At 40.4% G+C, this 108,005-nt stretch overlaps 4 protein-coding genes across 7 annotated transcripts; 2 read left to right on the forward strand and 2 right to left on the reverse strand.

Annotated features, from left to right (window-relative positions):
- Positions 1–229: 229 nt before the first annotated feature.
- Positions 230–32,887, reverse strand: SLC9D1 (solute carrier family 9 member D1). Its single transcript, XM_086770121.1, has 14 exons — positions 32,611–32,887; positions 32,333–32,406; positions 30,217–30,759; positions 25,364–25,543; positions 21,538–21,729; positions 19,956–20,084; positions 18,041–18,133; positions 16,691–16,877; positions 15,641–15,758; positions 14,890–15,085; positions 9,921–10,071; positions 3,682–3,761; positions 3,015–3,164; positions 230–1,404 (listed from the first exon to the last, which is right to left on the reverse strand). The coding sequence occupies exons 3-14, from the start codon at positions 30,661–30,663 to the stop codon at positions 1,291–1,293; spliced, it is 2,037 nt and encodes a 678-aa protein (XP_086626247.1). The 5' UTR covers positions 30,664–30,759; positions 32,333–32,406; positions 32,611–32,887; the 3' UTR covers positions 230–1,290.
- A 209-nt stretch (positions 32,888–33,096) lies between these two features.
- Positions 33,097–61,538, forward strand: DCUN1D2 (defective in cullin neddylation 1 domain containing 2). 4 transcript variants are annotated; one of them, XM_086770130.1, is made up of 7 exons: positions 33,097–33,251; positions 35,774–35,990; positions 38,669–38,837; positions 42,227–42,357; positions 54,856–54,938; positions 57,327–57,423; positions 58,172–61,538. In XM_086770130.1, the coding sequence occupies exons 1-7, from the start codon at positions 33,249–33,251 to the stop codon at positions 58,249–58,251; spliced, it is 780 nt and encodes a 259-aa protein (XP_086626256.1). In that variant the 5' UTR covers positions 33,097–33,248; the 3' UTR covers positions 58,252–61,538. The 4 variants fall into 4 exon arrangements, with proteins under 4 accessions (XP_086626256.1, XP_086626263.1, XP_086626278.1 ...); XM_086770137.1 differs by having other exon boundaries at positions 33,103–33,251; positions 35,622–35,990; XM_086770152.1 differs by lacking the exon at positions 33,097–33,251 and adding an exon at positions 33,654–33,798.
- Positions 61,539–65,700: 4,162 nt separating this feature from the next.
- On the reverse strand, positions 65,701–69,398 carry LOC147602317 (uncharacterized). Its single transcript, XM_086770164.1, has 3 exons — positions 69,198–69,398; positions 66,776–66,946; positions 65,701–65,905 (listed from the first exon to the last, which is right to left on the reverse strand). The coding sequence occupies exons 1-3, from the start codon at positions 69,322–69,324 to the stop codon at positions 65,805–65,807; spliced, it is 399 nt and encodes a 132-aa protein (XP_086626290.1). The 5' UTR covers positions 69,325–69,398; the 3' UTR covers positions 65,701–65,804.
- ADPRHL1 (ADP-ribosylhydrolase like 1) lies at positions 66,875–98,445 on the forward strand. Its single transcript, XM_086770177.1, has 9 exons — positions 66,875–67,325; positions 70,973–71,137; positions 76,537–76,662; positions 79,297–79,437; positions 82,430–82,557; positions 85,853–85,985; positions 86,804–86,957; positions 92,969–96,433; positions 96,869–98,445. The coding sequence occupies exons 1-9, from the start codon at positions 67,112–67,114 to the stop codon at positions 98,169–98,171; spliced, it is 5,829 nt and encodes a 1,942-aa protein (XP_086626303.1). The 5' UTR covers positions 66,875–67,111; the 3' UTR covers positions 98,172–98,445.
- Positions 98,446–108,005: the final 9,560 nt, after the last annotated feature.

Raw genomic sequence — 108,005 nt, forward strand, 5'->3', positions numbered from 1 at the left:
TAATACTGACCTAAAGTGTTAATATATCTTTAATAGTATTGTTTTTAGCAGATAAACCTCAAGATTATTTTTAAGTTGTTTGTCAGAGTAGACTACAGTCTATGAATAAGTTTTCTCTATGACACTTAAAGAATGGGCTTTTACAGGCTTATCTCACTACATACAATTTTTTTTAAAGAACATAACACTTACATTTAAGATCACATCCAAAACAGTTTTTAAAAATATGATATTTTAAAGAGACTAACAATTTATTCAATGTCAATGCAACGTATAAAATAATGGAGTTCCAAATACACATCCAGTCTGCCATTTCCAGTTTTGTGCAAATTAATTTACTTAAAATAATTCAGATCTAGCATAGTGTCAAATACCATCCAACCTCCCAGAACTGATGTTTTTCACATCTGCTTGAAATTAGACTTCCCAGTTTTCCTAATTTTTTTATTTATAACAAAGAAAAAAAACCCTGTAAACAATTACTGTAAGAGCATTTAGCAACAAGAATGGGTAACAACTGTCAGTCTTCAAATATGACTTAAGTTATGCCCTTTCTTACTGTCAACTTTTAGTCAAATGTGTAAATAAATACAAGAACTAACACAAATCAAAGTTATCACTTTAAGAAAATACATTATATGCTGCAGTTTGGAATAAAATATCATACTCTATTGTGTGCATCATTTCGAATATGTATTTGACTTCTTAAAACAGTTTGATGCTGAACAGTTAAACCTTTTCTTTGTGTAGAGGACTACACTTTTACTCACCGTTAGAAATGTGTTTTGTGATTAATTTTATACTAGTATATTAAACTCCTAAATGTTAAAATGACTCAAGTCATTTAGTGAAATAAGATACCATAGGCACCATAATATATCTATTTTTTTTCTGTGTAAAAAAAATCTGGTGATGAACCAGCAGTAACAAAATAGGATGAAAATTAAAAGGCACATTCAGGCAAAAAATAATTAACACAGTTTGCATGATGCTATATTTAAAAAAATAATTTATGCTCTAAATAACTGATTGGATCAGGAACAAATATTCTGGCAGATTCTGATCTGTCAGAAAGAAAGCAAATTTTGTAAAAGGTGTGCAATTCAAATGATATAATTTTTTAATGTTGAATTTTGTTTTGTTTTCAGGTCAGTATAAGGCTTATAACCAAGTGCACGTTAAGAGGACAGACTACTCAAAACCTCTTGTTTTCTGAGTGCATAGAAATACAATGAGCAATGAAGATATTCCTTGCAAGAAGATGTATTCTTGTATGCGTGCAAATCTTAATCAAGTACTCAAGCGTCTTTCAGGTCTCGGAACACATTTCATAATCGCAGCTCTCCACAGGGCAGGGGCAAGTAAAAGGCTTAGAGTAGTCACGCTCAGAATAAGAAGATAGACCTGAAAATTGCAAATAAAAGCCATTACTTCTCTTAGTTACATGGTAAACTAAGAAGTGACTAGAAGTTTGAGGAGATCAGACTCTTCTGGACAGTATTTTCAGGAGACTTCACCTGTCTTCCTAACCAACTATGTGTATTGCTACAAAAGCAAACATGCACACTCAAATAATTGAATTATCCGGTTACCTGGTTTGAAGATACAATTATAAAAACTACATTATGAGCTTACAGAAAAACAATTATTTACATGCATAGTTAAGAGGTCAATTTTGAAAGCTCAATGTTTGCTAAAAGGTCAAAGGCCAAATACCACTTTAATAAAACAAAACAGAAAACAAACAACCCAAACCTATTCTGGTTTAATGATATAATGGCAAAGTTCACTGCTATTTTATACACTAAAAGAGCAAACAAAAATCCCTTTAAGTCATACTACACATCTTCTGAAAAAGATCTTCACTACATAGTCTGAATGAGTCTTATAAAACAGCAGCAGGAAGTAGTTTTGAGGTCTCAAACAGAAGAGTAACTTTCAGAAATTTCAGAGCTATATAAACCTATACAGCAGACAATCACATGAGAGCTGCCACAGAAAAAAATGAAAGCCTAAAGGCCTCCAAGCGCAGTGGGTGGGCCCCTAAACTGGTTCTGTGATCACATATGGATATCTTGAAACTCTACACAAACATACAATATTTATAACTCCTAATTACATGCAGGAGTGAACACGAAAATGAATCACCTTCACCTATACAAGTGAACAGCACTGTGTGTTTTTCACACATGCTTTGTTTGGAATGGGTTCCAGCACTATACAGCCCACTTGCTCACACAATGAAAAGCTCGGAGTGTTAGCAGAGTATTTTTGTGAGCAGAGATACAGATCAGAAAGCAGCTAGCACTAGAAAGCGAGATCACTTGTTGTATCTCTACAGCCATAATTTACTTAATTTCACAAAGCAGACTTCATCTTGAAAAAAAAATAACATTCTCACAGCTTTGATATAAAACTAAGTTTAAGGTTTCTTTCCTAGGGGATTTTTTTCATGACTACTGAAAAAGATGGTTGTTTCTTCCACAGAGGATTTAAAATGAACAAGCCTTGCAGGTAAAGATTACAAGTTTGTTTGCTTGTTTAAATGTTAAGGCAATTTCCACTTCACCATATCCACTTTCCAGTTCTTATTTACTGACATTTCCTTATGCAAATCCTATACTCTCAGTTACCTCTTTCTATAGCTGTATCAAGATTTTAAAAGCAAAGGCTTCTCAGTCTTAGTGACTTGGGTGCTAGCGACAACTCACTGCTCAGTTAATACAGGAGTTCTAAGTGACAGCAGTTAAGGTAAAGCGTTTATAACTAAGCTATTTAAAAGTAAGAGTTGCCATTTAAAATAGTAAAGTACAATATGAAACAGGTAAAAAATGGAACTAAGAACCCTGTCAGGGACATGCACGTCCCCATTTGTATGGGTTGATTCTACCTGTTAACAGTTGAGAGAAGCTACAAAATTGGAGGGTATTGCTATTTCAGATACTGGGATTTTGTATTACAGTGTAAGTTATTCAGGCGCAAAACCCAAAGTTAATAACTATAGAACAGCTTACCTCCCGAGATATGATCCCTGCTCTGCGTGCTCTGCTTCCCAGAACAAAAGAGAATTCGCTGACTTGTGCCAGTCCTGCTGAGACAATCCACTTGATATACTGGCTGGTCTTTGGAAGAATCAGTGAAAGGACAAGCACTGCCAAGACAAACTTTAAAAACGTTTTTTTTTGGGTTGTTGTGGGTTTGTTTTGTTTTTAAAATAAAAGAAGCACAATAAATAAAATAATACAATCTTCGTAAGATACGTAGCATCAAATATGATAATTCTGGACATAAAATAAACTGGTGTACTTCTAAATGTGTCTTCTGTGTTAATGTCAAAAGAGACAGATGTACATTGCACAGTAAGAAGTAGTATCTTGTTTACTATCATAAAAACACTTGTTAACTTTGGCACAAATCTCAAGCAAGATAAATGTATGTTTCTCCATGTGCAACTTACTTTTAACATGAAATACAATCCTTTTGGTTTTTTTTAATATCATAAGAATGTTGTATCAAACTGTATTCTAATCAGTAAATTTCCTCTAAATACAGGCTTACAGTAAAGACGCAATATTCTCTGTTATATCAGATATTCAGTTCTTGCACAGAATTTTCATTAGGGCATGCAGCACAAACACTATTTAGACTATTAAAAGATAAAAAAAGATAAAAAGAACATACCTTCATTATGACCACAGACAATGTAAGGAATAATAAGACTGTGAGTTCATATATTACAAATGTGGGGAAAACGTGAAGTCCTAGGAGGAAAGAAAATAATATTTCAAAGTTTAAGGCCAATATCTTACTATGATAATTTTCTGATTAATGATAGATCTAATTGCAAGACTGTATTCTCAAAAACAAAGAAAAAACCTTAACATATCTATCAACACTACCTACTTGATCACAATCACTAAAGTGCTTCCTGCATTATCCAACCATTTTTCCTTTGGAGGGGTTTAGCATAAACAATATTCCCAATTGACTTAAGTTGTATATGATGCATTAGCATTTTAATTTACAAAATTATCTCTCTTCCACAACAGTCAACAATCCATACTGAAACACACCTCTAATGAAAGCTATAAAAATACTGCATGAAAACAATTCCATTGTTTTGCACAGTGATTGTAACGTAGACTTTGCTAGCCATTTAACATTTTTGTATGACATGGTAACGGACTATCACTGTGGGAGGAACATGATATTCAGTATTTGCATAGACCACAGCTGCAACAGAAAATGAAACTGTTTTGATCCCATGACCTTCCCTTGCAAACACTGCACGTCGCCTGAACTGGAAAAGTCACTCAGACTGGAATCAGGTAAAGTCACAAACCCTTGAGCATGGTCTAACAGTTAAGGAATTACACAAAACCCCACTGCTATGATGTTGGGGTTGGGTTGTTTTGGTTTTTTTTTTGCGGCGAGAGTGTTGGTCTTTTTCTTTTTTGGCAATTTTTTGTCATTTAGATTCAGTAGCTATATGAAGGAAAATAACAAGAACTGCAAAGAGCATAGAAATTTAAAACTAAATCCTGCTAATACTAAGCATAAGATATAGAAGTATTTGCTGGAGAAGTCCTAGAGTCACAGAGGAAGAATCTTACTCACAGCTAAGTTCATTTTTTCCTCCAAGGGTATGAGGAAATTGCATAGGCAAACATAACTGAATCTTTGGAAGCCCAATCCTTTTTCATAAAAGCTCTTAAAGAGAGGAACCAAAATAAAGGTGGTGTTCCTGACAAATCCATAATAATTGTCAGTTCTCCAACCCAATTGCATTTGGTGAAGGACAAGAGTTTGGCTTTATAAACCACAAGACAAGTAAACTGATGCTGTAACTTGTTATTTTAACGCAAGACAAGTTTTCACTAATTTTTCCATAGCGTTGCAGAGCCAGCAGAATTGTAGAGAACTAAGAGTTCCCATGTCTTCCTGAGTGTGCAAGAATATTTTGTCCATATGCACATTCCATTGTGGCTAGAAATGTACTTCAAGTACATCAGATTTTTATACAAGTATTATCCACTCAGCATGCGCACACACCATTTTATTTAATTTCCTTCTAACTACTGAAGCTCAAATGCAAAAGGCCATCAGAATACAGGGAGAGATGGTAGAACAAGAGATGAACACCACACCAAAAGAAAAATCCAAATGTGCGCACACATGCACCTGGCAGGGCAAGTAGCTTGTTTTTTTTATTGTGTATCATGTGTACATTGCTGGTTCACCTTTGGGCTGGTCTCAGAAACATACATGAAAAGCAACTAGAGAAATACAGCCCATTAACAACGTCATGTTTGATAAGAGGGCCAATTCTGCCACATCTGGAACTGAAGATTTCAAAGGGAGGCTATAAATATAGGCTAGTGCTCTCATCACTTCTGGTGGAGCTGCCTTTTCAGTTCTGGAGCAGACAGGCAGTCTGAAGTTCATTTGAACTGCTGCCCAACGTGGAGATGATTACCCTATTCCAAAGAGCTGAGGCACAAACTGTCGCAAATTTCTATACTAATCCCGTGGAGGTAAATGTCTGCAAGGTGAAGCAAGCCTAAACCTGTTACATACACTATTCTGAGTAAACAAATAAAAATCCCAGCACACAGACACATTTTAGGGGAAATAAATCCCGCCATAGTGGATTTAATGATCATTACAGACATTTGTCCCAAACCTAGATGAAAACTTAGGATAAGCCCACAAGTCCTATCAGATTGCTATGTGAGCACATGAAGCCTTCCTGACAACACAAACACCATCAGAAAAATTAACTTCATGGACAGAAGGTGCAAGACTTTGGCCATTTATTTCAATGGTTTTAATCAGACTTTGTGGCTAAACTCGGGAGTCACTATGGACTTGTTCCCTAAAATGGAAGAAACACTTCAATCCAATAATTCAAGAACTTCAGCACCATCACCAGGTAGGATGTGGCATGCTGGCCTGTCACCAACAGCGAGGATATCACTTAGATACATTTTCACAAAGAGGAGCATAAGCCACCAGACTTCAATTCTAAGCAGTGTTCTGGAATAGCTGGAATGGAAGCCTTGGCATGAAGGTGACCTTGCATCAATATCAAGTCAAAAAGCATAGTTCACTCGTGTTCTTCTGTGGACGATTACATGCAAGATTTTGTACATTCTTTTCATAAGGTCTTTTTTTAACTCCCACTGGTCCCTGTTTAAACAGATTCCACCAATCTGCTGGATGGCTGCTAAACAGCACATGAAGATCCAAATGCAGTCATGACCACATCCTGGAAGACCCAGCATCAAGAAGAGGAATCTTGGGAGATCCTTGACGGCAAACATAACTACAGAAACCAGAACTCTGTTTGTCAAACTGGAGTCAGTAGAATTAATTCTGACACATCCTCAAGACAGGACATAACTCAGAAAAATCACATTAGCAATGTGATGCTGTATCTACTAAGAGTCTTAATGAACCTACGATAATAGCTAGCAAATGTAATAAATGATACAACCCTGGCTAGATTAAGTAGCAGAGGGCAAAACCAACATTCATCTTTTTTTTCTGCAAAGGGAAGGTCCTCTTGATTCTAATGTCAGCTCCGAGAGTTTGAAATCTCCAAGTTTCATTGTGTTCCATGTAGGACAACAGAGCAGTAGAGCCCAAGGGATAAGGAGGTGGCGATGTATGTCACCTAATAAATTCCAGTTTGGATCTTTCTTTGATTTCTCTCAAATTGAACAGAAATGTTAAGAGGCTCATCAGAGAAACATTGTGTGTGTGTTTGTTCTGAACAGTGGTAGTGCTGACAGTGTCAGCATCACCCATCTTCTGAAGAAAAAGACTTCACTGTTAAAGGGTTTTCAGTGTTTTGCATTCAAAGTCTAATGCTGACCACAAGATTTACCCAGAAGGGAAACACTGAGCCTGGCGAGTACATCTGTACAGCACACTGAGGACACACAACTTGATCAATCAGTGGAAGTAATCTGCCTCCTTACCAGTGGCAGATAAGGTCTTGATGCCCAATTTCAAACTCCATACACCCTGCAGACTGACAAAAAATGGGATATTGGAGCCTTTAAAAAAAGGCCAGTCTACGTAAAGACTCCTTCCATCTTTCTAAAAAGCAATCAAAACAAAGTCAAATGATGCAGAGGTGGAAAGGGAAGGATCCAAGTACGAGATACCAAAACAGAAATGAGAAAGTTAGTTCTCAAAATGTGGCTCTAAGGGATTCATCCAGATGTTCTCTCAAAAATATTAGCGAGGACAGAGACTAACAGGAACTTTCTAACCCCAGCATAAAGAGAGCCAGAAACCTTGAAGAACACACACAGGCCTAAATGAATGTACAGATGGAGAGCAACTCAAAGTACAGCTGTTAATGCCTAACTGCAAAGGTGTATTATTCCTACAAAGGCACCCATGCGTGAATTTGAAAGCAGTAGCATTACACAGGTCAAGCGAAGGGCAGGACCACTGTTACAGATATTACATGAACAAGCAGTGTTCAGCTCAGCTTTCAGGCACCAGAATCATTTCTGTAGTGCGAACAGAAAAGCAGGCATTTAAGACAAGCAAAATAGGAATGAACTTTTCCAAATGACATATTAACAGTCACTTTTCAATTAAGTCAAATTTTTCTATTTATTCCTTCATTCCAAAAGGAACAGAAATTACATTACTGCAGTGGTGTACCATCCCACCTCAGGATCTCAAAGTGTTTCTGCTCTCTGTAACAGGGTGCTTGCTGCAGATAGCAACAGGCCTTCTCTTTAGGCAGGGGGGAGAATCTTTTCCTGTGCCTTTACATAACTTCACTTAGTAAATATCTATATATTTATAGATACATATCATTTGCATGTGTATGTATGCAAATAGAGAGCAAGCAAGAAGTCTGTCCTTACTAGATTTCTTTTCAAAAAGTTTAAGGAATATTTTTTATCCTACTCAGCTTTTCTTTGCAACATCACTCCTTTCTAACACCTCTCTCCTTGCCACCCCACAGAACTTTGTGTTAACCAGAAAATTTGAAAGTAATTGAAAGTAAAGGGAGAAGGGGGGGATAATGTTTATTTTTGAGGGGGTGAGTTTTTTGTTTGGTTTTTTGCAGGGTTTTGGGGGGGTTGGTTTTGGTGTGTTGTTTTTTGGTTGGTTTTTTTTTTTTTTTTTTTTTTTAAGTAAGCATTGTCACATTTTGTCAGAGGCCTGTAACAGCTCATTCTTCTGATTTTTAGCTAACTTTATTCTGAGGCAGGAATAACACCCATTTTCTTTGTCACGCAATTTTCTTTTCTTTCTGTTCATGCAATTATAATGGTAACAAGAGTTTAAAAGATTTTTTTAAAATTATTATTTCTGTAACAGAACTATCAAAATAATTTCCTTACAGTATAATATAGGCTATAGAGTGCTGTCAGCGTGCCAGCTGAGGTCTTGCCATTTTCTTGTACTGTACCAAAGTCTTATCTCTAGACTTAATTTATGCAGTCACAAGAGTATAAGACAGTATTTTTGTTCAGTCCCTTGTAAACTTAACTTTGGGCTTATAATTACTTGTTATGCTTTGTACCCTGATAACACTATCTGCTCCATCACCATCTTTACTAAAATACAAACAACTTACCTATGAACATTTAGCAATTATCCATCCAGCCTTGTCAGTTAAGGATGCCCAAGAGTTTTACCATAGCTCACTACTTTCCTCTCTTTATTAAAAAAAAAGTTATTCAAATAAACATATCTATTACTAACCAATCTGACTGATCAGCACAAGCTACTATCCTGGGCTGGGTAAAACAAAAATCAAGACTGGCAAGCATAACTATTTCCTTTTTATTTTTCACAACCACCAGAAACACTTTTTAGGTTCTGTTATGAAACAATGGGTATGAAACAGGTATATAAGGAAAGGCATTAGAATTATGGGGATGATGGAACTTCTTTATTATCTAAATATATGTATGGAGATAAAAAGAACAATAGAAAATTTAAAATAAAACCAGAAGAAAAAACAAAGGTGGCCTTGAAAGAAGAAAAACCAAACCCTAAGAATTTCTGAGTAAGCATGGGTTGCAGGAAGTTGGTGCAAAGGGCCACATTCAAACCCTCTATTTTAGACCTTGCAGTGCCCCCAAAACAGGACATGCATTTCCTGTACAATCCACAAGGAGAGGCAAGTGCTTCCAAAGGGCCTGTCTCCTCATTCACTGCACCTAAGCAGTTCAGTAATGTGTTTCTGTTTCCTTTAGAGAAAGCATATTGGGGCATACATGGACAGCTAAAGAATGTAGCAGTTCAAAGTGAAGCTACCGACTGACTGTAAATATTCCCAGAGTTAAGTTGTTCTGGATAAGAAGCATGAGTTCCTCTCCTGGTCTTCACTATTAATTCTGGATTTCAGATGGCATTCAGGTAGCCTCTGAGATACATCTTGTTCAATTATTTTTCCCTGCGTTGAGAACACACCGCTCACATTTTCCTAGCTAAAGAAAAAAGATGCTTAAAAAAAAAAAAATAATAATCTGTTCCATTATCGTATCCTGCTTCTAGAGAAACCAAGCCACAAGAACCTGAAATCTACTCTACCAACTGACTCAAAATAGTAATAAGATGTTAGTATAAATTACAAATATATCCACTGTGAAGACAGAAGAACATTTAAAAAAAAACCAGACACCCAAACATAAACCTTTTGCCCATAAAATTTTTAGTTACATGTTTTAAATAGCATGAATTCAGAATTAGTCATGAAAAACTGACATTACAACACTAAAACTGCTTATGAAAATTAATATTGTGGCCAGTTAGATCTTATTTTGTTAAAATTCTAACCTGTTATCTCCTCCCCCCAATTTGTAGGCACCATTTTTTTTTCTCCTCCCCCACATTTGTAGGTTAACACTAATTTTTAAGTAGGTTTTCTTAGAAGTTACCTATGGATGCAAAGAAAATGATGGCAAGAAAGTCACGTATTGGTTCAATACAGGACATAATCTCCTCAGTAACCATGTGACCCTGAGAAGAGATCAGAGCTCCAGCTAAGAAGCATCCCAGCTCCATTGAAACATCCAACAGCTCTGTGATCTGTTAAGGAAAAAAAGAATATCTGTTGCTGTTCTCTAGCTCTGAGTGACTTTATATACCATTTCACAGTGAAATTGTAAAACTGTACATTATACTGACTGCAGTAAATTACTATGTCTTTCTGCAAGTTCAACTACAAATAGAATTCAGCACATTTATTTCAGTGTCCTGCAGTATTGCATTTATACAAAAGACTCACAAAACCAGTTTCCCCTCCATGTTACCTCTCTCCCCACAAAAACAAAAATAAGTTTCTTAATCTATGTTTGTGTCACTCTTATGGATAGCATCTGATTTCACAAAAATGGAGCAAGACTGTAAAGGCTTCCAGAGTCAGGATTGCATAAGACACCGAGGCTGTGAAATAAAGCAATAAGTACAGCATATTTCCCAGCTGTCAAACAAAGGACAAAAAACTAAAAAAAATCCAAGCTTATAATTTGGGAGAGTAGTCTCAATTTAGCAGAAGTCCCAGGCATAAATTAAGTTTTATTATTGTAAATTGGACTTAATGTGCCTCTGTGCTTTACTGAATAGGGATGCATTTAAACATGTGAAGTAAACTGCTGAAATGAAGCAAAATCTCTCTTTGAAAGAATTCAGACTGCTCTTCATTCTTTTTTATTATTTGACTATGGTACTAGAAGGAAGAGATGAAACACATGTAAAGAGAGTGAACTAAAAACAAAGAAACTGCTTAAGGCAATGCTCGGAACATGAAAAAAAGCAAGCAGCACTTTTAGTCAGTATAAAGTACATCTTAAAAGAATTACTTTGAAACCATGCTGCTGCAGACGATCATCTTACTGAGAAGGGGCAATGTGATTAATATTAATAGAACACTTAAAACAGAAGGCTTATTTCCATACTAATTTAGATTAAGCAACAATACACCATAGTACATTTATGGACAACATTCGTCATATCTTGAACAGTGTTACACTGTAAAGCATGAAGCTAAAACTGAAGTGACTTGAAATTAATGGAGGAGAACAAAAGACACAATAAACAAGTCTCCAAGCTATGCATAAAATACCACCTAAAAATAAATCCCAGACTTTGGTGTATTGAAGTATTAATGTCTGAATGCTCATCACATAACTCCATTTGTGCTAATAGTCTGTAATTTATTGCAAGACATTTAAGAAAACAAATTAGTTCTGTCAACTAATGCAAATAGTTGCTGATCAGGCAAAACCAACAAAATAACATTAGAATGTTACTCTAATTTTAAAACAAAAGGAATTTCTGTGCTTTTTACCACAATTTGAAATTGTAAGAGGGAAGAAGGAAATATATAAAAAAGGCTTTAAAATCATCAAAAGATGAAGACAACAAAGGAAACAGTTATGAAAACATTTAAGTTCTCAATCATACATGTGTTGTTTTAAAAGTCACAACCTCTTGTGCAGGATTAAAATCCAATATAGCCTCTTCAAATAAAGTTGGAGTTTCTTTTACTATTCAGCTGTAATCTCCCCCACACTTAAGCATTACCAGCTATAACAGAGCTCCAGATAAAAGCTTTTATAGCTAATATTGTAAGTATTGCCATGTACATGGTTCAGTTACCACGTAAGAGGGATTTACCAGCGCTTGTATTGGAATTGCGTGATCCTGTGCTGCTAGGAGAATCGCCATTCAAGCAAAGAGCAACTTCAGTGTGAAACAAACATGCTCGTTCAGAAAGCATCAGATGTAACTGGAGCAAACTGTATATCCATCTGGGTTTGCTCCCACCACCTAAAAACGGAATTCCATTCCTTCACTCTATGGCAAGCTAAGTATGAGCTCCAGGGCCTGGTGGATAAAAATGCTAGTTTTGCTATTTCTTGTCTTCTTTCTAGGTACTACACAACTACAGGTCTACAAAATCTACAGGTCAGTCTACACACAGAAAAGCATGAAGTGGATGAAAGGGCAAGAAAAGAACCAAAAATTACATTATTTTCTTAACCCTATCCCCTCTCCTCCAATCTGTTCCTCAGATTTATATCTAGATTTATACAGAGACTCATTTTACTACTCCCATCCTGGTCTCTGGTTGTCCAATAATATTACCAATAAGTGAATATATTTCCTCAACAAAATCTGTAGCATCAGGGTTTATTATATATAATGTATGGGCATGCACGCACACACAGGCATTTCCAGCAAAATTTATTATATAAGCAAAACTTGTAAGTATTTTGCATTTTGTACTCCCTCTGCTTGTATCATCTTTCATGTTTTGTCTTTACTACACAGAGCTCTAAATTACTAATCCCTGGGCTCTGCACTGTCATTTTCTCAACTCCTACATTTCAGAAAGCTTTTTCAGTCAAAATTAAATGAAAAGTTTGTCAATTTACATGTTTTTCCCAGTACAGTTTAGTTTTCAGTTGTTTTCAAAGGTCCCATTTTACTCTAATTCAGAAAGAATTGCTTTGCTTTCACTAGAATATTGGATTTTTATGTTCAAATGTTCTACCAGAGAAATAAATAAAGAAATAAACATCACTGCTATAACATGTTCCAGTTGAACTTCAACCATTTGTTCAGCAGTTGTTTTGCCTATATTCTCTAATAATGTGTACCTTATTGCTACTCTTTAATCATCATACTGGTTTACCATATTAATTAAGCTTCTAAAATTGAAGAAATCCCTGATGGAAATAAATGTATTAGAATTTCAGGCTTTAATAACTTAAATCTGCCCAAGAGTAAAGAGATAAATTATAAGCTTGCCTTTTAAGGAAGTAAAGCTTTAATGGAAATGAAAACAACTTTTAGTGAGCCTTGTAAAAACTCAATCTCAACTGTATTTTATTAAATAATTAACTAGAAAATTTGAGATGACAGTTCTTCCTTAATCTTCTCATTTTAATTGATAGAAAAGAGTTCATAAGCAGGTTATGAGCCATTGAGAAGTACTCCAGGCAAACAAGGAATGACATTCCTAATACACTGCAGGAAAAAAGTATGTACATTTTCATATTGAAAGTACTGCAATAACATAGCTATATTTTCTTTTCATCTTTTTGGTATATAAAGCAAGCTGGCAATTTCCCCTCTGTTTGCTGCCATCATCACAGGTCAGCCATCGTGCAGTCAGTCACTTTTCCACTATGGAAAAAAATCTGTGTTTGCACAGAATTATACAAACTCCATCAATATTTGAAAACCAAGTCTAAAGGAGAAAGACCACAGGAACAGTGACAGTTTAATTGTTTTCCTACCTGGCACCCAAAAACCTTAATTTATCCTTTCCAAACACATGCAACATGTTTTTCAAATTAGATTGCCATCCTCCTTCCTATGTTTTTATTCCTGACATAGTAGGATGTCAATTAAGATTTTTTTTCCAGAAGATTTGTTTGTTGAACTGTTCAAGTGGACAACTAAATATTTTTTGTTTCTTTTTTTTTTTCTTTTTTTCTTAAGTCTTTATGCTCAAACAACAACTTAGAGTATTACTGGATTTAATGTATCAGCATCAGTGAATATTCAAGCATCTCAACTGGTTTACTGAGGTTACGTGCAGCACTCTTTGTACTATTCCCTTTGATACATTATTAATCAACTTGAAAAAAGAAAATTGCTTTCACTTAAGAGTACACAAAAATATTTGCTCCTTCACAAGTGCTTCCCATGCTGAAGAAGCATTCTTTTTTACAGTATGAATCCCACACACTCAAAAATATTCTCCCTCAGGTTTGTATACACATATACATTATGTAAAGTCACATAGACAAGCTCCTTGTACATTTGATATGCTATTTGGGCACAATACACCAAATTCAGTCAGATCAGTCCATGTAAGCCTACATTTATTGAAAGTAAGACTGCTTCCAGATACCATAACATTATATGCAACTTTTGTGGTTTGGTTGTTGTTTTTTATTGAAGTTGTTCTACAAATGTTATGTCTACTCGTTAGAAAGTAAAAAAGGATAAGCTAGTTTTGTTCCTTCTCTTAGTGGATGGCACTCCTGTTAGGAATATGAATAGCTGTTTAGAGGGATGGCATTTTTAACCCATACAACAGAAAACAAACTGTAAAGCTATGCTCTCACTAATGTCTTCCTTGACCTTCTTCCTGAAGGAGGTCAGCTTTCTCTGTTGGACATGTAATAATTAAGCAAATACTCCTAGAAAAAAAAGGTACATGCACAGGAATTTTTTGGGACAACTTCTCTCAGAAATTCTCAGAAGACATAACAATCTACACATCCAGAAAAAGGGAGTTTCAAATCCACAACATTATCAGTGACTGTCACATTCTGTTCTCCAGCAGAATAGTTTTTCAGAGAACTGAAATTTGGGATAGAAACTAATAGAAGGAAGATTTAGAGGAAAATGTACCCAACTCAAAAGGGATATCAAAACCTATGAGCCTCAATGCATTTCCCTACTTTCTCAACTTCTTCCCAAACTGTTTATCGCCCACAGAAAAAGTATTTTATAATAAAAACCATGCTGAGAATTTGCTACTGAAAAGAAACTTGTGAGCAAATGTCACAATCAGCCATTATCAGTATCTCAAAGCCCAACCTAAATTATTTTCAAAGGTATGAAGTAGCCCAAAATTAAAACTGGAATCATGATTCTTTGATTGACTGCATTAAAAGTTACTAGCAGGAGTTCAGGTGTTTGACAATTTTACTCATCTATGCTGTAACGTATGAATACTTTGTGCATTTAGGGTTTGTTTTAAAACCAAATAATTAACTACAGAGGTTCAGGGACATGCAATAACAGTAAGTGTGATGGCTTTTGTGATACTGATGCAGTAAACTACCACATGTATCAAAATGTTTTATTAATTTAAAAGATTACCGTTAACATAAGGAAGATGAATGCAGTTATTCCTAGAATGAGGATTTCTTTATTTCCTTTGCTTTCTGCATGCAACTTGCGATAATATGGTCCTATGAGATAAGTCTTTATAACAAGACATATAAGAAAAACAGCAGCCAGAGAAAACAGAATTTGGCCAATCAGTATCAGTATTCTCAGTATTTCCTTGAAAATGCTGGAAGAGAAGAACAAACAAAACATTTCTTTCAAGTGCTCTCATGCCTCCCAACAGTGCCCCTTAAGTTAAAAGATCTAATTCCACAGATGTTCAAAACTGAGTACCTACAGTAAGATATTTAGATACATTAGTAAAGAAGATGAATACCAAATCTGCGGTGTGCCCAGCAGGCTCTTTTACAGCTTAGAATTTACTTCCATGTTGATTCAAAGATATTTTTGTTGATTCATCTTCAAGGTAAGCCATCGGGCTCAATAATGCTATCACACAGTCTTTGACAAAAATAGGTCTTGAGGGAATAAAGTAACTGAATAAATTAGCTTATTTTTTACAATAACGAACTTTTCACTACAAATTTTAAGTACTGAACAGGACTAAGGCATCTAGAGCAGAAAGAATATCTTCATGCAACATGACCAAGTTCTAACACACAATGGAGTGTGTATTTTTCATGGAAGCAACACTAACTGTGTAACTTTCGTATTCATATTTGGAATCTACAAACTAATAGGAAGGGGATGGGGGAGAAGATACATACAATAATTTTTTTACCTGGAATATGTGCTCACTCCTGCTTGAATAAGCGTAGGCATGATAGCTATAAATAAACCAAGCTGCACATCCTGCATCACCAACATGCCAAGTAGTACGCTGCTGTAGTCAATATCCCCTGTACACCAGCAAAGCAGTCATGGAAACATTCATCAGAATCTGTGAATGCTTGCAATGCTCAGAAATCTAGAAACGTCTTAATCAAATGGAGGCTAAGTATACTTATCAATGGAGTGAGGTCATTCAAAGGATTCTGGGTGGGTTTTTTTTTTCCCCACTAGTAAGTAAATTAATTACATAAAGATAGATTTTAAAAATAAATAAAATATTCTTATGAAGCTTCTGTTACACAAAAATATAGAATTTGCTTAGCAGTTAAGCACTACTCATGCATTTATTGGAAATACTTTACTGAAAACATTCAGTCTTTAGAACAATGGACACCTGTAAGAGCCAGCATGTCTAGAATATACACTCTGAATTTAGGCATTAGAATATTAATATTCCAGGGAGTGGGGAGAGCTTTAATGCAGTATGTATGAGAGAGGCTTAACTGGAAGAAAGCAGGATGGCAAAACTTTTGAAAGGAAACATTTAGAGGTCTTTCAGAAGCACTTGAAGGTACTTATTTGAAGAGCTGTTAGCTACGAAAGAGCTGGTCTTAGTTTGCTGAACGTGAATGTGATTTAAGTTAGCCTTTCTGCCCTGATGACAGACTAATAGTAACAGTCTAACCAGGTAACCTCTTAAAAAGCACAAGGATTCCAGACCCTCAGTGAAGTCAATTCTTAACATAGAGAGTACCGATTGGGCTACACTGTCTTTCTCCAAAGAGGATTGGCTGTGTAAACAGCAGGCACACCTCATAACAAGAATATACACAACACTGGCCAGTGTTAAAGCAGGATGATTGCTTGTAAGTCAGACTTAACAGCAATTTTTGTTTTGGTTTGGTTTTTTACCTAGTTTCTCTCATAATATGAGCAAAGTCAACTTCTTTCAACCTTTATTGTAGATACTACAGTAGTCCATGTTTAAAATCATATTTACCTTCTTTATCTCCTCGAACACTACCTGCAAGAAATCTTGACACCAGTGGTGTGCTTGATAAAGATAAACAAGTGGAAATGAAGACACTTTGTGTAGGTCTAATTTGGAGCAAGTGTCCCCATAGCAGACCAAAGGCAATCATCAGAACCGTCATGTAGCAGGGTCCTTGCAAAGATATTTTCCACACCTTGGGAAGAAAACAAGTTCTTATGATAAAATCTGGTAACACTTTTCTCACTGATAAGTTACAATGATTTTCTGTGCAAATAAGCAGTTAAAGATGCATGATTTGGAGCCACAGAAGTAATAGGCTGTCATCCTATACATCCTAAAACTCTGCAGTTATTATGCCTAATAGATAATATTCTAAGCCAGAAATTAGGTAAATTTCCACAGACAAATTAAGGGCCAAAGATTTGCGTTAGGTTGAAATATATTGAAATCATCAAATGAAAGAACAGTTATTTGAAGTTATTTCAGGGTGGGGAAAAAATGGGAGTGACAAAGACCATCATCAGTACCAGCAGCCTGCTCACTAGTGAGCACGCGATTCTGAAGTAACAATTACACACTAGGGTTTAATAACCCTTGAATTACTGATTTTTATCTCTGACTTTAGATGGACTAGAAACAGCAGGTTAAGCTGAATGCTTATATATTTTAACATATTTTATTTAAATCTTTTGTAGTCTCATGAACTCATAATCATCAGTTTAGGAACAAATCACATGATGCAACTCTTTACATACATACAGCCTTTACAAATTTTGCAGCAGTATTTTTCACTATTAAAATTCTAGACAGTTTATGAGATAACTTTTTTTTTTTAATTAAGACCAAAAGAAACTTGTACCTTTTTGCTGAATCCTGATGGCCACATCATGTAATATTCCAGATTGCGCTAACATACTTGCAGAATCAGTTTAGTACAGCATGTATCATCAATTTAGTATGCAGTACTTAACAAACTGTTTGGTTTGGTTTTTTTTTTTTAATAAACAGGACTGGCAAACATCACTGGACACTCTGTAACAGCAACTGCATGTTACTGCATGTTAAAATAAAGCAGAGATGGATTGCCATAAATTGTGTGAGATTTTTCTAGTAATCAAACTATTTTACTAAAATGAAGAGGAATAGCAAAGTTTTTTTTCAGAGAAACCAAATAAATAATGCATTCTATTCTTTCCAAAGAGTTAAAGAGAAGAAGCAAATGTCATATTTGTCTTTTCAAAAATGTACAAAGTTACACCTGTATGTTACAGGGAGAATATAAAAATCTGAAATATAACTAAAAGCTTGAACATTAGCATTTAAATCCTGTAATGTAGAGGTATTATACAAAAATACCTTTCTTAATCTTTCAGGAGAAAATTCCAGACCAACTAGAAAGAGAGTGAAGAATACACCAAACTCTCCTAATGTCTCCACCTGTACAATAGACTTAAAAAAAAAAAAAAAAAAAAAAAATCAGTGCACAGCAGTCTACTTACAATATAAATTACAAGTCCACTTACAAAACAAATCGTTTCTCACTATGTTTCCATAGGCAGTTCACTTGCTGGTCATATGACATCAGAAGTTCCCTCAGCATCTTTATGGTTCAAGCATTTTTCCCATCACCTTACTGCTACTAGATGATTTGGTTGGATAGTGCTGGGCACCCAAAATGCACATGTGCATTGATCTAGGTAAGCTTGCTGGTTGAAAATAAGCAAGTTATGTTTATGCATAAAGCTATTAAACCTCCAATGCTTGCATTCCAGAAGTTACTTCTGGCTGGTTCTTTTATTGGTATAATTCTGGTAGACTGTAGTTGCTGTTCTGCTCTCCATCCTATAGACTCCATGCATCCATCTCTCAGACCAGTACAACTACCAGCCTTTCCACTTCAGAGAGAAGGGTGCAAGAGCAAGAAAATTGGTTGTCTGCCTTGTCACAACAGAAAAATGTAACATTTATTTTCTATGTATTTACAGTCCAGAGCAGAAAAGGACAAGATCTATCATCAATCATAGAGAAGTGGAGATGGAAGCTATCTTCCCTGCCAGATTAGAATCTGTCTGTCACCTCAGTTCCTCTGACATTCAACTTTTTTATGAAATACAGAAGAAAGAAAAGTAGAGACTATACAAAAGAGACCCAGTCAACATAAACATTATGTAAATTAATAAAGTTTAATCACAGCTCACAAAGAAACTGTCCTAAAAAAACCTCTCCCACCTCTGTTCTGACCACATCATCTTCCTCAGAGTTAAGTCTCTGAAAAATTGTTGTTGAATCTAATGCCAAGCTTTCAAACTTCTTTCTCAGTTTAAGTGGTAAAGCCTTCCAGATCCTCTCAACCCAGAAGTTATGTATGACACAAAGGTTATTATTTAATCTCAAATTTAGAACATGAAAATCTGGAAGTGTAGTATTTGTAGCCTCCTCTTCCAATAGGAGATTGACAAAATCCTACAATTTCTATTTTATTTACTTTTGAGCCCAACAGTAATTTTCAACGTTAGTCCACATAACAGCAGATGTTGCAGAGATAGTAAGTTACAAGCAGTTGTGTGGATACCAATGTAACACACACACATAACTTAACTGGACATTACCACGCAACCTTAACGTGTGTTCTGTTTTCCCTGCTGGCTAAACAATCTGTTAATGCACACCAGACCACTAATCAAAACATGTGCAGTGTCTAGCCACGACAGCCCATGGTTTTGCATGAGCTAGTAATCAGGGTACACGTGATGGAGCTAAAAAGGTTCAAGAGACTTCAGAAATGTGGGCAGGTGACTGGAAAAGAACTAGGGTCAGTAGGATCATTGAAAGAGCTACAGAGATGCAAAATAACTCTCTAGGAAGTCAAGCTATGCTACTCAGGGAACCACTTGTTTTAAACACTTCCTCCACTGTCAACGCTGACTTCTTGCAAGTTTCTGAATATTCAATGTCATTTAAATAATTTGGCTTTCCAATGTGATGCTTTATGATTAAAGAGGAAAAAAAAAAAAAAAAAAGAAAAAAAAACCCCAAACAACAGAACCTCACAACACACAGCCTTCAGCTTATATGTTGATTAGATAGAAAACAAAACTGAAAACAAAGTGATTCAAAGACATAAAATTTTAAGACCTCAAGGTCCAGGTTTGGGGATTTTTTTTATTTTTTTTTTTTTATACATTTGAGGTTGGCAATACCATATTCTTTTAAAACTACTTTTAAAGATTTCAACAAATGAAATCAGTCAAGAAGGAACTGGCACACTTACCTTGATGCTATTTAGTCCTGATGGTCCTAAGAGTACTCCACAGATGACATATCCAAACATGGTGGGCAATCCTATTGTTGTGCACAGCCAGCCACATGGCAAAGACAACATTCCTATTGTCACAATATCCTAAATGTGTAAGATTTACAAATGTATTAATATAAAGGACACACAAATTTGTGACGAATTTAAAGACTATTATCTTTCAAAAGATAAACAGTACTGTAAAATTACATGTAGAATACTGCCTGTGAAAAGAAAACACAACTTCAGTAAACTGACCTGAACATTTTGTTGTAGGTGTAAGCACTGCAGTTTTGCTGATGAGGTACTGACCTTAAGTAACTGGCAGCTTTGGGGACTTTTGATCAACTCATTGAAGACTTTAAATACAGTATAGGAAGTAGACAGTTTCCTGTGGAATTCTTGGGGGGAATGACACTTTGCATTAAAACAAAATGGTGGAATAGATCCATTTTGGTTTTGTTTTTTTTAATTAAAAAAAAAAACAACCCCAATCCAATTATTCTTCATGAAGCACAAATACAATAAAAACCATGTCTATGCATTTTTCAGCATCCCTTTTTTCACCACAAGACACAAACAGATAAATCTCTCTCTACTGACAATATGCAAGTGGCTTGTCAGGCACAGCAGTAACTTCCTTTAACACTGTGCAGAGAGAAAAGATGCTGCCCCAAAGGTGCAACTGAAAGAAGGGATTAATACTAAGGAATCAAGCTCATAAATAGTGATCAATGATTTACTAACCTTGAGAGAAAGAACAGTAGAGTCATAAACTTAACATAACGAGATACTTTCAGGATGCTCTAGCAAGAGCTAAGGTAAGTTAGATGGGAACACCCTTAGGGGGTACAGGCACACTGGCTGAAACCAAGATAAGGGGACTTAAGAAGTTTAGAACCAACTGACAGGGTGGAATAACCAAGGAAATTGGGAACCAGCAAAGATAAGTCATCAAGAAACCACCCTGGCAGCAAGAACAAAGCAGGACAGAGGTCTGAATCCACACAGCTGGACATAGTGATAAGGAGGAGAGAACGACCACCAGAGAGACTGTGACTCCTGAGCACAGACACGAGATGGACGCAGAGACCGGGGAATAACCTGTCCTGGGAGGAAACTTATGATAATGATTTCTCGGAAACCTGATTAATATATAACCAAGTCCGCGGGATGATGCATAAATACTGTACCTGTTGCTTAACATGTTGCACATGTTTGGAGGAGTGATCTCCCGTGCTGCCCAGTGCTGAATAAACATATCTGCTTTATGATCTTACAGATTGTGGAGTCTGTTTTCCGCACATCACAACAAGTTAAATCAAATAAAAACAGAGAGTATTCATGCGGCACCATGATCAGTCTTGTGAAGACTGTATTAGGAGTAGGGAACACATAGGCCCGGTCACCAGTAGACAGGGGAATCATGAATGCTAGGGCAACTTTAGAGGGACAAATGCTGAAGCTATATTCAATCCAATCAAGCAGTACCAGCATGCAAGCTAGCAGGACTACATCTTACCAAGATGAACGACAAGAACGTCTCCAAAATTATTACCTTTATGAAATGATGATCAGCACGAGGAATGGTTGAATCTCTGGGCTTGGTAAGGATATACTGATTGTTCTGGGAATCAATAAGCATACTAAGACCTAAATCATCCTCTACTTCTCTTTTTGAAGCATTGATTTTGGAGTTGGCTTCATCTTCTTCCACCCTTAAAACCGCTTCGAAGTTCACACCTCTTACCTGTAAGAAAAAGAAAGCAAATAAAAAGAAGAAAAAAAAAAAAGGGGGGGCGAGGGTGTCAATAAAGCATACAGTCAAAAGAAAAAGACTATTAGCTGTGCTTGAAGTTGCTCCAGAACATGTTAACATTGACTAGAAATACTGCAGTTTACTGCAGTTTCTTCTTAGAGAAGTCTTTCACGCTCTTTATCAAAGTTTGATGTCCATAACTGAAAAAGCTATAATTTGCTTTACATTTTAAAACTGAGGGGTTTTCCAGACCTCGTTAGCCAAGTTGTTCAATCAAAAAACAGAGAAACAGGGTTTCAAAGCTGTGAAAGTCTAATTAAGTATTTTTAATTGCATCTAATCAGAAATATTTTGTATAAAGGCTTTATCACATTTAGAACACAAAAGGTTGGATTGAAATGTCACATTTTACTCCCTTTAACAAAAACAATTAAAGATTACAAAGTGACATTCAGTTCACAAAAGTCTGAAATAATGACTGGATTCCAAGTCCAGAAAAAGTCACTGTCCTGTAAATTTGAAGGAGAGAGGATACTGCTTCTACCTACCTCTGTCTTCAGTGCCTGTAACTACAAAGTGGAGGACATTACAATGATTTCATTATTCACTATTTTAAATAATGTAAATTTTACCACAATTCAGCAACAGTTAAGGTTGTTTCTTCTTTCAGGCTCTAGTAAAGAGAGTAGGCTGTTGTCATTCCAATGACTGACTACAAAACATTCAGCTTTTCCCGTTGCCTTATTTTGCCCAAGTAACTCCCCAATTTAACAAATAAATGCATTCACATAAGTCACGTATAAAACAGCCTATTTTACTTGGCTGATTTCCCAGTGCATTTCCCTACACTGTTCAGATAAATATTTGTCTTTTCAATACTTAATATTTAACTGGCAATTTTTATCCTTTTCTTCCACTCCTTACATCTCTGTGTGTGTTCGTATAATTAAATAAAACCTTTTATCATAGGAATTACTTCTTCCTCTGTTTTTGTACATCATGCAATATGATGGGCCACTAAAAAACTGGAAGTCACTAAGAGTCAGACAGAGGGGTGGAAAAAAAAAATTTGAAACAAATTATTAAGTCTGTAGAATTATTCAGAAGTATAAAATAGCTACTTCAAACATCAGCATTTTTATCTGTTGGAGGGAGAGGCTGATGACCATTTTCTACTTATGCATTATGAAAGTTGTCTTTTCACCCTTTTCCCCCGCCCCCAGACTTGTGGTTTTGTATATATTTTGCCTTTACATCCCTAAGCTCCCCACTTACCAAGCTATTTTGCATTCCAGAATGAGGGTGTCCATTGCCTAAGAGACCAAACCATGTTTTCATGTTTTCAGCTGATGGGAGAAAGCAGGAGAGCTGCATGCCACGTACATGCAAACTATTCTCACAGTACTGGAGCAAAGAAGAAAGGCTTCCCTATAGTCAGCAACATGAAGAATTGTTTCTAATCAGAATACACAATGAGTGCCCAATCCTACTATTTTTCTGTCATCTTTGCTCCTGACCCCTTCTCCCACACCCTTGTTGCTACTCCAGGGATACCAAAACAGAGCTTAGAGCTTCCTGTTAATTGTTGACTCTGCAATTTAGAACACTTTACACTGACTTTTGTATTGGAAATATTTAACTGCTCAGTGCAGTGTCCCCATCTTGCAGGTGACTATTGCTTTGCCTAAAAACCAAAATGTTAACAAGCCAACATCAGATCTAATATCTTCTTGGAAACTTAATGTTATGACATCAGCAACAGTGTTCATTATCTTAGAAAAATAAATCAGCAGTGAAGCACCTACTTTGAAGCTCTGGAACTCCAAATGCATATAGAATTTATTATATGTTCCTTTGTGCTCAGTAGCTTGTGCGTCTGGAATCTAACCAAACTTGTCTGCATCAAAATTAAAAATGTATCAAAGATCATATAAAAGCAATGCAATTGGATAAATACATTACTCATCTACTGGAGTTCACACCCTAGGTCAGAAACAGTATTAGAAAAAAAGGGAAGATGTTTATAAGATCAAGAGAATTGCAAAAAACAATCCATTTTCTTCTGTGTGATATATATATAAAAATAAGGCATTGTATTGATATTATGGTGCATGTTTACTTTTACAAAAGAAAAGGGAACTGACAAAAGACAGACTGGGTCTGCTGTGTCTACAGCAAGAGTAGATTGCACAGGTTCAGATGAGCTTTTAAATACTAATAAATTGGAGGACATACTGAGAGAGTTATTTTCAGAATTTTACTTCCTAAAACAGCAATTCCTGAAAGTAGGTTGTACATAACAGAATACAATGCACAAATACTCTTGTCTTGCATTAAGTGGGTTAGCTCAGATTCTTTTTTATTTTTTACCTACAACACTTCTCTATTTGATTATATTTTAATAGAAGCTTTTGCATTTTTATCAGATTACTGATGATTCTATTAGAGCTTCTTTGTTCTAATGCTGCAGTATTCTAGCTTAAGAGAAAACATGCTAGATGTTCCTCACAAAGATGGAGATGTAACTAGTGCTGCAGTGCCAATGCATTGGCATTTTCCCAATTAACAGGTGTAGCAGAAACAGACTCATTTCTGGTCTCTTTAAAGCGTGCAGTCATACCCCAGTGGAACAGAAGAGGGCACTCCAGCCGGATCATCCCTTCCCACTGTTGATCCTGCTAGGTAGGATTCCCACTAGGTACAATTTTGTACACAAAATAAAAAGCTGCTTTCACTTTCTCTCAATAGAGTACAATTCCAAAAAATGGCCTGGCTCTCTCTTACAGAGCAACTGTTTTTCCTCCTCAGTAGAAATAACGAGCTACGCTCACCTCGGAAGTTGGCCCGCAAATTAACCAACACTTTTCAAGAGCTAAAGCGAAATAAAATTACAATCCATGTTCATGCAAACAGGACCAATTTAGAGTGTCAGTCTCCGAGGATGGCACAGTGGGACACTAAAATAAACTGATGTCCTCCCAGCACCAAATACACACAGCCTTACCTGAAGGATACTGTCCATCAGGCAGCACAGAAACAATGAATAATGCAAACAGGCCATGATACAAAAAGCAGAGGAAGTCAGAAGTGGAAGAAAGCAACACCACAAACACATTTCAAGTCCTTACCCTGAACAATATCTCTTTTCCCAAACTGTGAAAACTAACTGCAAGGGTTCTTGTTCTCCCATAACTTTCTCAACAAAATGAAAAAGTGGAGACTGCGCCAAACATGGTGACTTTATATTCTGCAAAGTCTAAGTATCACAGTCCCCACCACCACTGAGACAACATAACTCATGAGCTTATCAGTGAGATGGACTACACTTGTCACTGTCAAAGTGGCAGTGGCAGGCAAGACTTCCAAATCAAAACCACAGAAATTACTAGCAAAAAATAATTATTCCTGTCCGCTCACTCCTAACAAGCAATCATTCTACCACTAAATACTTTTCTTCTGTTGAAAGAGAAGGAAAAACAAATGTAGAGCCACAAGATTCTTATTTTGTTAAAATAGTCACTAAAATCCTAACTATTTAACACAAGAGAAACACCCCTACAGTGAAATATCAACTAAAAAAATAAATGCACACAAATAAAAGGACTAAGTGTAAAACATCACTTACGGATTTGTTGTCATCAAAGGCATGCTCTTCTATTTCCTCTTCCAATCTATCAGCTGCCTTCCTGACATCTTCTAGAATTTCATCAAGCATTGAGAGGCTTTTGTTTTGATGCTGCATGTTCTTAAGGGCTTCAACCTGATGTTTTTCTGCCGCTAAGAGTTCAACGTATTCCATTTCTTCCTGTTGAATTTTACAACACACAGATAAAAGTGCTGGCCAGGCCTTTGAGCAGAAAAACATTTGACAGAAATGTATGCTTCTTTTGACACAAAACATCTTATGAGTGGAATTGCAAAAGCAATATAGACTTCATAATGGTATCTGAAGATTGCTTTCTCTTGTGCCAATTTTCACTAAGGAAGTGGGGAAAAAAAAAAAAAAAAAAAATCACCAAACAAAATACCCACCAATCACCTTTTCTAATCCATTAAACAGTAGAGCCATCCCAAGGTTACGATCCAGAAAATACAAAAAAGGAATTACTTCAAGGAAACTCTAGGAAATATTTCAGAGCCAAGTAAAGTTTAGAGTTCAGTGCTTTAGCAGGGAAGCATAAAAACTTGAAAGCATAGCTTTACTAGCTACAAACAAACAGGAAGGAAAACACGATGAGTCTTAATTTCATAAGCCATTTTATAAACATGGAAGGATGTCTGTTTATGGTTTTCAAAAATTACAATACCTGTGAAAACAGCTACAAAAAATAAGAGCAGTTGGGAGAGAGTACAGATGAACATCAGGCACTCTAGCTGAGGTTCCTCTTTATGTTTCCCAAGAAAGAGTCCATCTTTTCAGTTTGAGCCTCTTAAGGAACTTGCACTAATGACTTCTAAAGTTCATTTCTATGCTTCAGAAGTAAGAAAAGAAAAAAATGCTGATGTGGTTTGATATGATGTAAAATATTTCAGTAGCTTCCCTGATAAAGTTATGATGTTTTGTTTCTCTTTGGATGTTTCAGGTTCAAAAAGAGAACAAAAAGATTTATTTACTGATCAAGACTGGACCTAATACTGTGCCTTCTACATGGTTACCAAGACAATAACCAAACATAATACTTTGCGTATTGACAGAGTCTAATTTGAGGTTTTTAGGAAAAAAAAAAAAGATGCTTCACTTTTTACATGCCTACATTCTTTTAAAGATGCACCGGTTGAGAGAGAGAACAACTATGAATGAGCCAACATGCAATGGCAAGCTTCTTCCTTTCAGTTAGATTCAGGACACTGAACTTTTAGATAAGAGAGACTCTACATCTGTTTTTTTAAGAGAGCCAATATTATTACCAAGGGAAAAAACAGACCGGGGAAAAAAAATACAATGCAATCCCTAGGTCAAACTGTACTCCCAGAAAAAAAAAAAACAAAAAAAAAAACCAAAAAAACCAAGTTTCTGTCTCCATTTTAGATGCCCTGCCACAACCAGTGAGAAATTAGATAGAACATAAGTCTCCCTTAGATTGTGTGTTTTATTTGTCTACCCCACATAGATATCTCCGATAATCTGGGCATTTAAAATGGTCCTAAACTCAAGTGTTCAAATAACTGGAGTGTCCCCTCCTCCACAAGTTTGTGGAAGGACATTTTTTCCTCTTGAAACCTACCAGAACATGCATATAATTTAATCAATTCCTTGATGCCAAGACAAGAGTATGTTCAGTACAGCCTGTAACTGTAGCTTAACACTTTTAAAATCCTGACAGTCAGATGAATACTTCTGGTTGTGATGAAACCACAGAAATGCTGTCTGTTGGTGTTTAGAATTACCATAGTTACACCAGCACGATGAAAATTACCCAGTTCCCAAAATAACTGAAGTTGGGAAAAATGTACCTATTAATGTTTTTGGCCCAATGTCAACTGCTTTAGTTCCTATGCAACACGTAAGCAAGAGACGCAGTTGCTCTCATACAGCCTCAAGGAAAAACATTTCCTATCTGCTGTTCTCTGCTAGCAGACATTACTTGAAAGATATCAATAACAGTCCCTCTATGAGCTGCAGATTCTTTCCTCAGTCAGAAATAACATGGAACGTGAGATGGAATTGATAAGGGTTAGATTCTTTCCCCTCAAAAGTGGAACAGGTTTTGGATGGAGGGAGCTGCTCAGTCCTTTCTGTCGGCTGAGACAAACTGGCTGAACAGTCGGAGGTAAACTGCAGAAAAAAGGCTCTAATTTGCAGGAAGCTAACTTTCTCCAAACAGCAAGATAGAATAGCTTTGAAAAAATCTGAGTTTAGCTGTAAGTTCCTTTAATTAACAAACACAAAGGTCTCTGCAGTCTATTAAAGGGGCACCTCTGTTTTCACCCACAGATCCCTGTCACGGCAGTAGAGTGGGACAATCAGCGGATGGTGTCCATGAAAAGGACAAGCTATCCCAAACAGCCTGCCACACGTTAAGCAGAAGTGCATCACAGTACAAACACTGTTCTGCAACTCAAGCTGGCATTGGAGACAGCTGATCACAAGGTACATACCAAACAATCATTTAAGCAAGGTAATACAGATAGGGATTGCACACTAAACAGGAGACTGGAACATTGAGAAACACATGAGCAAAATCAAGTAAGATTAAATAAGATTTTGGGGCAATGCTGGTTAAGAACACAGTGTTGCTGTTTTCTCTCTATTATTTAATCAGGGATGAAAAAAAGCACAGAAAAGAATGCATCTTTGCACTACTTGGGAGTTATTTTTTCTATGACTGTTGAGGTAGTAGGCACACAAGAAATAAGAAGCTGATAAAATGTAGGTAAGATTTTATTGCTTTATCCTGAACCTCCACACAGGTTCCTGGAGCAAAAGCAAGCAGAAACTCCCTTCCTTCCTCTTTCCCCCCCTCCCTGCCCCATGAATGATTCTGCTATACCTTATCCCAGCAGCAGAACCAGCAAGAAATGCATCAGACATGCATACATATCCCAACACAAAAGAATTCCAATACTTCAACTCAACAGAAATAAAATGAAGAGTCCAGCCATTTGAAGAGTCTACAGTCATTTGTATTTTCCATTCAATCACTGTTTAAAAAAATGGAAAGGATGTCTTATGAGTATACCAACAAATTAATCATTACAGCAAAATGAAATGGGAACAAAATTGGACCTAATGTTTTGTCTTCTGAAGTAAGAAGTCCAAAAGAAATGTATCCCATGTAATTTTCATCTTTTTGGCATGCACTTCCCAGCTATCCTTTGTTTTACTTTATATAACAATTGTAAGTTTAGGACAACAAATATTCTGTTTAAATAATCATGCACATGATATAAGAAGGAAGGGTGTAAGAGATTGCTTGTTTGAGTAAATAGCTTGATATGATAATACAAAAAAAAAAAAACGAAAACAAAAAACCTACACAATCCACCTCTGCAGAAGTAAAGTTTTGACAGGACACACATCTAAACCCCATCATTATACACACAGGCCTCCTTTTATGAGAAAAATGAGGAAGCACCATTCCCAAGTTCAAGGATAGATTACTTCAGTATTTTACAGTAATGTTGCCAAGAATTAGGTAAATGAGACAGAAGATTCTGGACAGCTTCACACCTGCTGTTTGAATAGCTCTGAGGATGAAGAAAAAAAAAAAAGTGGAAAATCCAGTAATTTTCATGACAATTGCTACCATTTCTGTGCAGCAGAGGCTGGCACTACAATTAAGCGCCAATATCAAAGTCATATCGAGCGCTCCATTGGAACACACCTAGATCCAAGCTACTCCCTGTCCAAACCTGTCATAATTCAGTCTTTGTTCTCACTGCACAGACCACTCCAGTCTCCCAAGTCTATTCTAACTTCTATTTTCACCAGCCTTTCTTACCCCAATTCACTGCATACCTTTCTTGCACGCAATCTCTTGACATCTTCACCTGTTAAGATCTGCACATCTTACACAAATGCCCTCTAGAGATTCTCTCAGCTCAGATGTTATATCCCAATTACATTTTTTTCCCCTTCTCTTGCTCCCTTGCGCAAGGGCAGCCTCTTCTTTTAGAAGACAGAAAACAAAGAAAATTCTTAATATATTCCTCCAGTGGTAGAGGAGCATAGCAAGGAAAAGAGCAATTTAAATACTAAATCAAATAAACGACATTTTTCTCTCAATGGGAGACTTTCAGTACACAGTCTGAGCACTGCCAAGTCCAGTAGACAGTGGCAGATTGTGCACACCCTAACAGGTCTGCACTGACGTGGAAACTCAAGTTTTCCATTAAGTACTTTGTGCTCAACTGTTACTCTTTTGTGCTTTTCTTAGTAAAGTTATTTCAGCTGGCTCTTTCTTGGAAGCACTGTTTTTCAAACTTGCATTTCTGAGGCTAGGAGTGCTACACTGGAGATTAAAAATTTACTTCTCATATTTTGTATGTCCATTTTACCACATCTATACGAATATGGAAATAAAAGGCAAGAAGTCATCCTGTTTAAATTGTAGATTTCAGTTGAGCAATTCTCACTTAAAGTGGAAAAACCAGTTAGTATTTTGCCAATTTATGGCATTATTTCCACTCTGATAATCCCACTGTCTTATCTAGTGCAACTGTGCTATGTGCACTGACTCACTTCTTGTATTCCCTTCCCTTTAACATAATATTTGCAATAGGTCTTATGATTGTGCTTAGCTTTGTTTTGAAATAAGATCTATTGACTGCTACTAAGTTTTAAACTCTACACCAGAATTATTTCTAATTTTACTAATGAGAACAAATTCTTCATTCAAAATCCATTTTAAAGAGCAAAACATTGCAAGTTTCATGTCGATCTATGTTTTTATTAGAACAGATTGAAACTGTGACACAATAAAATTAAAATCAGAAGTCGAATACTAAAATTCTAGTAATAAACATGGGGGAACTAACCTTAATTGCAGCTTCTCTCAAGGCTTCCAGTCTCTGTCTGCTGCTTTCTTTCATATTTACAACATCTTTGTAATCACCCTGTAGAGCTCTCTGGAGGCCATGGATTGCTTGAAAGACTGAGTTTTCACTTTCATTTAGCTCCTTTTGGAAGATTTCAAAGGTATGCACCTGAAAAAGTTTCTCTTCGTCTGACAGTCCTGCATCCTTCTCTACCGCTCTTATAGCGTTTTTCAGTTTGTTGAGAACAACATTCTTTTGGCGAAGAAGACCAGATAGTTTTCTGCAGCTCTCCAACACCCACTGCTTTCTCTGAGTGATAACAGCTCCTTTCCCACGGTGCAGCTTTATTGCATGCTTTACTACATCTTCATGTTCTGCAGGATTTGTTAACTGGCCACAAGGCAGTGCAACCAACGTCCATAGGGAAATAAATCCAGTCGCCTTCATTCTTCACTTTATATTGCTGTTGGGAGAAACTGGTAATCCACAACTGCTCAAAGCTTTCCGCTACATGGTTTCTGCATCTCCAGTACGTGTACCATGCTGCAAGACAGTAACAAGTAGTTACCAAACGTGGTAATGTTGGGCCATTAGGTCAAACAAATGTAGAAAACAAACCTAAGGCTGCAACCTACAACTATGACGTTTAACAGCATATATATGGTCTCCTTCAGTCAACAGTTATCAAAATCAAGAAACAGTGCAAGGTCATTGACAGATGTTTGCCGCTTGACTATTTTCTAGTTATCATATTGTTTTAAAAACACTGAATGGAAAGTAATTTCACATGGTAGTCACCTGCACTTCTCACATGAGAGAAAAGCCATTAAAAATATTAAGCCATGATGCCATAGGCTGTACTTCAACCTAGCACGAGAACTCATTATTCTGAGCTACCAGTAAATCTCTTGCATTTTTTCTAACCTATCCTAAAAAATTGTATCACAGTAATTTGTTATTTATACAGCCTCAGAAGCATTAACACACTCAGCTATACAAAGCATAATGAAAAAAAAAGCTTAACTGAAATAGATTACAATATAAATCATGCTTGCAAAAGAAAAATTTCTACAATAAAGAAATAACAGCAAAACTTCCTGGACTCCTGAGCACTAGTAGTTTGGATCAAAGACCTTCACCTGAAAGGCTGCACAGCCTTGAGGCATTTTACTTCAAAGCTAGTTATTGATCCTCATGATTTTAAAACAGAGTTATAAGAACACTAAAAGTAAAATCAATTCATTCATAAGTTCATTTCCCAGAAGCTACTTGAAGATCTGTATTGAAATTGCTGTATTTGCTTTTAAGACCAAACAGGACAGAATTTCAAAACTGAGAACAAATTTCCTTCCCCCAGATCCTACGGGAAAATACTGACATTGTTGTAAAATAAATAAAAAAAATTCAAAATAATAAAGTACAAATATTTCAGGACTTTTATAAACCTCTGGGGTTTATTATTTTTAAGAGATCAAGAAAAAAATAACAGTCCTTACTACCTGGCAAAATTCTAGAGTGGTATTTCAGGAAACATTTCTTCAATTAATACTCTTCCTGTTTAACATCTTTGGGGGAGGCATTTTGCTGCATACACTACAACCTATTCCTGCAAGAAAAGAGGCAACACCTAGTGTATATTCAAGCTGCCTTTTGCAGGTAGGTGAGTTAAAAAAAAAAAACAAACAACAAGCAAAACCCACTCTACTGCACGTCTAATGAGGTATGTCAAACCACGTAACTAGACGCCGGGCAGAGATTTATACCAGTAAATTCGCCCATTGTTGTGCTGTGCAAGCTTAGCACCGTGGTTCAGCCGCGGTACAGTTTTGTTTCAGTAACAGTAACAAAAACTATTTAGAAAAGTGGCACCTGGGCAGCGCTCACAAGCCCTTAAGGGAATAATGACCTCACGCAAAATTAATAAATAAATAAATAAATATATGATGCGCTTCAGAAGAAAGAGAGTGGAAAAAAAAACCAAACCCAAACCACTCCTCTCCATGCATCAACAATTATCACATCAGCGGTAACTCCTGTCCTTTGGAGTCCTTTTTCAGTACAGCCGGGGCGGGGGAGGGGGGTGGTGGGGAGGCAGCTCTGCCCCGGCGGGACCCACCTGAGCGCGATGGCCGCCGGGGGGCGGCTCCCTCCTCCGGCGGCGCCTCTCCTCCGGCTGCCGGTGCCTCTCCCCTGGGGAAGGCCGGGGTGGAAGGAAGGGGGAGAGAAAAGGATCAAGGCAGCGCGGGGGAGGCCAGCCCCTTTCCCGTCCCTCATGGCGGCGGAAGGATCCCTTCCATGCCCCCCATCCCGGCGCTCCCGGCAGCGGCACTCAACTTCCCGGCCCCGCGGCGGTCGAGCCAAACCCAGCGCAGCCGGTAACCGCCCAGCGCTCACCTCAGGGCGGCGGCCAAGCCCGGCCGCCGAGAGGGAAGGGAGACGGAGACAGCGGCTGCAGCCTCGGGCGCTGCTGCCTCCCCGCGCCCCGCTCACCTGCGGCTGGGAGGGGAGCGGGGGAAGGATGGGATCGCAACGCGGCGAGCACGGGGCTGAGGGGGCAGCGGCGGCCGCTGACGGAAGGCTCCGTCCTTGCCGACGGCCTCTGCCGCCCCCCTCACCCACAGCCGGTTACCGGCCGCCGGTGCGGCGCCTTTAAGCGCGGAGGCAGACGGGATCTGTAGTCCGAGCGCCTCCTCGCGGCGCGTTATGGGAAACCCAACCGTGGCGTCCCCCCCACGCACAAACATTTACCGCCCCCTCCCCCGCCCGCCCGTTATGGCCGCTCTCCGGCGCGCTGCACGCCGGGAGCCGTAGTCGCCACACCGTCCCTGCGGACGTAGCAGGTACGGGGCGGGGGGGGGGGGGGGGGGGGGGAGCGTGTGAGGAGCCACGGGCGCGAGCCTCGCCCCCTCGCTCCGCCTTTGCGCCCGGTTGCCCCGCGCGCGGCCGGCGATAGGCGGGGAAGGCGGGCCGCTGCGCGCCTGCGCGGTGAGGCGGCGCCGGGCGGTGAAGTTGGTGGGAGCGCAGGTGATAAAATGGTAGGTGGTTGTGAGAGCGGAGGCGGGGGGAAGGCAGAGACATGGGGGGAGGCGGGGTGGGGAGGGGAAACCCCCTAAACAGCCCCCCAACAACCCGGGTTAGCGAGCCGCCCCTCCTTCCTCGCCCCGCACGGCGCGGTTTCCCGCTGCTCCTCTCCTTCAGCGCAGGCTCCTCTGATCGGAGGGGGGGGGAACGGCACCAGGCTGGGGGGAACGAAGGCTGAGGGGGACAAACCGTGCGGAGCGGCCTCCGCCGGGGCCGGGCGCGGGGAAGGTCACCGGAGTTGGGGGGGGGGGGGGGGGTGTAGAGAGGGAGGGGGCCGGGCGGGGCGGTCGGCGCCGCGGGTATTTCGAGCGCCGGCAGCCGGCGCGGCGCGTACCTTTCCCTTTTTTGGGCTTCGGGCTCGCCGGGGCAGGTTGCCGGAGCCCCGTGTCCCTCGCTCCCGACGCCGGGCGGGTCCCTGGCCGCTGGCCTTCCCCCGCACCGGGCCGCGACAGATGCGGCGGCGGCGGGAAGGCTTCGAAAGCGGGGACTTTTTGGTGCGAAGTACGTAGACCTCCTCGTTTGGGTTCCGTTAGTGAGAGGTCATGCTGGAAACACGGCTTTCCCCCCTGCCCTGCCAGAGTGTAAATGTACCGCTGTCTGCTGCGCAGGGCGTTAGTTTTTCGCTGGGAGGGAGGTGAGGCGCTGGAACGGGTTGCCCAGAGAAGTTGGGGATGTTCCAGCCCCTGGAAGTGTCCAAGGCCAGGTTTGAGCAACCTGGTTTAGTGGAAGGTGTCCCTGCTCATGGCAGGGGGGTTGGAACTCGATGATCTTTAAGGTCTTTTCCAATCCAAGCCATTCTGTGATTCTGTGATTAAACACAAATGAGCAGTAGAAACTATACTGCTTGGCAGAGTAGTAGATTGGATAGTCGAATGTGTTTCTTATCTCCAGTTTCTTCAGATAACTCAGTGTTTCATTTTGAACCCGGAAAATATCCCTAAATGCCTGGTGTAAGCAAACTTGTAAGAGGGCATGGGATCATCACTAAGTTGGTTGCTCAAAATAAGTTTGTGCAACTGAGGAAGGTCTTAGTGCACAGAGACTCTTGTAGTTAGACCTTAGTGAAAATTGGTGGAGGATGTCACTCAGAGCTTGCAGTCAAAGGATTGTTGAGTATTTTCCTAACAAAATACATTGTCGTTATTTTTGCAGCTCTCTTCCCACTTTACATGTTTCTTCTTGTATAAAAAGAAACTTGACCTGTTTCTCCTTGTGTATAAAATTGAAAAATCTTGTAGGAAAGACCAAAGTCCTTATCTTGTTTACATGATGTGTTTCTTGTCTCAGGACCATCTGTAGTTAAGATGTCACCATCCATGTGTGTACAAGAGATAGCAAGTAAACTGAAAGATGGTCCTATGTTTACTGCTTACTGAATCAGGATTCACTTTTTCCACTGGTGTTCTAAGAGACCAGTAAATTTTCTGTTATGCCTAAAGATTTAAGCGCTAGTAAGGGACTTAGACAAATTTCCCAGCTTAATTGTTGTCCCCAAACATGTGTTAAGTATTGTTTAACAAAATTGGAAAGCATCAGAATATAATAAAAAAGAGTTTGATTTAACCTATCTCCTGCTTCTTCCAACTTCATGTAAAGAATACTGTTGAGCTATGTTAATAGCAAATTTGCTCCTTATAAAATCCATGTTCCCACCTCTTGGGTTTTCCAGAATTTTAGGGAGATTGTATAGATATGGTTGCTGCAATTAGTTGCCATTAAGAGAAACATCTTACTGGTTCCTGTGTACCACCATAGTAGGCAGTTTTGTCTTTTAACATATTAATAAACATCTTTTTTCAGAGTTAATTGAAGTTTCAGATCACATTTACAGTAACTTTATGGTCTAATTGTAACATTCAGCAGAACTCTGACATGTTTGCTTTATCTATTTTATTTTGTCTTGTGTCTTTTCTTGGCAATGGTTTCTAACGTAAAATGTGAGAAATACTTTGCCTTTTTCAGCTGATCACTTAACATTAATAAATTTTTCAGTGTTCGTTGTTGCTAGGAAAATATTAGGAAAACTATTGAGCAGTTTTTCTCTGTGTATGAAGGGCTTATACAGAACCTGAGAATCTATAAGTTGTGCCTTTGCAATTTCTTGTTTGTATAACCACTAGGCGTATTTTCAGAAAATAACCATGTTGTTATATGATGAAACTTGTGTTTACTGCTGTTGCAGAAAAGAAAAAAAAACTTGTGCACATGTGAGCAATAAAGCAGAAATACAAATTTATTACTGCCAGAATGTGTGCTGCTAAAAATGTATATATAGATGCTGTCATTTCAATTGTCAGAAGAAAATGCTGTCTTTTTAACTGCAGAACAACAAGGCTTGTCTTCCTGTAATTCTGAAGTGAAAGTTGTCATCAGCAAGAAAACTAAAACCATTTAAAGATAGGCGTTAGTAGTAGGATGCTGAAACAAACTTCTGGATTAGCTTCATTGGCTTTCCTGCTTCTTTTGCATCCCAAAGCATAAACTTAAATCGTCTCAGAAGGACAAGGTCCGCCAGTTTATGGCATTTACCCAGGCTGGTGAAAGGACTGCTATATACTGCTTAATGCAGAATGAATGGAAACTAGAAGTGGCAACAGACAACTACTTCCAGAATCCAGACTTGTACTACAAAGAATCCATGAAAAATTCAGTAGACAGGAAGAAATTAGAACAATTGTATAATCGATACAAAGGTAAGGCTTTTTTTTTGTGTTGTGAGTTTTGTTTTTTTTCTAATTACTTTGTTTGACTGGTGTTTCAGCTTTTCACTTTGCCATTCTTAAGGGCTTCTAAGGAAAGATTGCTGGCTTTTGTTTCTCACTCTGTGTTTGCAGGAGTGAGATAAGAATGAAAAAGGTTTTAAATGCTCTTAATGTTCAGGACACAACTTGTGTAGCTATTCCTGTAGAGTTTAAAGTGAATTCACAATAGGAAATTAAACCTATCGTGAGGAAATAGTGTCGGCTACATATAGTGGAAAGGAGAATAAAGCTTATTATGCAACTTACTTGATTAATTGCCAGTGGCTGCTGTTAAACATATGGACAGTGCACTTTGTGTGGCAAAATAATACATATGATTCTTATATTTGAAGGAGTTAAGTTTCTTCGAAGATAGTAGTATTTCTGGACATTAAAATAAAAAAAAATTCAGATAACATTACAGCTAGGAGTCTGACGATGCAGTCTAATAAGAAAACTCAAAAACTAGTAATGGAAATTCTATCCTTAATTTATTCTTTGTGCTGGTATGCTACAGCAAAAGTGATGTGCCTTTTCAGAGAGGCTTGAGGGCAAGACCACAAGGAAGTGGATTAAAGGCAGAGTTGTTTCTTTTCAATTTATTTTTATTTTACAGCATTGTTAAAAAGAACATAAAAAATAAAAGGAAAAGATAGTCACGTAAATATAAGAATGTACATGACGCAGGTAACAGTGCTTTCTGACATGTGGCCATCTGACATGAATGCATGCGTTGTTCATTACATGTTAGAGCAGAGCGGACTGGAATTGTTACCAGCCCTTGCTGAGATTCATACTTCTTGTGTTTTAAAAAATTAGCTCTTAGCAATTACTCACCTATGATTTTATGTACTTTTCTAATTGCAGTATATGGCATGCTTTGTATACGCTTTATCCTGTTCTTAGGATATTGTTTCCACCTTTTCTGTTACTTTTTACATAATGTGTCGTATTTTAAGTATAGACATTCTTCAGTATTTCATTATTATGTGATAATGAATTGTGTAGGGACAAAGAATCAACGACACTATAGCATTTCCTTTCTGACAAAACATCTTAACTAGAGAATAAGTTTGGTTTTTTAAATTTGTTTTATAAATGTATAAATGTATATAGAACACATATATACATATCTAAATTTTTTGCTTGCTCCTTGCATGTCAGTCTAAGGGGTTGCTGGGTCAAAAATATATACAAATTTTTTAATGCTACTAAGAATATCTAAAATTTAAAAAAAAATCACAAGTGTTATTTATTATTCATGATTTTGCGAACTGCACCACTTGGCAGTCAGTTTTATATCTGTCTTTTGGTTAGCAGCACACCTTTGCACTTCTAGCACTTTAACACTGAAGTAAAGTTGTAAACTTGAAGAAAACCTTCACAAGATTTGAGAAAAAACAATAAAATGTTTGATGGAACACCTTTTTTCGTATGTAGCTTAAACCTGAGTCATTTGCCTCGCAACAAGCAGGAATTCCTTTGTCCTACAGGGCCTATGGAATACTACATGCAATGCACTGTATTTGAAATCTGAGATGATAGCTCTTTCATTTTCTGTGCTCTCTTTGTGTTAGTTTTCTTATCTATTTATCCAGCAACTCTATCAAAACAACAATTTCATTTTTTGTTCCTGGTTACCTGAATGACATGAAGCGTGATAAGGATGAAACAGTCCATGTTGGAATCCATCAGAATTTTTCCACTGATTTCAACACTAGTGCACTTTTTGCCTTTGGTTCTTCAATTACTCCCCAAATATATTGCTCCCCAAATGCATTTTACGTGTCTGAAATCTAGATCTGGCGTATAGTAGAATAGATATGTTTACTTGTTGTTCCTGCTCAAAGGTCCCTGAATTATACCGTGGATGTAATTCTTTGTTTAATGGACATAAGTCTTTGTTGAATTGTTACAGTGACAGCTACCCTGACATAGGGAGTTACAAAGTATGGTTATGACATCCAAAAAAGTAGTAAACTTAGTACTACTGAAACATAGTATTTCTTAAGTTATAGTGTTTAGCTTAAGACCCTGTTATGTTAAGACATTGTTTGAGCAATGTTTTTGTGATTTCCCTGACTTTTAATTAAAACCTGAAAATGTTTAAGTTAATTGGGGTCTTTAGACAGTTATAATGGATTATCATACATCCTTATCAGGAGTAAATCTGTGGGCTCACTTGGTAGGTGTGTTTTTGTTGAATCTTTTGTTTTGTTTTGTTTTTGTTGGGTTTTGTTTTTCTTCTGAAGTTTAATACATGCTAACCAATAAATATGTTGTACATTTTGATGTATTTATCAGCCTTACTGTTTTTACATGTCAGGCATCTCCTCAGTTAATTCAAATCTTTTATAGAGCATTGAGGAGAGAAGACAAAACTATTTAATTGATGTTAGCTGATGAATTTTGCAAACTAGTTTCTAGGGAAGTTTGCAGAATACTTAATCTATTTACAGATATTCCTCAAGATACTTCTAAAAGTAACTAGATTTCAAGTGCAGACATTTTTGAAGCTTATGAAAAAGTGAAGACCTGTGTTATGCAGCATATCAAAGCTATGCAGATAATTATTTGAAATTTTTTTTGGTAAATAATTACAGTTCTCCTCTTTGTATTTTGAACTGCAGACCCACAAGATGAAAATAAAATTGGCATTGATGGGATTCAACAGTTCTGTGATGATTTAAGCCTGGACCCTGCCAGTATAAGTGTTTTGGTTGTAGCATGGAAGTTCAAGGCAGCTACTCAATGTGAATTCAGTAAAAAGGAATTTATTGATGGCATGGCAGAGTTGGGGTAAGTATGCATTTCTGCATAGTTCATAATGTAAGGGCAGAGCTTTGTTTCTGTTTAAAACATTTTTAGTTGGATTAAGTGTGAAGCTTCAAAAAGCTGATAAGGCTGGTGCCAACCCAGGCAGGTTGCTGAATGCCTGTAGTGTCCCATCTTCCTCAAATTGATACTTTACTGCAAAGCCTTAGCAATGACAGCAGTAAGGGTGAAGAAGAATAATTCCTACCTGTACACCAAGGAAGATGGATATGCTGATCTTTTAATGTAATTCATATAAATATATGCATGGTTGTGTTAAGGTTTTGAGTTGGACTATGTGCTGTTAAGACCTGAAAGTCACTGGAGATGTGTGAAGGAAAAAAAAGGTCAGTCAGTGTTGAAGCAGAAAAGAAAGAAATAGGAAAGCATAAAAGAACCTTCAGTTCTTTCCCTTCACCTTATCACCAGCAAATGCAACTTTTTTCTTTTTACCCGTTTTACAAATTATAGTTTTCTCTTATTGCCTTGTGTACTAAATACTTCATTTGTACAAAATATCTGTAAGAAATTGAGACAAAAATGAGGATATTGGTAGTAGAAAAGGTTACTTAGTCTGACTGTGATGTAACTGATCAATTTTTTTTTTCCTTCCTGGATTATGAAGCTATTGTGGATAACAGACTTTGAGGGTAAACCACATTGTCTCTGTTTAGTAATAAAGTCAGGCATTTCTCACTGTAAAATAATATTTTGTATATAAGTTTTCCTTGGAAGAGATGCAGTATTTCTAATATAGAGAGGTGTCAGAATGATTTATTTTTTAAAAAACAGATTACATTAGTTAGGTGGAGAATTACAGTTTATTACTTGTGCATACTTTTTGTAGCTAAGTAATTTCATCTGATCTTAGAATGGTGCCTTATCAATACCTTTCTAAAATAGACCAACTTCTAGCAAATGTGGTGCTTGTTTCTTGAGCAGAGGTCCTAGCAGTCTGTTACTGACCTCATCAGTTATTGACTTCTTTCTAAACTTTCCTTTTTTGGTAAAGATATTCAGAAATTTTGATGGAATAACTTTTAATATCATCTGAAGTCCACTGCTTTATTTCGTCCCTTTGGGTAGAGACTGTAAGAATAACTATTATTTTCTATCCAGGGGCTGCAATCAAACGCTCATGCTGTTATAGAATCATAGAATCGTTAGGGTTGGAAAGGACCTTCAAAGGTCATCTAGTCCAACCCCCCCTGCAAGGAACAGGGACATCTTCAATTAGATCAGGTTGCTCAGAGCCCCATCCAACCTGGCCTTGAATGTTTCCAGGGATGGGGCATCTGCCACTTCTCTGGGCAACCTGTGCCAGTGTGCCACCACCCTCATTGTGGGGGGAAAAAAAAGGTCTTCCTTGTGTCCAGTCTGAATCTACCTCCTTCTATTTTAAAACCATTACGCCTCGTCCTGTTACAGCAGGCCCTGCTAAAAAGTTTGTCTCATACTTCTCATAAGCCCCATTTAGGTACTGGAAGGCCACTATAAGGTCTCCCCAGAGCCTCCTCTTCTCCAGGCTGAACAGCCCCAACTCTCTCAGCCTGTCCTCAGAGGAGAGGTGTTCCAGCCTTCTTATCATCTTTGTGGCCCTCCTCTGGACCCTCTCCAACTGGTCCATGTCCTCCTTGTGTTGGGGGCTCCAGAGCTGGATGCAGTACTCCAGGTGGGGTCTCACGAGAGCAGAGTAGAGGGGCAGAATCACCTCCCTCGACCTGCTGGCCACGCTCCTTTTGATGCAGCCCAGGATGCGGTTGGCTTTCTGGGCTGCAAGCGCACATTGCCGTTTTGTATTGAGATTCTTATCAGCCAACAGGGCTCAGGGCTTCTCAGGGCTGCTCTCGATCCGTTCTCCACCCAGCCTGTATTTATGCCTGGGATTGCCCCCACCCATGTGCAGGACCTTGCACTTGGCCTTGTTGAACTTCATGAGGTTCGCATGGGCCATGAGGCTTGTGTTATCTGCATTTTATGGATTTTGCTGTAGTTACTCATACTTTAATAAAATTATTCTTGAATCTTTAGAATAAATACAAATTTTTGGTATAGTTTAGCCCTAGTCACCAGGCAGTTGCTTACTCTCCCTCTGCGCCCTGGCAGGATGGGGACAAGAACCAGGAAGAAAGGAAAACTTGTGGACTGTGATGAAGACAATCCAGTAGAATAGGGAAGGAAAATTACAGTAATAACAAAATTTAGGGACACCAAAACATACAAAATGAACGATGCACAGTTTCTCACCACCTGACACCCCAATGACCAACAGTTTGTCCCAAGCAGCAATCACAGAAACGAAACGGAGCAGCAAGCAAAGGAGGGGGGAGAGAGAGATGCCCCCTTGGCCAACCCCCACTTGTGTATGATGTTTATGCATGGAATACTCTCTCTGGCCAGTTTGGGTCAATTGTTCTGGCTATAACCCTCCCAGCTTCCTGCACCTGCGTGTTAATGAAACCTGGGAAGCCGGACAGTGTCCTTGGTCTCTTTAGCAACAATTCACAACATCGGTGTGTTTGTCAGCATTCTTCACATACCAAATCCAAAACATGTTGGTTACTGAGAGGAAAATTAGCTCCATCCCAGCTGAAACCAGGACAACCTTGAATAGTCATTTGATTCTTCAGTGTGAGGAAAACCCTTTTTCTTTTGAAATTGCATCTTGTCAGCTCAGGTGCTTTCACTGAAATGCTTTGGTCTTGTGTTATTAAGGGATGTATTTCTGTTAGAATCTCAGTAACTTGATTCTGTCTTAGCTTACCTGTGCCAGCCTGTTAAATCGTTTGTCAGCCTTCAAGCTATTGTCAAAGGCTCATTTTTCCCCAGATTTTATCCACAGGTATTCTGTGGTGGGGAGAGGATGACTGCAAATAATAGTCCCTGTGTTGGAAAGTCCTCTAATGTTAAGGTTAACTGTAAACGTGGTATGCAGCTCTTCATTTAGGTAGGGCAGGGAATAAGTAATACTTATCTAGACAAAAGCAAAAAGCTACACCCTTGTGTTACAACAGCTACAAAAGGGGAAACGATAGCAGGTTTCAGTGGCGTTTATATGTTCTTTAGGAACAGAGTAACATCTACTGTTTGTGTTATAAACTCAAGAGGAGGCTGAGAAAAAAAGCTAAACCACTGAATCCTGTTTGGGTTCTCTACTTAATGGATGCCTATATATAATGTTCTACTTAAAATCATTTAGTAAAGGCATATGACTGTGTATATTTTTTAAAATGCTATCCAGAAAGATGCTCTGTTTTAATCTTAAATACTGTTTTATTTTGCACTGAAACAAAACCTTAAAAAATAAAAAAGAGAAGAAAAAAAGGTAAAAAAAAAATTAAATATCTATAAATAATGTAACCTCTTTTGAATAGGTGTGACACGACAGAAAAACTAAAAACTTTATTGCCAAGACTGGAACAAGAGCTAAAGGATCCAACAAAGTTCAAAGATTTTTATCAGTTTACTTTTAACTTTGCGAAAAACCCTGGACAAAAAGGTCTAGGTAAGTAGGAAAAAATCTAGAAAATATCTACAGACAGTGAAGTCAATTCCAAATACTTCAAATAACACAGTTTTCTCATTGATTGTATAGTAAATTCATTATGGATTTCTTTCACTGACTTCTCCTCTTTCCCATCTTCTTCCAATTAATCTCTTCGTTAATGTCCCCTTGGTACAGATAATTTAATGGGGTTTTCTGCTAGTATTGACATTCTCTCTCCTCTTGTCAAAAGAAGTTTCTGCAGTTCTTGGAGACCTGTCGGTTTTTGGTTTGGTTTTTTTTTGTTGTTGGTTTTGTTTTTTTTTTTTAAAAAAGACTGAGCTAGTGAGCTCCTTGTGTTTTCCACTTTGCTCAGAACAACTGAAACAAGATGTACATGTCAGGTTAAAAAGAAAAAAACTGGGCAAAAGTTATTGTTCTTCTACGAATTTTTAGATTTAGCTCAGTTTTTATGTGAAGTTTAAAAAAAAGAATATTATTAAGTTGTTTCAAAACTAGTGAATAGAAATAGGCATACAGTTTATAAAATATTGAATTATTATTCTCTATAAAGTTTGAAATTTGTCCCAATCCATGCTTTGTCTTGCTGGAATAAAATAGATATATTATCTAAATTCTAATGTTTTATTATCTTCAAATTAAAAATTATCTATTGGTTGTGCATAGATTAAAAAAACCTGTAAGATGAAATCTGATATCCTTTTGAATTTATATCCCCTTTCAAAAGACATTGTTTAGGAAGGAATTAAACTGTTTTGTGGGTAGAACAGCACCGTACCGTCATCACTGTTCTTTTTGTGCTGCGGGTAAGAGGAAGTGGGGTTTTTTAGCATAGCCACTTTATGTCTAGATTACTTTGCAAGCACATAAATAAATACTTTTTCTTAAAAATTGTTGGAAGAGGAGTGAGATGGAGGAGCAGAATATTGATTTAGACCTTCTCAAACAGAGACATCTGTTTCATATTCTTTTTTGGGAATTACTCTTGTCTTTCCCAGTGTCCTTTTTTCTTTTTTTCTTTTTTTAAACTGTGGGGAACTTTTAGTAAGTTTCAATTTTGCTTTATTTTTTGCAGCAATTTCATTTTTTTTCATTACATATGTCACTCTTTTTTTGTGGGTCACATGCCACCTTTCCAGATACAAGTCCCTTGGCTAGTTTTCATTTTCTTGCCTCTCTTCATTAAAAAGCCTAGTACTTTCAGATTGTGGAAAAGGTAAGTCAGTTACAGCTGAGGTTGGAATTTATGGCATACCTAAAGAAATATTACAAATGGCTTCCTGTTTTAATTGGCTCAATTCCAACATGAAACTCATGTACTTGGGAAATAATGTCTCAAAAGCTTTTCACCTAAGCCTGTAGAGAGAGGAGGAGGGAAGGCAGCCCAGCTCAGATTATGGAACTGAATGTACTGTTTATTTGATGTAAGGAGGAAAAAGGAAACTTCCTTGTTTTTCATTACGCCTGTTTATTTGGTATGGAGGCCCTTTCATTTGTAAGTCTGTCTTCTCTGTTGTGTAAGATTGGTACTTTTTGTCAATAAAAAACCTAAGTGCCTTCTTGCACTGAGAGTTGAAGTATTATTGGGGAAAGTAAGAAGTGCAAAAATTAAAGTTTAAGCTTAAAATAAACTGTAGGAAGAGTTGATTGGAACTGTTGCTGGTTTCAGTTTTCAGGAATTTCAATAATTCTGTTAATACTGGTTTTTTAATTTCAAGTAGTGCTTAGTCCTTACATGGCAGTATTTTGGTGACACTTTTTGTCAGACTTCTTCTGTTTTTGCTAAGATTATTCTAGATATAAAGAAATACAAGCAGGTGCCGCTGCTCTTATTTCAATGGAGACACACCGTATTTCTGTCTAGTGTAAACTTGGATCACCGTAGGTTAAGTAGAAAAAGAGTGCTGAGCAAGCGTGTTGACTAATATGACGTTTTTGGGTCATCAAAGTCAGCGATAGCTTATCCACATAAAGATTAACACTGTATAGGTTTGGAGTTGGAATCTTTTCAGGGAATGCAGAGAGACGGGAAACAAGTAAGTTTTCAGGTTGGCGTTTACAACATACTGTTTTCTGCCCCAATCATTCTAAGAGTTTTGTTTATTCTCTTTCAGAAAAAAAAAAGTGTTCAACAAGGAAAAGAATTCAGTCAGTTACCTTACAGGAGCATCTATATAAGCTGAGAATTCTAGTTGCTTCAGATACATTTAATATAGGTTTAGGTGTTTTATTTTACATAATTTTCTATGTATACACTATGTATTTTCTCCTAGAATAAGAGACTGTCCATCTTCCCTCCCTCTCTGCACAGCTAATGTAGAGGTGTTTAGTATTTGTGTCCCAGTGACTGTGTGCCATATTGTCAAGGAGATGCTAGAATTTCTCATCCATGTACAAAGTCTGTTTCTTACTAGGTTTGGAGCCTTGGCTCAGGATGCTTTTATGAATTCAGTCCAGATAGTAACAAATCTAATTGTACATTCTGTTTAACTAAATAAGCTGGTGTAAATCTCTGCCTAGCTGTGTCTAGGTCATCTTAAGGTGTTGATCTCCCCTTCTTCCCCACATGCATGTTAGATGACATGCAGTGCTACCTTAAGTATAGGATGCTGCTGAGCTACTACCCTAGCTGCTTTCCTTAAAATGTTTCTGGTGACATGCTCCCATGATAGTGCTTGCCTTCTTATTCCCATACGTTCACATCTGAATGACTTGAAGACTGAGAAGTCAGTAAGTTTGTCAAGTAGGGATAAGAGTGAATGGTTTTAATTAATGAAGTGGAAATAATCAAAGGGATTATTTCCTAACTTTCAATTACAAATTATTTTAATGTGATTTTTTTTGAGGCATGAAGTATCCAGTGCTTCCTCTTACTACACTCAGAGCTTAAATCACCAAGTCCGGTAGCTGTTGCACTGATCATTTAGGGGAGTGATCTGTAGGCTAGAAGAGTGTTGCTTGATTCTCAGGTATACACATGACCTATGAATATGCCTATTTGAGAACTAAGCAAATTTGACATAGTGCCAGTGACAAACGGGGAATTTTTATTCTTAGCAGATTGTTAATAAAAACTTTTTCTAAAAGAAGACATAATTAAAATGGTCCTCCTGTTGGATCCTTCAGGCTAAGTGCCAATGCATCTTTTTTATTTTTTTAACAGAAATAACTCTTGAGAATAGATCTCACCAGAAAAATGTCTGTGATAGGCAAAGACCACTCATTTATGCAATTATTTTTCATGTTTATTATCTTAACATATTGAAAGTATAAGACTGAAGTACCTCTAAAATGTCCAAACAGTGATGCTTTGGATATGAGTAGTGTTCATTGGTCTGTCAGTATTTCAATATGTTTCAGATTATTTTTTTAAAAATCTATTTCTGCAGTTTTAAGAAGTGATAAGCAGCAGTTATTTCTTTTTTGCCCCATCTCCCCTGAAGAACAGGAGGAAATACAGTGATTCATGGGTTCCTTTTTAATATGCCAGGTGGTCTTTAAATTTAAAAGATAGAGAAATGCTTGTATAGTGTACGCCCTTGTGCCAGACAGGATCAATGTCTACCGAAACCATTCCTCACAGATGTTTTTCTAACCAAGTGTTCAGTGGTATTGCTAGCAAGATATACTAATTTGCTTTTTCAGTTTCAGTAGTTATCAGCAAGATTTGAGATCTGATTGGCAGTGGTCCTCTGGCTAAAAAGGTTTGGGAGCTGTTGTCTGATGACAGGTCTCATACATCTATGTCTGTGCTTGCTCAAAACTATTGTTAGGGATTTTTTTCATGTTATTTTTCTGGCATATAACGTAAATCTTTGTTCCTGAACTCTTCAGTTCAATACTTACCCTTTCCAGAGTAAATACGTAGAATACATTTTTCCTTAGAGTTAGTAACAACTTTTTACATACTTGGCAACTATGTATGTGTCTTCCCTTAGTCCGTAGACTGCGTAAAACCAACTACCCTGATAAATTTTATCTTCCAGCTCTCTGATATTGGAATTGTATCTTCCAACTCTTTTTACTTTGCAGTCCAATTGATCTAACTTTCTCTTGTCTTGTAGTACCCAAACAAGCTAGATAACTTCTATGTGCCTTAGATATTTTGCCTCTTGTTTTACATCCCATTATTAAGTTTGCTGATGTTTATAACACTGATACTGTCTGCAGTTTGTGATCTAACATACTGGGTTTCTGCAGAACTGCAATGCACCCGGTTAATTCTGATCTGTTTCTGCAGTCGATTACGCCCACTAGCTATATGACTTTGTACATCTTTTTGATTAAGTATTTCTTATTTACTTCCAAGTGATTTTCCAATTGTCCTGGCTTCGGCAGGGGTAGAGTTAATTTTCCTCTCAGTAGCTGATGTGTTTTGGATTTTGGATGTGAAGAATGTTGATAAACACACTGGTGGTGATATGAGTTGTTAATGTGACTAAGGACATTGTCTGGCTTCCCAAGTTTCACTAATGTGCAGATGCAGGAAGCTGGGAGAAATAAAGACAGAATGGTTGACCCAAACTGGCCAAAGAGAGTATTCCATGCCATAAACGTCATGCTCAGTATATAGGTGGGGGTTGCCCATGGAGGGGCACATCCGTTTTTCAGGTTTTTTCCATCTTGTCTCTTTTGCTTGCTTGCTGGAATTGTTTCCTCTACCTTGCGGGCTCTCTTTCACTCCTTTGCTTGCCGCTCGGTTTTGTTTCCATGAACGCTGCTCGGGATGGGCTGTATCGGTCATTGGGACATCGGGTGATGAGGAATCGTGCGTTGTTCATTTTGTGTCTATTAATATCCTTATATTCTGTTATTATTGTAGTTTTCCTTCACTATACTAGTAAACTGTCTTCATCTCAATCCATGAGTTTTCCTTTCTTCCCAATTTCTCTCCCCCATCCCACTGGGGAGGGGGAAGGTGAGCAAGAAACGGTGTGGTGACTCGGGCTAAACCACAACCCCAATTCGTCCAAATGATTTTGAATTCTGATCCTGACCTCTACTGTGCTACACTTTTTTCAAGCTTTGTATAAGTTGCAGAATTAATAACAGTTTTCTTTGTTGTATAGTCTGAGTTACTTAAGTATTGGACAGTGCTAGATACAGGACTGATGCCCATGGATGAGTTACTCTATCCCAGTTTGGCAGAGAAGCAGTGAGGTTCTTTTAGAACCTCTTTTGACCTCTGCGAAGTCTCAAACATGGTAGGTAGCAGTTTGAGGTTTTTTCAGCATACTGAGATGAATTTCACAGTGTATAGCTTCACTTTCTGCACCAGTGCTTTCAGACTGAATTTCTGAAAGTTGTTTCTGAGATTACTGTCAGTTTTCATTGAACCTTTCTGCCTGGAGCATATCCTGGGAAACAAAAAGCCCATGCGTATCCCAAACCTTTCTCTTTTGGGAGGTAGCAGCCGAATGCCTACTATCTTTTGTTACACCAGCTGCCGTTTGTAAGAGAGCGAGTGGGAAGGTACAGAAGGCCTTCTCGGAAGTTTTTTTGGTGGTAGAAGAATGTTGGTGATACCTGACACTGTTGTCTTCACAATGCAGAGGATTTTGCTGCAGGAAAGCAGTCTGGGGGGAGGTGTGTATCTGTACTTCTGTGTTTTATTTATTTTTAGAACAGCCTGTCTTCCATTGCTTTTTAATTTCTTCTTATTCTACAGTTCCCCTCAAAACTAATGCAAGAAATTCTGCCTTTGTGTAATTAATGGGAAGAATCCTCTCCAATAAATAAAGTTACATCTCTTCTGCTGTTCCCCAAAATAGACACAGAGGTCAGTGGACTGATACTCATTCCTAGAAATAGGACTGCTTTTTATAGGAGTCTCTTCTGCAGTTCTTGTGATGATGCTAGGGAATTTTTATTTCTCTTTTTATCTACAGGACTTCTGTTTCTATAGTTTCATACAACTTGAGTGTTTCCATTTACTTTTATTAGCTTAACATTGTCCAGTAATATGCTCCAGTCTGGACACGTGCTGTTTAAAGTAGTACCGGTCCCCCTAGGTGATAGCTCGTGTGAGTGGTGAGATGCAGGAGGCAAAAGCATATTGTGGAAGATCTGCCATGATTTTTTTAAAGTAGAAAATGGTGTTTTAATTAACGTTATTCAGGACCTAACTGTCAAGTGTCTTTCAAATACATCAGAGTAGATTTGATTATTATCTAAGAAAAAGAGAGATGCTTATGACTGTTAAGAATATTGCTCTCCAAGAGGTGGACAGAATTCAGGAAAAAAAGATAGCAAGGTTTCAACACAGCAGTGCCATCACAATGGCTGCATATTGGACCTGGCAGGCATAATATTTAGATACATTAAATTTCATCTGAGTGTTTTGTATGTATTTTGAGATAGTGTAAAAGGTGCAGTTTATTAAGATCTGGTTTGCCAGGAGACTTTTACAAATAATTATTATGGATAACTGATTCTATCTATTTAGTCTGCGCTCTCGTGTTCTCACTAATATATTTAGTACAATAAATCTTTACATTTTGTATGGTGCAGACTTGGAGCCTTCTAGTCACAAGTTTTAACTTTTTCTACTGCAGTCTGAGTGCAATTTTGCATCCTAGCTCTTGGTTGGTAATTGTGCTAAAGAATAGGATTATAGATCTTCTATCATGTTTTATACAGAGCAGTTGAGACTTCTAAGGACACTTGCTGTTCAACCTCAAAACAAGGCCTTAGCCCCATCTTTTTATTTTTCTTTTTTTTTTTTAAACTTGATAATTGTTGTGAGTCTCTTAATGGGTCTCCCTTTGAGCCGCAACAAGACATGTTTAGGAGGTTCCTAATGCTCAGGAATTTACTACAGTTTGTTTCAGCACCGTGGAGGAACTTAGTGCATTCTTTCATAGTCTTCGACTTTCAACAATGGAAACAAAAAGCAGATTTGGTTCTTCATCACTCCTTTGTGGTCCCTTCGCCTGCTTGCTGGCTCAAAAGGTTGTGCTTCCTTCTCTCTGCCAGCTTCCTGGGATCAAGCAAGAGATGATACGAGGAGGGCATTCAGACTTGAATCAAATATTACCTCAAGACCAGAAGAATGACTATCTTTGCATCCGGTATGTGGACTTCAAGGAGGTTGCATCTTCTATGAGCAGATGAGTATAATGTGCTCTTTTTAATTGAAGCAACGTCAACTTTAGCTTTCATCACAGTAGTATCTCAAGATTCTTTGAAGAGACACTTAGAAATTAGGGAAGGTTTTGTTTTTTTTTCCTTTCCCCCTCTAACTAGTTATCAAGATTTCCTCCACTTCCAATGAAGAATCAGATTGATCCATTTGTAGGAGTAAGTGGATGGAAGAAGTTGAGGGAGTTCAATAAATGAATTTCATGTTTACTTTGGAAGAAGTCTGTGAGTCATATATTTTAGGTGTTCCAATGGCCTTGGTCTGTGTGTATGGTCCTTGCTTTATTTTTGTTCACATTTTTCTTTCTGAAAATGCCAGCCATTTAAGAGAAGCTTAGTATAGAACAGGGTGCTCTGATCAAAAAAGACCAAAAGTAGCAGCAAAAGTGTGACATAACTGCCAGTTCTAGTAATGCCGCATTGATTCTTTTACTTGTGTTTGCCTCTTATTTGGGAAATGTATATCCAGTCAACTTTTAGTCATCTGTTGTAGTTTATCTGAATTGTACATGGGGAGATTTGCTGAGATGGAAGGATTTTGAAACTGGTTGGAGTCAAGTTCATTAGGCTGCACTCCAACTGATGTTTAGATAGCTATCTTCTTCTAAGCCTCATTCAGAAAGAGTTTGTCTGTTTTTGTGCAGTTGATGATCAGGATAATAAATATCAAAGGTTCTACATGGAATCAGCCTGCTTCAGCATGGCAGATGCTGAGACAGAGTTAATAAGTGCAGTCAGACCCTGCCCAATTCCTGCAAAGCTCTTCTGAAATCCATATACTGTGCTTCACCACTCTTCACTGTCCACCACAGGGACTTAACTCTGACACTGTGCGTTATACATCCCCTACAGTAGAGCACTGGGAAGCTCTTTGCTTATGACTTTGCAGGGATGAAAGGATCCAGCTTAGCTGGATCCTGAGTTTAACCACTTCCAGTATTTGTATCATACCCTTTATCTGTTTTTCCCCTTCTCTCTTCCTTCTAGGGGGACCTCCTAATTGCAGATAAGGGCTATTTTGCTCTAAACTTTTGGCAATTTGGTGAAGTATTTTTAGGTTCAATCCTGATGGTATTTTCTTGTTATTTTGCTATGTGAATTTTATTTGTTAGTAGAAGAAAATGTTCTGATTAGGAAAGAAACTAATTCTTGTGTCCATGTTCTTAGTAATTTGGGACCCGAAGAAGACTCTTAGAATCATTCAGAGATGAGGAAACGAGGAATCAAGTAACTCACTGAATCTTGCAAGTATTCATTTGATGTTTGTTGGTCAGGTAGTGTGATAGTCCAGTTGCTGAGATAGATGGACACCAGTTTAAACTGTTCCCACATCTGCACCAGTTTTCCACATTTCTGCACCACATTGTCCAGGAGTTTTATTGAAACAAAATAATTTTGTGCAGTGTAGTTTTTGTTTTAGCTTTACAGAAGTATGGTATTTGCCAGTGATCAGTGGGAAAACAAGAGGAAAGGGATCAAAGAATATCAACCAAGTGATACTTTAGGACAAATTATATGACGTCTGAAATTAGGTCTCTTACAAAGGCTGAATATATTTTTACAAAACGATTAAGTGATATAGTAGATTCTGTGTCTTGCACCTGTCCAGATTATTTTTTTTATGCAGTGTTGGGAATAGGAGAGTTTGGCTACTCTTTTTTTGTTTACAAAGCTGTAGAGTAAGTTTTGTTTAAAGCACTGGGAAGAGAAAGCCTCAAACAAAGGGACTCTTGGCTCTGAAATTTTCATTTGCTAAACTATTTTTTTTTTTTTCATCCTCATTAACTGGTCTAATAAAATTAACTTTTTCCTCTTACAAGCTTTATTACATTCTTTACTAATTTGTTGGTTTGTGTCTGTAGATGGACTGGTTAAGGCTGATACATCCTGTTATTTTGGGGGGAGGGGGCGGGGCAACTGCCTATGTAGTTTCAGAGCATACTTTTTTGAATAAAACTCATGGGTGAGCACTGACACTTAAAAGAAACTGACCAAAGTCTCTCATAGAAATAACATATAAAGTAGCAAAGTTTTGCAGTATTGACAAGAAGATTAAACATCCATAAAGGAAGAAAAAGGCAGTACTGGGACAATCAGTTAATCTCAAAATGTGAAATTAAAATAAATTGTTTGGTTTTGTTTCAAAGCTCTGAAGCAGTACATCATACTGTACAGAACTTAAGTAATTTTCTAACTAGGGATTATGAGGACAACAGTGACTAATATTATAGTACTCATAAATAACTTGAAGATTTTAAAATGTCATTAGGAGGCCAATGTAATGACTTTAGCCTTTTTTTTTTTTTTTTTTTCTTTTAAGTTATATCAGTAATTTAGGTGAATTAGTTCTAACATTCTGACAGCTTCAAACATGACTGCATGAGCAGCTCTGTTGCTGGGCAGTCTGAGCTGGAAAGCAGCATTTGGCAGAGGATGTCAAGTGAGTGCTGCAGTCCCGGAGTGCTGTTTTGGCACAGCAGGTCTAAATGAACTTTACTTCATATTCCTCATAAATCCTACTCTCCAGGCCATTCCTTGATTTCTGTTGACTTATCTTTCTGTTTTCTCACTTCCTTGGTTACCGATGTGCGATGACTTCATTGCCCTTGTCCAAAATTGTGGCAAAGGGATAATTAAATTTTTTTTTTTTAATTCATGCAAGAATCTAATAATGACTTTTTCTTTGTTAACAAGATAAGCATTGATCAAATCTTGATAGTAGGTACAGGCTGTCTAACTGATGATATATTTCTCTTTCTGCATTAATTGTCCTAATTTGTTATCACTTCAAGCTTTTGGTTCAATAGGTTAGAAGAGGGTGAGGGTTTTTAAAAACAATTTTAGAATGAAGCTTCAATGTTTCAGAATAGATCATACTGCGTACAAAATACGTCTGATTGTGAAGGCTGATTGTTTAAGTAATTCAAAAGTGTGAAGAATTCTTTAAAACATACTGAAACATGTTTACTATGATAAATGTTATTTAGCAAAATAATATTTTAAATTATTAAAACATTATACTAACCTTTTCCTCCCTTGAACTAGTTTTACTTAGACATTTTATGTATTTGAAAAAATTTTAGTAATTTTAGTTTTAATAATTTTGTAATGGTAATTGGTATCACCTTTAGGTGACACAGTCGGTTCTTAGGGTTTTACTACAGAAGACTTTACAGATGCTGTGTGTGGCCACAGCTAGACTAGATATCCAGAAAGCTGAATATCTAGATATTTAGGCTTTGTTTCAGTGTAGGCAAAAACTTTGGACTGTAAAGCCATTGTACTGAAGCAGCTGCACTCGTTAGATATTGACACGAAAACTTGGAGGTGAAGGGAAAGCTCAAATCATTGTATAATGTACAGTATATGATATGGTATTTTTATGATGTTCTTTGAACATTAACCATTTAGCATTTTTATGTCTTGAATATGAACATGGATGTTTGCAGTGAAGTCTCTTCTAAACTGGTCCTTGCTTAGGCATTAGCTTCCAGAGATTCATGCATCTGTCTTTTCCTTTCTATTTATAAAATTTGCATCATTAGTCTGGAATATGGCAAGCAAATTTTTTGGTACAAAACCGGCATATGTTTATAATTGTAGCTTGATTTTATTTTATTTGTAATGGTGCCTTTGTATCTGTGCAACATTGAAATAGGTATTCCTAAGACTGCTTAAGAAATCCATGCCTTGCAAAAGCATCTTCCTGTGGGGTGTAGAACTCTCATGGTGTAGGGCTTTTTTAAAATTTATTTTTGGGTTTTTTAATTTATATCTTTTAGTGTTGCAAGGAATATTTCATCAGAAGTATAAAAAACTTCTGCTATTCAGAGTGGGTTTTTTTCAAAGTACGTTTTGCTTAGTGCTGTCATGTGATAGGTTTGCAAGATTGGCTTGGAAAGGTTATGTCTTCGTAATGAAGCCTCAGTGAATGGGATCACTTCACAGTGAAGTTTAGAAACCTTTAAGATTATTCAAATTTCTCCCTTCTCATTTCTTTTGCTTTTCATTTGAGATAACAGATAGGAATAATTAATCTGCATATCTAAACAGCAAGTAAATGCTATTAACTGTTCTCTTCTACTTATTTTCTGTGAAAAGTGAGTATGGTGACGAAGACCGGAAGGGCTAAAAGAAGCTTATTAGTGCATAAAGCAAGTTCTGTACTGAAAAGAACTCTGATAATAGTAGAACAAGCACCAGCAGCCCTGTCTTTATATAGCTAGTTACAGGTGTACTGCATTTCTCTGCATCTTAACTGTTGCACTTTGTCTAGGCTCCAGTACTCCATGATACAGACTGTAGGGAACTGGCTATGTTAAAATCTGGAACATCTCTTTCAGACTTGAAACTTGATTTCAGGTGGCAGAGTGTCCTTTGGTTTGTAATGTGATATGTACAATTTCAAATACCATGCTCCTTTCTTGTAGGTGGAGGACAAGCTTCTGTCTTATCTGCTATGACAATACTTTTGTTTCAAGTTCCATATTTTGTTTGTACTTGCTTTGCACCGAAAGTACAAACTGAAATCTTCTTGTGGTTTAGGAAAGGCTGTGCTTTGTTTTGTGGCTGCATAGCAGTACGCGCACATTTAGTGTTGTTACCTGTGGGACCAAGCACAGAAGCTGTTAGGTATTGTGAGCTGCTGAAAATGAAAGCAGGCCTTCAGGAAAACATCCTTTCTACCCTCATGCTGCATCTAATATTGCTCCTATTTTTCCATTTAAATGTGTGGCAGTGCTGCATCCTCCTGTTGGCATGCATGAGCTGAGCTCTGCTCTCAGAGTCATGGTGCAGAATAAGGGCTGCTTTCTCCCACTTATATTTTCAGTGTTGAGTGTAGGTGTTTATCTTCTAAATGATTCCAGAAGAAGAGAATTATTGCCATAAGGGGTGCTGTAGAATTGTTGTGCCCTAGACAAATCTTTTTTTTTAATCCCGTCATGTCCTTAAATTCCTTTTAAAGTCAAGTTTGTCTAAGATGTGACAAGAATTGGCACCTGCACACTTAAATGTTTGGGTTTCTGTGAATATTCCTGTTTGTGCAAGGCTGTTAACTGTTTTGTTCTGTTTCTGTAGATATAAAGTAGATTTAATTTGGCACTGCTGGATGGCGACAAAAAGATTCTATTCTTTATGAGTGCAATGTTCAATATGCAGTTTATACCATTACTGCTTGTATTCCACCTTTTGGGTCAGTGAGACTAGAAAACAGTTCCTTACGATTTTTGTAGTGATTTTCAACAGTGTTATTAGTTTGTATCATAATATACTGGATGTAGCATTAGTTGTTTAACCATAAGAGCTTTATTGGGTATAACGTGCTGAAATATTTACATGTTGCTTTGTCTCTTGCAGATCTAGAAATGGCAATTGCATATTGGAATTTAGTCTTGTCAGGAAGGTTTAAATTTCTAGATCTTTGGAATAAATTTTTGTTGGTAAGTACGTGCTGTATTCTTTCCTGAGTATCTTAGTCCACAGTAGTCTGACTTGTAGGCTGTGTGCTTACAATAAAGAAAAAGACAGGATGTCTGAATACTTCCTTTGAACTTTTTCCTTTTTGAAAACTGATATAAAATAGTCTTAAATCAAGGCAAATTAGATCTTCTCCGTGTAATTTTCTAATTGAGAAGAACGCAAAAAGATGTAGCAAAGCAGTAGAGTATTCTGCTTCCTTGATCCTGTATCCTCCTACTTATGAAAGCTTCTGCATGAAATGAAGCCACGATTGTAGATTGAACCTATCTTGTCTTTATTCTCAAGACAGCTGCAATTATTGTCAACCGTGTATTTTACCATTCTCTGCCTTTTGTGGTATTAATGCATAAATTCAGTCTTTCTAAAATGTCAATTCTGTTATGACTGATTTAACCTGAAAGACTTCTTTTCTTTTTAAGTGAAAGTTCTTGCCTGAGTAATTATTTTGACTCATTTTTTAGAGAACAGTTGTGAACTGATCTTGACTATTTTCTGTTACCAGCGTAATTCTGTGGGCAATGGGGTGAAGATGCATAAATTAAACTTCAGAAATTGCAAAGTATTCTTATTAAAGACCTGATTCATTGATCTGTGTTTCTACATTTGCATTTCTGTGTACTTGCAAAAATAAAAAAAAACCCAAACCTTATAAAATGTTACATAAAGTATTATTTTTTTCTTGGTTTTTTTTTTGCAATTTATCTTTTTATCTATAGTTCAGGAGAATTAAGACTCTCTGCATTTTTGTCTCATAATCACCAATGCTTAATAGGGAAAGTGTATATTTTTTGCAATATTTTCTGAAGTTTTTTTCTAAATTTGTGGACAGTATATTTTATTTACTGAATAATGTACCAGCTTAATCAGGAATCAGTGAAAACATTTCACATTTTAACTGCTTTAATACAGTTAACGCATCCAAATTCAGCTCTATAGATGTAAGTGAGGAAGTCCTAACATTTTTTTCCCCACTTGGCTATGTGATTGAGTTTGTTACAACAGACAGTTCTGCAGATCTTCACTTCAAGCAATAATCTAGATGATGTGGTAAAAATTGTCTTACTTTGTTACAAATATTTAACCTGAATGTTTAGTTTAGAAGAAAAGTTTACAAAAGTTCAACCTAAGAAGCAAGCAACTTGGGAGCCTTTAGGATAAGGAGGTTTTTTGGTTTGTTTTGTTTGTTTTAAGGAACCTTTTCCAGAAGGTATGTTTGCTTGTCATATTTTTTGCAGTCAAGATACAATGTTTGGCTTCGTGTTTGCTGTTGTGTTGGACATCAACCTCGTTTTGATCAAATTTCAGATTTTTTCAGTGCAGTTTGTTCCTCTCAATACTTCAGAGTATTACTGCTTAAAAAAAACCCACTCCACAACTCTAAACCAAAAACACAAACACAAAAAAAACCCACAACCCTTTGCCAATCAAGTTTTTTTCATATAGTTGCAACTTTTTGGTGCAAACCAGAACTAGCTGTGTAAATTTAATTCCCTATTACTCTCCCCTGCTATCTTCAGGTAACACAGTGATATCGATAGATGAAGGGAGATATGAATGGTCTGAGTTAATCCTACAGCTCACTGCTGCTTAGTAGTTGTGTTTCCCCACACACTCCGTCGTCTTGGGAGTGCTAACTTTAAAAGCTGAGAGAACACTGACTGGGACTGAAGGTTTTTGGATTGCTACTCAAACTGGCCAGAATGGCAACTAGTATTTGTGAATGGGGTGATGCAGAAAGAGTATACTCAAGATCAGACAGGGAGGTGGTAGCAGAGAGTAGGACAGACTGGGGGAAAAAGGAGACTGGACAGAAATGGAGCAAATGCAGGTATTGCGTTATGGTGAAGGAGAGAACAGCTGAAGAGAGGCTGAGATGATGGATCCAGGAGACGGTCTGGGAGTGAGAAGAGTGTAGGTTGAAACTATGACCAACAAGTTGAAGAGAGATTGGGTAAGCCTAAGTAAAAAGAGATAGGAAAAAAGGGCTCGAGTTGAAATGGCAGAATGCTAACCCATAGCTGCACTGTTTTGGAACCTGGAATGGATAGCATTAAGTAGAAATATGAAGTGCATTTGGCTTATTCTTTTCCATAACAAGTTAAGAACACATACCCTAAAAGCAGAATGGAAGAAATTAAACTATCAAAGACTTCTTACACTTTTTTGCTTTCTGTAGTTGCCATTTATTTTGTAGCTTTCTTCGGGAACTCTGAACTTTATTAAAAAAAAAGAAAGAGAGAAGAGGAAATACTTGTAGGACATGTGTTTTTGTATATGTGAATGTAAAATACTACTGTGGAATTTGAAAATAGTTTGAATTGAACAGTACCACTTTTCCTCCTTTATAGGAACATCATAAAAGATCAATTCCAAAAGATACTTGGAATCTTTTGTTAGACTTTGGAAATATGATTGCAGATGATATGTCCAACTATGATGAAGAAGGTAAGCAGTACTTGAATATCTTCAAAAATTGGTACAGCAGAATTAAAATATTGCTATAAATTAACAACAGAACATACTGCTACCCTCTGTCTTAATTTGATTACCCTTAGGGGTTTAGCTGCAAATAGTGTCATACTTGTTGCCGAAACAGTAATGATAAGAAAATTAACTAGTTTTCTGTAATATGTAAGTAGCAGTAAAGATACTGTCACACCGTGATATAGCACATGCTATTTGAACCTGTTATGCTGCAAGAGTCTCAGTGAAAACTATATTTTTTTTTTTTACAAAAGTGCTGCTAACTGCAAGGAAATACATAATTTTTCTACTTGCAAGAATGTCTACATGAGCATTTTTTTTTTTTACTAACTTGAAAGCAATTTACAGTCTGTTTCTGATCCTGGAAAACCTATTTTGGAATGACAGTGTACAGAAATATTTCCGAAGTTACGAATTACTCTAATAAGAATGCCATGGTTTTGCAATCAGCTAATGCTTATAAACTTTATAGTGTGAATTATGCTCTAAATACATTTTGTTTGTACTAAGAACTATTGCTGCAAGAAGAGATTCAAATGTTTAACTTATTAGGTTGGGTTTTTTTTCTTCAAGTGTTTATCATGACATGCATGTTAAAGCCAGACTAGGCCAGAAATCTGTGAGCTTCTGATCCTTTGCATTTAGAGACTGCACCAATTTGTTGCTAATAACGATACATTAATTTCTGAATTGCTTGACTTCTCTTCAGGAGCGTGGCCTGTTCTTATAGATGACTTTGTGGAATATGCACGACCAGTAGTCACAGGAGGAAAGCGTAAAACTTCCTAACCCCAGACTTGTCAATATGGACTAAACGTGCGTTCTGAACTGCATTAGGTAACAAAGATTTGTTGACTGATAACTGTGCACGTTGTTGCTGGTTTCAGTGGTGGTGATGACACTCTGCAGACAAAATGAAATTCTTCCTTTCTGCCTAAAGAAAATGATGGCTGACACGTGGACGCTTCAAGAACAAACTCAGAAGGTAGTCCAGGCTGTTTGTAGGCTATTGGCTTCAATTATTGTACTGGTTGTATCATATAGGATGTAGATTTTGCATGATTTTATACTTTGGAGAAGTTTAACTAGAGGCCATTTTATTACAGTTTTGACAGCACAGCATGCAACTCAGTTCATGATCCAAAGTGAACACCAGCAGTTACATAAATAAAACTGTATTATATTGTACTTATATTAAAAGCAGTATTTGTGGTATATAAATTAAATCCCTAAATAAAACTTATGCAGTATGTTGTATTTTTATAACAGTTAATTCCATGGATGTGTCCTGATACAGAATTGTAACAAAACAAAAAAAGCACTTATACTTTTTTTTACTTGTTGCCAAAATTTTAAATTTATATTTTAAAGTCCTAGATGTATAGATTGATTGCATCCAGCCTCTTATTTTCTCTCAGTAAGATCAACTTCCTCATTCTTCTTCTTGAAGTGCTTGGACATGTAACAGTAGGATTGCTGATTCTGTTTTGTACAATTTTTCCACCTAATGAAAAGTGTCCCTGCCCAGGGGGTTGGACTACATGATCTTTAAGATCACTTCCAACCCAAATCATTCTGTAATTCTATGCTGTGTTGCAACTCCAGCTTTTTTTATTAACCATTTTGAAGTAGCCATTAAACAACCAAAGATGCTTTTATAATTTGTGTTTGGTTATCATAACTCAGTTAGTCTTCAATTATAAGTTTTATTTACTTTAAATAATGAACTGGTGGAAAATAACTTTTAGTTTTATTTGTGGCCTGAAACATATCATAAATTCTAGCTAATTGCAACATAGTTAAAAATGCAATTCCTGGCACGTCTCAGAAAATAAATGTGAGTAAGCCCTACCTGAGTCTTAACTAGTTGGCTTCTACATTGGGAGAAATAGTTAGGGGTAAGGAGACTTTACATTAATGATGATAAACATTCATGTCTCTGAATGTATTGTGCATTCAGTAACATTTATTTAAGGAAAAAAAAAGAGTAAATTAATGCAGTATCATTGATCTCAAGGCTAGTGGAATTGGACTAGTTTTCACCAAATCTGAATTTGTTCTGTCATTTGTTTCTCCCCTTTTCCCTAGCCAGTGATTATAAAGTGTACAGAGGTCAGTCTCCTCTTTCTCAACAGTGTCTTCCAATGCCTAAGCACAAAAAAGTTTTACTATAAACTATTCAACATGTCTTCATGTCTTCACACGGGGCTCTTTTAAATGCTACCTCATCAAAATGAGTTTGTCATAGCCACTATAAAAGTTTGTTAAAGATTTGCTGAAGAGTATGTACAGATAAGATTAATATATTTTCTGTAATCAGAGCTGAACAGATGCAAGGATTTTGGAGAAAATAGTTCATTAAGCTATATAATTTATATCTGTTTGGATCACATCAGGTGATTTAAGTATTGCATGAGAGCATACTGTTTTATTTTATAATTGTGAGGGGATAAAAGCTTACAATATTCTCTTAAACTCTAATATTTAGAGTTGCATATAAGCAGTCAGCTTTCATTTATGTCAGCGCAGCCTACGAGAACAAATGTACTTGCTGCCTACAGAAAGATTACCTTCATTCTTCTGCTTGAGAGAATTTCAGTTGTGCATGATGTTTAAAAAGCAGGATTAGGACAAATTTGAACCAATTAGCAGATTTTCTGTTAATAAGAATATAGCAGGCGAGTTGCAAATGCCCCAGGAGTGATGTAGTAGCAGCAGTCGTTTCACCCTAAGCAGTGTTTGTAAGTGTTAGATCTTGCATGGCAGCCACTAGATGCCAGTGTCTCGGCCTTCTGCTGCCTCTCTCTGCTGTGTAGAGTTAGGGAGTCGTATTAAGACAAATTATTACTTTCTGATGACATTTTTTTTTAGGAGGGCATTTGTGTACATAAGTCCAGGTATTCTATAGAAGTCAATGGAGATTTAAAATTAGTTATTATGCTCTTCTTAATGCGTTTGATTTACCTACTCTTCCTTCCCAAAACGAACCATTTCTATATCTGTCCTGTAGGCTTTGGAGAATGTGTAACATCTCGTAACATCAGTGTATTTATCCAGCCAAAAGCTGTGGAATGCTTGTTATTCACTCAATTGCCACTTAAAACATATAGCTGTAGCGTAGCTGACCAGAAGTAGTTTAGTCTTGGTATGTGATGTAACTGAATAGTTTCATACCACTAGAGCTTGTGAAACATTTCTTCATGCTGAGAACTCCTTCAAATCAATCTGATTAGCCTGTTACCTTTTAAAATAAATAGAGCATAAAAATGCATGTGGGTTGAGGGTTTTTTTGCTTGGTTAATCTGACGAAGAAGGAAGGTGCTTAGCACAGTATTCAATTTCTATATATACACACTTGTTCACTTACTGTTAAGCTTTGTTCTTTGGAGGATTCTTCATGGAGAACACCTTCCAACAGAGACTGGGCAAAATGCTTTCAAGATAGGAAGCTGGCTGAGAATGAGTAACTCCTAGGTGTAGTACACTTTTTCTTTTGTTCTTCCTAGTCTTCTACCCATTTGAAGTCACATATGCATTTTACATTCCCGTAAGTAATAGCATGGAGTAACCCCTTCACACTTGAACAGTCATAAAAATAAACACAAACTGCTTTCAAATTATGACTTGTGTATTTTAATAATTCACTACTGTCCACTGTTCCACTTCACAGGGTACTCTGACTTGATTTTTAGGTAAGCTGGTCCAGTGGTAACACCTAGCCTGATCAATTTATAATCATAAATGGTACAGATGTCTTCAAGCTGTTCAGTGCATACAGTATTACTTCCTAGATATGCAGTATGTATTTTTAAACTTGGTGCCAAGTTGTTTGGTTTTACGTCCTAGAGTGTTTGAAACTGAGCCACAGGATTTGTACTTGCCAATTCTAAATTTAAATGTAATTTATCATGTATGTCATGCCAAGGAGAGCAAACCTGCGGGCATCTGCTCATTCAATGCACCTGAGAGATTTGCTGCTGAGTAAGCTGTACGTATGTGTGTAATTTTTGTGGCAATGGAAAAAGGAATAAATGGACTGTCAACATAAAGGATTGGAGTCAGTCACATGAGATGTCTGTATGGTTTTTGTCAGCTTTCTGCATTGCAAAGGCTGGTGGGCTTTTTTTGTTTTCTGGTTAATTTATTAGATTCTTGCATTATTATTCCATCAGTCAGAAGAAGGCAAGGATGTAACTCATGAATTTTTAGCAGTTGCAACAAATGTCTGTTTTGCTCATCTGTGCCACCTTTAGGCTTTTAAGAAGCTCACTGTGTTTAGCTGCAGTGCTGCAGCCACTCCATATACCTGCTAACGACCGAACTCTGCAATTTGTGTCTTAGTTCTACTGGCAATGAGAGGTGTAATTGCAGGGTAAGTCTTGCTCAGTCCTAGGCTCAGAACTCTGTAGGAGAAGCAGCACACTCAGAAGTCTGTGTAAAGACCTTCAGAGGTATGTATTCAGCTGTCCTCAATTCTTTTCTGAAAGTTTAAATCAAAATAAATAGTTGTCCTCTGTACTCTCCCAGCTGGCATCCCTCTCCAGCCTCTGTGACACTGCAGTCAGCCAGACCAGTGGTTCAAGTGGTTCCCATCCCTTGCGAGCACAAGAGCAGCTGAGTGTCCTGGTGGGTGAGCAGGCACAGTGGTGGAACTGCCTGTCCCTGTCCTGTGAGCAGATTGTCCCACCAACCGCTGACTGCTTGGTATTGCATGAGTCTGTATTTCTCCTGTAACAGCGAAACTGCTGATGCTGATATTTGAACCATGGCAAGCTCTTTTCCTTTTGAGTGTCAGCACCGGTAGCTTCCCTCAGCTGATGCCAACCAGCATCTGGCACACCAAAAGGCAACAGCCCATCTGAAAGGGAAAAAGTGTAATGTTTTACAACCATGAGAACTATTTTGAAAAAATACTCAACAAAACATGTTTTCTGATCTTTGCATTGTATACAGTATGCTGGGTAGAATTAGGTGAGGATGCGACGCCTCTAAAATGGGCTTTTTTGTTCTAAGTTGTTGACAGAATGATCTGCAACTGCAGCTACCTCTTCAACCACATGCAGAAAATTCCATGTTTCAGATAATGTTCCCCTCTTAATGAGACAGGCCTGGTGAAGCTTAAGGGCATTCAAATTTTGATTGAGTACAGTTATTGGGATACTTCCTTTTGTTGGTATACTTGACAAATTCCCATGTCTTGTCTTTTACAAGCAATTAAATACGCTGTGCTATTTGTTGTTAGGCAAACTCTATAGGCTTCAGGTCATGGCATAGGCTGTCAAGAGGGTAAAGAAGAGGAAAGTCCATGCTGTGTTGTTAAAGGAATATTTTTCTTTTAAGGCAATGATGTAAAGCAGTATGAAAATGTTTCATCCCTATGATTAAAGAATTGAGTAAAAGCAGTCTTATCTTTTTTTTTTCCTGGCTCTCAGTGAATGTGTTCTATAATTAGTATTGTTCCTAAAAAAATTATCCTGTTGCCAAAGTGAAACCCTTCCCTTCAGCAGTGGCAAAGATGCAGCTCTGACAGAAGTCTGACAAGGTTTAGTGAACAGGCTCAAGTCTAAACGGGAGCTGGAGAGGAAAACTGAATCGTTGAGGAGACCCGTCTGGTGTCAGCCTTACTTTTCTAGGATACAGCCTGGGATGGCAGAAGCAGCACTCACTCATGGGTGAAGTACTTGGGGAGCCTTCCTCTTTGACTTGAAGGGCTTGTGGTGACAGAGTAGTCCCAGTCCATGCTTCCTTCACCAGTTCATTTATTCATAAAAGATAACAGCGCCTGTAGAGCCCAAGAGCCCTCTCCTGGGCAGTAGAGAGCAGTGATTCACATCCCCTCGGGAGGAAGAGGCAGGTAGAGCCAGGTTTGCTGAAGGCATGCTTTCGTGTTCTCAAGTAGGGTTTCAAATGCAGATGACCTGAAACAACAGCATGTTGCCACCAACACAAATAAGTCTTTTCTCTGTCCTGCCTTCTCCTTCCTTATTTTCTGAATTCGCCCCATCTGAAAGCAGTCATATGTACACTAATGAGAGGACACCAAAGCTGCATTTTTATCTGATTTAAGATTTATCAGTCATTTTTTCACCAACTCTACTTGGGTATTTTTTCCTGTTGTAAATATGTATGATAGGTGAATACTTATCCATCTTAATGGAGTTACTGCATTTTGGCTGTGTTTAAGACATACAAGTATGATAATTTACAAATAATTGTCTCATTTGGGAGAAGTAGGGGTAGATATCAGTACGCCTAACCTACCTCTGCCCAGAGAGCTCATAGTAGCTGGAAGTACCACATGAAAAGGAGATCATGTGCAATTAAAAGATTAAATAAAAGCTAAATTCTTTGCTGCATGTATGTTTTGCAGAGTTGAAAAACAGAACTTCTCTGAAATTTTCTCTGGGTTTTCATTATAGCCTTATTTCTAAAGCCAAAGATTTTATTCCTATTTTGGGTTGTGTAACAAGAGCCAAGCATGCATACATCAGGGTAAGTCTACGGGAGGCAAAAGGGCAGTGCAACTGCCAGCCACGTTCGGAAGGAAAACATAAATGGAAAATTAAGAGTAGCTTTGCCTGTTTTCAGGAAGGAACTTTTCGTCTGATGAGGCCCTTTCTGGCTCTCCGTAGTGCCTCAGGAGGTGATTTCTCCTGTCCTTGGTTTGCAAGTTCACCTTCCTGTGTGCTTCCAAATCGTAACGCTCTGTGGTGGGTGCCGCGGAAGGGTGCAGGACCTGGCCCTGTTCAGCATCTTTGTCGGTGACATGGACAGTGGGATAGAGTGCACCCTCAGCAAGTTTGCCGACGACACCAAGCTGTGTGGTGCCATCGACACACTGGAAGGGAGGGATGCCATCCAGAGGGACCTTGACAGGCTGGAGAGGTAGGCCCATGCCAACCTCATGAAGTTCAACCAGGCCAAGTGCAAGGTCCTGCACCTGGGTCGTGGCAATCCCAGGCACAAATACAGGCTGGGCGGGGAATGGATTGAGAGCAGCCCTGAGGAGAAGGACTTGGGAGTGATGGTGGATGAGAAGCTCAACATGAGCCGGCAATGCGCCCTTGCGGCACAGAAGGCCAACCGCATCCTGGGCTGCATCAGAGGAGTGTGGCCAGCAGATTGAGGGAGGTGATTCTCCCCCTCTACTCTGCCCTGGTGAGACCCCACCTGGAGTACAGTGTCCAGTTCTGGAGCCCCCAACGTAAGAAGGACATGGACTAGTTGGAGAAGGTCCAGAGGAGGGCCACGAAGATGATCAGAGGGCTGGAGCACCTTTCCTATGAAGACAAGCTGAGAGAGTTGGGGCTGTTCAGCCTGCAGAAGAGGAGGCTCCGGGGAGACCTTATAGCGGCCTTCCAGTACCTCGAGGAGGCCTACAGGAAAGCTGGGGAGAGGCTGTTCAGTAGGGCCTGTTGTGATAGGATGAGGGGTAATGGTTTTAAAATAGAGGGAGATGGATTTAGATTAGATACTAGGAAAAAATTTTTTACAGAGGGTGGTGGAACACTGGCACAGGTTGCCCAGAGAGGTGGTGGATGCCCCATCCCTGGAAACATTCAAGGCCAGGTTGGATGGGACTCTGAGCAACCTGATCTAGTCGGGGATGTCCCTGCTCCTTGCAGGGGGGTTGGACTAGATGACCTTTGAAGGTCCCTTCCAACCCAAACCATTCTATGATTCTATGACCTGTAGCGGAGACATCAATGTCAGTGCTTCTGCCTGGTGTAGTTTTTGGAAGCTGTCTTGGCCTTAGTTTTCCATTTTGAGTGTTATTTTCAGACACACAGAACCTGATAGTGCAGGGGTGATGCTAAGATTACCCCTATGTTGCTTAAATGCCCTGGTTGGGGGAGGTGATGCCTGTTCCCATAGCCGTGGAGGGCAGAGGGGCTAGCATCCTCAGTGCTCATGAAGAGCCATCTGGAGATGGGATGAGCCATGCTGGCATCCACACTGCTCATGAGTAGCCATCTCTAGAGCAGACTGGCCACAGCCCCACTGTAGAACACTTGGCCCTGCATCTCCCCTGGTCCCTATATAGTGCCCCTGGTATCCTAAGCCATAATTGCCCTCTTTTTCTGCTTTTTCAGTTCAGAGTTGTTCATTCCTAGCAATGAAGACACACTCTCAGTGTCCTTTTCTTAACACCCAACACTTCTGCTACTCGGGTTCTAATCTTCAAAACAAGAGTGTGCTAACAGAGGCTACTTTCACCACTTTGGCAATTTATTTCTTAAAATGTAGAACAGGGATGGCAATGATTCTATGATTCTATGCTGATCTGTGTTCTGAAGCTGCATTAAGGTTTCTTGTGAAGTACAGTAATATTTCTACACATGTCAGGAACTCAGTCCACGATGAACTGCTTGTTGATCTAGGTGACAGGAGCATCTTTTACACTGCTGGCCTTTTCCATCCGAATAGCAATCAGTATTGCTTTCTGAAAAACAAAAAGAAGAACAAAGATCTTTTCCCCCAGGTATCCTTTATCAAAATTACAGTCCAGACAATTACAGCTTTCTGTTTAGTAGCAATTTGTGAGTCTTTAGGATGGTGACAGCATGGATGGTGACTCAGAATCACCATCTGAGTCAGTCTCTGCAGACCCCATGAAGGAAGACGTTGAGCCTACACAGACGTGTTTGTGGGCAAAACATGTTTAAAAGGCTGCAAGAGTACAGAGCCTCTTCTTGCACTGCATGGCAGAAGCACAGAAAAACCTGCAATAGCAGGATGAAGTACATAATTGCACAAGTATCAAGTTTGAAATGATGGTATTGATAAAGCTTAGTTCTTATGAAGTGAGATTTCTTCATACCTCATTTCTGAGGCTCACAGGATGCTGTTTAAATGCAACTTTCCAAATAGTTTCCTTCCAGTGTCCAAATGTGGGCTGCACCTGAGCTTGGACTTAGGAAAAAGTCAGTCTTTGCCAGGGAGTAAGAGGCATGGGATTGAAGTTGATATTTTGCTCAGTGCTTATCCAGGGGTGCAGTGAAATAATAAGACATTGTTGTAATAGGTGGAACAGAGTGAGAAAGGTGTTGACAAAATATCGCCATCGGGCATAATTAGAAATGGGAGAGGTTGTCTGCGTTTGACTAGGTTTCTTGCTGGTTAACCCATCATTCTAGTGTTTACAGAGTTTGGAAACTCCTTTTATCACAGACTTTCCTTCTGGCTGATCCCTGAAAGGGAGGCTGACTCCAGCATATCAGAAAAGGGCAGGAAAATATATTCATTTACAAGTTATTAAATAAATAAACACCTCTGTGGAGGCATCTGTTTTTCTGGGTGTAGAGTTACTTACGGCGGGTAGGGCTGAGGATTTCCTGGCTTGCTTTGCGCTGGGTTGCAGAAACGAGGCTTTTGCACTTCGCTTTGTGGGTCCGCTCCTGTGGTTTCATTGAACAAAGCCCCTGCAAAATCCCTGGCTTATGAAATATTTCCTCTCCGTCGGGTCCTGGACAAGAGCCGGCATCTGCAGAACCAGAAAAGGAAGTCCTTGCCTTATAGAGAGTGTTCTCGGAGTGACACAATGGCTGATATAAAGTGTCGGAGGAGCTGAGCCGAAGGCAAAGGAACAAAGGAAGATCAAGATTCAGTGGCCATCTCGGACAAAAGGAAAGTGGAAAGTGTCTCCGGGATGGATAAATTTAAGGCTGCGCTCGTGCTGGCTGGGGTAGGGGATGCTCTCGGTTATCGCAATTTCTCCCGAGAAAACAATGCCTTAGGTGCAAAAATCCAGCAGGAGCTGAAGGAAATTGGAGGGCTTGAGAACCTGGTGCTCTCCCCTGACAAGTGGCCCGTAAGTGACAACACGCTCATGCACATGGCTACAGCAGAGGCTGTCATCACAGGTAGGTACGACGGGACTAGCGAATGCAGTCTGGAAAGGAGCAAAAACGTCGAGCTGCTGCATTTCTTAAAATAAGCTTGAGTGCTGGGGAATTCATGAGAAAGCGTGTCAGAAATGCTGCTTACCTGAATGATAATGTGCATTAGCTTGTCTACTCTGTGAGCATGTTGCAACCATCACACAAACCAGGGAGTTTTGATTTCTTGAGTGTGGAGGGGTTCTCTCTATATTTTCCCTGGGTTTATACAGTTGTTTAAAGCTTAAGGACTAAAATACTGTATGTCCAACATCTCAAAAATAATTGCTAAGGAGATTGTCTGTACACTGGAATACATCAGGGAATAATATAGCCACTCAAAATTCTTCTGTAAAAGATAAGAGCTTTTCTAAGTGCATTTTTAACATATTTGTGTCCAGAACTCCCATCTGGAGTAGAGTTGCCTTAATACCTCTTTCAAGCTAAAATCACTAGCGCTGTCTCCTCTTTGCTGTCCCTCGGGCAAACAATTGCTCCTTGCAAGGCCAGAAAAGGAACAATTTGCTTTATAAGGAGAGCTCCATGTCTTTAGTCCAAAAAACACCCTAAGATACTATGTTTATAATTAAGTCTATCAGAACAGTGGAAGTTATTAATACACGTCTTCTAAAATCACAATAGTTTGACAGAGAACGTTTGGTTTTCCTTAAGGTAGGAATAGTCTTTTGTAAGACATGCCGATATTTGTATCCACACCCTACCCACTGAACTAGAGCTTCCTGAGACTGTCGAGATCATCATCCAAAGTATGCCAGAAAACAGTGACCATTCAGCAATATTTTGCCTCTTCAGGATGAATTTTTTTTTTAATCTCTGCAAAAACATTCCGGATTTTTCTCAACACGCATAATGCTGGCTAACTAACAGCAGCAGAAGCTCACAAAGCACCTAAGTATCCTTCACGTCAATGAAATTTCCCTTGTGCTCCTGTTTCACCGCTTTATCTGCCTGCTGCCAATGTGCTCTAAATTTAGTCCGCAGAGATCAGTTGAAGAGTGCGTTGGACACTTCATACTTGGCTATTAGCTGGCCAATGGTTTAAGGGGTAGCTAATACACTAAAGATAAGGGCAAGAAGTCAGCCTATCAAGAGAAAAGATGACTAACATATTTCTGAATATAGGCTATGATTAAATACGTATCGTATGTTTCTTGCATATTGAACTCTCTAAAGCTATAACTTGTGGGTGATCAAGCCAGTTAGATGAACAGTAAAATAATAAATCTTATTTCTTCAGTATAGCAGGAGCACTGTGGCTCTAAAGAAAAGAGATCTCAGCTGTAATTACTATCAGCTGTGTTTATCCTATACTCTCATTTCTTCAGCCTGATCACACAAACTTTTTAAAAACGTGCTCAAATCAACAGAGTGGAGCTAAAGGAGGGGAATCTGGGTCCGTGAGGGTGAAGGCAGCTGCCACCGGTCCCCAAAGACCTGCTTTCCTTGTGCAGCAGGGAGCCCTTGCTGCCACGGGGCTGAGATTTTAAAGACTATATTAGGTGTCTGGAAAATGACCAGCCAGAAAAAAAAAAAAAAAAAAAAAAAAAGGAAAAAAGGAGGGGAGATAAGAAATAAAAATATTTCTGTCCCTCACTGCCCTGCATGTCTCATTCACTTGGCCGACTGCCCACTGGCCACAGACAGCATCCCCTGGGTGCACACCTCTATGTACGTGTGGGATGCTTGCAGGTGGGGTAGGACGTGCCCACGGCTTAGGCTCGCCCTGAAGTCCCATTGCCGGGGCACTGCCCTCAAGGGAGCTCCCAGCCTAAGGCTGCAGCAGCAGCCACGGAGCGCAAGGTGGGGGTTTGCACTGGGGATGAAGGCAGTTCTCACCTGGGGAAGCATTTTTGGCCAGCGATTTGCTGGCTGTGTGGAGGACATCCCAGGAGGGCCACGGCCAGAAGCAGAGGGGGCCGCAGGCACTGCTGCAGACTGAGCTGGCGCTCTCCAAATCCACCATGGACACAGACGGAAAGGTTGATCCCTCAACGAAGGATAAATGAAACTCCTACTTCCAGTGGAAATCTGTCCCATAGGGAGAAAACCAGCATCATCAAAAGCAGGGGAACTACCTCCACAACAAGGAAAGCCTTTTCTTCTCTGACTTAAACATGGGTTTAAAAAAAAAATAAAGGTTCATTTCTAAAGAAGGAACTTGTCCTGTCGACTTGATGGCTGAGATAATGGCTTGGCTCCAGGGGCAGGAGCTGTGGTGGGCTTGGGCAGTCAAGAGCTGCTGGACCACAGGGACTCTGGCTCTGGGGACAAGGCATCTGCAGAAGCTGCTGGGCAGTAAATCCTGCTCCTGGCTCCCATCCAGATAAACTGACACCTGATTCCTAAATCTGGAACAAGTCGGCAGCTTGAAAGTATCTTGTTCCTTTAGGATTGTATGTGGGATGGCCAGCATAATGAATAGGATTGGGTTTTTTTATGTGAAAGGAGGGGAATGTTGGTTTTACCCTGCATCATCTTTACTCACCTGTGTCTATAACTGGTACTTTTGCGTGGCTCCAGCTTACGAGGCTCCAAACTCTCTTAGATTAAGCGTCTTCTGTGGATTTCAAGAAATCACCATCTTTGACAAAATGAAGATATTTTTAGAACTTCCCCTGCTGTGTCATTCAGTCTTTGCGTCAAACCAAGCGTTTCTCTAAGTACACAGAAAAGATACAAATGGACAAATCTCAGTTTCCACTGATTGCACAACCATAACAGATGCAAGCAGAAGCTTTTCCTCGGCAAGAGCTGAAGGCAGGGCCCTTCAAGCCCAACAACACACAGTAGCAGCCAAGAGAAGCAGCTATACTGAAGAAACAGTGTGTGTTTAACAGGGGAAAGCTTCCTCCTTAGGCAACGCTTGGTGAAAACAATCTGTAAAGAGATACTGCTAGTGAACTTTTTCTAGAAAGACATTTATCTGCTGGAAACACTACAGTTTGTAGGTATTTACTACTTTTACTGATCTTTATAATCATTTTTATAAAAGCTTGCTGTTCTGGTTATTGTACCAACATAAGACACTGGGATGCCTGCATGAAAGACCTAGAATTTTTAGACAAAATAAATATAAAATACCAATTAAAAAATAAGGTCACTAATTTTATTTTGTATGCAATCATACATACCTCTTTAAAATAATTCAATAGTAATTAAAAAGAAAAAGGCTTTCATTTTTAAATTGGATTCGTGTCTGCAAATGAGGGGAAAGGCACGGGCTGAGCCAGGCACAGCTGGCTTCCTGTGTATGGCCAGTCCCCACGGCAGCAACGCACCCACTGTACAGTTCGACACCTCTGTAAATCCTTCACATCACGGAGCCTAAATAAAGCCCCTGGGCAGCTATTGTTGACAAACAGAATACCTTTATCTTTCCGATTAAAGGAATTGAAAGTGGAAAGGAAAGCAGAAAAAGATGAGACACAAGACTTCTCCCTCCAGCCCACTCTCACGGCACGTAAAATTGTGGTAGCTGTGGCACTAGAAACAGGATTCCGTGTGGAAATAGAAACATTTCTTAAATGCATAGTGAGCTTATTTGCTTGTTTCCAGTGCTGTCTTGCTCTTCTGCCTTCATACAGCAACTTTCTCTTCCCTCCTCTGAGCAGATTACTGGTGTTTAGAAGACCTGTACCGGGAGCTGGTGAAACGCTATGTGGATGCTATCGACAAGCTCCCAGGGAGGCGGCCAGACCCCGCTACCATTGAAGGCTGCAGGGAATTAAAGCCAGACAACTACCTTCTCGCTTGGCACACGCCGTTCAACGAAAAGGGTACAGTACTCATTTCCATTTACAGATCCCAGCTTGAATAATGTGCGCTTTCAGTGCTTGTGTCTATGGAGGAATGCTTTCCTTTTCCCCCCTGACATCAAAGGCTACTACCCCTGAAACATTTCCATGTTTGCCTGAGGATGGCAAGAGATCTGCCAGGAATTCCTTCTGTAGGGCACTATGTCCTCTCCTAAATGAACCCTTCCCTCTTTAACAGCTATTTAAAGAGGCTTTGTTCTTGGCTCTATGCCTCTGGGCCCAGATCTTTGTCCTTGAGTTTAATGGTTATTTTAAGACATATTTTCTGCTATTTTTTCGTTTAAGTGTTTGTAGCCTTGGATCTTTTCAGCAATGTCAGATCTGAAACAGAACGCCAAGCCTGTGAAGTGCTCTACACACCAATGTGTCCACTGAAGGGAAAGCAGAGATCTTTCTCCCAGTGGATGCCCTGCTAACAACTATGACAGTTTTGCTGATAATCCCTGATTTTGCTGATCCCCTAATTTTGCTGATAGCCCTGTTTCCCTACACATGACCCTCTCTTTCTTTCTCTTTATGATCATTTCATTTTATGATTAATCAAATTTCTTCTTCAAGTTAAATGGCATGCATGCAGTGATGTGTGCACACAAATGCATGTACCCACACCCACACAGTGGACTTAATCTTGGAAGCCTGCAGAGACACCACACCATCAGAGGAGGTAGGCTTAGACAGCTGGAAGATGATGGTAGCTCACACAAACACTGTTGTTGTGTCGGTGTGACGCTCTACCACTGCAGTACGCATCGGCACCGCTCCGCAGCACCACATAGTGATGCGATACCGTGACAAAGACCTGGCGGCACAATACCGTGGTGGCTCTTTCTGAGTCTCTGCAATCAGGTTTCTCTGACTCAGCCCCTGCTCCTCATGACAGCTGCTGGGAGAGAAAAGCATCTCCGCTCTGTTTATTCTGCCCATCCTGCTATTAGCCAGGTAGATCTGAGAAAGTGCCTCTTTGGCAGTTGTCATATGTTTTCTGATTGACAGTGAGTAAAATTTGGTCAAAATAATTGTGGGAACTGCTGCTGGCCCTGAGCAGTTCTCAACACCTCCAGCAGCAGAGCATGGCTGTTCCCTGGACCGTTGCTGTGCTGGAGCTACATCTCTTCTTTTAGCCTTCCTCCTCCCCAGCTTTCCATGATGGACTATTCGCTCTTGGGACATTCTGGGCTAGAATGATCTAAAATGAATTCCTCCCCTGAGACCTGGCAGCTAAAACCCACCTTCTCCATCCGGTCTGACAAATATCACCCCAAACATCTCAAGAAGCCTTTTTTTTCACCCTGAGAGCAAAAGAACCAGTGACCTGAAGTGGAGATGCTCAGCATACCACGGGGCCTGACACTGCTATGGACATAATTAACTTTTTAATTGAATGTTCACAAATTTCTTCTCAAAGCAAAAACATTTCATGGGCATTGAATACCTATCAGTCAGATGATATCTTGGATGGGCTGGAACTAAAATGCTGTTTCCCGTGGTCATTCTGTCTTGCCTCATTTCTAGGAAGAATTCACATGTCAGCCTTCATGAAACAGTGAAATTGTGGCTTAGGTAATTTTGCATTTTTTATGTGAAGCTCCTCTGCTCAAATTCTTGTAGGTATAATCAGCACACTGAGTTCTGAAGTCAAACTCCCCTGTGCGTCTCTTTGCAACCTCATGTCATGCTCATTGCAGAGGTACCTGGATTACGTTAAAGGCTGGTGAGATTCCTGTGACCACCAGAAGACATGTTGGAGGCTGTCTAGCACCTTCCATTTTAAGAACTTATTTCCAATTTATGATGTTGAGAAGCTCAAGGCTGAAATTTTCAACGTTAAGTGTTTGCCTCCATTTGTCTGTCAGTGTCTGTTTAAAGTTTTGATGCAGATGAGTCTTCTCTTTCTGAGACATGGTAAAAAATGTTTCGTTTCATTGCCAAAACCTCAAATTGTTCAGGAGAGAATCACTGAAATTTGAGAGCTGGAACAAAAATCTGAGTAAGGTGGTACCCCTTGAGCCAGAGATGTACCTTTCTGTGAAAGGCCGGTCAAATGACAGCTTGGCTCTACCTGTATCTTGCATATTTCAGGCTGAAGCTGCAGCATCCAAGTAGGTCTTTATCTGCAGCTACTGGAGCAGCTGCTGGGCTTCCTAATGGCGTTTGAGAACAGTGCCTTTTTCTTGGTGGCACTGGTAGAGGAGCATGAGGAAAAAGTGCGAGTTAAATGCAGAAAGCTGGGGAACAAGAGTGAATGGAAGGGTAAATCTCAGATGGACTAGAGATAAAGGTGTCAGGCTCTAAGTTATCGTGCAGAACGGTCTGTAGTCACAAAAGACACATCCTCTTCAGGGCTTAGCTTATTCTACAGATGTAGAGCAAAGAAAAGCCCACTGAGGTATTACATACTGAAAGAGAATAATGCAGTGCATGAGTGAAAAGGATGTAACAAGGAAGTGTCAACACAGCTTTTGTGATGAGAAGTCACACCTCAGAATTCTATTAGGAAGCTCACGAAGTAGCCAAGAAACAGGAAGAAAACACTGCGAAGATGGTCTGTCAGGATTTCCCAAAGACTCTCAACAGGGTCCCTCACCAAAGGCACTAACTGGTTAGGCACTAAGTGCTACAGGATGGCAGAAAGATTGTCCTAAGGATAGACAACTGGTTAAAAGACAGTAAATGAAGAGCAGGAGATTGCAGTTGGTCTTCTCCATAGGGAAGGAGGTATCGGTGTTGGACCTCTGTTGTTCAACATGCCCACAAACTATCTGGAAATGCAAGTGCATAGTGGGTCAGCAAAATCAAAGACAATATGATGCAGAGTTGTGGAAGAAGATGCTCACGATGATGAACAACTGTGTGGCACAGCAGCAGAACCAAATGCAACGCAGATAAGTGAAAAGTCATATGCAGAGAGGGGTTCCTAATTTTATATATAGAGTTGTAGCTGCCGATTCAGTTACTGTTCAGGGAAAGCATCGCGGAGGTATACTAGTTCTGCAAGAACGTCACTTCAGTGCTCAGGAAGAGCCAGAAAGCAAATAGACTATTAGAAATGACTGGGAAAGGAACAGAGAACAAAACACAAAATATGCTTGCACCAGTGCATAACTCCATAGCTGCTCTTTACTGATTACTGTAAATAATCTGGTCCCTCCCCCCCCCTTCCCTATTGGATAACCATCATGGAGTGTATCCTTTGGAGGAACTGGGATCGCAGAGTGAAGACGACTCTCATCTGCTGCTCCATGGCTGCAGATGGTTTAATGAAGAGTTTGGTCTAGCAAGCAGGAGGAGATATGTTCGCCTAGTTAAGCTGACTGGTGCTCCTGAAGACCAGATTTCTTTCCTGACTCTTCCTTTTGGCTTCTATGTGATTTGTGGGATAGACAGTTTTATCTGGTCCTGGCTCCTTAATAACCAGGCACTAACAGCTGCTGCATCTATGAGGTACAGAAGCAAATAGATCATTTGCAGAACAAGTGTCCAGCCTTTTCATCAGGAGAAGTGGCCAACAGTGTCTTGAAGAGAGTCTCTTTCACTAGTATTAAGAAGGTTAGCACGGAGGAAACAAGGCCTGAGCTTGTGGGGAATAAAACAGTATTTTGCAGATGTCAGATGTCTGGCCTTTTTCAGACTGCCTTTGATAGTTAAACCTGCTGGAAGAATTACTGCATGCAAAATTTGCACATTGGACTCTGAGGAGGAAGGGAAGAAATGACTTAGATCACATAACCAGGGTGATCACTCAGGATAGTTGCTCTCTGGGGAGAAGAAGAGCTCCTCTTGAGAGAAAGAAATTCAGATTGGTCTGTATTGCACCTGCAGGTGCCAATGTGTGGCTTATGCTAGTGTTACGCTTTGGCTCAGGCAAGTACTTTTGAAGCAAATCTTCCTGCCACTTCCACACTTGGATCACACTCATGATCTTAGGACACCTGAGCTGAGGTCGCTCAGGATGGCACGAAACGGCAAGCAGCGCTCCAGGTTCTCTGTGCCCACAGCAGGCACAGCCCAGGGGAGCAGCCGAGGGCTCCTCTGAAGGTAGGTGACTAAAAGCCCTGACCCTGGCTCCTTGGCATCTGCTGCTTCAATTCACTCTTGGCCCACGAATTACTCCTACTATGCCATCATACAGGATAATGGAGATACAGCCTTTCTCCACACCGTCTATCTGGGAGAAACAGGGAGAGTGTGCCTCTATTGCAGGTTCCACAGATGCTAAAATTAGGTAGCATACATATGCCCCTTATCTTCCAGGGACCAAGTAGAGAAAAGCTGATTGCTCTCAACTATACCCAAGGTCACTGGGAAGTGTGATTGAGCAAAGACAGTGCTGAAAAATGTCAGATACTTTGAAAAAAATCGAACCCTATCCATCTGAGGATGGGTACCGGCAACGAGTTAATGCTTTTTTGGGCGTTGACTCACCAGCTGCAAAGAGGAGACAATCACCTCGCTGGTGCCTTGTGAAGATAAGCTCATTAATACTTCTGTGGGATCCCGACATTACCGTGATAAGTACCACAGAGAAACTCATTAGTAAATTTAACTCTCCGTTCAATGAGATGTTTAAAAGTTGAACATCTGAAATCATGCAGAGGATTAAAAGAAATACTGAATTAGCTATTCAGTACATAAACTCCGTGCTGCATGAGGCAGAAATTCCAAAGACCAAGCTCAGTAAGTGCAGGCTGTACCATAACGAGTGTCCACGCCAGCACTGACTTCAAGTCACACAGGAAACCTCAGTTCTGGCATTGCTGAACTTTGGAGGATTTGGCTCCGCAGCCTTTAGTTTCTTTTTGGACATGTTATTTTTGTATGTAGCAGAAACTCATTTGTGAACTACCTGTGGGGCTCTCTGGGATGAAACATGCATTAAAATTTTAAGATCAACTGTGATACTCATATGAAGTGTTTTAATTGTGTGCTTTTGGCAGGAAGAGTACCAAAATAAGGGTGTAGTAAAAGTGTATCTGTTTCTCAAACTTCTATTTCTAGTGCCGACACCCAGAGCAACCGAAACAGTGGTGTTAGCCAAGAATGAGTAAAGCTGGCATGAGAGTTTGAATCAAACAAGTGCTGTGAACAAGACAGTGCAGTGCTTTCTGAGCCTGCAATGCTCTTCGTAGCACTTGAGAATATTGGAATAGACTTGTAAAACCGGAATGACTGTGTACGAGCAAAATTCCTCACAAGAAACTTTCAAAATTATAACTTGCTTTGCATGCTAATTAATTTCCTGTTCCCTGAGGAGTTCCCACATGTGAGCTGAATTAATGAAATGTGCTCATTTCACATTTTATCAATCTATTTGTGTGTCACTAGTTTCCTTTTAAATGCTTGGCATTATCTGTTTACCTTAGGTTCTGGATTTGGAGCATCCACAAAAGCCATGTGTTTAGGGATGCGATACTGGAAGCCGGAAAGGCTGGAGTCACTTATTGAAGTGAGCATTGAATGCGGACGAATGACTCACAACCATCCTACAGGTAATGTCCGCTGACATGTCGGCGTGCTGAAGTCCCTAGGGCTGCTTTTCATTTCCGCAGGGACTAACACGACTCCTGTGAACTTGCCTGGTTAAACTGCTTCTGCTTTGCAGATGCCAAGACTTTGGTTTGAGTTTTGCTTGGATACTACATAGATGTATATATTACTTATATAGGCTTACCTATTTTCTTGTATACTACGCAGACAGCAACCTCAGGCATAGGAGTTCTCCCTCCTAAAATCCCAGTAACTAAACACAACCTGTCTTGTCCAAAGCATATTCATGTCACTTGCTCTGATCAAATTTTAGGATTCATGAACATCTAGATGACTCATTGTTATCATACAAGTTTACAGTTCAGGGATAATAACATTTTTCTCTTGGCAGGTTTTGTCATATCTAATCACTGTAGGTAAAGGTAGAAAGCAAAAAAATTTACCTCCACATATTTTGGGACACTATCTGAAACATTCCCTAAACAAAACATAAATAAGTAGATTTAATGTTGCTTTGAATTTTCAGGTCTGTCATTCTGATAATTTTATGCTACGTAAGTGTGTATTCATTCTGTCTGCTTTAAACAGCAATAAATAAAACCATAATGAGTGGTGACATGTTCAACACACTCAGTGCTCTGAAGTAGTCAGAAAAGCTGTCAGGATGACATAAAATTAGAGGAAAAGAATTCGAAGCAAAGCAGAAAATATCATTAAGCCAATACATGAAGTCCCTGGGGGACCAGCAGCAGTAAGACTGCTTGCGGTTCTGGTTCTCCTATCTCAGAAAGGACTTAGTAGAGCTAAAAAATGGCAGCAAGGATCATCCACATCATCAAACAGCTTCTATACAAGGAGAAATTACACTCAGAAGGAGTTTTCAACTGGGAAAAGAGACAAGCGTCATGGTGGGGAGGCGGAGAAGAGAGGGGTGGAAGGGCCACCATGGACCTCTCTGCCATCCCAAAAGGTGCCAGGGAAACATCGGTTGTGATTCTCATAACTCAAAGACAGGGAAAACCCAATTGACATGTCAGGCAGGACTGAAACAAACAGACAAAGGAAATACTTCCTTGTGTCAAGCACAGTTAAGCTGCAGACCTCGCTGCTACAGGCAGCTGCAAAGTCCACAGATGTGCCTGGGTTCGAAAGGGATCAGGCAAGCGGATGAAAAGGGCTGTCACTGTTAAAAGCAATCAAGCTGTGTAATCAAAATTGCCCCTAAGCTAGTTCAGAAGCTCTGGGGAGCAGAGAAGCCAAACCAATTAGGACCATACTGTCGTTATTTACAGAGCCAGGAACCTCGGCTGGGGCTCGCTTTCTTCCCAATGAAGGGTATGAGGCTACGTGAGGGCTGCCAGCAGAAGGGTGACAGCAGCAGGGGCAGAGATCTACTTGAGGGGCAGCCAAGAAGAGGCTGCCAGTCCTCCAAAAACCTTCTGGGCATGTCCCAACCTCTATCACGCTCTTCACCACTTGCTGCCCCCTGCTAACCCTTTGCTTCACCCCCTAGATCCTCTGCTACCACCCTCATGCTGAATGTGACACTCAAGGATCTTTATGGCAGTTGGGTTAGGTGAGACCCTTTGAGCTGGTTCTGCTTGATTTTTTATTCTTTCTGAGAGCACCTATTGGATCCTGGGTTGGACATGACCCAGTATTGTAGGTCTTAAGGTAGAGAGAATGAGTAATCATCTCATCTGGACTTGTAATCTCCTGAAATAATTTGGTTTGACCTTCAGCAAAGCACACGAAGTTCATGCTTACCTCTATGCATGAGTGAACGCTTTTGGACCCATGCACTGAGAGAAGCACACGCATCAATACTTTGCTCACCTGGGGCTTATTTAAATGACTGAGTTATTTTCTTAACCTTCTTTTGTGTGTTGCACTGGGTTGCTTTTGTTGCCTTTGACAGAATGCCAAGAACACAAATGCAAGAAATGAGCCCCTCTGTTTCTGACATCATGAGAGCGTTGAGTGCCCGTTAACAGAAAGTTCATCTTGAGTATACTTGTATCCAAAGTGGAATACCTAGCTAGGCAGGCAGACAGCAGGTCTTGCTTGGATAATTTCTTCTTTCCTCTAAGGGGACATGGACTTGTCACTGTAGAAGAATGAAGGGGACCTGGGCTTGTCCTCTTAGAGGAAAGAAGCAATTGTCCAGGTAAGAGATGGACTTGTCGCCTTAGAGTAAATAAGCCAGAAATAGTGTTAGGTTTAACAACCACAGCCCTTGAGCTGGATGACTCGGTAAGCAAGGTGATACAGCTTGTAATCGAATCACTTTTGCACAAGTCAATTATTTCATGTGACTTCAATTAGAAGATTTGCAGTATCACATTAGTGGATTATGTTTATTTTTGACACTTACCTCAATTTCTGTCATGTTACACCACCAAGAACAGAAAGTCCCTTCTATGTAAAATAAGTTGTAAACTTACGGGCACCATGCATCGGCCAAGAGTCTCAACATGCCATGAGCCAGACTGCAAACAGGCTCAGGTAGGTTATGTGCATTCGTTAGCCTACCCAACAGCCATGAGACATTTCACTAATGATTTTATGAAGGACATAACAAGGATGGCAAGGGCACAGACTTCACGTTGGTAATCATTGTTATGTATGAATTCCAGGCTTTCTAGGGTCTCTATGCACAGCTCTCTTTGTGGCATACGCAATACAAGGGAAACCCCTGGTGCAGTGGGGAAGAGATATGATGAAGGTCGTGCCAATGGCTGAAGAATACTGCAAGAAGACCATTCGCCACATGGCAGGTAACGTGTCTGAATCAAAAGAGTTGTGTTCTTAAACATACATTCAGCTAGAAAGACACTGAAGAAACGTCACCCCTCAGTGTCTCCATTTTTGCTGCTTCCTCCCCTCTCCCATCTCCACAGGCTGGCCTTCTGCTTTCTCTGCTCAGACTGTAAGCTCTTCGCAGGTGGTGCCACCTTCTTCTACCGTCCCTTAGGTGCCTGGTATATCAGTGGCAAAAATACAAAGAGAAACAGCAATGATAATGACGTACTGCACAGTTTTATTTTTAGGAAGCCTTCAAAGATTGCTGGGCAGGGGGGAGGGAGGAAATGGTATTTAGCAGATTGTTAGGCAAACCAACTGCTGAGATACGAATTATTCAGCTTCCTTTCATCAATTAGCCCATCCAATCTTTTCCGTAAGAAAACCCACTGGCATTCCTCATTTTGCCACGAAAAGTTCACCTGCAGATGCCTCCTGACCAAGAGTTAGCTTTTGACCACAAATTCAGATTTGACTTGTTGTTTTTCTGAACAAATATTTAAGACACAACCTGTTGTATCCTTGTTTTAAAACAACTGAGTGTAACACAACTACTGAACTTGATATTCCTACTTTACTAATGTATGTGATCTTCAGGGCAAAGGTATTTTAGTCCCCTCTATGCCAGGGAGTGATGCATTTGTAACGGTGAGACCTGCCATGGACAGATGAGTATCATTACATTAAAACATTGAGGAAAGAGGTTTTTCTGTTAATCTCAAGGGACAGCTGTTGAGAAAAACAGAATTAAATGGAAAACTTTACTCAAGAGCCCTCAGAAATGAAGATTTACCCAGGAAGGAAAACTGCCATTTTAAAATCTGAAAGGAGCACTGGGGAGGCTTTCTGAAAGACCCCTCATTTTCGTCTGCGCCTCATCGCGCACCAGGATTTTTTTAGCCGAGACCTATGAGGAGCAGGTGCAGGATTAGTGTGAGCGAGCTCCTCTCTGAGTAGCTTTGCAGCAGGTCCCTGTCACTCTACCCCAGCAGGACCCCTCGGCGTGGAGGTATGCGCGTTGGACTCCTGAGGCACTCTCTCCGGCTAGGGTCCGTATTGTTGAGCTTTGTCCTATTTTGGTAGCGGGAAAAGTCTCCTGCATTAAAGTTAAGCTCCTTGGCTGGTGAGATGCACTGCAAAGAAATCCTGCCAAACATAGACTCCTCCAGCTTTAGAAAACTCTTTTTCAGCTGCATTATTCCCCATGGATAACACAGTGCTCAGTTGCAGAGGGCTCGGCTCAGCACCCGTCTCTGATATTCAGTTGTGATTCCTTGTCAGAGGGTCCCATGGACCTGAATGTGACCGTCGTCCCAGGCCGGGCTCAAGGGGTGGGGCAGAACCTCACTAGGGCTGATGGCATGGGATTTCTGACCATGCTATAGGTTGTCCATGCAACCAAAATCTCCTGCAACTGCTTGATCCCTTTGTTTCTGAGCCTGTGCATTGGAATAATCACGCTTCCTTGCTTGTTGTGGTGCTACGTAGAAAACACTCGGTTTTGAGGCAATCATGTTCTACGGTCATGGAGGGAAATAGGAAAAAAAAACACAAAGAAAAAAACCTATCAGGTCACCTGCATTTCTAAAAGCAGTCTTGTACCCAGCAGATGGAGTGGGTATCAGTAGTTTACTTCAACCAACAACATTCTCTTTGTGTGACTTCTTTTTTTTTCCTTAAGATGGTCTACTTGGCCTGATGGCTGTGAGTGCGCTTTGACTCTGTTTTTCTAAACACCCCTTTTGGTTTTTTTAGGATTACAGTGAATGGCTTCCTTGTAATCAGGCAGAACTGGGGCATAGACCCAGAAAAAGGGCAGTTGGACACTCCGAGGTATATAGGGCACAAGGTTGAAGGCTCAGCCCTGTCTGGGTCTGGGGAACTGGCAGCCTTGTGAAAGTATTAGGCCCTACAAGGCAGCTCAGATTTTTTTTACATGGAGTCAAACCACTTTAAAGATCTTAGTTGTTGTCAAAGAGAGACACCCGTATGGCCTTTTAGGCAAAGAAGCACAATCAGATTATGTCCTTCAGAGAAATGGCTCGGTTGTGTGGATGTTCCTCAGCAACTTGCAGCCCATAACTGAGCCGCCAAGTAGGACAGAGCCAGGGAAAAAGTGATAATGATTTCTAATTCCTTGCCCCCATCAGCTTCCCAGGCAGGTTTTCACTCAGGCCTTAGCTCTTCAGACAAGTGCATATGTGTTGAACCAGAGCATTTGCTTGAAAATAAACTGGATTTAATAAGATTATTTGCACACACAATGTCAAGCATGATTAGAGATGCTCTGCCTAAAGTGACACAAGAGGGAAAAAGACCAATACTTATTAAAAAAGGCTTATTTGTACAGGCAAAGATAGCAGGTCTGTGTGTTATTTTTCCCTTTTACTACACTTGATATGTACTATAATAAATGCAAATGGAAATGCTGGCCTTTCCTGCCTGCCTTTTCCTGAAAGATCACACAGAAATACTGCGAAAACAGAACTGAAATTCTGGAGAAATCATGTGATTAAAAACTGATAGTTGAGGTAGGAGGCAATTTGTATTTAGGATTTGTAAGCATTTTCAGATATTCTTTAATCATAGTAAAAGAATACAAAAATTGGCATAGAATCGGGGTATTTTTCTCTCTTTTTTTTGGCTCTTATCTTGTCCTTGGAGTATTCCTCAGTAAGTTCTCTAAAAATCTCATCTTGATGTATCTTAATGTAATTTTAATATGCCATAAAAATAGCACAAGATTCTGAAAATATTTTCTTCTTTCTCATCTTCTGTTTCCAGGTCGATGTCCCACTCTATATTCAAATGCATACTTAGTACATATGCCTGCTTAATGTACTTTACTGTAAAATAACCTAGTTTTTTGGGTCAGTCAATACTGTCATTTTCTTTAAAGTTTATTAAAGTAGAACTGACAATGTTGCCAAGATGAAATACTACATCATTAATTTCTTTTGCATTCAGAATATCAGGAGCACTGGTTTTACTTCGAAGCCAAGTGGCAGTTTTATTTGGAAGAGAGAGAAATCAATGAGGAAAATCAGAACAAACCCGTCTTTCCAGACAACTATGATGCAGAGGAAAGAGAAAAGGTAACTGCAACTTCAGAAAGTGCTCAGAAAACACTTTATACTGAGGGTGGTGAAACACTGGAACAGGTTGCCCAGAGAGGTAGTGGATGCCCCATCCCTGGAAACATTCAAGGCCAGGTTGGACGGGGCTCTGAGCAACCTGATCTGGTTGGAGATGTCCCTGCTCCTTGCAGGGGGGTTGGACTAGGTGACCTTTGAAGGTGCCTTCCAACTCGAACTATTCTATGATTCTATGATTCTATAAAGGCTCTAAGCCAAGAGAGGTATTTTCAAAGAGACACACCAATCTTTTGATTGTTTCCAGTGCCAGAGTAGTCAGGAAATCTTTATTTTATTCCTAAAATTTCAAGAAAGAAGAAACAACTCCCATCCTTGGCTCAGGTATGCGTTAGCATAAAAAAGCCATTGCTGCTGGTCCTGGGGTTGCTGTGAAGGAAGGAAACAGTGCAGAGAGACAGTCTTCACGGTCAGACGTGCTGAACCCCAGGGCAGGTGCAAAACATAAGTGACAGTTATTTGAGGGTGGAAAAGGCAAATGTCTTGTCTAGGGCTCTCATTAAAGCTATGGCCCAAGTCCCACAGAAACCTCCCTGCGTACTAGGAGCTGGACTTAGTTATGGTCCTTCAAACAGAAGACAGCCGTCCTAAGCAATTCTCTGCCAAAACAGGCTGTGCCCAGGCTAGTTTTGAGTATCTTGAGAGATGGTGTTTCACCACGTCCCACAGATACTATTTTATAGCATACATGATCTTTCCTTTGCCTCATGACTTCTGGTTATATCTTCTTAACTCAAGAGAAATTATGTGTCTTCTTCCCTGGTGTTTACAGCTTTCTGATTTGTGCTGGCACCTCTCAAAGCTCTCCACTTAGCAGCTAAGCAATAAGTATGTGATTCTTGTCACCTTTTCCCATAAATCAATCCTTTTTTTCCAGACTATTAAAGCACAGTTCTATTCTGAGAAGTCACTTTGTGTATTTTTAGGTGCTCATCTACGCAGTGAAAAGTGCCAATGGAAGGCAGATTGACTGTGGATAGTAAGAAATTGCTCACTCTAAACACAAAGAATAGATGTCCTTCCAGCTTTATTTTATTAATTCAGTGCTATAAACTTGTTACTAGTTTTTTTTGTTCCTTCCAGTTCTACCAGAGTCTTAGCAGACCTTTAGGAGGGATTAAACCCAACAGTATTTCCCCATGATCATTTCAAAAGAGAACGGCATGGGTTCCTCATGCAGAAACAACATGTACCTTCATTGCCCAAGCCCAACTAGTTTGGCCTATTGAGGTGTTTATTTTGATGCACAAGAAAGGAAAATGTTGCTTGACCCTCAAACTCCACCACTAACCAGAGGTCACAGCCTGACAGAAGTTGAGAGATTTAATTTGCTTATAAGCAGAGCGTGTTAATAGCCATGGAAAAAATAAATGAGGAGAAGGTAACCATCCTGCCTGCCTTTTTCCCAGGACTGCTTTCCTTTGCACTCTCTTCAAACTAACCGGCCACTTGTGTCTGGAGGTATAGCTGATTGCCTTTCTACAAACAATTAATAAAGCATCGATATCCGGCACCACTCTTGCCAACAGGTCACTGCATGCGTGTTCCCCTGCTCGAGCAGGCGTGCTTTTCTGCACGCACGTACCAGCTGCAGGAGATGTGAAAGTGAAGCCCTCAAATGCAGCTTGGATGGATCTGAGTACGCTGCAAAGGCAATTTCCCTCTCGAAATAAATTACACCTCAAAATGCTAAGTGGCCAAGACCACATTCTGTATAAGCAGGTGTACAGCTTAAATTTGGAGATAACTGGAAATGTAACAATGAAAGACAAATTACCCCTTCTTGAATGTAAAAATACAAGCTCAGCCAGTGTAGGATAAACCATTTTTCTGTGATACATGTTTGGAACATGCTAGATACACAACAAATAGGCAGAAACTGCACTGCGCTAAGGATCAGCCTTGCTTCTGCAAAATAATCACTCGCCCTGCTCGCTTTCCTGGGCTGGACACAATGTGAGACAAAATGAGAGAGGAACCAAACCAAAATCATCCAGGCCAATTAGACTCTGAGGAGCTCATCCCCTTAAGATGGAGTTGCTTAAACCAGGACTGTGAAAGGAACTTGAGACAAAATGGATGCAAGGGGAGTGCAAGCCAGCAGCAGGTCAGCTCCTGGAGGGTGAGGAGGTCAGAGGCAGATGTAATTACTGACTGCAGGGGTTTACAGTGAGGAGGGGACGTGTGAATTACCTCCAGGACTTGGCAGCAGCTCAGTGCCTTCAGCAGGAGGGAGTGTGTTTTGAGACCCTTGTCCACACACTCCGTGCTGCCGCTCCTCGCCCGTCCGCCCTAGGGACAAGCTGGACTGGTGCCACATGGCAGGGCTCAACGAAAGCACAGAAGTCGAATGGAGGGTGCACTTTTGAAATGTTCGAGACATGTTGCCTTGGTGCAGTTAATTCCTCCTCGGGCTGAGTCCCGAGGACAGCTATCCCTAGCGTAAAGTTGTTTCAGCAAGGCGAGGTGACATCAGATGTGTGCAGAGCATCAGTGATCTTAAGGGCTAAATGGAGCGACACTTAAGCCGCCTGTCTGCTCACCCAGAATAACATCTCCACGCGTAGCCATCTTGCCTTCAGTGGTATGACACGTGTCAGTACTGCTCCAGCAGCATGCAGACTGCAATAATAAGGCTGGAAAGTTTGCGTGTGTCGGAGGACAGCATAATGACATAAATATTCCCTCTAGTTGGAAAAAAAAAGACAGTGGCAGAGTGAAGCTGTGGTTCAGCTCTGCCTTGTTTGATGTTTGTGCAGATGAAGCACAACCAAGTGTGTATTGGCTGAGGTGAAAGAGAATAGATAGAAATGCAAACCCTTCACATGTGTTGCAGAAACCAAGAGCCAGCCAAGCAGCAGCAATTCCAATTTACTGTAATATAACTTAAGCTTCAGGAAATAAAACTGCCCATTTCCTTTAAAGGAAGGTATTTTTTTAGTACTAATTTATCAGTCTTGAGTTCATTTGGGGATTTTCTTGGTCTGCCTAGAACTTGGTGCGTTCTTATACGCAGGCTTATACCTGCACCGCAGGCATCGCATAGGCTGCGGTGGCTGCTGCTGTGCTGGCTCATCCTGTGCCGCAGGCAGCGGTGCAGGCAATGCAGCTGCCTGCCACCCATTCCCTGCCAGATGAGCTATTCCCACCTAGCAGGGGAGAAGACACCCCAGCACAGCCGCGTGCCGCCTGTCCCCATTTCCAGTGCCCTACCCTGACGCCACTGTCTCTCCCGTAGACCTACAGAAGGTGGAGCTCCGAAGGCCGAGGGGGAAGACGAGGCCACGACGCACCCATGATCGCCTATGATGCCCTTCTGGGCTGCGGCGGGGACTGGACGGAGCTCTGCAACCGTTCCATGTTCCATGGAGGTGAGGGCTCCCAGTGCCTCCTGCCCCCCATTTCCAGCCCTCTTGGCTGCCACTGTAGGCCAATCTGCCATGTCACCCATTGTATCTGTGCCCCAGGTTTTACACCCTAAACCCCCTTCTTGCTGTGGCAGCCACCACGCAAGCCATTTACAGTGCTTTTCAAACGTTGCTCCATCTAAGTCTCACAGTTTTGAGAGATGGATGAGAAGTAAATCCAGCATGACTTAGTAAAGGGCTGGCATCTTCCCCTGCCAAAATGCTGGTGCCCTTGGCAATGCAACCTTTTAATCACACGAGAGCTCACAGCCCCTCGCTGCAGGGCCCAGCGGGCAGGAACCCTCGGGCATCGCACGGAGCGTCAGTGGTACTCATGGTGGCTGGATGTTTTAAAGCACATGCTGTGCCGTGCGGTGCTGTTAGGAAGGAAGGTACGCTCTGCAGTCCAGGGCATTTGCCATGTAGCAAAGACTCCTGCAACTACTCTTCCCTCCTTTTTTCCTAGCAATGGCTAGCTACTTGCAAGGGCTGTTGTGTTGGAGTGGAATTTCCCAAAATTAGATAAGCTCCTAGCCCAGAAGCGCATGCCACAGAGGCTTTGCTGCATCCTTGCGTTGGCATCGCTCTCTTCCGTAGGGATCCTCACCTGGTACACTGCTGGAGGCAGGACACAGGGTGGTGCAAGCCCCTGGGACAGACCCAACATGCCCCCACCACGCTCTGTCAGCAGCGTGGTATTTCCTCCTCTGCGCAGCACAGCTTTTGGTTGTGTATAGGAAGGTGACTCTAAAAGACCATTGCCATTGTGCTTCAACTTGCAGGAGAAAGCGCGGCTACAGGGTCGATCGCCGGCTGCCTGTACGGCTTGGTGTACGGCCTAAGCAAGGTCCCCAAAGGCCTGTACCAGGACCTGGAACAGCGGGAGAGGCTCGAGTACTTGGGCGAGAATCTTTACCGACTATCCACGGAGGAAAAGTAAAGCGATTTCTGCCATTTTCTCTTTCTATAAAGACTATATCAAACCCTGTAGATAACTGACCGACATTCATAGCGAAGGAATTAGCCGAGAGTTAGTCTGTAGATCGTGTGCGAGCGAAGATAGCTGAATTATTCAAGATTGATTAGATATTTAAGGCCTATGTGTTGTTTTTTTTACAGATGTAGGGATTTCTGAGTAAAAATAGTGCTGCTTAAACCAGTGAGATAATCTCAAATGGAAAAAAATAAATAAAACCTCTTAATTTTTTTCAGTCTAACTTGCTGTAATACCACTTCCTAAACAGCTGTGACCAGTAATTATACACACAGAATTAATTTTCAGAACTAATGCTTTCCTGCAAAACTAATGATAGTACCCACTTACGGGGATATTCTCTGTATATTTGAAAATCCTTTCACCACTGCTGTTCCTCCTTGTTCTCAAATCTAATGTGCATGTGGCACTTGTAAACCGAATGAGTCACGGATTAGCTTTTAATGAACCGCTGATCCCCACATCAGCACTGTGGTGCAAGGTATTGTTACATTAGAAGCTTCCAGAAAAGGAAAAGCCAACACTAAAAATGCCCACAAGGAACAGTAAAGCATCAGTGTGTCTAAAATTTCTGAATTACACTTTTATCATTCTTCAGTCTTCAGAACAAAACGTTTCTTTAAAATATAACTGGCTGAAATATTTGTAAATAAATCAATCTTACACTATTTTCTAAGCATCATTCTTTATTTTTAGACTGAGCAGATTATATGTTGCTCTAGTAGTATCAGAATTTTTAGCTGAGATCTTTAAGCAGTTGTAATAGGTCAGCAGTCAGGCTGTGATACATTTCACAAGTCTGAGCACCACAAAAAACCCAGGAAGAAAACAGTTTCAACTGCTTTACCTTTTTCCTCTTTCCTTTTTCCCTTTCTTCCTTTTCCCCTTTTCCCTTTTCTCTTTTCTTTTTAGCCTTGCCTTTCCTTGCCTTGCCTTGCCTCGCCTCACCTTGTTTTGCCTCTCCAACTTCTGCAACTTTTCTTTTTCTTTACCATCTATGTTTTTCTTTTTCTTTTTCTTTTTCTTTTTCTTTTTCTTTTTCTTTTTCTTTTTCTTTTTCTTTTTCTTTTTCTTTTTCTTTTTCTTTTTCTTTTTCTTTTTCTTTTCCTTTTTCTTTTTCTTTCTCTTTTTTCCTTTTCCTTTTCCTTTTTCTTTTCCTTTTCCTTTTTCTTTCTTTTTATTTTTTCTTCTTCTTTTCATTTCCCTTTTTTCCTTTTTATTTTTATTTTTAATTTATTTTTAATTTTTATTTTTCAAGAAAACCAACAAACTACGATTCTGTAAAAAGTTGCATACAGCAGAAAAAGTAAACAGTAGACCTCAGTGAAAGAGATTCTGATACATCTGCAGCAGCACAGGCACAAATCTGGAATCCTCACTGAAATGACATGGAAGAAGTGAGCACAGAATTTATCCCTGATGTTTAACCTTATGTTTTACCTTACATCAGAAGTTCAGAAACTGAGGTCTACATAGTACTTCCTAATCTCCACTGTGAGTGATTGCCTACGTGGTGTTGGTTTCTCCTATCTTTCTCCAGCTGCTGAACTGTGTTTTAAAAAGGTCGCTAAAAATACATCAGTACTTTCCTACCCCTTTTTCCATGTAAGCAATTGCTGGAATAGTGACTGGGATGCTATGTGGCAGAAAGAGGAGCAGGTGATCCCTGTCATTACGAACAGTAGCCTGCATGACAATATCCATATGGAAAGGTTTTCCGTACTATGAGCTACTTCAAACGCTGTTTGAGCATGTTTTCTCTTTGCAGCTTCGCAAGGTGCTTTCTTGTTTGCTTTGGAGATACGTTAAACCAGAAGGAGCATTTGCGTCAGTAGCTTTTGATTTAAGAGAATACAAAGACTTTCTAAAAACATTCCTTCTAGTTTAGGATGCCTCTAGCATACCTGTAATAAATTCAGCAATAGCGAAGAGAGAAGAACACATCCTGCATAAGGTAGGATTTTCTCTAGTATTTTGGCTTTTCCTCTTCCTTTAGAAAAAAAAATCACACAAAAAGTGAAAAGCATTCATAACTGTTCCCACTTCTATCCAGGCTTGGGAGGACCAAGTTTGTTTCAGAGACAAATAAGATAATCTAATTTAAAAGGCAGTTCCCAAAGACTCAACCTGTAAAGCACCATTTCTGCAGTTGTCGAGGCGAGTGGCGCATTGGCCATCATTTCACTGTCAACACTAAAAAGGCCTGTGCATTGGTCCAAGCAGGCAGAGGTGCTCCCTGTTGCCTTCCTTAGCCACGAGCAGCTCTTTGAACCAAACACCACACAGAGCCGGGTAGCAACGGGGATGCCTGGGGATGAGGGGCCCTACAGGATGCAGCATCTTGCATGCTCCAGCTCGTGGCCATTTTCCCAGAGCCAACTAACAGCGAGTCAGAGAAATCCACCGATCTCTGGCAGCTTCTGCAAGTTGGACAGTGTTTTCAAATTTGTTTTCCTGTCTTTTGATGAAGTCTCTGTAGTGCTGCCTCCTCCTGCCCATGCCCTGTCCTGAGTGCCGCCCCTGCAGCGGCTCCTCCTTCGGGTTGCGAGGCTCTGCAAAATGGTTGTCAGATATTTAACATGTAATTGAGGGCAAAGAGACAGGTCCTACTCTTCTCCACAGCAGAGAGAGTAAACCAGACGCTCCTTCAGCCATATGCTTTTAGCAAACACCATGGGATGCCACCACTCCTCACCATCCAGCAGCCTCAGGAGCCCTAACAGAGCAGAAAGGCAGGAGTGTGTTGGTGCAGGACGTGTGGGCAGGGCTGAAGGAGACCGTCGGCTCATCTCCTTCTGCCGCAGCACATCAGCTCTTCTCCGCTCCACGGCACGGCAGTGTCTGCTGCAGAGGTTTCCCTGGGACAGGCCAGCCAGTGGGATAGAGTTGCACCACCACCCATTAGCATTTCAGGCTGTTGCCACTCAGGTCTTGCCATGATAAGTGTCACCAAAGAACCTATAAATAAATAACTGCACTGCCTGTCTTACGCATCTTAACTATTCACGGGCCAAGAAGACAGGAAACTTTCAAAGGTGGCCTTGCCTCCTCTGGACGCCCAAGCAGTCTGTCCTCCAGACACTGAAAACCACACAGCGGGGCTTCCAGAAACCAGCAGCACACCAAGGCAGCATCACATACATTAAAAACAGCGAAAACCAGCGTCTCCATGGGTGAGAAGGCTGAAGTTCATACTAAGCCATCAGGGAGAAGCCCGAGTATCTGCCTCATCATCCAGCATCACTCACACTGCTGGGAAGCGATTTCTGCTGGTGTGGTGTTCCCCCTGTGCACAGGGGATACCTGCCCAGTTCCTCCCAGCCATAGGTGGGACTAGAATTTACTATCTGTAGTTGATATAGAGGTGACTATGTTTCATTGATACATCACATGGTTTAAGACCAGCAAGATGCAACTTGGGTAAAGGTGGTGAAGAAATATTAGGGATGATGTTCAGGCCTGTTGAAAATGGTGGTCATGCTCACAAACCTGAGAAACTCTCCGATTTTGCCCTCCTTTGCCCAAGAGGGAAGCATGCTCTTTTCCAAACACTGGGACAATGCAGCCTCATCATTACCCCCATTTTCTGTGGTGGTCTCAAAATTTAGTGTCGTTGCATCAGGCCCTTGCACAGAATGCATTTCAGATTTACACGGTTGTAGTAAATCTGGTTTGCAGGTAAGGTCATCTTGGAAGAACTGCAGATGACCTAAGAAGGTGCCATAGCTGTTTGCTCATCTGCTTCTGCTTGCTAATAAACATGGATCAAACACTCAACCCATGCAACGTGTTTTGGTACTTAAGACAATGCAATATTCCCATAAATGCTCCCTTTCCTATAAGAAGCCTCTAGCATATATTTTACAGCATGAAAGGAAAACTCTGAACAGAGCTCACTAGTAATATATTTTAATGAAGCAGTTCTTCCAATTTTTATCTCATTTGTGATTAATTGTTGTGAATATTCCTTGCAGGGAGGGTTTGATCTTCTTCCCTTCACTATCAATAATAGTTTGGCTACGCTGACCTCACTGAAAGCAGGACTAGTCCACGTTTTACTGTGGCCATGTGTTGTATCCAAAGTAGTCTGGAAGGAAGAAGTAAGCAGGGCATCTGGTTCCCCTGCTCTTCTGAGAGATCAGAGATGACCTTAAGTCACACTGGTTGATGGCCCCACGTGTGTTTCTGAACACACCAAGCACTTCTTAGGGAGGAGAGGAGCAGTTTTCTGCCACGGCAAGGTTTCAGTCAAAATATCAAGAGACTAGCTATATGAGGGAGAGTGAACCAGGATATTTTTAGCCTCAATTGTACCCTGAATTATAGTTTTTTTTTATTTATTCTGCAAATTTCCATAGTTGTGACAAACAAGGATCTTGGTGCAACACAGGAACCTTGCTTCCCTGGCTGTGGTCAAATCAGTAAGGGAAAGGGTGGATGTTACCACATTGTGCATGTGGGAGCATGCACCTGTGCTTTGCTGAAATGTGGTTGTTCCCAATGAAAACCTACAAAGTATTGTTTGTCACATTAGATATGTGCCAGTTGTCACACTTTTTTCTTTTATTGGCCTTTAAAAATATCTACAAAGTCATTATAAATAGACCTTCTTCCATTCAAGATGAAAACTTCATCCCACTGCTGAGGGATGTAATTTTCAATATGTGCACTTGAAATGCAGCCAAGTGGAATCCAAATGTCAGGACCTGACTGGATGAGGACCAGCCCCCTGCTTTGCAAACAGCCTCCATAATATCGCAATGGGGGCCTGGGTCCAATTTATTTCAGGGATCGTGGTGTACCAGCTGCTGGGGCACAGCTGGGCCTTCCCTGACCTTTTGAGACAGACATTCCCTGAAGGATGAGCCTCTTTGCAGCCTTTCTTCATTTTCTACACGTGGGCTTAATTTAAAGAAATTTTTATTCCGCTTCTGCTCATAAAAATTAATCCCCTCCCGGTATGCAGGCTGCATTCTGTGCATGAAGATATTTCACTGCACGCTGTAGTAACCTTCCAACTTTTTGTGGTGTCAGAAAGCTGACACCTCTTGTTTTTTTCCTTCCTAGCCCCATCTATTGTTATTGACTTCAAGCTCCAGCTTTTGTGCTGAGTTCAGTATTTTATTTAGTAACAGATCCATACCAATTAAAGCATTGCCTAAATCCTCAGCTGTCCAAGGGCCTGATTCTTCAAACTCAAGCGTAGGTCCAAAATACCAGCCTTCTTGCTCCAGATTAAAGGGGGTTGTAGTCAAGGGACACTGCTGGGGTTTTTGTGGTGGTGCTACGCTTCACAAAGCAGATTTAAGAGCATAGTCCTGATGTGGGATTTGAATGCTATTGAAAAGCAAATCATGCTAATCCTGTGGGTTTTTTTTCATTCTGGAGAGGTACCTAATGGCTTCTAGTCCGTATCCATAGCAAAAACTATCAGTGGCATACTTGTGCTCCTCAGCCTTGATATTTTGTTTTAATGGTTTGAGTCTGGTTTTATAACCTAGAGGCACAACCACGTTCTCCTGCTAACTGCATTCTCATCATATTTGTCTTTGCTTACACTTTTCCTAGCAGGAGAGGAAACACCTTCGATGTTGCCCTCATATTAGGTCATAGTAGTACTAAAGGAGTGGCACGGAGGAGATGCGGTCACCCCGACCAGCATTGCTTGCTCCCCTAAGCACTTCCACTGGCCACAAAACACAGAAGAAAGAGCTGACGGTGCTATGTGGGACCATGTGAAGCCCTGCACACTTCTGCTACACCATCCCTCACAAAGTTTGTAAAGCACTTTGCATGTTTTTTAACAGGCCCACTAACGACGACGTTCTTGAGAAGTTCTAAATTAAAGTATTTTTTTCCATTTTATGTGCAGCAGCATGCCATTAAAGCAAAATAAGGAGGTAGTGGCAGTGTTGATGACTTGAAAAGAACATTCATGTTTTCTTTTGCGCAGCACCAAAAGCACACGCTTTTGCGGAGATGATAAGATGCTGGTAGACCCTTTGGTGCTGAAGAAGAAACTCAATAGGATGGCAACAGAACAAGGGGCCTTTGCTGTTCTCAGCAGCCTGCTGCTGTACGTCACCGAGCTCGCAGCTGGCGATCCAGAGCTCAGAAGCAAGAGGACAAAATGGGCAGAAGGTAAAGAAAACAAGGTGAGTTATAACCAGCCATGTCCAGATCCAAACAGGGGCCAGCATCCGACCAGATTTCAGCTCTTGCGGTCTAGATTTCTAAACAGCAATCGCGAGCCGTACACCAAGAAAAGAAGAGAAGTTGGCAAACTGGTAATTAAAGAGAAGCTGTGGGTGAGCAGGGCTGGTAACAAGCTGGACAGAAGCAGAGACAGGAAAGGAAATGGAAAAGCAGCAGAGGAAGATGCAGACACAGTGCCCAGCGAGAGGGCCAGGTGGAGCGGCATGAGTGGGAAAAACACTGTGAAGAACATCCTGAAGAAATTTTTAGCTGCCGAAGAAAAAGAAGCCAAGGAGAAGTCTCCCAGCTGGAAAAAGAAGGGGTCAAACAATGGTTTGCCAAAAATAGTCAACAAGAGTTCGGTCCTGTCCAAACTGAAGGAGCAGTTTGAACAAAGCGCTCTCTGCTCAGCTGCAGAGGTTAAAGCATCGCTCTTGCGCAAAGGTGAGAAAAAGACCAAAAGCTTCCCAAGCAGAAAAACTATTCGTAAGCCAGAGGTCAGAGTGCTGCGCACAGCAGCAATGACAGCCACAGGTATAAACAGTCCAGAGTCACAATATTTAGTGTGCTCCATGGTCCCAGTGCCCAGACTCAGCATCGCTACTGAAATTAACCGTCCTTGGAGCTGGTCAAAAAACAATGCTGCGAAGCAGCCTTTTGGTCATGACACACCACTGAAGGAAAAGAGGGGGGCCGAGAAAGAGCCTGGTGAGAACAAAACACTGGCATACGCAGCACAGGACAGGAGGGACAAAGAAGAGTTGTCAGTGGCACCTGAGGCCATGTCTGATGCAAAGGATCATGCTGAGGCTAAAATTGATTCCATAAAGCAAGGACGGAACTTTAGTCCTAATCTAGATAGCTCTTTTACTATCAGTAAAAACAAAGCTCTTGCAGACTGTATTCCTCCCTTGTCTGAACATGCTCTAGACTGTGACAGGAACAACATGCCAGCTGGGCCTGATACATCTTCACTATTGGGGACTACCAATGCTGTGCAACACATTAGGGAAGACAACCCAAATTCTAACTCGTCTTACTCTAGCAGAGCTGAAGGATCCCATGAACAAAGTTCTCAGGATACTGAAACAGGTAGGATTCCTGAAATAACTATGTACGTATACAGTTCAGAGGAAGCTGACACAGAGCTCACAGAGCCCAAAAACGATTCTTTCTTTGCAGGTCAAAAATATTTTCCAGAGCAGAAAGCACTGGAAAACATTCTACTTTTTCGATCTCCAGGAGTTCAAGCACCTTGTGAAGTTGAGCCTCCAATGGAGGATCAACAGCTAACTATCCTAGTACCAGCTTCTGGCAAAAGGTCACCGATAGTCCAAAAAGAGGCATCAGGTTTAAGAGGCAGATGCTCTGAGGAAGCCAAAAAAGGAGTGAAATATCACAGTGAGGACAAAACATCCTCTGCTTCTAGCAAAAATGGTAGTGATATCCCCACTAATATGGAAGAGGAGATTAAAACACCCAACAGCCAAATGCAAGATGAATCCAAAACCAAGCAACCACAGCCTCCTCAAATGCCCAGCCCACAAAACAATTTCATTAATTTCAGTGCTGACATATCAAATCCAGAGGTAAATCAGACCGAATCCACACATTCCTCAAACGAGAGCCAGGAGCAGAAGCCTGGTGCTGCAGAAGAAGAGCACATCTCTTCTCATTTGGAAAAGATGCAAAGCCCTTTGCCAGATGACCTTGTGAAGCACAGTTTCTACATTGCAGAAGAAGATTTTGGGAGGGACAAATTATCTTTATCAAATGAAATGATGAATCATGCAAACAATGGAGCCCTGGGCAGGAGCACCTTGACTGACCTGGAGACCTGTCACAATCAATCCAAAACTTTCATTAAGCGTGAAGAGGCCACTGCAGATGAAATGCCCTGGCCTGACTCTGAGACCTGCCAGTCACACTCTTCAAACACTTTACCAAAACCAATGAATGGGATTACAGGACAAAGAATCCATCACACTCTTGGAAATCCCCCAGCCCTTCCACCTATTGATCTGACAAGACAGGGAGCTGCTGGTGTGGAAGATGAGCATGCCAGCCATGGCCATGAGAAGCACCCACTACCCTCTTCAGATGAGTTGACAAACTGTGGGAATGATACTACAGTGGAGAAGAAAATGGCATGTGATTTCAAAAACCAAGTGCTGTTCCCAAATCATGCCACAGAAAATGAAAACTCTACAACTGAAGAGACAAAAGAATGTCAGAGTTTTGAGAATCATCTTTCACTTTTAACCAAGAAACCAGGAAAACAAGAAAATAAAACCACGCTAACAAGAAAGCCCCTAGTACCCTTGCAGAAAAATCGAACACCGACTTCAGATGATACCATGAAGCAAGAAAGTGATATTCCTTCATCAGCCGAATTGGTCCCAGACCAAAAGAAACATGCAAAAGGTAGTAATAAAGTCTCCAAACATAAAAAGGATAAACTCTTGTCATCATATGATGACAGGAAGCATGAGAATGATAAGATGGAGACAGAGGAGACAGAAGAGAGAAATGTCTTGCATAAATCTGAGGAGGAACAAGTATCCACATCAAGTGACAAAATGGATCATGATAATAACTCTTTGAATGAAAAGAATGCTCACAGACCTCAATCATCCCAGTTACCTTCATCAGACCATGATATTAACATTCAAGGAGAGAAAAATACTGGTCAGAGTTTGCAGTGTCTAACACCTTCAAGCAGCACCTCTTTTGTGAAAGAGGAACATGATCTGACAGTAGATGAAAATATCCCCTGCAATAATGGGAAACACCACCTATACTCGTCCAATGAACCAAAGAAACATGCAAATGACAGTGCAGGGGAAAAAAACATCAAGTCAAACTTCAAGAATTATTCAATGCCAGTAAGAAAAACATCAAGGCAGGAAAATAAGACTACTGATGAGGAGAATACCCCTCCTAACTTGAAAAAAGAACCAGTGCAGCATAAAAAGAGTTGTGAAGGGGAGAAAAATACCTTGTGCGACCCTAAAAATCAAATACCATCACCAAATCCATTGGTGAAGCAAGAAAATAAATCATCCCCTCTGGAGAAACAGAAGCAGAAGTCACCAGGTGATTTTGTAAGGCCTGAAACTAAGTTAGCAGAAAAAAAGACTAAACATACCTCTGAAAAGCCCCAGTCACCACCTCCAAACAAAGTGCTGAAGCCTCAAGCAAGAAGCTCTTCAGGAGAGAGGAAGCAAAAGACACCAGCAGCAGAGGACACCAGGTCACCTGAAACAAAGGCTGTAAAAGACGGTAATGAGCATCAGCGTTCTGGGAAGTACCAGCTACCTCCTTCAAGAAAATCAGCAAAGAGTGACGAAAACATTCCAGGAGGAGAAAAGCAGCAAACAAGATGTGAAGATTTTATGACTCCTGATAGGAATGCTGCAAAAGAGAAGAACAAATTTCCAAGTTTCAAGAAGTACCGATCAGTATCTTCAGAAACATTGGTTAAGCCTCAAGAAAAAAATACTCCAGAACAAAAGCAACAAACATCAGCTTCTGCAGGTTTTAAGAAGCCTGGTGCTAATGATGTAAAAGAAAAAGATGGAGATCCAAATTCTAAGAAGTCATACTGTTCAAAGGAAGTGGTGAAGTCCCAAGAAAAAAACATTTCAGGAGACAGGAGGCAAAAGACACCAGCAGCAGAGGACAACAGGTCACCTGAAACAAAGGCTGTAAAAGACGATAATGAGCACCAGTGTTCTGGGAAGCACCAGCTACCTCCTTCAAGAAAATCAGCAAAGAGTGAGGAAAACACTCTAGGAGGAGAAAAGCAGCAAACAAGATGTGAAGATTTTATGGCTCCTGATATGAATGTCGCAAAAGAGAAAAAGAAATTTCCAAGTTTCAAGAAATACCGATCAGTATCTTCAGAAACATTGGTTAGGCCTCAAGGAAAAAATACTCCAGAACAAAAGCAACAAACATCAGCTTCTGTAGGTTTTAAGAAGCCTGGTAGTAATGATGTAAAAGAAAAAGACGGAGATCCAAATTCTGAGAAGTCATCCTCTTCAAAGGAAGTGGTGAAGTCTCAAGAAAAAAATATTTCAGGAGACAGGAGGCAAAAGACACCAGCAGCAGAGGACATCAGGTCACACAAAACAAAGGCTGTAAAAGAGGACAGTAAAGACCAGCATTCTGGGAACCATCAGTTACCTCCTTCCGGTAAACCAGCAAAGCCTGAGAAAAATATTCCAGGACAAGAAAAACAAAAAACTGTATCTGAAAGTTTTACAAAGCCTGATGCAAGTGCTGTAAAAGATAAAAGCAAAGATTTAGGTTCTGGGCTGTGCCAGTCCCCACCTTCAAATTCGTTGATGAAACCTCAGGAAAAGAACCTCACAGTCAAAAAGAAGCAATCACCACCACAACCTGAAGAAAAAACAGCATATAAAACGGGTAGTCCAGAAAAGAAGAGCAGACCTGAGAGAAAAGAGAAATACCAGCTACGCTCTTCTGCTCTATCAGAGAAGCATAGCGATGATGGCTCAGGAAAGGAAGGCTCTGTGCACAACTTCAAGAGTTATCAAGCTCAATTGCCAAGTGATGACACAAATTATGAAAGCAACACTGTCCCAAAAGAGACCAGTTTACCTAATACAAAGAAGCCCCCCAAATCATCCTCATTTCATGTAGCATCAAAAGATGAGGAAACTCCTGCTGAAAATAGAAAACAACACCCTGGATTTAAGAAGTACCAAGCGCTCTCATCAAAGAGTTTGGTGAGGCATGAGAAAGATGTTGCTGAAAGGGAAGGGAGCTGGCAGGCAGCTGGGCAAACAAGTGAGAGAGAAGCAGAACTGGAGGACTGCTCTAAAACAGCACCATTCTCAAAATACACAGTTGAAAGCTACAGTGAAAGACCATCAGATTCATCTTTCAAACCACTGATCATTAGAGTACCTGACACATTTAAACACCACAGCTAAAAAACGCGGCTACAGCTTAGGCAAGAACTTACAACTGATCATGCCACCGATTCTCTCAATCTTTCTTTTTTCCTTTACTCTCCAGGGCATTATATTATCATTTTTTAATCACAAGGACATTGACGTGCATCTATCTGAGCTGTGCTTTTTTCCTTTCTTAAACATTAGCCTGAAGACATGAATGAAATTAATCACTGCAAGTGAATTAGCTAATCATTGAATTAATCATCAGTTTATAAATTAAATATGAGAAGGGCTTTGAGATCAGTGTGAATTCAGCCCTGCTCCAGGCTCTCCTTGCTAACTAATGGGTTTTGTTTGCAACAAAGACGACTGTTCAGGGTGAACTCTATTTGTATTTACTTATTCTAATCAAACTCCGCTAGTACTTCTTCCAGGAATGGTGGTAGGCAGTGTCAGCTTTAATTATGTCAAAAAGCGCTTGTTCTGAGCTCTGCCTTTTCAGAGATTAACAGGAACTGTTGATCTACTGCTGCACTGAGTGACACTGTTAGCAGAAGTAGTGAGGGGAGGAGAGGAACGCTTCATTTATCTGCAGAAAAATCCTCAAAGGACGTTGACGCTACAAGAGGGCTTACAGCGAATGCAAATGTTCAGCCTCATTAATATTAATATTGGAAAAATAACGATTTAACCTCCTCTGAAGCTATTTGCACTTGGGCCCTACACTGTATGCGTTATTGTTGTAAAGACACACCATTTCAAGGGGTTCCTAATTACTGCAGATGAACATGCAACCAGTATAAGAGCTCAGAAAAGCCCGATGCTGAAAGGCCCTGCAGACAATGTAAGCCAGAGAGACTCAACGCCTTGCCAGGGCAATTCAGCTGTGTCTGGGACATCTGTCCCACTTCTCACTCTAGGGTGCACAGATATGAGCTCACATTAAGAAGTCTTAGGAAGTGTTTATTTTACAATGCAATGTGAAATGGAGCAGTAAGAAGCAGCCAGTGGCACTGAATCCTACTCACAGGAGATAGTTTTTTTGTGTTTACAGTAATAGCAGCTTCTGCGCAAAGTTTGACAAACATGACAAACATTATTTTGGAGAAGGGAGGGCAGGGTTGCTGCCTTGGGTGTTGTAGCAAAGCTGTGACAGACAGAGAAATCTTACAGCATCACTCTCCAGTTTAGCTTAGCATTGTAACCACGCATTCAGGTTAAAGCTCACTGTGGAAGAACCTTAAAGGTGTATCCTAAGGATCCGCCTTCAGAAAGCTGAGAGCTATCCAAAAAGAAAGAGGGTTTCCACAAACCAGGTCCTGCTCCCCTCTGGCAGTGACTTCCCTTCAATTTTTAAGACACTTTCTACGACCGGGCTCGGTGCAGCCGAGGGCTGGCCATTCCACCAGCCCAGGTTGGCAGAGCGCCCCGGCTCAACTGCCAGCAAGGGAATGAGGACAAGAACAGGCTGGCAGCAAGCCGAGATCAAACTCGCTTGCCAGCACAACGCACACAAGTGACATACGTGACAACTGGGCTGGCCCAGACGGGGACGCTGCCGGGAGGAAAGAGGGGACGTGAACATTGTGTCCCCTGACCATTGAAGAGGCTTAGGCTTTGATTTCTTTTCCTTCACAACATGCCAAGAATCAGGCTTTCTGGCATCTGGAGGCTCACAAAATTAAAATCGCGTATGTACATCACACCAGTCCTCAAAACAGAGGCTTAGCAGAATTTACTGGTGGTGGAAGACTGCCCTTCTGCGCAGAGGTGTGTTTCACCCATTGAGCTTTTACGAGCTGGCAACCATAAAGGCCACTTTGTACTAAACTTAAACTGCAATTTGTTTTTTATTGTCCATGATTTCATTTCCCGTTTGAGAAAAGTCCTTACAACATAAAGCATTTGCACCAGACTTGAATAGTAAATTCTCTATTAGCTGGCTTTTCCTGCCAGTGCAGGAGAAGCCATTTTAGTTATTCTTTTTTCTAATCTTTTAAAAGAAATTTAATGGGGTTCTATTTTCCTTTATTCACACCTGGAGAGATCACTACCCTTTCACAAATTAAAGGACTTCTCCCGTCTGACAGATATTAAGCAGGTACCATTCAGGAGAAATAGTCAGTGCATACCAGGAGGCCCTCAGCATTTTCAATTTACACCTGCAATATCTGTTTTCTCAACACAGCTACAGCACTAGGAGACTAAGCAGGACAAGTCAGGCAGAGACATTTTGTGGGGGTTAACTTTTAGGTAGCTGCATGCCTTAATCTCTGCTGGTAATACAATAAATCATCCATCCAAGTCAGTTGACTGCTCCTCCCTGAAGTGCACTTAAAACATGACAGATATTTGCACTAAATGCATCCTTAAGTGTAATGCCTTACTTAAGCAAATCACTGAGTTTTGTTTCAGGAGCTGACACAATTAATCCTCCAGGAAAGGAGAGAGCCAGACCACACAAATCCCAATGCAGATGGCTAGAACAGCAGAAGACGATTGATGTGTCTTGCAGTCAAACGCCCAAACCAGGCTGCTCCAGACCATGCAGGCAGAAAATTTAGCACCGGTGATAAGGAAAGAAATGGCAGAAATGGGTTATTTCAGAAAGAACAGGAGTTTGAGGAGGGGTATGCAGATCTACATCAGCTTTGCTAGAAGGTGTGCAAATGGCCAGGCTCAAACCCTGGTGAGATCCTTGCCCGAGAGAGATACACATCAGAAAAGAGTTTCACTCGTGGGAGGAGAGGGCCCGTGCCTCTGCTCTCCTTTAAGCACATCTCCCATCTCCTTACAGGAGAGGCAGTGAAAGGAGCCCTCTGGGCTGTTATTTCACTTTGTCTGACCAGGTAACAGGTATTTTTGATGCTTCTGCAGGCACATTTCTTGGCTTTCCTAATTTTGCATGGCAAGTGTAATTCCGTACAGTTCTGTTCCTCCACCATACTCCAGCCCTCTGCTCTACTAAAACACATCTCTCAAGGCAAGCATCTCTCAAGTTCACTGAGGCATTAGGTCCTTAGCCCTCATGAAATGTAGCAGGATTTTTTTTTTTTGGCCAGTTTTAGTAATATTTCCTTAAAGCCCTGGCTTAGCTATAGATAGGGACAGAAAATCAAAACCAGGCCAGGCACAGGGAAAATAAAGAAGAAACAAAGCCCAGGTAGAAAAGGTTTATCAAGGTTACCCCTCTGCAGTAACATAGTTTGAAATGTCAGATTCTTATGGAATTAGTCTCTCATAGAGAGAAATTTTTTTAAGGGGACTGAGCAAAATTAATGACAATGTCATTTTCCCAGGCATAGCCCATTGCTTTGGATTCTCTAAAGTGTAGCTTTCCAGGAGTTTTTAAAAGCCTGAATAAAGGAGGTGTTTAAGCAGAGTCACAACTTTGAGCTGGAACAGGGGCACCTGAAGGGTCCTAGCTGAAGAAGCAGGTCTGGAGGGGATTCGGTGGTTAGTGGTGGGGTAGAAATTGGGGTGAGCAAAGAAGCCAAGCAGGGTCCCAGTAGCAGCCATCAGTAAAGTCTTTCAGATATTTTATGTCCTCTCTAATTAGGCCATGGTAAAATCTCCCCCAGCACTTCTCATCAGCAGGACACCTTTCAGATGGGCTTGGTAATACGGGATTCACAAAAGGCCTAGTTTGGGGTGATTTGGATAGCTAAGCATGGACCTGAACAAACTGCACACCAGTGTAGTAGTACAGTCCCCTTCCCACACTGGAACGTGTGGACGCTGTCTCCAGCAGTCCCATTCATCCTCCCACATTTCTGACTGAAAGACAAACTTCTGCCTTTGGTCCCCAGACTCAGCAGTAGGTCAACTGCCCTCTGGACAGGCCTCAGTCTCCCTCCATCCCCTACAGCAATGCAGCCCTCGACTGAGGCCCCTGAAGCTGAGTGGGACAAACCCAGGCCTCAGTGTCCCAGCTTTGTAAAGAGATCACCACTTTCTCTGAAAGTTTCATGTGATGCCTGTATTTCTGGGGCTTCAGACACTGAGAGAGCTCAAGGGGACCAGGGGAAGGGCTGAGAGCTCCCTCTCCCCCACCCAGCTCAGAAAACGCTGCCAAGCTGTGCTGGATAAGCATTGACTCCATGAAACTGTAACAAAGAGCTCCCACGTGTTGAATTCTTCTTTTTTTTTTTTAATTGAAAGTGGGCACATAAAGCATAGCTACTCCCAGCAAGAAAAAAAAGAGCCCAAGCCCTGAGAAGGTTTAGCCAGTGGAAAAACTCAGGCCAGTGCTGTATGACGAGACATAAGTGGTCCACATCAAAATTAGGAAATACATCACTACTTTTCTCCAGATGTCAAAACTCAGAAGAAACAGTTTTCTTGGTAGTGCTGTCTGACTCCAAATAGTTCAAATGCAACAAAAAATTAATGAACGCACACTTACGGCTCTTGACTGTGAAATGACTTAGTAATTTATCAGCATCTTCTAGAATTGTTTCTCAGAAAACCTTTAACACATCACATATGACAAAAACCATAGAGACCGAGACCTTAAGTTGTACAATTTGTCTCAGGTTTTCCCCATTGTACTTTTTTTTTATGTTAATGGAGCTGGTAATAGAAGAAAGCACTAAAGAGAATAGAAAAGATCTCATATTAAAATGCAAGTTCCCCCCAACTCCATTTCAGCTTTTTTAATTCCCGCCTGCAGCCAGTGGATCCCAGCACACAGGGATTATTCAGCACTTGGGTAAAGCATCCCTCCCAGCCCCGAGATGCCACAGAGGAAATCTCTGAGCTGCTGACGGTGGAAACGCTCCACCTAATGGCTCGATTTGTAAAGCAGGTTGCAAGCAAGGAGTGATGAACGCGGAGTAGAAGTGGGAATAGTGGTGGGAATAAGTAGGGAAATTTAGGGAATCATTTCTTACAGAATCCTAGAATAGTTCAAGTTGGAAGGGACCTTTAAAGATCATCTAGTCCAACAACCCTGCAAGGAGCAGGGACATCTTCAACTGGATCAGGTTGCTCAGAGCCCTGATCAACCTGGCCTTGAGTGTTTTCAGGGACGGGGCATCCACCACCTCTCTGAGAAACCTGTGCCAGTGTTCTACCACCCCTCATTGTGAAAAAAAAATATTTCCTTATGTCCAGTCTGAATCTACCTCCTTCTTCTCTTGTTCCTGTGCCAGTAAGGACTGCACACCGTCCAAAAGGAGCTTGTCTGTGTGAACAAAGAAACCTGGCAAGTAGTAACTGGGGATCCTTATGGATTTGGGGGTGGGACATTACTCTGGAACACTAAGGAAAATCTTTGTTACCTGTTACCTGAAAAATAAGCACAGAGGTATTATCAGCTATTAGCAGAAACAATTTTAACTGCTGTACTCACTACGTGGTTACCAAGATGCATCATGTCCTCCAAGCTTTATTTCTCTTTTTCATTTCCATGAGCATCTCTCTTTATAGAATGAAACATTTTTCACTCCTTGATGATAACTTTCAACACAGGAAAAAAAAAAGTCTTGCTAGGTATCTGCTTTCCTGCCGACTGGAAGATTCCTTGTATACTGCAAAGCCAAAGAATCAGCAGGTCAGTGTTTTACCCCGAAGGACCTGAAACGTTTTTGGGAATTGCTAGACACCTCCCACTATGGTACGTGGTTTATCCTTAATGTGCTTTCAGTTGCTTGTGTTTCACTGAGAGGCAGGTGCAAGAACAACTTCATCAGATGGTGGGATTTTCACTTGGCACGCAAGCCCAACAGCAGGTTTTCAATGAGGCATGTCATGCAACAGCAGAAGTGTACTGCCAGAGGGAAAATTTCCTGAGAAAATAAAGCCATAAAAATCTATAATGCACTGAACTGGTTATCCTCAAAAAGCCATCAAAGAGTTGTTAGGGCCTGTATTTTTGAAAATGACTAGTGATTCCAAATACCCAACATGGGACATCTTATCAAAGGATATGATTTTGTTGAGGAAGCGCTCAGCACTCGCTCTCTGAAGATCAAGCTTCTTTCATAAGATGCCTCATGTTAGGCAACAAAAGCCCCTTCTAAAACAAATTGACCCAGATTTTTTTAAATATAAGAATGTTTCACAGGCATATATACTTGCCCCTGCATCTAGAAAGAAAAGGCTGTGAACAAAAGAATTGGTGTGCAGGGACCCGCCAGCTCACTGCAGCCCTGTGGGTGAATGCAGGTTCCCTTCACTGCGAGGAATTGCAAGCATTTTCTGCAGACCGTGCACCTTTTTGGCCTGCACCACGGCAGTTGCTAAGCCAGTCACTCTGGCCCTTGGAGGGAAGTGAGAGAGTTTTTATACGGTTGAGACGCAGCCTAAAAAGAAGGCAAGTCCTTCCCATTGCTGTGCTCCCCAAGGCTTCTGGAAGGAATCAAAGAAAATCCTTGGACACTGCAGAGCCAGTCCATCCTTACCAAGAAACAACCATGTTTAATTGAGTTACACCATCAGAGTTAAATGCTTGTGTCCCTTGGGATTCATACCAATACAGTGGACTACCCAAAGGCAGCTCTGGATCGCTAGTGCCGGTTACTGAGATCTTTTGTTCTTCCAAAGAACGGGAACAGGCTGGGCAGTGGTGATCCAAGCACCCAAACAAGGTCCCACCAGATGTATCTCAGCTCTAACTGTCTCCAGGCTCCAGGAAACTCCAGAAATCTCCAAAAGACATCTACTGTATTAACTCATTTAAATTACACCCATCATGTAACAAGAAAGTCTGTACCATTGTCATACCACATAGATTTCTTAATAAAACTGTTTTCCATCTTTGGTGGGTTACTTATTTGTACCACGGAGTCTTACTTGTGTGTCGAGAAGATGAAAATAATAAAAGCATACAAAATAATGATCTTGTAATCATTCTGTCAGTATCAAGGAAGGAGCACGAGAAACAAAGACAAAAAACTCCTGTAAGTAGCTCATCAGTATGCAAACTGTTTGCCTTATGCCCAAGAGAGCTGACACATGCTGAGCTTCATGGGACAGCTGGGAATAGGTAGAAAACACGAAGCATTAATTATGCAAATATCGTGCCTTTGAAAAGAGCACGACAAGCTGCATTTTCTGCAGCTCACTCCTGGCTGCCGTGCCCCTGACAGCTCCTCAGACCCAGGCAAAGGGCAGGCTGCGTGCCAGGGAGATGACTCCAGCGACTGAAACAGGAGCAGTCATGGGCTAGGGAGCAGTTTGGTGGGACCGACCTCCTCCTCCCATGCTGCCTGTAGGGGGTGGCCTGGGGGGGCTGCACGACCTGATGTGACTTCATATCCTGCTTCTGCTTGGTGATGGGAGGGATTAAATGCACACCTGAAACAAACCTGGTGCTGCGGCTGGGCTGGATCAGGTTTGGCTATCAGTGATCCAAGGCTGGCAGGAGAAACCAACATCCTGCTGACCACATCAGTGTGTTAGAGCTGCAGAAAGGCCTCAGGCAGCTACTTCTTCTTATACAACCTTTAAGCCAAACAGCATTACTGTTGAGATTGCTGGATGCTGTCCTCTCCAGAACATGAAACTCAGGTAAAACTGAACCTTTAAATGTGGAAATACAGTTACAGACAGGGAGGTGCTGGGTGACCAGCAAGCACTCCAGCTCTGTCTGCTGCTCAGCTGGAGCAGTCGGGCAAAGCTGGGGCCAGCCGGTGGGGAGCAAACCCTGGAGAGACCTATGGCCCTTGCCTGAGCTGGGCCTTTCCTCTGCTCCTGCAAATGCTAGTGAAGAGAAGACAGGGATCTTGCTGATGGTTCACCCTGCCCTATCTGAAGATGTTTTGGAGGAGCTGAGTTCAGTTGACAAACTGTCTGCACAATTGTTGGCACTTAACCTGTTCACATGTCCCACTTGTAAAACAGAGGACAAGTCGCAGGCAGCTTGAGTGCCAGCCATGGCCAGGGTCCAGCAACCACCCAGCCTGGACCCACTACCAGGATGCAAAGCAGCACAGGGAAACCAGGACAGAGGCTGCCCACCTGCATTCGCCGTTGTCCCGGGCATCTGACTCCTCTTCCAAAATCACCACTGCTGATCCTCACCCCCCTCCAGCTCTTTCAGTTTTAATTCTCCAGGGACCATGTGTAGGTGAGATGACCACCGGGCAGGCCCCCGTCATTACCAAACCGATGATAGCAGTTTCTTGGGAACTTCTGATGTTCCTCTGGCATTTCCCTTCACCGGCTCGTAAAACCCAAGTTTGAAAAAAGCACAAAGGGCGTGTGTAAAGCACATGCAAGTGTGATTCCCAGCAGAAGCAAGTATGAAGCCAAACATCACTAAGAATTAGAAGAAACAGTCTTGTACACGTACCACATGGAAGCAAGCACTTAAGCACAAGCTGTTCCTAAGAAAACATAATGAAAATACAGGTAAGTCTTGATTTGCGTCCCCCCTCCGCCCGTACAGTAATTCTGACATCAAAAGAATTGGCTTTTTTCTATGCCTTGCTTCTCCATCTGTGTAATGGGAACCAACGATTTTCCCCCTCACCTTGGTGCGTGTCTTTGTGCACGTGATATGCAAGTTCTCTGGGCCATGGCAGTCCGCATCAAGTGTGTGTATGTATGCTGGTGTACCTCCTATCTGACTGCACCAAGGGCTCACCTAAAGCTTCCAAGCAATGAGAAAACTCAGACTGAAGATTGCATTTATTATTTTCTATTAACTTCAGTCCCTTGTTTTCAGAATTCACCTGGAAGCCACAGAAATGTGGCACAGGTGCAATCTCTGGGTGCTCCCTTTCAAACAAGCTGACACTGAGGCTTAGTTTTGTACCAAAAATTGGTTCACTGACTTTTAAATATATCTTTTTAAAATAAGTGGCCACTGCTCTCCAATGTGCACCACTAGCACCCAAAGGAAAACAGAAACACAAAATCAGATCTTTCTTTGTGTTTTCTCCTTTAGAAACCTAGGTTTAAATGAAAAATCAGCTGTTTGCAAATCCCAGGCGTTAAACCATGATGAGATAAGCTTCCACTTCCTAGGGGCTGAAGAACAGTTCAGCTTCACTTCTGAAGGCCATGAGATCACAACTGCCTCTGTGAAGACACTTACAATTTCTTTTTGTGTGCCTTTTGACTAATGAAGGCTTCTAAGAGCGTATTAGGTCAAGTAGCAGCAACAGGACCCCAAAGCTTTGACAGGTTCGCTGGGCAGCCCCCTGTCTTGTGGCTGCCCTCCTTGTAAGCCTACAGCAGGGGAGCAGCTCCCTCTGCAGCAGAAGCTCCAGGTGGGAGAAGACCACCACCAAACCTCTGACAAGAGCGTCAAAGGCCACGGTAGACCATCCTGGGTCTTGCTCACAGGGACCAGTGGGGCCAAATGTGCAGTGAATTATGGACAGGAGACAGCAGTAACAAGGCACTGCTGTTTCTCATTCACTTGTTTAATGACAGTATTTAGGACACAGCTTGTAGGGCTGGTAAAGGTCAGGCTGCAGATTCTCTGGTTCTTCTGTGGTGCTGTCAAACCTTTCTGTTGCTGTGGAGTTGGACTATGTGTGGTTTCCTTTCAGCAGTTTTGAGATAGCTATTATTCAAAATGGAGTGAAATGGACATTGCCTCAGTTTCTTCTTCAAGGGCTGAATGGAAACAATATTATAAAAATAAAACATTTTCTTTAGGTTTTGCCTTTTTACTGTTAATTGGATGCATCTGTGATTCATGAGCACTGCAAGACAGCCACTGAAATAAGGTAACTTTTCTCCTTAAAATTTATTTTGAATAGAAAAACACATTCCAATAATGTTCCTCTAGCCTGACAAAGAAAGCTCAAACGTACTGAAACACTGTTTTAGTATCTTTCAAAAATAAAACTTATTCTCATGGAAAAAATAGGTGTAAGAAAGAGTATGTTCCACTCAAAACTATATTTTATGGGG

The sequence above is a fragment of the Chlamydotis macqueenii genome, chromosome 1 (assembly GCF_036417535.1).
Source record: "Chlamydotis macqueenii isolate bChlMac1 chromosome 1, bChlMac1.mat, whole genome shotgun sequence".
Lineage (NCBI taxonomy): Eukaryota > Metazoa > Chordata > Aves > Otidiformes > Otididae > Chlamydotis > Chlamydotis macqueenii.

What these genes read in the sequence shown, in the direction of transcription:
- SLC9D1 (XM_086770121.1), bottom strand. Translation starts at nt 30,663, where the DNA reads ATGAAGGCGACTGGATTTATTTCCCTATGGACGTTGGTTGCACTGCCT. An exon ending in CAGGACTAAATAGCATCAAG is followed by an intron (nt 18,134 to 19,955) that starts GTAAGTGTGCCA and finishes TTTTTTTTTAAG; the next exon opens with TCTATTGTACAGGTGGAGAC. An exon ending in CATTTTCTTTGCATCCATAG is followed by an intron (nt 3,762 to 9,920) that starts GTAACTTCTAAG and finishes CTTTCCTCCTAG; the next exon opens with GACTTCACGTTTTCCCCACA.
- DCUN1D2 (XM_086770130.1), top strand. An exon ending in CCCTGGACAAAAAGGTCTAG is followed by an intron (nt 42,358 to 54,855) that starts GTAAGTAGGAAA and finishes TGTCTCTTGCAG; the next exon opens with ATCTAGAAATGGCAATTGCA. An exon ending in TTTGGAATAAATTTTTGTTG is followed by an intron (nt 54,939 to 57,326) that starts GTAAGTACGTGC and finishes CCTCCTTTATAG; the next exon opens with GAACATCATAAAAGATCAAT.
- ADPRHL1 (XM_086770177.1), top strand. Translation starts at nt 67,112, where the DNA reads ATGGATAAATTTAAGGCTGCGCTCGTGCTGGCTGGGGTAGGGGATGCT. An exon ending in AGCAGAGGCTGTCATCACAG is followed by an intron (nt 67,326 to 70,972) that starts GTAGGTACGACG and finishes TCCTCTGAGCAG; the next exon opens with ATTACTGGTGTTTAGAAGAC. An exon ending in AGCTCTTCAGGAGAGAGGAA is followed by an intron (nt 96,434 to 96,868) that starts GCAAAAGACACC and finishes AGGAGACAGGAG; the next exon opens with GCAAAAGACACCAGCAGCAG.
- LOC147602317 (XM_086770164.1), bottom strand. Translation starts at nt 69,324, where the DNA reads ATGGTGGATTTGGAGAGCGCCAGCTCAGTCTGCAGCAGTGCCTGCGGC. An exon ending in GGCCAAAAATGCTTCCCCAG is followed by an intron (nt 66,947 to 69,197) that starts GTGAGAACTGCC and finishes CTGGTTCTGCAG; the next exon opens with ATGCCGGCTCTTGTCCAGGA. An exon ending in AATCCTCAGCCCTACCCGCC is followed by an intron (nt 65,906 to 66,775) that starts GTAAGTAACTCT and finishes TTTGTTTTTCAG; the next exon opens with AAAGCAATACTGATTGCTAT.